Genomic DNA, 144,179 nt, shown 5'->3' on the forward strand with positions numbered 1-144,179 from the left:
GAGGGGGAATCCAAGTCATCAAAAAAGATGCCACCCACCCCTCTCCGCTCTCCACGATGTTTGATGAAAAAATAATCATCACACCTTTATATAGGAGAGTGGGAGGAAAAAGGAAGAACTGTTAAAATACACATTAATAAACATTCCTAATTCTCTTCCCTCTCTCTGTCAAAAATGTCACACATTTATGTGGTGTACAATCTGATCATGGTCGGATTAACTCTGGAGCATTGAAGGATTAACACCAAGACTTTGCAAGATAATATTTTGAGGTTTATTCCCAAAATATTGTGAACGACAATTAGGAAACTGTATAGGCTCAACCATTTCTTAATTTACAACACAAACTTTGAAGAAGTCTATTCGTGCACAGGACACTAGTGGAGTCCCACAGGGATTGGTCTTAGGGATGTACTCTTCACCATCTTTATCAACCAACCGGATGAAGGCATTGGGAAAACTATCCGCAAATTTCATAGTCTAAAGCATTCCTGCTGAGATAGCATCTAGGAGAAGCTCAAGGCTAGGTTTCAGTACATACTTCACCAAAGGAAAGCACCATGGTAAGAGGCAGACACATACATATCATGGTTACATAGAATTTTACAGCACAGAAACAGGCCATTTGGCCCAACAGTGCAAAGCAGATGGAAATGGGGGATGATATTTTTGCTTCATTTGCATGGAACTGCCCAAAAATGGGTAGGCGTTTCCTACAGCTATTGGTAATGATGGTAGAAAATGGACAGGGTGCAATAGTGAGCAGAGTCCTGACATCATGGAACTCCGCCAAGTTTTCCAGTCGGGTGGACGTGTTACAGAAAATCCAGGCTTTGGTGTACTGCAAACAATGGCGTTCACAAGAAATCATGTAACTGGTTCGTCATCATTTATTGTGAATCAAGCATCAGGTTTTAACAGAATGGCCCACCCATTACAAAATGACAAGTAATTGATACAAATGACACTGTAATCCTTTTGTGTGCCCCTGATAAGAACTCCTCAGTCCAAAGTCACTGTAATCTGCCGTCACATACATAATTCAAGCATAATCTTGCAAGTCACAAAAATGTTCAGTCATTCAGCTGACTCTTATCAATGTGTCTAGGTTGTAAAACTTCAGGCTTGTAGGTTAATCTAAACCATCCTCGCAGTGTGCACATGTAGCTTTGAATTTTAAACGTATTAGAGACTTTGGGCCCGATTTTACCAGGGGTGCGGATTCTCGGCGGGTGGGCCAGCGGGCGCGTTGAAAACGCGCCCGGTGAAATTAGTGGGTTGCCCGCGCGATCGTAGCAGGCAACACACTAATTGGATCCACTTACTTGCTCCTCCGGGTTCCCCGATGCTGATCTGCGACTCGGGCGGGCTGCGCATGCGCAGTAAGATCTGTCAGCTGGAGGCGCTCTATTTAAAGGGGCAGTCCTCCACTGACAGATGCTGCCACAAACAGCAAAAATTACAGCAAGGAGCAGCCCAGGGGGAAGGCTGCTCCCAGTTTAATAATGCCTCACCCCAGGTATCATTAGATGGGGTGAGGAGGAGGACAGAGATCTTCCCCCTGGCGGGCGGGAGGAAGCAGCCCACCTCTGCCACCAAGAAGGCCTGGCTCGAGGTGGCAGAGGGGGTCACCTGCGCCACCAACATATCGCCCACCTGCATACAGTGCAGGAGGCGCTCCAATGACCTCAGTAGGTCAGCCACAGTGAGAACACGTAGTCTTTCCCCTACACTCCGCCTGCCACAACACTGCCCCCACCCCACATCTCCATCGGCACTGCCAACACTACTCTGTCACATGACCCCTCATACCCACTCAAACCTCATCCTCATCTTACCTGCACCTACTCACCTCGCGAGTACTCACCCCGCCACTAACACGCAACCCAATCCTCATACAATCTCATGGCTCTATCACATACTCACCCTCTCATGCATCTCTCTCACGGCCAGCCTCACTCAACCTGCCACCACCTGTGCTGCAGCCACAGGGCATGCATCACATATGTGCAGTAGGCAGCGTAAGGCAAACGTGTCGTGAGCATGAAGGGGATGCACAAGGGTGTTTGAGGGATTATCATGGTTCTTACTTCTATTGAATTAAAGAACAACACACATCACACATTACATTGGCACCACTACTGCCATGTCTTCGCGAATCCTGTCCGGTTTGTGCAATAATGCCCGCTCCTGGGTATCCCTATGAGGAGCCACCACTGATGCCACCCAGTGTGTCACTGCAGAGTGGGTGTAGGTGTATTTGCAGGGCTCTTCTGCGCAGACGACTGAGAGACATCGGGGATGTCCCCGGTTGCAGCCTGGAAGGCTGTGGAGCAGAAGTTCGGGAGGGCAGTGGTGACTTTGACAGCGACAGGTAGGAAGATGGTGCAAGGGCCAGCCAGGTGCAGCTCGGCATGAAAGAGGCTGCAGATGTTCACGGCTACATGTCGAGTGACTCTGAGCCTCCGTGTGCACTGCTGCTCAGAGAGGTCCAGGAGGCTGAGCCTCGGTCTGTGGAATGTGTGGCGAGGGTAGTGCCCTCTGCGACGCATCTCTCTCTGCGGTAGCCCTCCCTCCTGCTGTACAGGTGGATGTGTCACAGCACTCTGTTGTGGAGCTCCACGTGTCAGAGGTGGACGGCGTGGATGGCGAGGCTGGTGATGCTGTTCGCCCTCCGAGGAGGTCATGACTGCAGCTACGGCGGCCCCCATCCACAAGATGTACATCTGAGGGGGTCCGCAATGTCTCCGGACCCCGGGGTAAGTGTGCAGGTTGGTGACTTCGACCATCAGGAGGAGGGCGATGGAGACCAAACTTTGTCCGAAGTGACAGAGCGGCCTCCTGCAATGGCTGAGGGTCCCCCACCGCCCCACCTGTCAAATGGACCTTTGCAGCTGCCACAGGCTGACGGCTGCAACACGTCCATTTCAACTGGGAGTGTTTCCCCCAGTGTGTGAAACAGTCCCATGTTTATCCAAAATCACACACAGTCCCTTAATCAGGTCAGTTAATGACCTGAACAACCAAAGTAAATACACTCAAGTGGCGTCCCGCTGGCTTTAATTGCCTGCGGGATTCCCACCAGCGGGGGCTGCGCACGCACCCCCGCACGTCAGCGCGGAACCCGGAAGTGGGCGGGATCGAGGCGCAATCTGGTCCCGCTCCGGGATTTCGGGATTTTCGGGGCCCCCCCGCCGAGAACGCACCCGGTAGCGGGTGCTAAAATCGAGCCCTTTGTCTTTCAGGAAACAAAGAATAAGATCTTCATAATATGTTAGCTTTGCTTTTGTAGAAAGGATACAGTACAGAAAAAGGACAGCTTGCATTATATAATGCCTTTAACATAGACAACATTTGAACAGCATTTTACAGAAGTGGAGAAAGAAAGTTATAGATAAGAGAATGGATGCCATGGAGGGAGATTAGGAGGGTTGACTGAATGCTTGGCTTTGAGCAGGTTTCTAGAATGAGAGCGAGGAGACATGGAGGGGCTTCAGGATGGAGTTTGAGAGCAGGCCTGGGGTGGCTGAAGACTCTGCCACCAAGGTGGGGCGAATAGAGAGGAGATACATTAAAAGGTCAGACCCAGAAGACAGACGGTGCAGCTATAAGGCTGGAAAAAGTTGCAGAGATAGGGTAGGATGAGACAATGGAGGTATTTGAAGACAAGGATAAGGATTTTAAATTTAGTGTGTTGGGGACACAAAGCCAACGTAAGTCAGCAAGGACAGGGGCAATGGTCAAATGGGACACGACGCAGGCAACCAGTTGAATTTGTGAAGAATGGAAGATGGGAGGCCAGTGAGGGGGACATTAGAGAAATCATGTCGAGGTGACAAAAGCTTGGAAAATGGCAAAGGGGCTGAGGAAGCGGTGCAGACGGGTAATATTGTGGAGATGGAAACAAGCAATCTAGGTAATGAATAAGGAGTGTGATTTGAAATTCAGCTCAGGTACAAACAGGATGTCAAGCTTTCACATGATCTGGTTCAGCCTGAGGGAGTGTCCGGGAGAGGGTTGAAGTCAATGGCAAGGATATGGTACTTGTAGTGAGGGCTAAAAACTATGGCTTCAGTCTTCCTGATGTTCAATAGGAAGTGCATTCTTAATTCATGCATGACTTGATGTTAGACAGAAGTGGTCATGGGATTGAGAAATGGTGCCGAGGTAGAGCTGGGCATCATTGGCATTCATATGGACGGTGATCCCTTAGTGGATAAGGTCACTGAGCTTAGCATGTAGATAAGGAAGAGGAGGAAACCAAGGATCCATTCTTGGGGGATTCCAGAGGAGACTGTGCAGGGGAGAAGAGAAGCTGTTGCTGGAGATACGCTAGCCACATTCAGATAGGTAGGAGAGGAACCACAGAACAGTAGTATCATGGCGCCGGACAGCGGTGGAAAAGTGATGGAGGAGGACTGCATGGTTGACTGTGTCAAATGCTGTATTGAGATTAAAGAGGACAAGTAGGAATAACACACCACACAGTTACCGTCACAGAGATCATTTGTAACTTTGTCCAGGGCAGTCTCAGCGCTATAAGTAGAACAGAAACCAGACTGGAAGGATTCAAATAGTTTAGGGACAGATGGGTCCAAAGCTGGGAGCCAACATTTTTAAGACTGGATAAATGAGTGTAATGTGGGTGTAACCAATTGTAAAATGGAGTGATCAATTACACCATTTAAGACCCCGCCCAATATTGCAGTAGGATTTTACAAGAGTGCTGGAAGTGCCCATCAGTACACCAGTAGATCCATACAAACAAACAAAAACAAAATTATGCGATTTCATCATATGCACAATTTAAGAATTTTTACACTGACATAGCACTGAATTATGCACCCACCCATATAAAATAGGTATCCAGGGTTGCTAGGGACTATGCTGTTGATGGAAGTGAATTTAAAACAATACTATTGGAAGATCTGTAGTGACGTTTTGAGGATATTCTCACATTTTTCTTTTGTGATTTCTTGCTGACTGTCCATAGACTGGTGCTGCTCCTGGCATGCTCTTCTACACTCCTTATTGAACCAGGGTTGATCCCCTGGCTTGTTGGTAATGGTAGAGTGAGGAATATGCCAGGCCACAAGAAAACCCACAAGGTACTTGCATTTGAACTGAATGGATCGGCAACTCCCTTTCATGCCTCCACAATGGATTTCCATTTTCTTCATCTTTGCCTGGCAATTTTTTTTTCCTCTTCCTGCCTGGGACTTCTTTTCCCTCTCTCCCTCAATCATGGCAAAGATAGCCAACAGGTTGATATGCCCTTTGAGCCTTTCCAAGGATTTTTGCCCTATGCAGTCACTTGTCTTTAACTTTTACCTAAGGTGCAATTTTCCAGTCCCTCCGTTATGTTACTCCCTTTACAGGAAGCTTTGAATAATTATGCACATGAGCTCACAGCACCTTTGGCCATCTTTGCACTAACATCTAGACATTTTGGAGTGAATTTCACTGGGACCAGCAAAATCTATCCCATTGTTTTGTAAGAAAAAAAAACGATCTTCCATATTACTCACCATTTTTTAAAAGTTGGATAATAATTTGGATCATGCTTGTCGCAGGCCTCCTTGAGAATTTTGTGAAAATGGATAGCATCATCTTTATTCAGGTAGGTAGGGGTAAGGTCCGTCCCACCACCAAACCACCATGTTTTATGACCTAGTAAATAAGAATGCTTAAAGCTTAAACTGGTAGTTAGCAAGATTTTATATTTACAACATTATTCACTTTATGGGAGTGAGCCTTTGATTTAGTGGTAGCATTCCCACCTCTGAGTCCGAAGGTGAAGAGTTTGAGCCCCACTCCAGACAGTCCCAGCGAGTGGAGTCTTGGGTGACATCCAGCAGGGTACTCGCATCCGGACAGAATGACCACTGGCTCAGTGGTAGAATTCTTGCCTGAGTCAGAAGGGTTGGGTCCGGACCCCACTCCAGACAGCCCTGGCAAGGGAAGACTGGAGCGCCGGCTTTGAATACTTTATTGACGTCCTGTGGGAGAACTTGCGTCCAATGGATGCGGGTGGCACCCCCACATCGTAAAGGCTCATTAGCTTTGGTTGTAGTCCACCTAGGAGAAGGTACTCCAAAGATAAAGACCACAAGGAAGGCAATGGAAAACAACCTCAGCTACTCTTCCTTAGTATGTGGCTCAAAAATCTCATGTGTGAGACTTGAGTTAGGACCTGCCCTAGGGCAAAACACAACGGACGGTTCACTTTACACGTAACGGCTAAGTTCAAAAAAATCTCAAATGCAATAGGAATTAATGCATTCCTATAACAGTGTGAAAACACCAATGATGTTAGTTGTCGGAGATCTTTTAACTGAATCGGGTTACATTTTTGTTTGTTGCATAGTTCCTTTCAAAAAGAATGGCCTATATATATATATACACAAAATTAGCTTTGTTGTTTGAGGGCGAGGAGGTAGTGGTCGATTTCATCCTATGGACATGAATGGTTTACTGGTAGGTTGTGAAACTAAATGTCTGATCTGCAATGCATGATCTGAAATATTTTAGAACTAAACCATAGTCCCTCCTGTTCCCACCCATGGAATATGCCCTCAGTGTTACTGACATTTTCACATTTAAGCATAAGGAGACTGTTAGAATTCAACTGCGGCATCAATGTTCAGGATTGTGCTTATAAAAAAACACTCAAAACCCATATGCTTTACATCTTGGTATTGCCCCTTTTGCTGTCACTAAAACAACTCATGGATACAATATTACTAGACACATTACTGCATATTTACATAAAAGAGCAATTTACTATTTAACCATTATTGAATATATAGAATGTTTAGAATGGGTACTTACCATCTGCTTCTTCAATTTCAAAGTATCTGTAGTTGAAGTGGATGGTCGGAATGTGAGGATTCTTGGGATGGATCACAGAACTCACTCCCATAGCACAAAATGGCAGCTTTCCTGTATCCCAAAACAACACACCATACCTATAGGTGACAAAGCTAGATTCATTGTGTTCATTAAAGGTTTGCTTTTACACATTTGTACCCTGCAGCAAAGCTGGAATTTCTCGAGTCGAATAGGTATTAGTATCCCTTTATATTACAGAACCCCTGCAAGTAGAAGCAGCTCTGGTGAATGCTGGAGTTGCTTGTGCTGTGGAACCCGTCGTACTTACACTGCAAAGTAGATTGCACAGTGGTTACCAGTGGTAACTTGAAAACAACTGTGCATGTTCAAATTTATGTAAATGGAGTTGTTTGAAAGTTGTAACTGTGACTAGCCCTTGGACCTTCCTCATTGGTAGAAGAGACTATGTACAGGCCAGTGACATGAAAATCCCACTGTTGGCCTATACAGGTGGTTGAACCATCATGGCCAGAAAAAAGTGGCAGCAGATGCCACTGGCAAATAAGCAGCTGGACAGAATCAGTTAAGGTTGTGGTCTTTTCCTCTGGCACCAGTAGCACTGATCCATTCGTATTATAGTGCTGCCATTGAAATTGGGGTTACTGATGAGTCAGTGTTAAAAGCAGATTTAAGTCTCTTTAGATTGTAAGAAAAGAGAAAGTGCAGAGGAAGGGGAAGTTGGGGGTGGGGGGGGGGGTGGTGTTGGAGAAAGAGAGAGAGAGAGAAAGAGCATTCACCTCAAGGCACAACCTCAAACGGCTAAGTCTTAGGGGGTAATATTGACTTTGGGTGATAGTGTAAAACGGGCGATATCGATTCAACCTCTGTTCCGTAGCACTGACTTCCTACATCCTCACAACGTGACTGAAAGTGATGTGAATGGAGAGTAGTATACGGTACTATAAATTCACTATATTCCTGGTGATGAGAGTTCGAGGACATGGTGAATAGCCTCACTAAAGCTGCTTTTATATTGTCTTTTTAATTCAGATTCCAAGAGCTCGTTGTCCAGGTTGACCTGGATCCAAGTGCTCCACCGGGCTACAGAAAATGGATTTAACAACATAAAGGACATGAGCCAGCTCACAGTCACTGGGCACCCATACTCCAAGTGCAAAGGCGAATGATATACAAGGCTACAAGAGAAGGAAAATTCAGAGCTTAAACCCTTAGAAATCAAGAGGAACCCATGGTGAAGGAAACAACAATGAAGGTGGAAAAACATTCCATGGGATCCATTGCAGTAGGGCTTTGGGAACCCATCTCGGTTATTTTTTATTGTCGCAATCAAGAAGAATTTTTCCATTAAGGCGGCCAATGCCGAAATGGAGACAACAATCATTGGGTATCAGTTTACAGAGAAAAACAAACTGAATTGTGGAATGTGATCTCAAAACGCTAATAAAAATCCTGAAATTCAATGTAATAAAACAGAATTTAGCTTATTAAGTCACCTTGAAGCAGCAGTCTTGGTCATGAGCCTTTCTTCAGGGCTATTTTTCAGTTGTTTTACACTGTTTTGAATTGCCATTTTTTGGGGGGCTGTGTGAGCTTTTTTGAAGCTTTTAGTCAGTTTTTCCAAGTTTTGTAGGTTGGCTTGTATGGGGAAAGTACAAGCAAGCGAAGTGAGAGTATGGGAGTGAGGGCAAAAGAAACAGAGAATAAGTGTGAGTCAGCTTGAAGAGAAAGAGCACACGCAAGCTTAAATGCAAGAGAAAGAAAGAGAATTTTAAGTAACATATGCTAAAAGCAAACTCTAGGACTCCTAAATCAGCAGATTTCTCCCCGCCAACTCTTACCGTCTTTTGATTTCAATGACTTTCCTCGGCTTCTCATTTGTTTAGCAGCTTCCTCAGGAAGGTTACCAAATACAACAGAAACATTGACCCCGGCTTTCTCAAACACTTGCCCATCTTGAAGCACGCAGCTTATGCCACCGCCACCTGCAACAATAAAAGATTCAAAGTATAAAACTTTGAGACAAAAGTCAATCAATCCCAGCCTAGGATTTTGTATCGAGTGCAAAATATTTGCACAAGAGCACTCACCCAAACAGACTTTGTATTGGGCTGTGCAAAAGGATTCGAATTTTCATTTGCTTTTAAGTGGGCTTTGAGAAAAAAAGAGGCACAGACCTGCACTTCCTACTACTACTCCACCATAATTGTTTTTAAGAGCTGATGGTCTTTTCATTTCATATATTGTGTGTATATTTTTAAAAAATGCCTAACCAAGGCTCAGTTGGATCACAACTTCTCTCTTTAGCTTTAACTAAAGGGTTTGAACAGCACGGCATTTAAGGTTCTCAGGTTTAATATAAAGTTACTGTGTTTTGCTATTCAGTATGAGGAAAGGAGGGTTGAGCTGCTTTGCTTTCAGTTAAAACACCAAAAAAGTTGAACAAAAACATCAAAGGAGCTTAGATACACTTGAGATTTGTGGTTGGGCCATGTCTGATTTTACTAAAAGGTAGGATAAATTGTTTTTAATTAAGAAAGAACTAGCATTTATATTTTGATATTGCAATTCATTTATTTCAGTAATAACATGTCATTTTTCATGTTTACATTCACTTTCATAAAAAATGCATTTCAGAAATGCATACTGCAAGGGTGTGTATCCCATTAAAAAAAACTTAAGTGCAGCATTGATACACAAATAACCTGATGCGTGGCTCTTCCCTCCCCAAAAATCACTTTTAAGATTGCAGCTGATTATTTTCAATTTTTTTCATTCACTCAAAATATCTGATCGAGGTTTACTGCCCCTAAAACTTGCGCATTCATGTCAACAGAACGATATCTGCTGGCTTCATTAACATAGCTACAACTGTTTCACTGGCAGCTGGTGTTGCCCAACAACTTCCTCTACTGTACTTAGATATTTGCACGTAGACATGCATATTAAGGAAGTGAAAATAGGCAGCCTTTGAGAGGATGAGGTCAGAAGCGCACCAGGGTCAAATTTCTTCTTATTCGTTCATGGGATGTGGGCGTCGCTGGCGAGGCCAGCATTTATTGCCCATCCCTAATTACCCTTGAGAAGGTGGTGGTGAGCTGCCTTCTTGAACCGCTGCAGTCCGTGTGGTGAAGGTTCTCCCACAGTGCTGTTAGGAAGGGAGTTCCAGGATTTTGACCCAGCGACGATGAAGGAACGGCGATATATTTCCAAGTCGGGATGGTGTGTGACTTGGAGGGGAACATGCAGGTGGTGTTGTTCCCATGTACCTGCTGCTCTTGTCCTTCTAGGTGGTAGAGGTCGCGGATTTGGGAGGTGCTTTCGAAGAAGCCTTGGCGAGTTGCTGCAGTGCATCCTGTGGATAGTACACACTGCAGCCACTGTGCGCGGTGGTGAAGGGAGTGAATGTTTAGGGGGGTGGATGGGGTGCCAATCAAGCGGGCTGCTTTGTCCTGGATGGTGTCGAGCTTCTTGAGTGTTGTTGGAGCTGCACTCATCCAGGCAAGTGGAGAGTATTCCATCACACTCCTGACTTGTGCCTTGTAGATGGTGGAAAGGCTTTGGGGAGTCAGGAGGTGAGTCACTCGCCGCAGAATACCCAGTCTCTGACCTGCTCTTGTAGCCACAGTATTTATATGGCTGGTCCAGTTAAGTTTCTGGTCAATGGTGACCCCCAGGATGTTGATGGTGGGGGATTTGGCGATGGTAATGCTGCTGAATGTCATGGGGAGGTGGTTAGACTCTCTCTTGTTGGAGATGGTCATTGCCTGGCACTTGTCTGGTGCGAATGTTACTTGCCACTTATAAGCCCAAGCCTGGATGTTGTCCAGATCTTGCTGCATGCGGGCTTGGACTGCTTCATTATCTGAGGGGTTGCGAATGGAACTGAGCACTGTGCAATCATCAGCGAACATCCCCATTTCTGACCTTATGATGGAGGGAAGGTTATTGATGAAGCAGCTGAAGATGGTTGGGCCTAGGACACTCCCTGAGGTACTCCTGCAGCAATGTCCTGGGGCTGAGATGATTGGCCCCAACAACCACTACCATCTTCCTTTGTGCTAGGTATGACTCCAGCCACTGGAGAGTTTTCCCTGATTCCCATTGATTTCAGTTTTACTCGGGCTCCTTGGTGCCACACTCGGTCAAATGCTGCCTTAATGTCAAGGGCAGTCACTCTCACCTCACCTCTGGAATTCAGCTCTCTTGTCCATGTTTGGACCAAGGCTGTAATGAGGTCTGGAGCCGAGTGGTCCTGACGGAACCCAAACTGAGCATCGGTGAGTAGGTTATTGGTGAGTAAGTGCCGCTTGATAGCACTGTCGCGACGCCTTCCATCACTTTGCTGATGATTGAGAGTGGACTGAGAATAGGTAATATGATCAGATATGTAAGAGTAGAACCAAGTGAGGGCGATCCCACTGAGTTGATCAATGGAGGAGAAACATTGGAGGAGGATGATGCAGCAGTCATTCGTGTCAGAGGCTACAGAAAGGTCAAGGACAACGTGCCACAGCAACAGCGGATGTCATGTGTGACTTTGGGCCATATCGGTGCTGTGCCGGGGTAGAAGCCTGACCGGAGAGAGTCAAACATGGTGTTGTGGTAAAGATGGGCATGGATTTGGGAGGTGACAACACATTCAAGGACTTTGGGGAGGAAAGATAGGACAGGAAGGTCGAGGTTTTTTTTTGAAGAGTAGGGTGATGACGGCAGATTTGAAAGGGAGGGAGACGGTATCTGTGGAGACAGAACCATTTACAATGTTAGCTAGCAAGGGGGCAGGTAAGTTGGATGATCAGCAATTTAATAGAATGGGGTTAAGGCAGCAGGAGGTGGGTCTCATGGACAACATGAGCTCAGAGATAGGGCATGAGGAGAGATAGGAGAGACACTGGAGAAAAATTCAAATATATCTGATCTAGGTTTACTGTTCTAAAAACTTGAGCATACATTTGTCAACAGAACAATATCTGTTTCATTCACATAGCCATGACGGCCTCACTGACATCTGGTATTGCCCGGAACTTCCTTTTTACTGTACTCAAGAAACATAGAACTTTGCACGTAGATATGCATTGGGAAATGTTTACCTTCTTTTCGGTCCCATCGGTCGACTTTGAACGCCGGACCACCGTCGACTTCAGCCAAGGCATTGCAAACATCAGCCTGAACATCCATGATCAGCAATTCCATCTTAGTCCTCATGTCATCCTTATTTTCCAGCAGTTTGTTGATGTCGGTCAGCGGATCGGACATGAAGTGATTGCATTTTTGCAATATTTCATTCAGTGCTTGCTGCTGATCCCGGCTGGCCAGTGTGTGCAAGCTTTTGGAGGCCATCTCAGCCCGGTGGCGATTGAACCCAAAGCCGGCCACCGTAGCCCCAATCAGCACAGCGGTGCCAACCAGGGACTTCTTGCGGAAGCCACCCCCGGATACAATCTTCCTAACGCCGTCCCCAGTTAGCCATCTCACACCCGAGAAACGATGGAGAGCTGCGGTTCTTCCTGAAACAAACAAGGTGCCGCCGTGCTGCTGTAGTGCAGCAGGTAAAGCTTCAGCTATGGCGAACCTGATGGGGCCGCTACTCCCCAACACACAGCGACCCAGGGCTGCCCGGGCGAGGAGCTGGGACATGGCTCCAGTCTGGCGCGCGCTCCTCCCGCTCACTCCCCACGTTCGAATCCTGGACGGGAGGACAATGAGCTCGCGACCCAGCTTCCGAATGTAACGCTGGCCGCGGCGTCTTCAAAGGGTAGAAGCGAGGGGGCGGGGCGGGGCGTGGCGACGGCGCTGCACAGGGACTCGGGAGAAGCCAAGGAGGCTGGCAACCGGGTGTCTTCTGGGAGTTGTAGTTTGATTAGCGAGGGGTGGCGAGAGAAAGAAATAACTTTTATTTACATATGCACATTAGGACATCCCATAGCGCTTTACCGGCAATTAAGTACTTTTTGAAGTGTAGTCACTATTGTAATGTAGTGAAAGGAGACAGACAATTTGCAACAGCAACGAGATAAATTAACAGATAAATCTATTTTTATGAAGTTGGCCAACACACCAGGCTTTTTATTTAAGCCTCTTAAAAAGTGTGGGGGGGGGAGGTGTTAGGCACAACCGATGACACTGGTGTCACCTTGTCTGATCAATAATAAATCAAACGAAACCAAATTAAATCATAATTTTATTGTTGGTGCCGATGACGCACTCCAGTCCCTGCGATACCTCTAGCAAGACATCCCCTGCTCTTCTTTGATTAGTGCCATGGGATATTTTACTTTCACCTGAGAGTGCAGACAGAGGCTCGGTTTAATGTATTATCCAAAAGAGGGCACCTCTGACAGTGTAGCACTTCCTCAGTATTGCACTGAAGTCTCATCCTAGATTATGTGGTCATATCTGGAGTGGGCTTGAGCCCACCTTCTGACTCAGAGGCAAGAATGCAACCACTAAGCCAAGGATGAAACCTGTACCTCAGGGGTAGCACTCTTGCTTCCAAGTTAGGACAGTGTTCAGGGAAATAAAGGGAAAAACTGCAAATGTTGGAAATCTGAAATAAAAACAGATTTTAGAATATTACCCACACCTGTGCTATCACACTCACATGACAGTAAAAATTGTGATGGTGGCATTAGTGGGGTGTGAAACTGAGAGAGGCAGGGATGATTGTTTATGCAGGTCTCTTTCCATTTGAACTTCTGGGGAGTTGGCCCTAATTTCCATATTCTTGCGGAGTTCCCACCAGCCATGTGGGCTTGGTCTGGGTGCTTGTGTGCCCATGGTTGTAATTTTGAATTGAATTGGCTGCTGTGACTAACAGCACAGCAGAGCTAGCAGTCCAAATCTGGTTAGTTTGCAAGCTCAAGTGACGTAAGAGTGGCAGTGCACACCAACTGAAAGACAATTGCAAGATTCAGTACTGCAACAGGGGTGGTGCTAGCATGGTTGGGTTGTTCTCCAAGGCATTTTCAGGAGAGGAGAACAGTGTGCAATGCCTCGGAGGAGGTTACTGCTTTAAAAAAAGAAGTTCTCAGGATGTGGGCAACACTGGGAAGGCTGCATTATTGCCCATCCCTCATTACAACAACAACTTGCATTTATATAGCATCTTTATAGTAGAAAAATGGTCTGAAGGTGCTTCAAAGAGGCATAATCAGAAATACATGGACACTAAGCCAAAGAAGGAGATATTAGGAGGGGTGACCAAAAGCTTGGTCAAAGAGGTGGGTTTTAAGGAGGAGAGGCAGGTGGAGAAGTAGAGGAACTTAGACAGGGAATTCCAGAATGTGGGCGGATAAATTGGGGTGCAAAGGGAGGGAAGGTGAATCAGAGGAACAGAGAATTTTTTCGGGGGGGGGGGGGGGTAGTAGAGGTGAAGGAGGTTACAGAGAAAGGGAAAGAAGGAACTTGCATTTATATGGTGCCTTTCATGATCTCAGGATGTTAGATAGATAGATAGATAGATGATATTTAAGAGCAATGCCCACATTTTTTAAATTTCTGAAAAAATTAGCTTCCTTTGTATTGGCTTGTAATTATTTAGTATGAAATATAATTCCTGCAAAAGGCTTGTCTAATGTGATTATGTACTGTGAAAGTAGTAAATCTAAACTAGAATAGAGACATGAGATTATTAAAATATTCTCCAGTATACCTCTTTAATAATTCAGTTAAAACTGTCCAAACAAACCTGTGAGAAAATTAGATTGAAAAAAAATTGCAGCGTACAGGAACGGTTGAGTTGTGGAGATGGATAAAAATTCTTAAGTTTTATGCATCAAGGAAGTATTTATGAGAAAATTTTCCTCATAAAATAACATGTTTACAGTTCATGATAGGAAAGCTTGTACAGGGTCTGTGAAAGCCTAAAATGATTACTGGCTCAATTAACGTTGAAATTATACTGCCTCACAATTGTTGATATACTCGAGACCAGTTCTACTAAAATTTCAGGAATTATGATTTTTGAACATGGTAAAGAAGAAAGAACTTGCATTTATATAGCATCTTTCATGACCTCAGGATATCCCCAAGCACTTTACAGCCAATTAAGTAATTTTACTGTTGTAATGTAGGAAACACAGCAGCCAATTTGCAAACAGCAAGCTCCCACTAACAGCAATGTGTTAATGATCAGATAATCTGTTTTTTGTGATGTTAGTTGAGGGATAAATATTCTCCAAGGAGAACTCCCTTATAGGACCTCACTTTAATCGCTCATCCAAAAAAGGGCACCTCTGACAGTGCAGCATTCCTTCAGCACTGTATTGAAGTGTCAGTCTAGATTATGTGCTTAAGTGTCTGGAGTGGGGCTTGAACCCAGGACCCTCTGATCTCAGAGATAAGTGCTACCCACTGAGCCACGAATTGCAAACAATGGTGCATAGTCACTCTTGGATATTAACAAGAAAAATAAAAGCACGCCATTTAGGGATAGTGAAAAAATGTAGAAGGAAGTGAGCGGCCACTCCATGTTCCGAAGAAATGTGATACTGTACATTTTAGTCAATTTCGATTCAAGTACCACAATGTGGAGATGCCGGTGATGGACTGGGGTTGACAATTGTAAACAATTTTACAACACCAAGTTATAGTCCAGCAATTTTATTTTAAATTCACAAGCTTTCGGAGGCTACCTCCTTCCTCAGATTTCCACATCGTTCACCTGAGGAAGGAGGTAGCCTCCGAAAGCTTGTGAATTTAAAATAAAATTGCTGGACTATAACTTGGTGTTGTAAAATTGTTTACAAGTACCACAAGAGGGAGCGCGCTGCATTGCAATGTGATTTCTTTTTTAAAATTACAATAGCAACATCTTTACTCGCATACTTGAAAATACGTTATACTAGTCAACATTTTAAAAGATGCGAATTGTAATCTCCGCGTTGTGCACAACCTTGAGATTTTATTTTTGCAGTGCAAATTAAGTTAATCAGAAATACGCATTTAAAACATTTCCCCTAGGAATATGACTTGTGGAACGACTGCCTGAACTATATAAATTAAATCCGAACTAGTCATGGCAATGCTGACAATGAAATAGGGTAAGAAATACGATGGTCGTTGCGTGCAGCGACGCGGTAAACAGCTGCGAAATTCCTCGGAGCCGCTCCCGCTCAGCCGGCGTTACTTCACCGGAAGTGCGGCGGAAAGCCCCGTTTTTGAACGATTTATGTAGCCGCCTCGTAAATACAAACAGAATAATTCTTCCCTATGATAAACTCCTGCACATCTGTCCCTTAGAAAACGAGCGACGTATAATTAAATATATATTTGAAATGCTAAGCTGCATTGAAATAAAATTAATGCTGCTACATCAAGTGACTAAGGTCCCGTGAAGCCGGGTATCCTGCACTTTAAAACAACTGGGATAAGAACGTTTAAGTTTCTTGGCAAAAGAATAATAGACGTCACAGGTGCGTAGAGTTGCTTGTTGATGCAGTGAATTATTCAAAGTAGTAGGAACTGGCCCTGCCTGTTGCCACCTTTCTTGCACGACAACTCGTTTTATTGCTACGCACTATATTTTCAGGTAACTAGCAGTCCTATGGTTTTGAATAACGAACCGCAATAATAAATATATATATTCGTAAAATAACATTCTTCTAAACTTAAGCGCTTAGACTAGGTTCATGCCCATGGTCAATAAGGGGCTGTATAAGAAAAGATACAGCCTCCATTAATTTAAGGTTAGTGGGGAGAACAGGATTACAACTCGTTCCGCCCACAGCTAATGACGTTTTCATGTTGTCAATTCAACAACCAAAACACTCGCAGTTGGATTTTTTTTACCCAAAGATTATAAAGTTACCCAAACGTTTTTAGAAATGCATTGATGAACAGAATGCGAAAAAGTCTGACGCTGAAACATATGGAATAGGAACGGAGTTGCTGTAGTCATTTGATTTGTATTTCGCAGTAAAGTGGCGGCTGCTGGTTATTTAATGCTTCTGGGTTTGAGTTGGATAGAGCGTGAGATACCGGGAGCCGGGATCAACAGGATTACCAACACACCTCTACAGGGGAAAAACTGGGAGGGGAAGGAGACAGAAAGCAAAAAGGCAAAGGAAAACTACAGAAACTGAGCTAAAAGAAACGAGACAAAAGGTGAACGTTTCCAGCCCGCAGTGAAAGTGACAAGCGTGTGAAGAGAGAAGCGTCACCGGAAAACAGACATCCTGTAGAAACTGAACGGGAGGGGAAAGGTGATGGAAAAAACAGCACTACAGGGAAAATATTCCTCAAATTGGGAATGAAGATGACATCACTCGTCCGCTACAAGGACCTGAAGGTTTTTAAAGGGAACAAGATATATCTGAAGGCTTTTCTAAATCCAGGCTGCAGCACTCATCATGTGAACAGTGACTAAACTAAGTCAAAAGGTTGCCTAAACAGAATCCTTTAACAGCAGCATATGTTCGGGGCAGGGGATACCTGAATTGCGCAATTTAAAGAGAAACCGACGTGAAACTGATTTTAAAAAAATAAGCATAAACATACTTTTAAAGGACTCATCATTCATAAATGGGAATAACAGTGCTAACCGTTCTGGATACTGTAGAGCAGTAAAGTGGGAGTAAATGCTATCTCACCGCTTTCGGTAAGAGACACAGTCAGCGCTATCTTGGGCGTGGAACACTTACTATAACTGAAACTTTACAAATCAAAGCAAACCCCCCATTGAACTGGGAATAGAATAAACCATTCTGGGGCGAAACTAAGGGCAACAGCGCCAAGAGGCACTGGCAAGTAAACTGGAAAGAACTGCTACTGTAGGCAAAAAGAGCAACACTGCAAAAAAAATGTTCGAAATCGTATTTTTGGATCTGTCTTGGTAATGGAACGCGTTAGCACGTGGGGAAAGAAACTACTTGCATTATAACTTAAGACATATAAAATAATACTTGGTGGTTGCGATCAGGAATGTGTTGTAACTTCAGTTAAAACTTCCAATTTGAAACTAAAGACCGACCCAGAACTGGAGCCTCAACAGTGAAGCGTAAAACTGGTGGGAATTTAACGCGGAAACCCAGCAGCGTTGGCCCGCAGCTTGAACTAGGTGTGCTGTGAATCTGCCCTCGGGTGGCGGGCTCTGCACCTGTCCCACGCGCCCTCGGGTGGCGGGCTCTGCACCTGTTCCCACGCGCCCTCGGGTGGCGGGCTCTGCACCTGTCCCACGCGCCCTCGGGTGGCGGGCTCTGCACCTGTCCCACGCGCCCTCGGGTGGCGGGCTCTGCACCTGTCCCACGCGCCCTCGGGTGGCGGGCTCTGCACCTGTCCCACGCGCCCTCGGGTGGCGGGCTCTGCACCTGTCCCACGCGCCCTCGGGTGGCGGGCTCTGCACCTGTCCCACGCGCCCTCGGGTGGCGGGCTCTGCACCTGTCCCACGCGCCCTCGGGTGGCGGGCTCTGCACCTGTTCCCCCGTATCCACCCCCTCCTGGTGTGTTCTGTATCCATCACTCGCCGTCAGGCGGTTTGTCCCGTATCTGTGGGCGCGCCCTCAAGGTGGGTGTGTTCCCGACTTGTCCGCGTGCCCTTAGCGTGCATCTTTTGGGGCGGTCGGTGGCAAACGCTCCTTTTCCGTGCCCTGCACGTCTGAGAAGGACGTCACTTCGAAATGGGCGTGAGTGGAAGGATTTAAAAAAGATGTGAACTTCTGACTGCACATACACGATGCCCCTGTTTGATGGACGTCAAAGGAGACAGATACCAGAGCTTGTCAGCGTGATCTATATTCTTGTACTTATTCCGACCAAAGAGATGAACGCTTCAGGCATTTTTTCAGGTAAGAGAATATTTTTAAAGTATTTTGCATAGAAACTAGTGGGCCCTTGGTAATTATCTCAAAGCAATAATGTAATCAAGAGTTCCAGTATTTGTTATAAATACTTGTTTTATGTGTGACTTTATTACGTTGTACGGTCAAGGTTGGTTGCTATTGTCAGTGAGGAATATATTCTTCATACACAATGATGTTGCAGTAACAAATAACGTTATTATAGCAAGTTTAAACAGAAATAATCTACAGTTGGTTCCTGGGAAATTCTATGTCCAGTCAGTGCATGTTGACTGTGTTTAATTAATTATTTTCTGTGGATTAAATTATATGAGGTTGGAAACTGAACTGGCTATTGCATCCTGGAACACATGGAATGGGGAGGGAGGGAGGTGCAGGCGAGGGAAAGGAGTCTCATATCTTTTTATCCCAATTTCAAATCTGTATTTGTGATTATCAATTAGCTCTAAAATAGTGGGGGGAGGGGGCCTCCACATTCATTGTATCCCTTTTAAACTCAGCTTTAAAGAATATAAATTGTAATTAACTTCAAATCTTTCCATTTGCTTGCCATTTATTTGAGATTTCAATATATAATATATACACACAATATTGATGATTCTATAATAGTTTAGTGCATTAACTCAGCCCTCACTTTGTCATGTAGAAAGTTTTGAAAACATTTTTAGTATTCTTGTGGAAAAATAGAAAGAAACAAAATCATGTTAAAAGTAATAATTCTGTGTCACTTTTTTTAGGTTAAAAGATACTGATTGTGGTACTTGCTCTTTACAGGGGGCATTGTTGACATTGTAAACACTTTCTTATTTTGCCAGACATGCAAAATGATATAACTTGTGTTGAAGCATGTCCCTGCACTGGGATTGCCTCAGTATGTCAGTGGAAATGCTGCTGTTCTTGTTCTGCCATGGTGAAAATGTTCTTTTAATAATACTTGTTTAAACTCTCTTTTTAAAATTCCCTCTTCATTTTTCAATATTCCTAGATTTCCCTGGGCCACAATCTTAAGTGTAGCATATGGGCAGATGGCTAATCTGCTCCCAAACCTTCACCTTTGTCACCTGAACCAATTGCTAATGTAGCAGTTTTAATACTGTACTACTTTCGCATTAATGCAAAGCAGTTTGAGTGCAAGAGCAGCAGTATAACTTTGGAGTCAGATTGCATGGAAGACAAGAGTTGTGTTGACACGCTAGCATGTCTTACTTGGGAATTATATTCAGTTTAGTAGAACTGCAGTCCAGTATGAAGCCAAGTTTAAAGTGCCACGGTGGCCTTTTGGACCTCCTCAGACTTTTAAGTGAAATGTTATGAAAGAAACCATAGGCCAATTTTCAATGATAGTGCACATTGAGCAGGCGTTGGGTGGAGCAATTGCATCGCCCACTTGATGACAAAATAGCAAGAAAGCCTGAATTATTTTCATGGTCAGGCCTCATTTGAATGATTCACCGAGCTGCAAGCATTCAATGAGCACTGGCAAGCAGCTCGCCAATGGGGAGGGGGCAGAAATATGGCAGTTCATTTGCAGAGAGATGCTGGAAGTTCAACTTTAAGCGGGGGGAGGTAATCATGGGGTGATGGATGGAACTGATTAGTCGGCAGTTAGTGGGAATATTTTTGTGGGGCCAGGAGAAGCATTCATAGCATGGAGGTTTATACCACGTTTTTGGTGTGGCCTGCAGTGGTCCCCTTAAGGACCACTGATCAGGTCTCTCTACGTCTGGTACCATTGGATAGCACGTGTACGGTGCATGCTCCGTCCATCGGTTCCTGAAAATTGCATTTCTTTTTGTTTTAGGCCCCCCTTTTATAAGAAGGGGGGTTAGGGTGTGTTCATGTGCAGAAAACCAATAAACCCAAAATAAGTATCAAATTATAATTTTATTATATCGGTCCAGGATATACTCCAGTCCCTGTGGTGCCCACCGGTCGCAGAAAGCCTCAAGCGTTCCGGCAGTTACCACGTGCTCCCTCTCCAGGGCCACCCAGGCGCGGAGAATGCCACGGAAGAGAGGCAGACATTCGGAGCGACCGCCCCCCCTGAAAATTGCATTGTTTTCGGTGTGGCCTGCAGTGGTCCCCTTAAGGACCACTGATCAGGCCTCTCTACGTCTGGTACCATTGGACAGCACATGTACGGTACATGCTCCATCCATCGGTTCCTGAAAACTGCATTGTTTTCAGCATGAATGGAGTGGTAGGCAGATGAAAATTGCCCCCTCCCCAATGTTTCCATTGTCTCCCAGTGTTAAAAATTAGCCACTTTGGAGAGCTGATCCTACACATACAACCAAATACATATCAGCAGAGCTCTATCCTAGCTAGGAGGAGTGCAATCCACAGCAAGGTGCAGCCAACAATGTACCTTGGGAACGAGCAGGACATTGCAGTGTAACTGTAGTATAATAGCAGCCAAGAGGTTTGTTAGATCAGCCTTTGGATTTTCTCCTCCCTCTCCTAAGGAAGCATTCAGCCTCCACTCCTACGTGAGACATGGCCTAGATAGGGAACTCAGTGGCATGGAAGATAACAAATGTGAACCCACATCCCACCACTCTGTGGTGCCCTATGTTGCTGCTCCAGCATATTACGAACATATGAACAATAATGGACTGGAAAAGATCCTCTGATCCATCCAGTCTGTCTCACAATCATGATACCTTGTGTATCACAATATACACACCTCACTCTACACTATGTGATCTCCTGGGAGAGGTGAAAAACCAGACAAAAACCCCGGCCAAATTGGGGGAAAAAAATCTGGGAAATTCCTCTCCCACCTCTTTGGCAATCGGAACTAGTCCAGGAGATCACTCCGGCCCTGAATTCTATGCATTACATTACATATCTTTTGTAAGAGGTGATCTCCGCCCCAGCTAGAAACAGGTTCAGCTCTTGCTTGAAGGAATTCAGCGAATCGGCGTCCACCATATGAGCAGGCAGCTTGTTCCAGAGGTCCATTATTTTCTGGGAAAAGAACCACCTCCTAACATCTAACCGAGATCTGATCTTGTACAACTTAAAATTGTGACCCCCCCCCCCCCCCACCCCCAGGTCCTGCCTAATATATTTAATTGGAACACAATCTATTCCTTTTATGACCTTATACACCTCAAACAGATCACCCCTAAGTCTGCGCTTCTCTAAAGTGTCGAGTCCTAGCTCTCTTAGCCCATCTTGATAACTAAGATGCTTTAAGCTGGGAATTAATCTAGTGGCCCTCCTCTGCATCCTTTCCAAAGCCTCAATATCACCCACCATGTGAGTAGACCAAATACTGGACACAGTATTCCAAATGAGGCCTGACCAAGGTCTTGTACAAGGACAAAATAGTATGCTTTGTCTTATAGTCAATTGTCCTATAAATGCACCCCCAACACCCCATTTGCTCTAGCTATCATTTCACGGCATTGCTCATGAACCTTTAGAGGCCTATGCACTAGAACGGCCAGATCTTTTTCTCCACCTGCTTTAATGCTTTTCCCTGTTGAGCATTTGTCCTGCCCACATGCATAACAATGCATTTCTCCAAATTAAACACCGGGGCAGAAATCGCTCTCAAAATAATGGAGCACTCAACAGCGCTCTCCGTTGTTAGTGGCGAAATGGAGGAGCAAGTTCCGGTGTTCGCACATGTGCAGTGAAACATGGAAATCTGGAACTTGCTCCTACTGGTTCGCCGGCGATATGACAGCTTCTAATTAAAGGTATATCGCACATTGCAATCAGAGAAATCATTGAAAAATTGCAAATTTGCTTATCTGCCCAGCTGGAAAGTAACTAATTATGCCACAAAACGGTTATGCTTAAAAAATACAGGTCAAAACTAAGTTTTAACAGCATGGTAAGTCTCTTAATGATTGCCAAACATCTAAAAATTAACTTTTAAAAACGTAGAGTCTCTTTACTGCTTATTTTAATAGTTTTTGGTAATTAAAAAAAATTCAATTTTTTTAAACTTTTCCTTTCTGTCTCTTTTATTTAATTCAATTATTTCTTACCCTCTTGTTTTTGGTTTTTATAACTGTTTTTACATTGATTTTAATGTTGTACCCTTTCACATCCTGGTTTAACAATTCAAGCCTGCAGAGACAGTGAATGCAGCATGTCAAAAATGCTGTGATCTGATTGGTCAAGGGGAGAGATCACACTCTCGCTTCTCCCAGGGTCCTAGCTTCACTTGAATTAATGTTGGACTCTTTTTTCCGCTTCCTATTCAAGGAAGTGACCGATGAAAAGAATGGTAAGTTAGTGGGTTAGTATAAATCTATGGAGCGGCGAACAGTGTTGATTCGCTGGTCCTGAGCAATTTCTGCCCCATTATTTGCCAGTCATGAGCCCAGTCCCCCAACATATCAAGATCTGCCTGAAGCAGTCGAGTATCGTCTACAGTCCTGATACTTGCACAGATCTTGGTACCATCTGCAAATTTGCAGATCATACCCCCAACACCTACATCTAGATCATTAACAAAAATAGGAAAGAGCAACGGTCCCAACACCGATCCCTGCGGGATACCACTGGTGATCGGTCTTCAAACAGATCCAGATCCATCTATCACTACTTTTTGCCTACGTCCTTCCAGCCAGTTCTCAATCGATCATGCATTTCTCTTTAACTGCTCTTTAAAGGGAATACTGATGGTGAGATTACTTTTTAACATAAATAGAAGATGAGGATACTGTAAGTATGTTATTACAGCTGTGTTGTCAATTGTTAAAAATGCTAACTGGTGTTTATACCATAAAATACTGAAATGATTTGAGAATCGAGAAAGAGTATTTGCCGTATGGAAAGAGTAGCAGGAATCCTCAATGTGTGGCACTGCATTCCATACTAAATTAATGCGTGGAGAATACTGGTAAGTTTAGTGTTAATTTTAAGGGTAGAAGTATTATTGTTTGCAGAGATCTAAACTTCTGACCAGTGTTTTACTTTTATTGTGCTGTGTGTTCCTCTGTAGCTTTAAACATCCTCCTGTGTACATTTCCTGTGTACTGTCAAATGCAGACTAAAAATATGGGTGTTATTTTGCTGAGCAAAATATAATTGTTGTCTGTTTCATAGCTAGTTATTTTTCACAGTTAAGTTACACAGGCAGTAAACACTATGTCATGGATCACATTAAATTTATTGCTCCTGCTTACATTTGTTGAGAGATTTGATCAAAACCAGCAACATTTATGCTGGGGTTTGGGGGGATGGCAAGTAATTTAGTTGGTCCTGCATTGAGCTCGTTCCAAGTATGGTGCAAATAGAAATCCCAGAGTCTAGTGTTTGGCATAGGGCTATTTATACATAAACAAGCAAGGTTAGAAGTGCTGCATTTTTTACTTGTTTAGTGACCGTACTTTATAAAATCTAGTTCTTGATACTGTCTGTTGATTACCTTAAGGATGGCATCAGGATCACACTATAGAAAATGCTATATCTGCTGAAGTTCAGACTTTTGCCTAATAATGTACCTGGGGGTGTATATACACAAATCTTTGAAGGTGGCAGGACAAGTTGAGAAGGCTGTTAAAAAAGCATATGGGATTCTAAGCTTTATTAATAAAGGCATAGAGTACAAAAGCAAGGAAGTTATGCTAAACCTTTATAAAACATTGGTTACTCAGCTGGAGTATTGTGTTCGATTTTGGGCACCGCATTTTAGGAAGGATGTCAAGGCATTAGAGAGGGTGCAGAAGAGATTTACTAGAATGATACCAGGGATGAGGGACTTCAGTTATGTGGAGAAGCTGTGGTTGTTCTCCTTAGAGTAGATAAGGTTAAGAGGAGATTTGATAGGTTCAAAATTATGAACGGTTTTGATAGAGTAAATAAAGTGCAACTGTTTCCAGTGGCAGAAGGGTCGGTAACCAGGGGACGCAGATTTAAGGTGATTGGCAAAAGGACCAGCGGCGATACGAGAAAGCATTTTTTACGCAGCGATTTGTTATGATCTGGAATTCACTGCCTGAAAGGGTGGTGGAAACAAATTCACTAATAACTTTCAAAAGGGAATTGGATAAATACTTGAAGGAGAAAATAATTACAGGGCTATGGGGAAGAAGCAGGGCATTGGGTCTAATTGGATAGCTCTACCAAAGAGCTGACACAGACATGATGGGCTGAATGGCCTCCTTCTGTGCTGTATCATCTATGAACTCTTCCTGAAAGTACAGAAGGTGATGTGATCCAGGACTAGCCTTATTGCTACATGGATCATGTCACCACATGAAGCCCTGCGTGCAGTAGTGGAGGGGCAAGGGGTGGGGGAAGTAATAAGAGTAAGGAGGAGAAGTAGACCGATCTAAATCCTTCAATTGTGCACTCTTCTTTCCTCTGATTCTCCAGTTGCATAGCAGTTTTCAGGACCATAACAGTGACAGTGCTTTAAGGGCCCTTTGCCGAATGCCTAGAGAGGCACAGAGGGTAGCTGTGGGCTTATCCAAGGGGGACTTAAGGCTGGGACGGCAGCAGGAGAGTAGGAAGACAGAGAAACAGTAAAAGGTTGGGTTAGGGATTGCTAGGGCATAGTACCTGACAGGGGAAAAATGAAAGATGGTATGACTGAGTAACAGGAAAGGGAGAAGACAGGATAGAAAGCCCAACAGGGGTCAAGTGTTAATTGTATGATTTGTATCAATTGGGGTTAATTGTATTCAGGTGGTGGGTATCGATTGGGGACTCTCCTGGATCCTTTTTATAGGAGAGCTTAGCAAGGGTGTGGTGGTGTGCAAGAGGAAACACTGTGAATAAAGGTTTGGAAGCAACTAAAGATCAGGCTTTAGTATTCTTTCCTTCATCACATGGCTATCCAGTTTTTATCAAAGAGAATTTATAAAAAGAAAGTAGAAGTAGTGAGCTCAGGTCTGGAGCAACAGCCAAAATGCACACGTGAATGGACACAGGGAATTAGGTTACATCATTATCATCAGTCAACTATTGTTAAGAGTTCCTGTGACAGTTCTCCACACCTCTTTAGTCATCATGCAGGATGGTAATTCTTCTATGGGAATTTCTGTATCCTATACGAGTTAATATCGTGTTTTGGACTGCTCATTGTTGCTCTTTCATTGAGATAGGAATATAGGAACAGGAGAAGGCCATTCAGCCCCTCGAGCCTGCTCTGCCATTTGATAAGATCATGGCTGATCTGTGATCTAACTCCATATACCTGCCTTTGGCCCATATCCCTTAATACCTTTGGTTGCCAAAAAGCTATCTATCTCACATTTAAATTTAGCAATTGAGCTAGTATCATTTGCTGTTTGCGGAAGAGTTCCAAACTTCTACCACCCTTTGTGTGTAGAAATGTTTTCTAATCTCGCTCCTGAAAGGTCTGGCTCTAATTTTTAGACTGTGCCCCCTACTCCTAGAATCCCCAACCAGTGGAAATAGTTTCTCTCTATCCACCCTATCTGTTCCCCTTAATATCTTATAAACTTCAATCAGATCACCCCTTAACCTTCTAAACTCCAGAGAATACAACCCCAATTTGTGTAATCTCACCTCGTAACTTAACCCTTGAAGTCCGGGTATCATTCTAGTAAACCTACGCTGCACTCCCTCCAAGGCCAATATGTCCTTCCAAAGGTGCGGTGCTCAGAGTACTCCAGGTGCGGTCTAACCAGGGTTTTGTATAGCTGCAGCATAACTTCTGCCCCCTTGTACTCTAGTCCTCTAGATATAAAGGACAGCATTCCATTAGCCTTATTGATTATTTTCTGCACCTGTTCGTGACACTTCAATGATCTATGTACCTGTACCCCTAAGTCCCTTTGGACATCCACTGTTTTTAACTTTTCACCATTTAGAAAGTACCCTGTTCTATCCCTTTTTGATCCAAAGTGGATGACTTCACATTTGCCTACATTGAATTCCATTTGCCACAGTTTTGCCCATTCACCTAACCTATCAATATCCCTTTGTAATTTTATGTTATATAGTGGAGCTGTTATATAGTGGAGCTGCGCCATAGCTTGCAGGTTATGGATGCTGTTGGCTAATTCAAGGATTAGCTTATCCGCCTTTTGATAGCATTTCCTCCATTCAGGGTCCCACTACCCTGCTCGATTTGCTCATCTGCCCGAAGTCGTTGGCAGTTTCTGGAGTTGGCCATGTTACTTAACCACCGTCCGACACTCGCCGTTGACTAGTCACAAGTAGTACCATCTACTGTCATTATAGTCGCAGGGTTTAAAACTTGATCTGACCTGACCTGGTCAATTTACATAGGCATGGCAAAGATTAGGATAGATTTGTCCTGGTTGTAAACAGAGGTTAGGAGGAGACAAGACAAGATCGCACTGCTTTTGTTCCCTGGCAAACTGGATAACGAGGGTACCTGACCACGTGACTGTAGCCAACTATAAAGTGACTTTGGCACATTGAGGAGCGCAGGAGCACCCTAAACTGACTCTACCTCTCTTCCTATCTGCAGAGAAAGAACAGGCACCTGCTTGGAATATTTCAATGTTGAATCAGAGAGATTATGAATTCATATGAGGAATCATGGACATATCCTTGCAGCCTACCACTTCATGGCACAAAATGTTTGTGCTCATTTTTAAAAAAACTATAGCTCTGTTTCAAAAAAAACTAAGAAAAGACAATTATCTGTGCCAGGTGTTCTAATCAGAGCATATTTTGTATAGTATTTTAAATTTAGAAAATAATCTCTAACAAATCACCCAAGATGTAGATTTTATGTAATTGTATATAATTTTTAAAACTTTATTCAATCCTCTTTTATTTCTGTAAAAATAGTTTTCAGTTGTGTCTATGCCATACTGCTACTTTTAAAAAAAAATATATATATAAATATCTACTAAATTTGAATATAGTTAGAGGAAATATCATCTATGGCTGAGGAGTGCTCCATATTGGTGATTGGTGAGCAATGGGACAGGGTGGATGTGCTTGGCTGTGGAATAACACTTTGTGGGTGAATGAGTCTCTTTGTAATCAGAACAATAGTTATAATTGGTTGGTCCCTTCTCACCCCCACTCCCACCCCCTCAAGTAACTGTCTTCCTTAATTGTTTGAAACGCAATAAGAGTGATTTTTATTTTTCTTGCACCTGAATTTTCAATGGAATGGTCTTTACCTCCAATTTCCACTGGACACCTAAATGGCTGATAATAGTCAGATAGTGGTAAGCTGGGCAGAATCACTGCAAGTGTCAGCCCATTTACGACAGTCCCCCTTAAAAATAGGTTGGATCCTGAGAATTACTTGGTTTTATCACTACCACTAAATCACTAATGAAACAAAGTTTGGCCATCATTCTCCCCAGTTTTTTTTTTATTCGTTCATGGGATGTGGGCATCACTGGCGAGGCCAGCATTTATTGCCCATCCCTAATTGCCCTTGAGAAGGTGGAGGTGAGCCGCCTTTTTGAACCGCTGCAGTCCACGTGTTGAAGGTTCTCCCACAGTGCTATTAGGAAGGGAATTCCAGGATTTTGACCCAGCGATGATGAAGGAACGGCGATATATTTCCAAGTCGAGATGGTGTGTGACTTGGAGGGGAACGTGCAGGTGGTGGTGTTCCCATGTGCCTGCTGCCCTTGTCCTTCTAGGTGGTAGAGGTTGCGGGTTTGGGAGGTGCTGTCGAAGAAGCCTTGGCGAGTTGCTGCAGTGCATCCTGTGGATGGTACACACTGCTGCCACAGTGTGCCAGTGGTAAAAGGAGTGAATGTTTAAGGTGGTGGATGGGGTGCCAATCAAGTGGGCTGCTTTGTCCTGGATGGTGTCAAGCTTCTTGTGTTGTTGGAGCTGCACTCATCCAGGCAAGTGGAGAGTATTCCATCACACTCCTGACTTGTGCCTTGTAGATGGTGGAAAGGCTTTGGGGAGTCAGGCGGTGAGTCAATGGCCGCAGAATACCCAGCCCCTGACCTGCTCTTATAGCCACAGTGTTTATATGGCTGGTCCAGTTAAGTTTCTGGTCAATGGTGACCCCCAGGATGTTGATGGTGGGGGATTTGGCGATGGTAATGCCGTTGAATGTCAAGGGGAGGTGGTCATTGCCTGGTACTTGTCTGGTGCGAATGTTACTTGCCACTTATTAGCCCAAACCTGAATGTTGTCCAGGTTTTGCTGCATGCCGGCTCAGACTGCTTCGTTATCTGGGGGTTGCGAATGGAACTGAACACTGTGCAATCATCAGCGAACGTTCCCATTTCTGACCTTATGATGGAGGGAAGGTCATTGATGAAGCAGCTGAAGATGGTTGGGCCTAGGACACTGTCCTGAGGAACTCCCGTTCTCCCCAGTGTTCAGCCATATAATTGGGAAGGATGGATGGAAAATTGTATAAACATTTGTGTTTTTAAAATCTGATTTAAAATGTTTAATAACAGTTTCTCTCTTATGATCTAGTGGGTAAAGCCACTAACTGGTGTTGCACTAAGTCATGCATGTCAGAAGATTCTAGGTACCATTCATCGTGTGTACTGAATTAGTGGTTCACCTTGGAGCAATGGTGTTTTAGTGTCCCTGAGCTAAAGAGGGGGAGGGTAACATGGGAACAGGAGTAGGGCATTCAGCCCCTCGAGCCTGTTCCGCCTTTGATTTAGATCATGGCAGATCTGTATCTTAACTCCATTTACCTACCTTGATTCTGTAACCCTTAATACCCTTGCCTAACAAAAATCCATCAAACTCAGTTTTGAAATTTTCAATTGACTTAGCCTCAACAGCTTTTTGTGTGAGATCCAGATTTCTAGATGGAGGTATAGAGGCAGCGGAGAAGGTGCAAAAAAGATTTACTCGGTATAACTTCTCAGTTCTTGTATCAGGAAAGATTGAGAAGTTTGGGGCTCTTTTCTCTAGTAAAGAGAAGACTGAGCAATGATCTGATAGAGGCCTTTAAGATTATGAAAGGGTTTGATAGGGTAGACGTAGAGAAGATGTTTCCACTTGTGGTGGAGACCAGAACTAGGGGCCATAAATATAAGATAGTCACAAATAAATCCAATAGGGAATCCAGGAGAAACCTCTTTACCCAGAGAGTGGTTAGAACGTGGCACTCGGTACCATAAGGAGTAGTTGAGGTGACTAGCATAGATGCATTTAAGAGGAAGCTAGATAAACACATGAGGGACAAAGGAATCGAAGGATATGTTGATGGGGTTAGATGAAGAAGGGTGGGAGGGGGCTCATGTGGAGCATAAACACCGGCATTGACCTGTTGGGCTGAATGGCCTGTTTCTGTGCTGTACATTCGATGTAATTCTGTGTAAGGTTTCCACTACCCTTTGTGTGAAGAAGTACTTTCTGACATCACCCCTAAACAGCTTAGCTCTAATTTTAAGGTTATGCCTCCTTGTTTTGGACTCACCCCCAGAGGAAATAGTTTCTCCCCATCTACCCTATCAAATCCTTTAATCATCTTAAACACCTCAATTAGATCACCCCTTAATGTTCTATACTCCAGGGTATACAAGCCAGACAAAGTTCCTGCTTCTGATTATCCAGTGATACCTATTGGAAAGTATGCATGTGTGGACATCAGGAACGGACAGGATTGGTCTTGGCTATGATACTTTCCATGTCGAGTAATCTGCCAACATTCGCTATCTAGACATGCAGATGAATAACTGCTGTTTGGGAGAAGGCTTCTGTGCTCATGAAACCACTCCAAGAATCAGTGCCTTCAACAGAAGAACAGAGAAAAGGGAAAAAATGTTCAATAACATAAGTCAAATGCAAAGTAATTCTTTACTTGAGGTCAGTGGGCATACACAACCAGAGATTTTATTTGCAAAACAAAAATGTTTAGGAAGCTGTATGGATATAAATTGAAAGACTCCAACCACATAACTTCATAGGAAGTAGTGGAGTTGATGTGGGGAGATGGAAACTGCCACAGCATTGCAGATCAGCATAGAAAAAAGGTCACATTAGCATAGTGATACAGTAGTTTGTTGTACAGAGCTATAACAATACTTGATTAATAAATACCTAAAAGTGATTACAAGGCACTAATTGAAATGTTCAAATGGTGTTGACTGAGAGTTGAACCCGAGTGGTTTATTTGAATCCCAAAGTTAGATTATAGCCACGATAATACTCCAGGATATTAGTGCAAGATTTGTTTGTGGGTGGGAGAGGATTGGGGTTGTCTAGTTTTGTGCTTTCAATGGCTGTTGGTGAGATTCCTGACACATTCTGTGATTTTTTTTTTTGTGTGTGTACTGATTTCACAACAATTTTGACATTTTTAAAAATTCATTCTCAAAGTGTAGGCATTGCTGGCTAGGCTGGCATTTATTGCCCATCCCCAGTTGCCCTTGAGAAGGTGTATCATTTGATACAAATGAATGTCTTCAAAGGGCAGTTAAGAGTCCCACATTGTAATGGGGCTGGAGTACATATAGACCAGTTGGGTTTTGACAACAATCCAACAGCTTCATGGGCACACTTACTGATATCAACTTTTTATTTCCAGATTGCTTTTTAAAAAAAAACTGAATTCAAATTCTCATACTGCCATGGTAGGATTTGAATTCACATTTTATGGATTGCTAGTCTAGTAACATAACCACGACACCACCATCCCCTTTTCCATTTATAATAAAGTAATGAAATCTAGCCTTTTTTGCATTTTAGGTTTTAACCCAATTTCACAGTTAATTTTGATTGAATCTAACACTTCCAGTGAAAATAGTAATTTTTTTTCAGAATTTTGTTTTTTTGGTCGAGTACAAGTGACTATTGTTGTGATAAAATAAACACTTAAATGTATCTCTGGTATTTAATTATGATAAGTGGTTAAAATCTGCAATCTGAAAAATATCATAGATCATTCATTGTAGCATAATGATATTACTGTACAGGATCTATTTAATTTGAGACTTGCACCACTGATTTCTTTTCCCCATTTTGACTTTTTTTCCATCCTCTGTTGGAGGCCTCCAATATCTCACCTGAGTGGCTCCTCTTCATGTTTGGGCCTAGACAGTAAAGCCTACATTCCTGATCAGTATTAATTTTAATGTTGACCCATGGTTGCCACTAGCATTAAGATAACACTGATTCAAAAACCAAGGCTTGAATGTTGGCAAACTATTCCATCATAGAGGGCATCACAGTGGAATTTGAAACTGTTCTCACTAGACATACAGAGGAATATAATTTCTAGCTGGAGTAATTTAGATAGCTATCTGGAACAGGAACCATGGATGATTTTCTCCTTTGATAGTCTCCCAGTAACACTGAGGTGAATTGTAGCCCCCTTATTGAGATCAGCAAACTGAGCAGAGGAAGCGGTGCTATTTTTGCAATGTATCCACTTTGAAAGTAAACCCCATATTTGCAGAACAATTGCTGGTTTAAAAAAAAAGCTGTGTATCTTTTAAGAGTTCCCTTCCCCTTATGCTGCTAGCCTTTAATACCTCCTTTCAATGGGTAAAATTTACTTTGGATGGGACGTCTGCCCAAATCACAGAAAATTGAGGGCTGCATTGCAATGGCCTCAAGAACATCAACAGGCAATTGAAAGTGAAAAATAGCATGCATTGCAAGCAAGGACCCAGCACAATCTGTAAGTCATGATTCTTCTGGTTTTCACTTGCCTGTTTATCACCACTGGGATTGTTCCCATACATCAGAAGATATACCCTGTAATTTCAAAATTGGGTGCAAATAAGGAATTCAGGTAGAAATATTTCACGTAAGGTATTGGACATATGGAATAAATGGAAGGCCATCAAGACAAGTAATATGAGTTCAAGACGGGAAAGATGGATTGAGGGATTATAATGAGAAAATGTGGCTAAGATCAACTAAGAAGTGGCGGTCCTGTTCGTAAAATTTCTTCCTACATAAGAAGCAGTTTCATAAAACTTGCACAGGTAGGGAGGAGTTAAACCCATTTGATTGTAGTGGTTGTGGCTAATCAGTTTACCCTTTATCTATTCTTTTTCTGACATAATTAATTTATTCAAAGGTATAATTTAATAATCTGCATATTAATATTCTAAAATGAATTACACTCTGCCAAACTTCTTACCTAATTAAAATATTTAAGGAATCAGAATCAAATTTTAAAAATCACGTAATCTTAAAGGACAATAAAATTTATTTAGATGGTATTGCATTAAACTTGGCTCATTTTATATTTGGTCAAGCTCTTGAGAAGTTACATTAGTGTTTTTCACGAGCACTCCAGTGACTTATGGTTACGTAAAATACGTTTATAAGCACTGTTAGCTGAGGTCAGTGAAGGTCCACTGCATTCAAATTATTTATAGACCTTTGCCATTGTTCTAAGTCAGCTGATGATTAACTACTATTTTTGCATTACGTGGCCAAAGAACAAAATGTGCTGTACCTTATGTGGGATTTTAACCTTCCCTTCTTCGACTGGTATGTTACTTTTGCATGGTCTGTTCAGATAGTTATATAGACAATCTGCTAAATTTACAGCAAATACAATATATATACAATAATCGTTTGTTAGCAAGGATTGGGTACCTGTTTGGAAGAATCAAGCAACTTTTCCCACATTTTTTTAACATGCAGCTCAGTATATTATTACTACTTAATCAGTTGTAAGTGAAAACTGTGGAGAAATGCAATTGTTTGTGAGCTTTTTTTTCATGTCAAAATTATAGTTGTAATAAGTAGCAGTCATGCTTGGATTCTCAGACTCAGAAGGCAGAATGTTGTTTGTATTGTATTGTTGTTAGCACCATCACGTGTGCCACAAATGTAATTAATAGTGCACAAAGGGAGCTTAACTCCCTCTGTCCCCATTATTAGCAGTACAAGATATAAGGCTCAATTTACCTACCATTTTGGTCACCAATGTGTTTTGAGTTGATACTTAACATTCACAACCGGTTACTGTTAGCTTCTTCACCTATCTGGCTTTGCACCAATTCTTTTTTAACTTGGCTCACAGCAGAAAAAAAATTGGTTGGATAAGTGGCAAGGCTTCCAGGCAAATTATTAACTTGTAATTCTGATGCTAGAAAATTGTAGATCATTTTTTTAAAAGTCACATAAACTTAAAAATAATGTGTTATACTCAATGTACTCGATCTCTCCTCATAGGACAACGATCTCATTCCAGAAATCAATCTAGTGAATCTTTGTTGCACTGCCTCCAAGGCAAGTATATCCTTAGATAAGGAGACCAAAACAGTACAAAGTACACCAGCTGTGGTCTGACCAAAGCCCTGTACAATTGCAGCAAGACTTCCTTACTCTTGTACTCCAATCCTCTTGCAATAAAGGACAACATACCATTTGCCATCCTTATTGCTTGCTGTGCCTGCATGCTAACCTTCTGTGTTTTGTGTACAAGGACACCTAAATCCTTCTGAACACCAACATTTAATAGTTTCTCACCATTTAAAAAATAATCTATTTTTCTATTCTTCCTACCAAAGTGAATAACCTCACATTTCCCCACATTATACTCCATCTGCAACCTTCTTGCCTACTCACTTAACCTGTCTATATCCCTTTGCAGACTCTGTGGGCTCTATTTTCGCACCTGTGATCGGGTGCGTTCGTGGTGGGGGGGCTGCGAAAATCCGGGATTCCCGGGGCAGGTCCGGAACCCGGCTCCAACCCACCCCATTTCCGGGTTCCCCAGTGACTCGCTGACATGCACGCGCAGCCCCTGCATGTGGGACTCCCGCCGGCAATTAAAGCCGGCGGGGTGCCACTTAAAGTACTTGAACAGGTACTTCAGGTTGTTTACAGACCTGATTGACCTGATATTTTAGGAGGGATCGGATTTTGTAATTAACTGAGACTGTTTCCCGTACTGGGGGAAACACTCCCAGTTGAAATGGACGTGTTGCAGCCACCAGCCTGTGGCATCAGCAAAGGTCAATTTGACAGGTCGGGGGGAGACCCTCACTCATTGCAGGAGGCCACTCTGTCACTTTGGACAAAGTTTGGCCTCCACCATCCTCCTTCTAACAATCAAATGCGTAAACTTGCACACTTACCCCGGTGTCCAGACACATTTACCTACCTTGCGGACCCCCTCAAATGTACATCTTCCGGATGGGGGCCGCCGTAGCTGCAGTCATGACCTCGGAGGGTGAACTGCATCGCCGGCCACGCCGTCCACCTCTAACACGTGGAGCTCTACAACACAGTGCTGTGACACATCCACCTGCACAGCAGGAGGGAGGGCAACGGCAGAGAGAGATGCGTCGCAGAGGGCACTACCCTCGGCACAGGGTCTACAGACCGAGGCTCAGCTTCTGTGGACGTCTGCAGCCTCCTTCATGCCGAGCTGCTCCCGGCTGGCCCGAGCACTATCTTCTTACCTGTCGCTGTCAAAGTCACCACTGCCCTCAACAACTTCTCCGCATCCTTCCAGGGTGCCACCGGGGACGTCGCCGACGTCTCTGTCGTCTGCACAAAAGAGCCCTGCAAATACATCTACATCTACACCCACTCTGCAGTGACACAATGGGTGGCATGAGTTGTGGGTCTTCATAGTGATCCTCAGGAAAGGGCATTATTGAACAAACCAGACAAGATTCGCAAAGACGTGGCAGTAGTGGTGACAATATAATATGTTATGTGAGTTGATCAGAAATTAAATATAGGTAAACACCATGACAAACCCTCAAACACCCTTCATGCTCACGACACGTTTGCCTTACGCTTCCTACTGCACATATGTGATGCATGCCCTGTGGCTGCAGCAGAGGTAGTGGCAGGTTGAGTGAGGCTGACCGTGAAAGAGATGCATGAGAGGGTGAGTATCCTGTAATTGCGTGTGGAGCACCCCGATTTCACCGGGCGCGTTACCCACGCACCCAGTCGACACCCCCCTGCTGAGAACCCGCTGCCCTGGTAATATCGAGCCCTGTGTCCTTCTCACAGCTTACTTTCCCACCTAGCTTTGTATCGTCAGTGAACTTGGATATATTACACTCATTGCCTTCATCTAAGTCATTAACATAGATTGTAATTAGCTGAGGCCCAAGCACTGATTCTTGTCGCACCCTACCAACCTGAAAATGACCCGATTATTCCTACTCTGTTTTCTGTCCATTAACCAATCCTCTATCCATGCTAATATTTACCCCCAACCACATGAGCCCTTATCTTGTGTAACAACCTTTCATGCGGCACCTTATCAAATGCCTTTTTAAAATCCAAATATACTGCTCCACTGGTTTCCCTGCTGGTTACATCCTCAAAAAACTCTAATAGACTTGTCAAACATGATTTCCCTTTCATAAAACTATGTTGACTCAGCCTAATCATATTATGATTTTCTAAGTGCCCTGTTACCACGTCCATAATAATGGATTCCATTTTCCCGACAACTGATGTCAGGCTAACTGGCCTGTAGTTCCCTGTTTTCTCTCTCCTTCCTTCCTTGAATCACGGTGTTATATTTGCTACCTTCCAATCCACTGGGTCTGTGCTAGAATCTAGGGAATTTTGGAAGATTACAACCAATGCATCCACTATCTCTGCAGCCTCCTCTTTTAGCACCCTAGGATGTAGGCCATCAGGTCCAGGGGATTTGTCAGCTTTTAGTCCTATTAATTTCTCCAGTACTTTTTCTTTACTGATATTAATTACTTTTAAGTTCCTCACTCTCATTATCCCCATGATTCCCCACTATTTCTGGTATGTTTTTGTGTCTTCCACTGTGAAGACAGATACAAAATATTTGTTTAACATCTCTGCCATTTCCTTATTCCCCATTTTAATTTCTCCTGTCTCAGCCTCTAAGGGATCCACATTTACTTTTGCTACTCTCTTCCTTTTTAGATACTCGTAGAAGCTCTTACAATCTTTTTTTTAATCTTTCTTGCTAGTTTACTTATATTCTATTTCCCCTTTCTTTACCAATTTTTTGGTCATCTTTTGCTGGTTTCTAAAAAATCTCCCAATCTTCAGGTTTACTACTATTCTAGGCAACATTATAAGCCTCTTTTAATCTAATAATATCCTTAACTTCTTTAGTTAGCCACGGCTGGATCGCTTTTCTCATGGAGTTTTTATTTCTCAATGGAATGTACATTCATTGAGAATTATGAAATATTTCTTTAAATGTTCGCCATTGCTTATCCACTGTCATATCTTTTAATCTAATTTCCCAATCAACCTTAGCCAGCTCACCCCTCTTACCTATGTAATTGGTTTTGTTTAAGTTTAAGACTCTAGTTTCGGACTTAAGTGCGTCACTCTCGAACTCAATTTGAAATTCTATCATATCATGATTACTCTTCCCCAGAGGATCCCTTACTATAAGATTACTATTTAACCCTATCTCATTACACAAGACAAGATCTAAAATAGCCTGTTTCCTGTTTGGTTCCATGCCATATTGTTCTAGGAAACTGTCTCGAATGCCTTCCATGAACTTGTCCTCCAAACTATTTTTGCTAATTTGATTTGCCCAATCAATATGAAGATTAAAGTCCCCCACAATTATTGCATTATCTTTGTTACAGCTTTTCTTATTTTTTTGATTAATACTCTGTCCAACAGCATAACTGCTGTTAGGGGGCCTATAAACTACTCCTACCAGTGTTTTCTGCCCCTTGTTATTTCTTATCTCCACCCATACTGATTCTACTTCCTGATCTTCTGAGCCAAGATCCTTTTTCACTACTGTCTTTATGTCAATCTTTATTACAAGGGCTATACCCCCTCCTTTTCCATTTTGTCTGTCTTTTTGAAGAGTCAAGTACCCTGGAATATTTCATTCCCAACCTTTGTCACCTTGCAACCACGTCTCAGTGATGGCTACTAGATCAAACCCATTCATCTCTATTTGTGCCATTAATTCATCTATCATTTGTTCCGAATGCTTTGTGCATTCAGATAAAGCACCTTTAATTTTAGCTTTTTACTATTTTTCCTTGATTTAACCTTATTCACTGATGCACTATTACCGTTAAATTGTCTGTCTCTTCCTGCCACACTCTGCTTATCTTTGCCCAAATCGCTACACTGCTCCACGGCCTTGACTTTTCTCTTTAGATTTATAAATTTACCCTTACCTGAACTCTCCTCTCCCCTGCCTTTTTAGGTTATTCCATTCACCAGGATGCTGGTTCCAGCCCCGTTTAAGTGGAGCCCATCCCAACGTAACAGCTCCCTCTTTTCACAGTATTGGTGTCAGTGCCCAATGTATTGAAACCCCTATCTCCCACACCACTCTTTGAGCCACGCATTTAACTCTCTGATCTGTTTGACCCTATGCCAATTTGCGCGTGGCTCAGGTAGTAATGCAGAGATTATTACCTTTTGAGGTTCTACTTATTAATTAGGACCCTCCCTCAGTAGAACCTCATTCCTAGTTCTACCTATGTCATTGGTTCCTATGTGGACCACGAAACCTGGATTCTCCCCCTCATGCTCCAAGTTCTTCTCCAGCCGCAAGGAGATGTCCTTAGCCCTGGCACCAGGCAGACAACACAGCCTTTGGGACTCTCTGCCGCGGCTGCAGAGAACAGTATCTATCCCCCTGACTATACTATCCCTTACCATTGCCACATTCCTTTTTATTCCCCCCACTTGAATGGCCTCCTGTACCACAGTCAAATTGCCCATCCTCCCTGCAGTTTTTGTTCTCATCCACACAGGTAGAAAGTATCTCATACCTGTTGGACAAGGTCAAATGCTGAGGCTCCTCCATCACTGCATCCTGGGTCCCCATACCTGCCTGACTCGCAGTCATATCCTCCTGTCCCTGATCACTGACCAAATCTAAACCACTACCTAACCTAATGGGTGTGACTGCCTCCTGGATCAAACTGTCCAGGTAATTCTTTCCCCCTCCTTGATGCATTGCAATGTCTGCAGCTCGGACTCCAGCTCAACAACTCTGAGTCAAAGTTCCTCGAGTCGCAGACACTTTCTGCAGATGTGGTTGCTCGGGATCTTGCTGGTCCCGACCAATTCCCACATGCTGCAGTTACGACACACCACCTGCCCTGCCATCCCTATCTAACCTTGTTTTATATCTTTAATTAATCAAAGTTTTTATGTAATTAATTGACTTGATTTATTTTTAGCTTTTATCTACTAGTTTCCTGCTCTTTTTAACTTTAGTTTTTAGGCTTTTTAACTAATACTAACAGACTAATCACTAAAAACAGCAACCATCACTAAAGACACTAACCACTACAACAATAACCACTAAAAACGCTTACCAATAAACCAAATACCTACACTGACTTACCCGCGACGCTCCTCTGCGATGTCACTTTTTGTCTTTTTCTTGATTTTTTTTTTTGATTTCACCTTCAGGTCTGCTCTCTCCGCGCCTTTTATTGATCCTTCGGGTCCGCTCTCTGCGCGCCTTTTATTGATCCTTCGGGTCTGCACTCTCCGATCCTTTTATTGATCCTTCAGATCTGCTCTTGCCGAACATTTTATCGATGGAAAGCGTGTGTATGCGCAGACTTCAGATGAGAGCAAAATCGGGCTCCACTTTAGCACCATCTATAGTTGAATATCCTGCTGACGCTCACTATTTAGGCTCACCAATGAATGATATCCATTGAGGTGAGATCCTGGAGACCTGTTGTCACTGTATTCCAGCATGAATTAATGCCTTCAGGAGAGGAAAGGAGAAAAGGGGTGATTTAAAAAAAAAGTAATGTGTTTGAATAGTTTCAAAGTTGCCGTCTTGATAATATATTTGACATGGTTGAGATCAGAACTACTATGTGCTGTTGGGCAGAATAGCCACCATTGTATTGTATGTTTCTGATTCAGCCTTGTAGAGCTTTTGATTTGCAATCCACTTTTACAACATGATAAAACTCCTTGAGATATAATTTCTTTCTCACCTGTATCTGATTTTTATGATAGTAATTCCACGAAGAGTAATAAAGGTGAGATTGCAGATCAAAGAAGGAAGAATTACCCTAGGCTGCTTTCATACACCTCTTTCCAAGTAGTACAGTAAAGGCTTAGGCGAACCTTAAGGCCAGGGATGGTGTAAGGTGTAAGAACAGGAAGTGGAGGATATTTTCAAAAGAAAAGCAGCCCTAAGGGTGAAGCATTATGTTGGTGCATGATGCCTAGTATCTAATTGAGTATCACATTACGTAGGCTAAGATCACATGTCATTACTTTGCTTTTTTTCTGGATGTTAGTTCAATATGTTCCTTAAAGATCACGCATCTTGCAGAAATGTCTTGGAAGATGAAAAATCCCAACTGGGTGTATCATAAAATGTGAATAGTTTAAAATATATAATATGTTTTTATATATATATATATATATATATATATATATATAAATAAATAAATAAATAAATAAATAAATAAATATGGAGAGTCAAGATCAGGTGAAGTGGAGTTAGTGGGCAGAGGATAATTGGACCAGGACATGCCGATGTAATTCCTTCCCTATTTTAAAGTCAAATATTTCTTATTTTTATGTAATACTTGGATTTCATATTATTTATATTCATAGTTAAATAAAAAAACTTAGTTTGAGAAGTAGAGTTGGTTGGAGCATAGGAATTCATAATAAAAAATGTTGACAAAAGCATAACAACTGGAAGTAAGGTTTTGTAGACAGGAAACGCGTGCACGACATAGGGGGGAGTTTTAACCTTCACCAGAAATGGACACATAGTGGCCAGAATGGCTGTCCACCCAAAGTTGGGGTTGGGAGGCTCGAACCATTTTTACGTTAGGTCCTCGTTTGCTTGTAGCCAGTGATCTGGGGGTGCCAAATGGGTTCTGTGCTGCAGTTTGCCGGTTGTGGCAAGCCAGCTCTGGAGCGGGGTGAAGCCGAACCCAGTGGGGGACAAACGTGGGCCAACAGCATTGCCGAAACATTTTGATGGAGTTATAAGAACACAAGAAATAGGAGTAGGCCATATGGTCCCTTGAGCCTGCTCCGCAATTCAATAAGATCATGGCTGATCTTCGACCTCAACTCCACTTTCTCGCCCGATCCCGCGATTACTTAGAGTCCAAAAATCTGTCGATCTCAATCTTGAATGTATTGAACAACTCAGCATCCACAGCCCTCTGGGGTAGAGAATTCCAAAGATTCACAATCCTCTGAGTGAAGAAATTCCTCCTCATCTCAGACCTAAATGTCCGACCCCTTAACCTGAGACTATGTCCCCTAGTTCCAGATTCTCCAGCCAGGGGAAACAGCCTCTTAGCATTTACCCTGTCAAGCCCTCTAAGAATTTTATACATTTCAATGAGATCACCTCTCATTCTTCTAAACTCCAGAGAGTATAGGCTTGTTCTATTCAATCTCTCCTCTTGGGCAACCTTCTCATGCCAGCAATCAATCTAGTGAACCTTTGTTGGACCACCTCTAAGGCAAGTATATTCTTCCTTGGGTAAGGAGACCAAAACTGTACAAAGTATTCCAGGTGTGGTCTGACCAAAGCCCTGTACAATTGTAGCAAGATTTCCTTACTCTTGTACTCCAACCCCCTTGCAATAGCTCTTAATTGCTTGCTGTACCTGCAAGTTAACTTTCTATGTTTCGTGTACAAGGACACCCAAATTCCTCTCAACATCAACATTTAATAGTTTCTCACCATTTAAAAAATATTCTGTTTTTCTATTTTTCCTATCAAATTGAATAACCTCACATTTCCCACATTATACTCCATCTGCTACCTTCTTGACTACTCACTTAACCTGTCTATATCCCTTTGCAGACTCTTTGTGTCCTCCTCACAGCTTACTTTCCCACCTAACTTTGTATCATCAGCAAACTTGGATATATTACACTTGGTCCCTTCATCTAAGTCATTAATATAGGCCCCAGCACTGATCCTAGCGGCACCACTTACTTACTTGTCTATATCCCTTTGCAGACTCTGGGCTCGATTTTTAAAACGGAACTGCGGGTGCATTGGGGGCAGGGAGGGGGGGAAATCGGGATTTCCATGTGCGGGCAGAAATCCCGGCTCCGACACGCCTAAGAGCGTGCACGACCAAAAGTCATCTGGGTGCATGCGCTGCTCCCGAATCCTGCCAGCAATTAACGTCGGCAGGACGATATTTAAACAAGTACTTGAAATGTACATGAATCTAATTAAGAGCGAAAGCAAGCGACTTCAACTCTACCTCAGCGTGTTTCCTGTGCTGTGTGAAATACGCCATGGTGAACGAGGCGTGTTTCAGCCTGCAGCCATTTGGACATTTAAATGCCTGTTTGACAGATGGGGATAAAAGGTGAGTTATTGCAGCAGGGCACTCCGTTCTCTCAGACAGACTTTTGGCTGGGAGATCTTTGTGTTTAGACTGAAAATTCTTGGTTTCCACTCAATTGTTCTGTTTACGTGTATTTACCAACTTTTCAGACCCCCTCAAACTGACACCATCAGGATGGTGGTGGGGGGGGGGGTGCACGGGGCACGATGGCTGCATTCACCAGTACATCCGAGGGTGAGCAACATCACATCCTTGCCAGGCACGGTGTGCACTTCCGCCACTTGGAGATCCACAACACAGTGCTGCGTCACAGGCACCTGCACAAGAACAACAGAGGGGAACAACAGAGGGGAACAACAGAGGGGAACAACAGAGGGGAACAACAGAGGGGAACAACAGAGGGGAACAACAGAGGGGAACAACAGAGGGGAACAACGTCGCAGGAGGCACTGCCCTCGTCAGAGGGTCTGCAGATCAAGGATGAGCTTCCTGGACCTCTCTGAGGTGCACTACATATGGAGGCTGAGAGTGAATCGCCAGGTTGTCGTAGATATCTGCAGCCTCCTTCATGCCGAGCTACTCCCGGCTGGGCCTGGCGGCAACTTATTACCAGTCACAGTTAAAGTGACCACTGCCCTCAACTTCTTCACCTCCAGATCATGCCAGGGTGCCACCGGGGACATTGCCGAGGTCTCTCAGTTGTCTGCACACAAGTGCATAAGGCAGATCACCGACTGCTTCTTTTGCAGGGCCTCGCAATACGTCAACTTCGCCATGGACGACCTCAGCCAGAAGGAGAGGGCAGTGGAATTCAATTCTGTGGCTGGCTTCCCACATGGGCAGGGTGCAATCGATTGCACGCATTTAGCAATCAGAGCACCTCCACACAAACCAGGACTGTTCATCAACGGAAAGGGGTATCACTCCATCAATGCTCGGCTCGTTTGTGACCACCGCAAAAGATTTCTTCACGTGTGCGCCAGATTCCCTGGCAGCTGCCACGATTCGTTCATTTGGAGGGAATCCAATATCCCAGGCCTCTTTCATGTACCGAACACCCTTAAGGGCTGGCTGCTCGGGGACAAGGGATACCCCCTGCACACATGGCTCATGACACCTCTGAGGAACCCCATCAGCGAGCAACAGTGTCGGTACAACGACAGCCACGTCTATTTACCAAAAAAATTTATTTTAAGTTTGGGCAGTTTCAATTCAATTCCCAGTGGATGTGAGCCTATAGCATAAAATGACCAAAGTTTGGCACCAAGCCAATAACTTCACTCATGGCCCAATGATATTGCAACAATTGGTGCAGTACCTGGAACATTTGTACAAGTGAGTAATCATTGCCCTAGTTTCTGCTCACACCACTATAGAGTGAAGGAAAGCTATGTCCTAGTTACTTTCAATACAGTGTACAAACATTTAAGCATGCATGAACTTTCTGCTTTCTTGTAAAAATGCAAATAAAATCAGAGAGAAATTATTTTGAATATCAGGTTTGCATGATTGAATCAAATAACATTTTACCTAGCATGCTGGGCTTGATGTTATCCAGTGACCTGTGCTGTAGGGTGCTTGTAGGATGAGCTCAGAATTGGGCAGAGTTGTGATGTTCTCCACAGTTAAATAACCTCACTGTCAAGGATTGCATATGAAAAATGGCTGCTTTGGTGATGTATCAGAGGGCTGCCGACACTTGCGTTGGGTGAAAAAACATTTATGAAATGGATTTAAATTACTCTGCATCACAACAGCGTAATTAAATGAGCCTTACATGACGAAACTCCATTTATGTCGCCTAGGCGTAATAGAACAAATGATTTCAAAAAAAGTTTTTTCAATTCAATTCCCCCCTAAAAAAATGCTTTATTTCAACCTTAAATGAAATTGGCTGTGGTAATGAGATGTAATTATGCCTTGTAGAAACACTAGAGTTTGATTGCATGGAAACCTCTCTCCTGCACATATTGGGACAGAAATTGCTGGGAAGTCGCACCATTAGAATGATGGTCTAACATCGCCCACCATTATTCATAAAAAATCCAGCAATTTGCAGAGTAAAAGAGATCCTCCGTAAATTGCTGGACGATTTGCATTGCTCCGGTGTTAGACTCGCCAAAACCGATAAAAATTCGTTCTCGCCATAAACTTAATGGCGAGCGTGAAATTGCTGGATTTACGACATTATTACGAATTATTCCTGCCGCAGCCATTTAGGGCTGGTAATTAATGTCGTAGTGGACCTAGGTAATGACGTGATTTATGGTTCTCACGTCACACTCAAAATTGGTGGCCCATAAAATGATCAATGAAGCTGTGGAGTCTCATTCCAGAAGGTAGTGAATTGCCCTAAAGGTTTTTTTCTTTTCATCTGTCTTGGCTTCTTTATGTGCCAGTCCTGCTATCCACACTCCTGTTAGTGTCGGAAGGCAATAATTTTCAGGGCGGAAAGCTGTTTTGACACTCAGAAAAGGGGTCACTCATTCAAAAATTAGATAATTTTCTGAAAGAAATCTATCATTTTGGGACATAATATGTGGTAAGTGTAGTTCACTTGGGAGGAAAAAGGTGACCTTGGACCTCTTGTTCCCAAAGCTTGCCACCGCTGGGAGTTTCCTCGTGTCATTTCTGGGTCTGTTGTAGACTAATTGATAGAGATTGATAGTTATGATTAGTCGATAACTCCAATTATCATTGTATCATGCAACTACCAGGATAGTAGAAGGCGAACTAGATAGACCGTGGTCTTTTTTCTATGAAAGTAGTGCATGGCATACCCACTGGTTGTTCCACTGTTCCTGATCATTATGGACAGGGCCACTTATTTTTTTATGGCTCAAGAATGTTTCTACATTTCGCACACCCACCCTGCCATTCACTTGTTAACTTTTCAAGGATCAATACAGCAATTTCCAAACACAACTGGATTCTTCTGTTTATTCTTTTTAATTTTTTTCTTTTCCTTTTCTATTTTCTCTCTCTTAATCCACTCTCTCTTTCCCTTTCTGTCTCTATATATCTCATTCACCCTATTTTCTTCTCTGTTATTCACTGATTCTTCCTCTATCCTTTTCTTTCATTGGTCAGGGAGATAAGCCTGATCATCATGTCAGGGACATGATGATCATGAGGTCCCAGATGTGACATTGACCAATTTGTGGCACAAATATAGTGCAATGTCAATGGTGAGCTTAAAAGTCCAATTAATGTCATTTGCCGCCAAATCTGCCATTGCAGCAATTTCTGGCCCATTGTTTTATTCAGCAGAGTGAAATATTTATCTCGCAAGAACTACAACTCCCAAAGTTCACTACCATGCCATGTACATGCAGTCATTCAGAACTATCATAATTAATCTAAAACTGTTATAGTTGATTTATTTTATACACGAATAGTTGTATCAAAATTCAAACTGTTCAAGTTGACTCAATTTTCTGCAATGAAAATGATTAGAGGGTCTGAATGGAAACTTCATCATTTGTAAAAGTGAAATCATTTCCAGTGGGAGGTAGCAAGTGAAACACTGAGGATAATGGGCAGGATTACATCTGTACAGAACAATTGATTACTTAAGGAAGCTTATGCTGATTAGAATTTTAAAACTGCTCAACCTTTATCGAAGGAAAATCTTTCTTGTAATTTTAAAGGGAGGAAAATAGCTGCTGTTTAATGTTACTAAGTCCATTGCTACAGACCAAAGTAGTATAAATCTGTATGTTATTTAGGGCAGCTTTTGAGCCTAGAAATTACTGTTGGTGATATTAGGAGACAAATGCTTAACACATTTATATTACATTTCTCTATTGTTTAAATACAGCTGTGCATCAATGCATCATATATAGCTGCTTTTACAAAAGAGTCATATTTAAAATCTTGTTGCCCCAAAATTCCTGGGGCTGGAGAGGGCAGAAAGCCTGATATCTACCTATGAGGATGGAAACTAGTTACTCTGGGATTCCATTCCTTAATTCCAGTAAGAGGGCCATGTGTGGATCTTCCACCCATCCCACATCAAGGGGGCATATGGGGGAGAGTTTCTGGGCTTTCCCAGGAAATTCCATCCTTTATGCCCTTGAAAGGCCTCAGCAGAAGTCTTGTCAGCTTTCAGCTGGCATGATTCTCTTTTTAATACCTTCTGAAAGGCCCCAAACCTTTACTAGACTAAGGTAATCAATCCGGGAGGCGATCAGTTACCTTGTGTGGAGGTCAAATGGCTCTTTTTTTGAGCCAAAGATGGAAGAAAGGCGATTTTTCTTTTTTCTTTGGTCCCATCAGGCCGAGTCCAACCTCCGGTGGAATGGCTTTCAATGGCAATCAGGACAGACTCGTCACTGGTAGCCCACCGTGGACATGCAAATGACCCTGTCCCCAGGATTTGGGATAGGGTTTCCAGCCTGGGGCTAGAGCGGCAGGGGTTTCTGCTTGAGCACATTTGTACTGGTGGTGTGGACCGAAAGGAATTTCGGGGCCTGTGTTTTAACTTTCCTTATTTTCTCGAGTAATGTCAGGTCATAGTGACCTTGCTAAGTTCTTTCTCAAAACTGGAAACAAAGTTTTGCCTTGTGCCTCTATCCACTTTGGCCTTTTCCATTTCCATCTGCATGATATGAGAGATAAGATTTTCCATTATTCTGTTTTTGGGCAGAGTTGCTATCCTTCACGAAACACCTCAGTTCTTGCACTTACACCAAGGCAATGCCAAGCCTTTTACAGTGCATCATCTAGCAGATGACGAAAGAGAGTTCTTATCAGCCGCACTCGAACTGTATCAAATATAGGAATTGTAGTTAGCACAGCTTTATTCGCAGCCTACAATATTCTTCTTCTTTGGCAGTCCCTCAGGGTCGAGGATGACTTGCTTCCACTCCGGGAGCGTGGGTTCTGCTGTGGCTGAATGGTCCAATCCTGGAGCCGCAGACTCTGCCACAGGTGGGGTAGGTAGTGTTTAATAAGGCGGGTGGATGAGACGCTTATCCACGTGCTCCACTCGGTGACTTTCGAGATGATTGGTGCCTTCGCGGATGCTTCGTCTCCAGTTTGGGCATTCTAAGGTAAGTGATTCCCATGTGTCGGTGGGGATGTTGCATTTTTTTAGGGAGGCTTTGAGAGTGTCCTTATACCGTTTCCTCTGCCCTTCTAGTGATCGCCTGCCACTGCGGAGCACGGAGTAGAGCACTTGTTTAGGGAATCTTGTGTCGGGCATGCGGACAATGTGGCCCGCCCATCGCAGCTGGTTGAGTGTGACCAGTGCCTCGATACTGGGGATGTTAGCCTGGGAGAGAACGCTCACGTTGGTACGCCTATCCTGTCAGTGGATTTGCAGGATTTTGCGGAGGCAGCGTTGGTGATATTTCTCCAGGGTTTTGAGGTGTCTGCTGTACATTGTCCATGTTTCTGATGTGTACTGGAGGACGAGGACCACAGCTGCTCTGTAGACCATGAGCTCAGTGCTGGATTTGAGGTCTCAGTCTTCGAACACTCTGTTCCTCAGGCGTCCGAAGGCTACACTGGCACATTGGAGTCGATGTTGAATTTCATCGTCGATGTCTGCTTGCGCTGAGAGGAGGCTCCCAAGGTATGGGAAATGATCTACGCTGCCCAGTGGCTCACCTTGGATCTTGATGGTCGGGGGACAGTGTTGTATAGCAGGAGCGGGCCGGTAGAGGACCTTTGTTTTCCGGATGTTTAGCCTGAGGCCCATTCTCTCGTACGCCTCGGTGAATGCGTCGACAATGGTTTGTAGCACGGCCTCTGAGTGTGCGCGCACGCAGGCGTCATCTGCGTGCTGCAACTCGATGGCAGAAGTTGGGGTGGTCTTGTTTCTGGCCTGGAGGTGTCGAAGGTTGAACGGTTTCCCGCTTGTCCTGTAGGTTAGCTCCAATCCGGCGGGGAGCTTGGTGGTGGGGTGGAGTGTTGCAGCGAGGAAGATGGAGAAGAGTGTTGGTGCGATGACGCAGCCCAGCTTGACCCCAGTTTGCACTCATATTGGGTCTGTGGTGGATCCGTTGGTGAGGATCACGGCTTGCATGTCATTGTGGAGCAGGCGGAGAATGGTGACTAATTTCTGCGGGCAGCCGAATTTGAGGAGGATGCTCCACAATTCCTCATGGTTGACCGAGTCGAAGACCTTTGCGAGATCAAAGAAGGCCATGTACAGAGGTTGATGCTGCTCCCTGCACTTTTCCTGGACTTATCGCGTGCTAAAGATCATGTCCATTGTGCCTCTTGACGGGTGGAAGCCGCATTAAGACTCGGAGGAGCTCTTCGGCCGCTGGAAGGAGGCAGTTGGGGAGGATTCTTGCGATGACCTTTCCCGTGGCAGACAGTAGGGAAATCCCTCTGTAATTTCCGCAGTTGGACCTATCTCCTTTCTTGAAGATGGTCACAATTACAGCGTCTCTGCGATCTCCCAGCATGCTCTCTTCCTTCCAGACAAGGGTGATAAGGTCGTGTATTCGTGTCAAGAGTGCCTCTCCGCCATATTTTAGTACTTCAGAGGGGATTCTATTTGCGCTGGGGCCTTGTTTTACAGCTGTCAGATGGCTTTTTCGACCTCTCAGCAGGCTGGGGTTGTGCTGAGATGGTGTCGAGGGCATTTGCGTTGAGGACTGCGTCTTGGTTGAGGAGGTCCTTGTAGTGCGCTTTCCAGCGGCGTTGACTGCCTCTCAGTCTTTGATGAGCGCCTCTCCGTTTTTGGCTCTCAGTGGGGTAGGTCCCTGGGTACTCAGACCGTAGATGGCTTTAATTGCGCTGAAGAAGCCACGCACGTTGTGGTTGTCGGCGAGTAGCTGAGTCTGCTGCGCTCTTTCCACCCACCATCTATTCTTTAGGTCACGGGTTCTTTGTTGCACCTCGGCCTTCAGTTGCCTATAGGCTTGTTTCCTCGCTCGAGTTTTAGTGGAGCTGCCAATTCAGGAATGCCTTGCGTTTGCGGACTAGGAAATCCTGGATCTCGTCGAACCAATCTTGGCGTTTCCTGGTCAAGAGACCGAGCGTCTCCTCGCAGGTGCTGACTATGGTGGCTTTTAGGGCGGACAAGATGCTGTGGGCACTCTGCGGCTCTGATTTGTTGGTCATCGCCAAGTTGGTTGTAAGGCGACGGCTGAGTAGGTCTTTCTTCTCAGGGTCTTTTGAGTCCAGCGACATTATGTCTCCTGCGGCAGAGTTTTTTTTCTGTCGCTGCCGGTTTGGGGCCAGGTTCATGGAGATGGTAGAGCGGAATAGTCGGTGGTCAATCCGGCAGTCGTCAGCTCCGGTCGTGGTGCAAGTGATGCGGACATCTTTGCGGTTCCTCGCTTGGATGATGATGTAGTCTATTAGGTGCTGGTGCTTTGAGCAGGGGTGTTGCTATGAGGTCTTGTACTTGTCCCTCTGGCGGAACAGGGTGTTCGTTATGACAAGGTCATGTTCTCTAGGCATTTTATCAGGAGGAGGACTCCATTGGGGTTTGCTTTCCCTACACCTTCCTTGCCTAACATGCCTTTCCAAAGGTTTGCGTCCCTCCCGACTCTGGCATTGAAGTTGCCGAGGAGAATCATAAGACCGTAAGAGATGGGAACAAGAGTATGCCATTCGGCCCCTCGAGCCTGCTCCGCCATTCAATGAGATCATGGCTGATCTGATTTTTACCTCAACTCCACTTTCCCGCCTTTTCCCCATATCCTTTGACTCCCTTGCTGATCAAAAATTTGTCTAACTCAGCCTTGAATGTATTCAATGACTCAGCCTCCACAGCTTTTTGGGGTAAATAATTCCAAAGACTCACGACCCTCTGGGAGAAGAAATGCCTCCTCATTTCCATCTTAAACGGGCGACCCCTTATTCTGAGACTATGCCCCCTAGTTTTAGATTTCCCCCATGAGGGGTAACATCCTCTCAGCATCTACCCTATCGAGTCCCCTCAGAATCTTGTATGTTTCAATAAGGTCTCCTCTCATTCTTCTAAACTCCAATGAATATAGACCCAACCTAATCAATCTTTCCTCATAAGACAAACCTTCCATACCCGGAATCAACCTAGTGAACCTTCTCTGAACTGCCTCCAATGCAAGTATGTCCGTCCTTAAATAAGGGCACCAGAACTGTGCGCAGTACTCCAGGTGTGGTCTCACCAGTACTCTGTACAGTTGTAGCATGACTTCCCTGCTTTTATACGCCATCCCCCTAGAAATAAAGGCCAATATTCCGTTTGCCTTCCGGATTACCTGCTGCACCTGTATGTTGACTTTTTGTATTTCATGTACGAGGACACCCAGATCCCTCTGTGTACTGCAGCATGTTGTAGTATTTCTCCATTCAAATAATATTTTGCTTCTTTATTTTTCCTCCCAAAGTGGATGACTTCACATTTTCCCACATTATATTCCATCTGCCAAATTTTTGCCCATTCACTTAACCTGTCAATATCCCTTTGCAGACACTTTGTGTCCTCGTCGCAACTTGCTTTTCCACCTATCTTTGTATCATCAGCAAATTTGGCCACAAGACACACTGTTCCTTCGTCCAAGTCATTGATATATATTGTAAATAGTTGAGGCCCCAGCACTGAGCCCTGCGGCACCCCACTAGTTACAGATCAGCTTGTATCCCTTTGGGATACGGGACAGCGATTGGTCAAGGCTAGAGTAGAATGCCTCTTTTATCTTGTCCATTGCATCTAGGGTTGGGACTATAGTGTGCTGCTTCTGGGCCAGGGTGAGCTGTAGGGTCATGAGGCGTTCATTTACCCTGCAGGGGGATTCGTTGAGATGTCCAACCAATTCATTTTTTTACGGAAAAGCTGACCCCATAGAGCCAGTGTTCTTCTTCTGGTTTGCCTTTCCAGAAGAAGTTGTATCCGCCGCCTTGTTCTTTTAAGCTGGCCTTCTCCTGCTAGCCGTGTCTCGCTCAGGGTGGCAATGTCGATGTTGTAGTTCCCAGGCTATGATGGCAGTGCGATGTTCAGGTCTGTCACTGTTAGGATTGTCCATAAGGGTCCTGACGCTCCAGGTCCCGAAATTCATTTGGGTGGGCAGGGTGGTTTGGGTGGAAGATGCTTGTGCATGGATTCTTTTAACGCGGGGTGGTCATTGCACACCAACCACCGCACGGTCCCAGCGGAGCGAGGTCTTGGCCTAATGGCAGGGAAATCTGAGATGATTGGAGACCAGGCTCTGCTACAATGTATAATGCAAGTGAGTAACATGACCTCCATTTTATTTCTTTGAATGTTGAATTTTCTTTGTAGTTTTCATAACACATGGCAACTGTTACCTAACAGAAAACAAAAATATTTTTCCTATAAATTTCTTCATAAAGAGATATTCCCAGCCCCATTAATTTATTTTTCTCCATCTCCTTTAGGAATCCTAGTAATGTGCTCTATTCCCCAGATGAGAGAATGGCAAAACAAAATGATCCCATGATTCTGCCCATTATCCTGTGTTACTAATTTTCAGGTATACAGGAGTAGTCTGAGGTAATTAACTGTACAACTTTACCTTTCCTTTCTGTGGCACACATAGGCTCCCAATGGTGGTATTGCTTAGATTGTAGGGAGTATAGAGAGTCAGAGTATATATTCCCAACCGACAACCTCAGGACAGACCAGAAATTTCTATTATTCTGAAACACCATTCTTGTTGCAAATTTCTTTTACTGATATTATAAAACAGAATTGCAGAACTGTACTGAATTATAGAAAACCATTTTATTGCCTGCAATGTTGCATTATCTGGATGAAGATGCACTATTGTAGTTCAGCTCTGTCAGTTTGGTTAACAAAAGTGATGAAACATACAGATGATGCTATCTTTGTGACCAAAGGAAGATATTTCTTTATTTGTATAGGAATCCTCACTAACGTAACAGTAATACTCTTATTCTGGTGGATGAATTATAGGTTTTTCAATTAAATTAAAATGTTTTTTTTGCTGTTTATGGGAGTTCAACTCACTGTTATTTGGACAGATTGCAACATGTCATTAGACTAAAGCATAGCCATTGATGGTTAACAGGGCATGTATTCTGCTTTGTTGCAGATAAATTACAATAACTTTTTAAAAATTATAAAGCATGTTATAGAAACATAGAAAATAGGAGCAGGAGTAGGCCATTCGGCCCTTCAAGCCTGCTCCGCCATTCAATATGATCATGGCTGATCCCCTATCTCAATACCATATTCCTGCTCTCTCTGATGCCTTTTGTGTCTAGAAATCTATCTAGCTCCTTCTTAAATATATTCAGGGACTTGGCCTCCACAGCCGCCTTTGGTAGAGAATTCCACAGGTTCACCACCCTCTGAGTGAAGAAATTTCTCCTCATCTCAGTCCTAAATGTCCTACCCGTATCCTGAGACTGTGACCCCTCGTTCTGGACCCCCCCAGCCAGGGGAAACATCCTCCCTGCATCCAGTCTGTCTAGCCCTGTCAGAATGTTATGTTTCAATGAGATCCCCTCTCATTCTTCTAAACTTGAATACAGGCCAAGTCGACCCAATGTCTCCTCATATGACAGTCCTGCCATCCCAGGGATCAGTCTGGTGAACCTTCGCTGCACTCCCTCTATGACGAGTATATCCTTTCTTAGGTAAGGAGACCAAAACTGCACACAATACTCCAGGTGTGGTCTCACCAAGGCCCTGTATAACTGCAGTAAGACATCCTTGCTCCTGTACTCACATCCTCTTGCAATGAAGACCAACATACCGTTTGCCTTCCTAACTGCTTGCTGCACCTGCATGTTTGCTTTCAGTGACTGGTGTACAAGGACACCCAGGTCCCTTTGTACATCAACATTCCCCAATCTATCATCATTTAAATAATACTCTGCCTTTCTGTTTTTCTTTCCGAAGTGGATAACTTCACATTGCTCGACATTATACTGCATCGGCCATGTATTTGCCCACTCGATCAATTTGTCTAAATTGCCTTGAAGCCTCTTTGCATCCTCCTCACAACTCACAATCCCACCTAGTTTTGTGTCGTCAGCAAACTTGGAAATATTACATTTGGTTCCCTCATCCAATCATTGATATATATTGTGAATAGCTAGGGCCCAAGCACAGATCCCTGCGGTACCCCACTAGTCACTGCCTGCCTCCATGAAAAAGACCCATTTATTCCTACTCTCTGTTTCCTGTTTGTTAACCAATTTTCAATTCATGTCAGTATATTACCACCAATCCCATGTGCTTCAATTTTGCACACTAACCTCTTACGTGGGACTTTATCAAAGGCCTTCTCAAAATCCAAATAAACCACATCCACTGGTTCTCCTTTTAACTATTCTACCAGTCACATCCTCAAAAAAAACTCCAGTAGGTTTGTCAAACATGATTTCCCTTTCATAAATCCAAGTTGACTTTGTCTAATCCCGTTGATATTTTCTAAGTGTCCTATTATCACGTCCTTTATAATAGACTCTAGCATTTTCCCTACTACTGCTGTTGGGCTAACCGGTCTGATATTTTTGGTTTTCTCAAAAGTCAGCAATTATCAGCTGGACTGTACTCTTTGCTCTAAAACAATTAAAAGAATGCTGCTTTACAGAACATACTATACCAGGGTGATCTCTAGTAACTGTTATGGGTAATACTTTTCTTTGTATATGTGCTTATGTTTACATATTTTAAATCAGAGAATTTAAAGCACAGAAGGTGACCAATCAGTCCACTGTGCCAGTGCTAACTCTTCCCCAGGAGCTGGCTACTCTAATTCCACTTGCTTGCAATTTTAACAGATGGTTTTACTGTATTTTACAGCAGAAGAGGCACCAAAAAGCTAAGTTTAAAATTATTTTTGTAGGGCCAAGAGCGCAAGAATAATGTGAGCTGCTATTACCCTGAGATTTTCCCCTCTGTGGGACAGCATTTTTTTCTAACTTGATAATTTAGAATCTATGCCAGCTTGTTGATTTATCGACCAGCGAAAACAATATTTCACAATGTACTCTTTTAAAACCTTTCATAATTTTCAAAAACCCTGTTAATTTTCTCTGCTGCAATAGACAAAAAATAGGGGTCTTTTTTCTGTCTTCATAACTGCATCTGCTCATCCTTGGTATAATTCTAGTGAAACTTCATTGACTCTAATATCTTTCCCATCATGGGGCATCTAGAACTACTCTCAAACGCTGGCTTAATGATGTTTTGTACAAATTCAACATTACTTTCTCATATTCAGTGCTCCAATGAATAAAATCCAGTCTCATTTGCCTTTTTAATGGTCTTTTCTACCCACTTTCCCATCACTAAAGATCTATATATCTGCTTTAGTTTTAGATTGTAGATTTTAGAAATAAATGTATTGACTCAAGGAAAATATAAACTGCCTTAGTGCATAGGTCAGAGATCTCTCTGTCTCTGTCTCTCTCTGGTCCCAGATTCAACATTGGTGCCATACCTTCTGTGGATTTGAGGACCTGAGAGATAGCATTTACATGCTCTAATACTTCCACCCATGCTGTTTGAACCTCTGCTTCAAAAGTGGGGCCACATTCCTTCATTGCACCTCTTTCAGCAAGACCCCAATGAATCATTGCTAAATGCCTGAGTCTTCTCCCTTGTATCATTGCTCACATTTTGGCTATAAAATAATGTTTGACCTCCATCCAGTTGCTGTACACATTCATGTTACCGAACTCCCCTTTAATGTTGAGCAGCAGCCCTTTCACAGCTGCTGGCTCACCATATTTTGCATCTCCCAGCCAACTAACACTTAGGCCTGCCTCCATGTGCCTGTTTTCCATGCACCGAAAGCAAATGGAAATGAAGGGGAAGAGCTTGCTTTACAAAATTCAGTAAGGCCAGACCTTCTCACTGTCGGTGCTGGTAACAGCTCCAATTTTGTTGGATGTAGCTAAAGGGTTTAATTTTCTTTGGTTAATGGGTTTATGTAAAATTCCCTTGTGCACTGTTTTAATGTAATATTTGGCCCATTTAAAATGTAGGAATTTTACACAACGCATTAAAGAAATGAAACCCCATAATATTGTTTTTGGCATTATGTATTGTAACTTTATAGTATATATCTTCAGTGCAAGATATATTTCTCAACATAATGGAGGTAAAATTCAACTTTGGTAGGGGCGCAAAACCGACAGGAACAGACCGAACGCCCAATCTGCATCTCAGTTTTTCTTTCTCTGCTTTGCGTCCTGCCAAAGTTGAATTTTACCCCTATCTGCCTACAACTTCTGAAGGTAAATTTCTGCACCACATGCTTTGTAGATCCACGTCACTGCCCTTTGCTCTTTGCTCCTAATTTTAATGTCATTATAAACTTATTTTTTAAAAAACAAAGATATAGGTTACTCCACTGTTAGGTCAACTGCATAATGGGATCGTCAAACTGGTTGGAGTTCAGGGGGTTCTTTATTTTAAATGGGTTAAAGACTTAAAAAAAAAAGTACTTTGACTTTGAATAGTACAGTAATTTGACACAATTGTGATACCCAGTCTGCTAAAAATAACAGAGGAATTTAACTCTCAGCTTCCAAAATGGTGGGACTGACAGTGATAGGAAGTGCTTGGATAAAATAAAATCAACTGAAGAAAAATAACATACAATTTAAAAATAAATAATTTTTACTGTATTTCAATTACAAACTTATCAGTTTTGGCTCAATGAACATTTAAAATATATTCTTGAGTTATGGTATTTCACTGAGATGATTATGTAAAAATACCATAACTCAAGAATGTATTTTTAATGTTCAATATGCCAAAACTGATAAGTTTGTAATTGAAATACAGTAAAAATTATTTATTTTTAATTATATTGTGTTTGCACCTCCTGTGAAAGCAAACAGGAGTGTTTCTCATGTAAAACGTTATAACACTGCCAGAACACACATTGCTGCCTATAAAGCTTTTAAAGCTTTAGTGCCCCATAGCAATAGCAGAACTATTTATTTGGACATGCTGGTAGGAGTTAAGGAAATCCAGCTGTTTAAAAAAAAATCTCCACTGCCATTGACTATAAAATAAGCTACATAAAAGAAAGTTGTATGTTATTTTTTCTTCAGTTTTTATTTTATCCAAGCACTTCCTATCACTGTCAGTCCCACCATTTTGGAAGCTGAGAGTTAAATTCCTCTGTTATTTTTAGCAGACTGGGTAACACATTCGTGCCAAATTACTGTACTATTCAAAGTCAAAGTACTATTTTTTTGAAGCATGGGGAGAAGTATTAGAGCATGTAAATCATATCTCAAAGTGAAATTCCATTACTGTGCAAGTTATTTGCTCTTGCTCTTTGCTATATGTTTCAAAATACATTACCCTTTTTACACAATTGTTAAACTGAAATTTTTTGTCACTGATACTGTGAATTATGAAAGCTACTCCCTGTCAACATAATAATCACTGCATTATTTAATTATGCTAGGTGCTTGGGAGATGTTTTAATATGATAAGGCACTATATAAATGCAAGTATTATTTTAAATCTTAACCCCTGCAGTAGTGTAAACTTGTACATAGATTCCAACTGCTTCCATCCCTATTGAAGGTTATGTATTTATATATTTATATCCATCAATTAAAAAGTCACATCAGTATGAATAAACTATTAGATCTATATGCGACTGAAGTATTGGATGTATATGAAACAAGGTGCAGTTCAACTCAAATTTTAACAAAAGCATTCAGTTAAAGTTTTTTTTTAGGTTTAAAATGGAACTTCATAGAAGTTCTGGGAAATGCCCATTTGTAAATGTAAGATGAGGACAGAATGGGGCTCGGGAGCCCCCCCCTCCCCAAATGGTTCAATAGCCCATCAACATTCCACTGTCTAGGCTTAGATATGAAGAATAGTAGAGGGTGAGGTGTGGGGGCAGTACCAGTTTATGTGGCCATATACCCCAGTATGACTCCATGCCTTCACAAGAGATACAGTAAGGGGAGAAGATTTAAAAAGAAAAAAAGTTTTTTTTCCATTTGATATTTTTTATCCTCTTCCTATTACCTGGTGATTTCGAAAATCAAAGTATTTCATCTGATTAACAGAAGTATTTTTCCCTCAAGTTCTGTACATGGATATCAGCTAGGAGTACGGACATTAATCCACCAAAAGCAGCTGGGATGAGAACATATCATGCTGCTATTAAGGGTCAAAGGTAAATAAGATATAATAGTCCCAATTCAGTCCTAAGTATACATTAATGTTGCAAAACCAAGCTAGTGTTTGAGTTAATGCTCTTTCAACAATCTCATTCAGAAGGGGTACAAGAGACACAATCTGGGAAATGTAAATGTCACACTGTAGTAGTACAGGGTTATCTGTGAGGTTGAGACACATTTCGGGTAACACGAGGGAGCTCTGCATTGTATCTGTTCTAACCCATGCATGTCGCTAAAAGTGTTTGATGCTGCTGTCACTGAGTGGGAAAATATGGAAACATCCTTAATAGTATACGGCACCAAGTATATTTGTTAGTGAAATATCATCAGTAAAAAGATTTCAAACCCAAAAGGAAAAAGGGCAACTGTATAGGGAATAATGTATGTGTTCTAGTGTGATACTGCATTTAATAAACAAGTGAACCTGATTACATAACACATGGACAACAAACTCACTATTGTGTGATGGTGATGCAGTTTGTATAGATTTGTGAAATTTTAACATATCAAAAACATATTTTAAAAGGCATCAACAATAAAACACTCGTTTTTTGAATGTTGCTCTTTTTAAAAAAATTCTGAAATATGATTGAAGATTGTGTAATACTAGAGCATGTAGTGCATCTCACCACTCTTGAAAATAATCCTATGGGGAAGTGGTAGTTCATTGGTGTCACACTGCCCCATTGTATAATGAAACTTCTTTGGTGATGAAAAAAAAATCATATTGAGTATTCCGTTGTTTTTGAACTTCTGGGAAAGACCAAAATAGTCTTTTCTCCTATAGATTCCCATGTTCCTATGAGTAAATTTTACTGAATTTTTAGTATCTTCTGAGTACAGAATAAAAATATTATTTCTCATCGGCACATAGAACAGCCAAGCACATATGTGATAATGTTGGTATCTCATGACCTATAGCAGTATTAAGAAAATGTTAATTTGGTATTATTCAGTAGAACTTTAACCTTTTTAAAATTTAGAGCTAATGCTCAAAATATATTTATTGTGTAACAGGGATAGCCACCCATCTATCTAGGATAAGGGTAACATATACTGAGACAAGTACAAATTCATGCTAGGCATATATGTACAATATTTAATTTTAGATCATATTACAAAGAACATAATCAAGACCACTGTAGTGGATATTTATCCACAGTAATGTGAGAAGACAGGAATTTGGTGTGTATGTGCATTGTACATTATTTAGCCTCCATTTGGCAAAGGCAGATTTTAATTGTGACATTTTCTAGTAGAGTGTCTGCTCTATGTTCATTTTATTTCTTTTGTTTAAGAAGACTGATCAGGAACATACATTTATGTAGAAGACTTAGCATGTACTTTTTGATCATAATTAATGCCAAGTAATTTTTATACAAAAATAACACTTGATGTGATCAAAATGCATAGAATCCAAAGTAACCTGATAGTTGAAGTAATGCTATTTTATATGAATGAACAGACCACTTTTATCTGACGTTTTTAGTTAAAATTGTATCCATGCTATTGTGTCAAAAAGTGCCGTGTTAATCCATTGCCCCTTAACTACTCTGTAGTCAGCCTAGTTTACTATTTTATGAGCATTATACTTCAACAAGACAACTTTGTATTCATTGGAGTTGTGTTTTGGCTGGCTTTAGAAATTCTTGGCTGAAACTGGGACTTACTTACAATAGATTCTTAGGTTATAGTTAGAATCCCTACATTTTGGAGATTTATTGCCCAATAATAATTTTTAGGTTACACACATACATTTGTGACTCATTTTGAGCTGTTAATCTTAATTTTTTTAAAAGATATTTTAAGAAAAAAAACTGATGTTATATATTAACACTAAAATTTGAAGGAGAACTCTACTTCCTGTATCCGTTTCTCCTGGGCACATTTGCTTTCATTTTTTTTCACCACCAAGACAGCATCATTCATTCTCTTTTTTTATAATATTAATTTGGTAGGAAAATATGTGGGCTCAGTGGTTGTGTTCTGAAGAAAGAAAACCTGTTCCTACATTATTAATCCAATATCTTTGTTCTTTTTGACTATTTGCCCAAGTGACCATGCAATACATTGGAGGTCAGTGAACCCTGCACAACAGTTTGTGCACTGTCCACTATGACTTTGTGCTCCACATATGATTGCTATTTTTGTTAATGTAATATTATTTTGGACTGCCTCCCACCCTATTGTCTTGTGGTCTCTCTTCCCCTGAGAAAACATTCAAGTTACTGTTTAACAGGAATGGGGTCCACCCAGTCACGTCAATTGAATTGGTCTGCTTTAAAATACAATTTGCCTATTGAATAATGTCAAAATTCACAGAAAAGGAAAATATGCTCAAAAACCTAGAACTGAACCTACAACCCTGCCACGGTAACCTCTGCAAGACGTGCCAGATCATCGACACAGATACCACCATCACATGAGAGGACACCACCCACCAGGTGCATGGTTCATACTCCTGTGACTCGGCCAACGTTGTCTACCTCATACACTGCAGGAAAGGATGCCCCGGAGCATGGTACATTGGCGAGACCATGCAGACACTGCGACAACGGATGAATGGACACCGCGCAACAATCGCCAGACAGGAGGGTTCCCTCCCAGTCGGGGAACACTTCAGCAGTCAGGGACATTCAGCCACCAATCTTCGGGTAAGCATTCTCCAAGGCGGCCTTCAAGACACACGACAACGCAAAATCGTCGAGCAGAAATTGATAGCCAAGTTCCGCACCCATGAGGACGGCCTCAACCGGGATCTTGGGTTCATGTCACGCTACACGTTACCCCACCAGCGAACAAAAGCTATCTGTTTTTAATATAATGGGTCATTTGCTGGCTTTCTCTGCCTTCCGGATGTTTCTGCCTCTTTTTTTTCCTGTTTGTTTTTTTGTTGAATGTGTATTCGGGGGTTCTGTAGGTGACACCTCTCTGTCTGAACACGGTGATTGCCTTGGCAACGGGCAGTTGCAGGGGCAGTCTGTAAACACCATGTATTGTTCTGTGATGTATAAATGCGTAGGCTTCAAGGAGCTCCTGACATTTACCTGAGGAAGGAGGAAGCCTCCGAAAGCTTGTAGATTTCAAATAAAAATCGTTGGACTATAACTTGGTGTTGTAAAATTGTTTACAATTGTAAACCCCAGTCCATCACCGGCATCTCCACATCATGAATAAAAAGCGACAACAAGGTGCTTAGAAGAGAAAAGGGACTGCAAGATTCATAAATGCTAAAAGATAAAGTGAGCAAAACAGAGCTTATTTTGAAATGCAAATATCCAGCATATCATTGCTATTTTGGAGGTAAAGAAAAATTGATATATCTCAGCTCCAAAAATATATAAAACCAATTTATAATTATGCAATCTCACCGAGATTATAGCACAGGAACTCCTCAATGGTAAAAGTCTACTTAATGCAATCCTGGTCCTTACACTGACATTTCACCTGCCAGACCCTCCAGTGCTGGCCCCGCCAGATTTTGTGTGCTCAGAGAAAGCACCTACTTAGCAGGGGCTGGCGGACACCCATTCTATTATGGGGGCATCTCTAGTGCCCGCCTGCCCCATGCTATCAAGATTTCTGACGCCTGGCTGCCATTGGGTTTGGGGGGTAGGGGGAGGAGAAGGAGGAGGGCAGATGTAATTTTCAAGTCATACTATCTGTATGTTTATATATTTCTATTATAAATTCCTGTGTCTACATTTATAATGGAAATTGCTTACATAAACTTGCCATGCTGTAATTGCACTGTCCTCCCAGTGGTAGAGCTGCTGTGCTTCCACTGGGGGGGGGGGGGGAAGATGTAATTACAGCATGACAAGTTTATATAGGCAGTTTCCATTGTAAATATGAACATAGGAATTTGTAGTGGAAAAGGTGACAGGGCACACGACGAAAGATTTTTAATATATTGTAGGACGATAGATATAACATTTTATGTAATTTTACATCAATTTCTTTGTTTTTCTCCATGAGAACAGAGATTTGTAGTGTCTGTAATATATTGAATATCTGTATATGTACAAACTTCCTGTCTGTGCCATTTGACTTCTGTTACATTTTTGCCACACTTCCTGTATCAGTTTCTTTCATTATGAATTTCTGTGTCCACATGTTGTTGCACAACTGGCCACTTAGTGCCTTGTGAACATTATCAAAGACTGCTTTTGAAAATTTTCAGAGATTTTGTCAGCCATTTTATTTTCTGTTCAGGTAAATTCTGCTTTTAAGTTTTTCCTTTTAGTAAATTGTTTTTTACGAGTTAAATTTCCTTTTTTTTTAGACAGTTGGCACCTTTTGAGCCTCCTGCCTAGTGTGTAAAATTTAATAGAAAATCGTTTTTCCAATTGCTCCCACTGACTTCCTCTTCTCTGCTGTGCCTCTAAGCTTTTTGTCTACAAAATGACTATTTTAAGTTTGTTTTTATTTCTCTTTTTCTTAAAATAAATATTTGTAGTTAAAACAGGACTCTGCTATCTCTGTTGCCTTGCTGCCACTGGCTGTACATGAGCTCACCTCGACTGATAGTTTACCTCTCTCCTACTCTTCCTGCCCGCCGGCTATGCTTGAAGGCCGCCTTGGCTGATATCTGCCCTCCCTACTCCTGCTCTCTCACTTGCTAGCAACAATTGATGTAACCATTGGCCCTTTGTCGGACCCCAAGGCCCCTACCCCAACCATTTGGCACATTCTCGGCCACCAGCGCTGTGCATGCCAGCTGTTGGCCTCTGTTCCCTTCTTGGACCCACAATCCTGGCCTCCCACTGATTGGCCTGTTCTTGACCCACCAGTTTCTGATTCAGTAAGTTTAATGGAGAAAATGGACAACAGGAGTCGAGTCTTCAGTACAAGGTCTCCAATTGTCCCCTTAAACCTGTGGGATCGTTTACGTAGCCATTGAGATATAGAAGGGATAACAGTTTACATAAACCAGACCAACAAATTAGTTCAATTGGCTATAATGTCATTGATGTGGCAACTACAACACTGCATTGTTCAGGGGGGAGACATAAGAAATGAACATGATGGTAAATTAAATCAGATATGGATGATTTCATCTACAACTCTGGATCTGAGATGGTCAACAGTAAAATTGCATCAAACCAGAAAAAACAATCCTAGAAAACACCAAGGGTAGGTTCTCACATCACCTCCTCCCTGTGGAAAAGTCTGTTTAAATTATTTTAATAAGATTCTTTTAGGGATAGCAGAACACAATATTAAATATATTATTCTTCTCTACAAGATGGTATATTGTAACTCCAAAGTGAGAATTGCTTTAACAGAGAAATGTCCCAATTTAAGATTATTACATTAATTTAATGTTGAACTTTAAAAAGGCTCATTGTAATTTCTGGAGTAAAGGTTAGGAATGGGATATGTGCATGTTGGCTTTAGCTGCAGCACCGCCACTGGTGGGAGGGTGTAATTACAATGTGGACATAGGACCTTATAATGGAAATGTAAGAATAAGGACAGAATGTATGACTTTAAAATAGGGACTGAATTATGTCTACTCACCCTGGCCTAATTATCCCCTGCCCTCTAATCCTGCTGTGGTAGTAGTAGCCACCAAATGCAGGCAGGATAGGAGTCACAACAAATCACCCCAAAGTGCTTCACAAAATGAATCGTTAAGGAAGGAATCTATATGAAATAAGTTTGGGCAGTGTTAACCCACTTCCTAATGGGCAAAAGTCATTACATAGGACTGCTCATAAATCATCAGGGACCAGTACTAAATGTGGAATCTCACTTTAAGACGTTTAGTGATCGATGTTGCAGAAAATGGATAATGTTGCTTTGTTCAGTAAGGAGGTGCTTTTCTGAAGTTAGAGTTGTAGTATTTGGTGGGGCAGTGCAGTGTTCATGTTACTATGCATCTAGCCAGCACTATGAACCATGCTGGAAGTACTTCATACCAGGTGCCAAAGTGAAAAACCTGTTGCATTCCCTGCACTGGCACCCCTCAGGAAAGGCTGAACAGGCTGGGGCTCTTTTCTCTAGAAAAGGCTGAGGGGTGACCTGATAGAGGTCTTTAAGGTAACGATAGGGTTTCATAGGGTAGACGTGGAGAAAACGTTTCCACTTGTGGAAAAGTCCAAAACTAGAGGTCATAAATATAAAATAGTCGCTAATAAATCCAATAGAGAATTCAGGAGAAACTTCTTTACCCAAAGAGTGGTAAGAATGTGGAACTACCACAAGGAGTAGTTGAGGCAAATAGCATAGATAGCACATGAGGGAGAAAGGAAGAGAAGGGTATCATGATGGGGTTAGGCGAAGTTGGGAGCGAGGAGGCTCGTGTGGAGCATAAATGCCAGCGTAGACCAGTTCGGCTGAATGGCCTGTCTCTGTGCTGTAGTTTCGATGTAACTTGATCAGGGCATCAAAAAATAATTAGCACATTATGTGTGCCCTTATAAAACACCATTAGTGGGAATCTCCCTCATCCATAGCATGCAGCATGGTAGGGTTTGATAGGAGGAAATTAAATTGATATTGGTTATTGTACTTCTTAGTTCCAGGGATCATGGCAGTAATGTTATTTCAGCAGCAGTATCTGGAAGCAAGATTTGGCATGAAATATATAGAGATGTGCATGTAGTCATAAGTTTTGCACATCCAAAACATTCTTTAACAATCATATCAGTAATCCTTACCTGCTTCGGACTCATCTGAAAACTTTTTAACTGTGGCTGTGAAATGTTACCTAGGGTCTGAAATCCAGTCCAATATCCTATTTGTATTTTGTTGTCTATCACTTTTTCACATGTCTTGGCACAGTATGTGGGTAATGAGAATGGCACAGGAAGGAAATGAGGATATGGTTTCTTTAAACAGTACAGTTTAAGCAATTCCTATTGACTAGCCATAAGGCAAGTTCTTTCTTATCCTTACTTGACTACAGTGCTGAATGGGGGAAGACAGATTTCTACAATTTCACAACTGATATTGTATGCAAGTACAGTGGCAAGTTCAAGACTCTGATCTTGTCACAGCAAATTGGACATTGAATCTACAATACGTGTAATCCTGTTTGATTTATTTTGTTCTGAAACAGAAATAGTGTTCTACTCTTGATGTGATACGTGCTTTATTTAATATCAAATCTAATAAAACCAAGGTCTACTTAAGAGTAAATTTTGTTTATGGATTTTCCCAGCCCATTTTTATGAAACATACAATGATAACAGTAAGTTTCAAATTGCATTTTTCCCCAACCCAGTGATCTAAGATAATCATGTTTTCTTAAGCTGTGTGGCGTGCCATATAAGTCACATGAAAGAAAATCCTTGGCATGTACTAATTAAGCAGTAACATATGCACGCACTGCATGGAGAAAATTGAGCATGGATTAGTTGAAACCACAAGGTAACTCTCTCAGTCAAAGTGAATAGTGTGCGTGCAAGTACGTTATTGCGATATGATCAGACCTTTTTATATTTTGAAGAAGGTGTTGTGCATTCAAAACATGAATGAATTGGCAACATTTTCCACTTCGAAAATGACCGTGGTGTTGACTCTGGCTCTTAGTGCAGGGAGGCTCAGTACATCTCATGAAAGTACCTTCAGTTATGCTGAGGTATAATATCCTCAGATCCATTTGAACGGATGGTCACGATTCAGTCGGAACCATTGAGTTGTCAACAGGTATAATTGAATAGCCTATTAATAGAAGGTGAGAATCAACTGATATATCACCTTACTTCAAAGATTACATCTGCTATAGCTGTCAGTTTTTACCAATCTGAAGTCAATCAGCTATATAATAAGGTTTGTTTGCTTTACATGCAACACTGTTAATTCTTTTAATTGCATGTCATTTAAATCTTATTTCAATAATCCTTTCATATTGCTCCTATGTTATCCGGATATTAATCAAGAGCAAATCCTGAAACAATTTGAGTTGCACCAAACTGGACTTACTTACATGGAGATTTTCAACCTGCCCCCAAAATGGGCGTTAAGTGGGTGGGGCATCTGCAGTACCCACACAAAGCCATGGTTGGGAGACCCGAGACATTTTCATGTTCGAGCCTCATCTAAATTTAGCTGGCAGGTTTGAGCACCAAATGGGTGCTCCACTGTAGCTCGCCAGCCTTTGAAGGCTGAAAATTGGCTGGCTTCTCTGGTAGGTCGGGCCCGTTGGTGGTGGTAGTGGGGATGGGTGGGGGACACGGCGAGAACAGGCTGGCAGTAGATTTTTGTGGGGCCGGGAAGAGCATTTATGCTTCTCCTGGCCCCACAAAAATCTTTCTGAAATAAGAGTACCAAAAACCTTTTCCTGAGCATCCTTGAGACTTTTTAAGGGCTGCTGTTTAGGCAGCTCAACGCCTGGTATAATTAGGGCTAGTCCGCCCATTGAGGTGAAAGTTACAAACAAATGATAATTTTCAGCGCTTTGAGAAAAAGCTTTGTTTGGTATTGTCCATGCATTTGAATTTGCGATTAAAGGAAAATGATCTTGGTGTGTTGAGAATTACTTGGATCAGCATAACAGTATGCTTTGAGCAGGTATGCGTCTATCTAGATTTCACATTATAATCACAATTTAGTCTCGTTAATCTGCTATCAGCTATGGAGGCAACAGTTGTCTCTGTTACTTTGCAACAGAGGCATTACATTTAAGCAATTGTGAAATTACATTAATGGGGAAAGATGGTATCGGTTGCAGTACATTACAGCAATTAAGCTGACATATTTTAGTGCAGTTCATTTTTCGAAGGCTGGCCTAAAGCAAACTATTGCGTAGTCTGTTCCAAACAACATCTCAAACAGCCATCATAAGGACAAAAATACTGGTAATATGATACATAATGGAAAAATCCATCTTTTTAATATTATTTTCCTTCAGTGGGATGGATTGATCTGATAGTGCAACCAAAAGGAATGTATAATATAACACTTTGTGGGCTACACTGCAGTACATCGAAACAAAGGAAAGTTTGCAGAAAAATATTGTAATGGAACAGAACATTCTAATAGGATGGATCTAAACAGATCAGAAACTTTAACTCTGTTTCTTTCTCCACAGATGCTGCCTGACTTGCTGAGTATTTCCAGCATTTTCTGTTATTTCAGTTAAAACCCTCATTATTCTGGGATTTCATTTCCTCTGGTCTGGTCACTGCTTAATGTTTTCATGTAAAATTCTTTAGTACGAAATTTTAACACAGTTGTTAGCCCATTCAAAATGTGTATTCAATTTCATCTGTACTCATCCCCACCCTGCACAAGGTTAGGCTTTTAACAAGGACTTAACCTTTGGCCCATTTTAGGATGTAAGCAAGACTTAGAGGTGCCGATTTTAATAGCTGCTGCTGGGCACGGGCCGGTAGCGCTCCAAAAGTCACGTGCTGCACTTACTACCCCGTTTCCACACTTGATCCAGCATTGCCATTTTGACAAGGGTGACCCAGGCCCCCGCCCGAAGCAGGCAGGAGCCTCGTTAAAGTATTTAAATTGGGGTCCTATGGCCGCAACAGGACCCCCAATGCCATTTTCACTGGAAAAAGCAGAGGTATTGTGCAGTGTTAGACTCGCTCAGTACTACTAGGTGGTACAGGCATGAAACGGCATTTGGAAATGCGATTTAAAGGAGCATTCATCTGTAAGCACATTGGAACCTGTTTGCAATTTACCCGGCTGGATTTTTTCCAGAAGTTACAGCCTTGGAAAATGCTGTGTTTCTGCTTTACATTACAACAGTGACTACACTTCAAAAATACTTCATTGGCTGTAAAGCGCTTTGGGACGTCCTGAGGTCATGAAAAGCGCTATATAAATGCATGTCTGTCTGTCTCTGTCTGTCTGTCTGTTGGTCTGTCTTTCCTACTTTCCTTCTTCAAAAAACTCAGAAGGACTTCCCAGTGCTCAATACTGGAATCATCCTGGCCACTCTGCACTGATTGGATGAGGAGGAGGAAAAGCCGCAGCAGCAGGTCAGGAAACCTCATGGCGCTGCAGTTGGGGCTGTGAGGAAACCACAAAAAAAAGAGGGCTACTCGCTGGTATCCTTACCCTGCCCATTTGGCTTATAGGCCCAGAGTCACCGACCTCCAGTTTTCTGAGGAGCAGTGGGTCAGGAAGAGGCTGCACTTCTCCAGAGAGGCTGTCACAGACCTGTATGGTCTCTTACACCAAGATCTGCAACCCACTCTCCCAGTTGGCCGTGCATTGCCTGTGGCAGTGAAAGTAGCTACGGCCCTCAATTTTTCTCTCCTCGGGCTCTTTCCAGGTGATATCAGTGTTTCAACGGCATTACCATCGCTGAATCCCCCACCATCAACATCCTGGGGGTCACCATTGACCAGAAACTTAACTGGACCAGCCATATAGATAATGTGGCTACAAGAGCAGGTCAGAGGCTGGGTATTCTGCGGCAAGTGACTCACCACCTAATTCCCCAAAGCCTTTCCACCATCTACAAGGCACAAGTCAGGAGTGATGGAATACTCTCCACTTGCCTGGATGAGTACAGCTCCAACAACACTCAAGAAGCTCGACACCATCCAGGACAAAGCCGCCCGCTTGCTTGGCACCCCATCCACCCCCCTAAATATTCACTCCCTTCACCACCGGCGCACATTGGCTGCAGTGTGTACCATCCACAGGATGCACTGCAGCAACCCGCCAAGGCTTCTTCGACAGCACCTCCCAAACCCGCGACCTCTACCACCTAGAAGGACAAGAGCAGCAGGCACATGGGAACAACACCACCTGCACGTTCCCCTCCAAGTCACACACCATCCCGACTTGGAAATATATCGCCGTTCCTTCATCGTCACTGGATCAAAATCCTGGAACTCCCTTCCTAACAGCACTGTGGGAGAACCTTCACCACATGGACTGCAGCAATTCAAGAAGCGGCTCACCACCACCTTCTCCAGGGCAATTAGGAATGGGCAATAAATGCCGGCCTCGCCAGCAACACCCACATCCCATGAACGAATAAATAAAAAATCAGTGTTATGAGTTAGTCCGCAGTTCATGCCTGCATTAAGTATGTCGTTTACAGCCTCTTTAACAAGGCCAATCAATTTATAAAATTCCCCATGGTCACCAGCAGCGAGCAGGAAGGGGCTTTAGGGTTTTCTACCATAGTAGGCTTCCTCCAAGGTCAGGATGTGATTTACTGCACCCATGTAGCTACCTCTCAAAAAGCCAGAAAGGGTTTCTTAATGTTTAGCTGTGTGTGATCACCGTCTGTGCCAGCTTTCGTGGCAGCTATCATGACACCTGCTTATTGCGCTAATCCTCCCACCCCCCCTCCAACACACACACTTTGACCCAGCTCAGCAAGCCAGAGGTTGGCTGCTTGGGGACAAGGGTTTTCCTCATTATAGCTAGCTCATGACACCTCTACGAAACTCACGCTTGCCGGCTGAAAGGTGATACAATTTGAGCTGTGGGACCACTAGAACCATCATCGAGCAAACCATTGGACTGCTCAAACAATGCTTTTGATGCCTGGACAGATCTGAGGGGTTTCTGCAATATAACACAAAGAGCATCCTGCAGTGTGATTATCTGCTGCATTCTGCACAAATTTGCTGTGCAATGGAGACAACAAATGAAGCCTTCACAGCAAGAAGACCTTCCACCATCTGATGAGGAAGACCCCAACAACAGCAAGGATAGAATAAAAGCGAGAGGGCAACAGTATTACCCTGCTCCAGAGCTCCTCGACAACAGTTGAGTAACCAACGATTCAGTTGATCAACTGCATCCTCTCAACCTCAAATTAACAGTCCTCGACACCATCTCTACCAGCCCTTCCACCCTGCCTCAAAGTGCTTCCAACCTCTTACCACCACTGATATACATGACACCTGACACTGCAGTAGCTACTACAGAACCACACTGCAAACAAATTTGTAATTTCTAACAGATTGACATTTTAATGGCTGACACATCTGGCATTAAACAATATTTTGCAAAGAACTTTTTAACAACAGAAGTTTGATTAGGTGTGTACTTAAGATGGTTGTACCTGAAATGCTGATTTTTATCCTACGGATGATGATGTTGAAGTTGCAACTTCTTTCCTCTTACATTTAAGATGGTTGATATATCTCTTATTTTAATCAAGCTGTGTGTGTTTTGTCATGTCTATAGCCACAGTGTGACTTGCCTGGTTATTTCACACTACTAGTATATCAAGCATCAGAGCCTTTAGATGCTTTTCAGATATCGCCTTTCTTAACTTTCTTTGATCATGATCCATTGTAATATCATTATGCGATTTATGCTTCAATAAGAATGCATTTCTAGTGGTTACAGACAGATCAGAACTGTTTGTTTGAACCCATTTTCTATTCATGATTGTTCATCAGCCGTAATTCACTTGACTTTGTGGAGCTGCAAATGTTAGTTTTTCATAATATTCCAATTTTATCAGTGTATTATTCTTGTATGGAGATAAGTAATCATGAAAGATCAGTACAGCAAAGCAATGGAACATGTTTCTTTTAAAGGAGGCTGGTGTGGAAACATGCTGGAGAGTGTTATCTGAAATGAAATGCCATGGATTCCTCGTACATGATGTGAGCATTATAAATTGAGCCAGTTTATATCTATTAACTGACATGGTCAGGATATATGCTTTTAATCCTGGAGAGAAGTTTCTAAACTATCATCGGGTACTTTCCAGGCTTCATAATGAGATTCCTTTAGAATTTAACAACTGTTACTTTAATCGATGTAACCACTGTTTGATCAGACTGTGCTCTTATTTATTTCTCACTTGAGCTTTTTTCAGTTTAGGTTCTAAATGTACGGTAGCCTGGTACTGCAAGGTGGCCAAATTATTAGGCTGCAAAGGTAGCCATCCAGTGGCTGACCAGACCAGAATTAGCAGATGAAAATTATTAGTTTGAAAATAGTTTTTATGGATGGCAAATTCATTAAAAATACACTTGTCTGTCTTAACTTTGGTAGAAAAGCTGTGGAAACTCTGCAAAATGGAGCAAATTCTGTTTATGCCATTTTGAATATGGCAAGAAAAGTGAAGGATAATAATAAAGTTTTTTTAGTTGTAAAAAGAAAAAAGAGAGATGGAACGGGGCTGCTGAAAGTGGGATTAGTTGAGCACATGACGGCTGATAAATGTTTTTCGCTTCAGTTTTTACCAAGTAGGAGTCAGGTAACTTATTTGATCTGGAAAGGGAACTAGAAGGTGTTGCAGATTTAAGTTGTGACACCATCCACATGACTACAAGCATGGTTGCTGAACAGCTGTGCAAACGTAAGGTAAATAAAACTCAGGCACCAGATAAGATGCTTCCAAGAATCCTTAAGGAACTAAGGCAGGAAATTGCAGGAAATCTGGCTCACATTTTCCAGAAATCACTGAATACTGGAGAGGTGCCTGGGGCCTGGAGAAAGACGGACGTTACTCCTATTTTTTAAAAATGGTAGCAAAAGAAACTACAGACTATTGAGTTTTACATCCGCTGTGGGTAAAGTTATGGAAACCCTTAATAAAGATAAGATCATGAAGCACTGGATAAAAATAAAATCATGAAAGAAAGCCAGTATCGGCTCATGAAGGAGAGGCCTTGCCAATCTAATTTACTGGATTTCTTTGAGTGTGAGACAAAGAAACTTGATAGAGATAAAACAGTGTATATAGTGTACTTGGACTTCAGTGAGACCTTTGATGCAGCTTCTCTGCAATGGCTGGTACTGAAAATAAAGAAAGCAGGAATTAGTGGAAACATTTTATAATGGATACATAATCGTCATCAGCCTGGGAGAATGTTATAAGTGGGGTCCCACAAGGGTCTGTTTTGGGACCTAGTTTTGTTTAATATCTTTATAAATGACCTGGAGCTAGGAGTCACAAGTACTGCGGCTAAATTTGCAGATGATACAAAGCTAATTAAGATGGAAGACTGCAAAGCTGAACAGGATAAACTACAGGAAGATTTGAATATAATTGGGAAGACAGGTGGCAAATAAAATTCAATGTAGAGAAATGCAAAGTGCTTCAAATGGGGACAAAAAGTATAGGAAGGGATCATTACTTAAATGGAAAAAAATAACATGCATGGAAAATGAAAGAGATCTGGGGGTCCTGATTGACAATAAATTGAAGCTATTGTAACATTGCTTGGTGACTATGAATAACACACATAAGATATTGGGATATATTAAAAGGTCAATATTGAACAAAATAGTGAAGTAACCCTGACGCTTTATAAATCATTGGTGCAATAGCACTTGGACCGCACCAGTTCTGGTCGCTCCAGTACAAAAAGGATTTTGCGGCTATTGAAAGGATACAGAAGAAGGCAACCAGACTGATTGAGGGGTTGGAGGGAATGGATTATGACAGGCAATTATGTATTTTGGGTATATTCTCACTGGAAAAGAAGATTGAGAGGTGATATGATTGCTATTTTTAGGATTCAAAAAGGATTAGATAATGTAGACCATGACCAGCTGTTTCAGCTTGCCCAGGATAGTAGAGCCAGAGGACATGGCCTGCACTGGAAGGGGGGTAGATTCAAAACTAATCTATGAAACATTACTTCAGTGAACAAGTGGTACATCTATGGAACAAGCTCCCTGGAGAGAGGGTGGAAGCAAATAATGTTGATTGATTCAAATGCAAATTAGTAAATATTTTGGGATACAGTATATGAGTAATTTGAGATATGGGGGGTAATTTTAACCCCCCCAGAATGGGTGGATTGGGGCGGGTGGAGGTTAAAATAATAACTTTTTGGAGTGGTACCGCATCCCAGCTCCAACAAGCCCACTTCTGGTATAACCCGGGCAGGTTTGTCTGCGTGTGCATAACAGATACCAGGAAGTCCCGCCCCCACTTAAAGCTGGCAGGCCGATACTTAATGGGACAATGCACCTCACTGAAATACTTGAGGTACTTAATATTTTGTGTATTACAAAAGTAAAATGAATTTAACCTTACCTGTTCAGGTTTTCCATCATTTCCGATTCACGTCAGGTGAAAGCAGGTGGGAAGAGCCGGATCCATGAGGTGAGTGCCTTTATAGCAGTGCCTGTGGACTCAGAGGAGCAGGAGTGCTTCATACAGGCCAAACAAGCTCAACCAACCGACAGGACCCCTGCGATCGCCACCCCCCCCCCCCCCCCAACCCGATCTCCGATGCAGGCCGGCGACCCCCCCCCCCCCCCCCCACCGATCCCCAACGATGGCTGGCTCCCCTGATGTCATCCACATCCCCCCACCCTTCGTTTTTTTTTCCCCCCAGCACAATGATCTCTCCCTCCCTCCCGTCCCCTCTCTGATTTGCAGCTCCTTTCACAACCAACAGGCAGCCAGCCTGTCAACCTGGCTGCCTGGCGCGTGGGAAGCACAAATACTCACCTTCAGTTGATTTGTGATCGCAGATTGCAATGCACTCAATTCACTTCCAGGTTTCTCGCGCAAGAATCCAGTATGGATGCGTGGGGTACCCGGCTCCAAGTGAAAATCATGCCCATGATGATATATGGCAAGTGTAACATGCTTGGGAGGAACATGTGGCTTTGGGCCTATGTTTCCCAAACCTTTTATCCCACTGGGGGTTTTCCTCTGCTTATGTTTGCGTCTGTTGTAGACTAGTTGATAAAAATTGATTGCCATGATTATTCAACAGTACCATTATTGTTGTATCTTAAGACTACCAGGATGGTGGAAGATGAACTAGATGGACCTTGGTCTTTTTTTGTCTAGCAATTCCTATGTACCTAATTTTATTTATAGTAAAATCCCAGTTTCAAATTGCTACATTTTAGCTTTAGACAGTGACCCTTTCAGGCAGTGCATTCCAGATCATAACAACTTGCTGCGTTAAAAAAAAATTCTCCTCATCTCCCCTCTGGTTCTTTTGCAAGTTATACTAAATCTGTGTCCACTGGTTACCAACCCTCCTGCCATTGGAGTAGTTTCTCTTTATTTACTCCATCAAAATCTTTCATAATTTTAAACGCCTCTATTAAATCTCCCCTTACCTTTTCTGCTCTAAGGAGAACAATCCCAGCTTCTCCAGTCTCTTCACATAACTGAAGTCCCTCATCCCTGGTAACATTCTAGTAAATCTCCTCTACACCCTCTCCAAGGCCTTGGCGACATCCTTCCTAAAGTGTGGTGCCCAGAATTGGACACAATACTCCAGCTGAGGCCTAACCAGTGAGTAAGGTTTACCATAACTTCCTTGCTTTTGTACTCTATGCCTCTATTTATAAAGCCCAGGATCCCATATGCTTTTTTGACAGCCTTATCAACTTGCCCTGCCATCTTCAAAGATTTGTATGTGCGAATCCTCAGGTCTCTCTGTTCCTGCACCCCCTTTAAAATTGTACCATTTAGTTTATATTGCCTCTCCTCATTGTTCCTTTCCAAAAAATAATCAGTTTTGGAATGTTTACTAGTAATGATGGGGCGAGAGTGGACGGTTTTTGCCCCAGGAGTATTGATTGGTGTGTAGTGTTGCTGGTTCTCCATTGTACTCTGACAGTGTTTTCTCTGCATCTTGTAGTAAAAAGTTTTTGCAACTTGTTTGGGAGGTAGAAATTAGAGGATTTACTATTCATTCTCATATCTTAACACTTTTTAAAATAATTTTTCTTTAAGTGATTGTCAAGGATTTATCGTAACCAGAGAATATCTGGCTCTTAGCCTTGGGGCTAAATACAAGACTTGATTTTGTGATAATGAAGTTGATGAATAGGTGAATTAATGAAATGGATGAAAAGACATACTGTAAACAGATGTCTCAGTATCTGATTGTCTTACTTTCATTCTTACTATTAGTCTGCCAGTCAAATTATTGCTAATCAAAGGGTTGGTAATATCATATGACCCAGCTGTATATGAAACCAAATGTAAACTAATTGTTTTGCTATTATATGGTGTATTTATTAGTGTTGTGATTATTACATTACATCAAAGTTCAGAGATATTACATTAGTTACAATATATTGCTTCTGCTTTTTGTGTGACATAGTTTTGTTTTTCAAAAAAATACATAATACTGTTGTTTTTTGTTCCTATAGATTACTTATCCAAAGTTTTACGTAGCCATACAGAGCAAGCTTGTGATGGTGGCCGCCTAAACCTACACTGCCCTCGAGAATCGACGATAAGTATACAGTCAGCATTTTATGGACGCAAGGTACCAAGTTCCCTTTTGTGCCCTAGCTTACGTCCCAGAAACACGGTGGAAGAAAATATAAACTGCACAGCACCAACCACTTTACAGGTAAGGCAAGAATTTATTAGATATTTGTTACTGTCCTAACAATGATACATTTAAATAATAGTAAGAGTAACAAAAATGATTTGGACAATTGTATGCTAGAGTTATGTTAATAGTGGTCATCTTTTAAGATTACATTATTCTTGAATCAAGTGGTTTCAGCATCTGTACATGTCTGTTAGAATCAGTGAGTTTGAACTGCAGTCCGGAATTCAAAGTCATGATAGTTTGTATGGGAGTTATAAAGCTTTCTTCATTTTCAAAATAAACTTTTGTTTTACCCTGCATATCGTGTACTTTTACAGTGGATTCCATTATTTGGCCCATGGACTAACACTTCTGAGATACAGTTTCCAATGACCTATTTTTGGTCTGCAGTGCTTTTCATGATATCATGATATTACCAATTGCCAGTCTCTCTTGTACATGGTAATTATCTGAATTTTAATAACTTTTTAAAATCAATTAATCTATTCCAATACTTTAAAATGACATTATGCATGCCCAAGACATTTTAACAATCCAATCAGTGGACCCAACTGAATAATGCAGGGGTGGCAAATAAGTTATTGTAACCAAGAGATGTATCTTGTTAGTGTCGCTGTAAATTTGCAGTGTTGTAAAAACTGCTCTTCTGCCTTTTGAACAGCTACCTGTTTTTATAACATCCAGTTCATCGCCAAAGCAATTAATTTGCAGCATACATTCACTGGGATGTTACCAGGGATAAGGGATTACAGTTATGAAAACAAACTTGAGAAGTTGGGACTATTTTTGCTGAAGCTGAGAAGGTTGATAGGTGACCCGATAGAGATCTTCAAAATTAGGACGGGTTATGGTAAGATAAATAGTGCACGGAACAGAAAGGTGCATTACACCTGCAAGAGTGCTTCAATGCTGCCCAGCCTGAACTGTTGGTCGAAATTTTGGAGTAGCACCGATGGCAGAGAGGAAGTCAGGCAAAGGCCCAATGAAGAACATTCTTTCTTAGTCTTCTGCTCTGAGGTCAATTCTTATCAAGCTGGTGTTCCTTATAAGGATGTAATTGTTGGAATTTCTTGGGGTAGCCCAGGAACTGCCTCACACACAGCCCCTTGACATGCGGGGTGGGAGGTGGGGGAGGTGTAAGATCTACAATTTTATTTTATTCGTTCATGGGATGTGGACATCGCTGGCAAGGCCAGCATTTATTGCCCATCCCTAATTGCCCTTGAGAAGGTGGTGGTGAGCTGCCACCTTGAACCGCTGCATTCCGTGTGAAGGTTCTCCCACAGTGCTGTTAGGTAGGGAGTTCCAGGATTTTGACCCAGCGACGAAGAAGGAACAGCGATACAGCGATATATTTCCAGGTCGGGATGGTGTGTGACTTGGAGGGGAACGTGCAGGGTGGTGGTGTTCCCATGTGCCTGCTGCCCTTGTCCTTCCAGGTGGTAGAGGTTGTGGGTTTGGGAGGTGCTGTCGAAGAAGCCTTGGCGAGTTACTGCAGTGCATCCTGTGGATGGTACACATTGCAGCCATGGTGCGCCGGTGGTGAAGGGAGTGAATGTTTAGGGTGGTGGATGGGGTGTCAATCAAGCGGGCTGCTTTATCCTGGATGGTGTCAAGCTTCTTGAGTTTTGTTGGAGCTGCACTCGTCCAGGCAAGTGGAGAGTATTCCATCACACTCCTGACTTGTGCCTTGTAGATGGTGGAAAGGCGCTGGGGAGTCAGGAGGTGAGTCACTCCCCGCAGAATACCCAGCCTCTACCTGCACTTGTAGCCACAGTATTTATGTGGCTGGTCCAGTTAAGTTTCTGGTCAATGGTGACCACCAGGATGTTGATGGTGGAGGATTCAGTGATGGTAATGCTGTTGGATGTCAAGGGGAGGTGGCTAGATTCTCTCTTGTTGGAGATGGTCATTGCCTGGCACTTGTCTGGCATGTATGTTACTTGCCACTTATCAGCCCAAGCCTGGATGTTGTCCAGGTCTTGCTGCATGCGGGCTTGGACTGCTTCATTATCTGAGGGGTTGTGAATGGAACTGAACACTGTGCAATCATCAGCGAACATCCCCATTTCTGACTTTATGATGGAGGGAAGGTCATTGATGAAGCAGCTGAAGATGGTTGGGCCTAGGATACTGCCCTGAGGAACTCCTGCAGTGATGTCCTGGGACTGCGATGGTTGGTTGGCCTCCAACAACCATTACCATCTTCCGTTGTACTAGGTATGACTCCAGCCCCTGGAGAGTGTTTCCCATTGACGTCATTTGTACTAGGGCTCCTTGGTGTCTTTTCTCTCTCTCTCTCTCTCCTTCATTGTATGTTTCTGGATAAAAGTATTTGATCTTTGTTTATGTAAGAGAAATCTGATCTCCCCTCTCAACAGAAATTTATATACCACCGGCTTCATGTTCCCGGGCACTGAAAAGATCAGGAATTGACAAGAAGAAGAAAATTAAACTTGGACCAGAGGCTATTGGCCAGGAAATAATAGTAGGGAGCTGGCGACTACAGTGCATGCCATTCAGGGTTAGGTATCTGAGAAGATGTTGGGGAGAGAGGCTGGATCCTGGTCAGGCCAAGGACAATAAGGAAAGCTTCGACAGGACAGGGAGGCGAGGGTCGATTTGGACAGTGAATCCAGATTAGGGTTGCTTTGGACAGGACAGTGGCTGGGTCAAATGTAAACACTGTATGGACTCAGGCTCTTGACATTCTTGGAGGAGAAGGGAGGCTGAGCGGATCAGGACCTAACCAGGTGGAAGAATATTATTTTAAAATAGAAAACTTTAAAAAAAAAGTAAAAATGTAAAAAAAAAATGAAATCATGGCTGCCATATGTATTCTTGTAGGGATCTGATTGGTCCGTAGCATTGACCAATCAGCGACATTAGAGGCACACTATATTGTTACAGATGCACATTAGTTCTTAACCTGAGGTGCTTTTTTTGTATCTGCACTTGTTGAATGAAATAGAATTTCTATGGTGTTTGCAATCCAACGCATTCTTCAAAAAAGCTGGTCTCAATCAAAGTGATGTTTAATCATCTTAATCTTTGTTGCCAAAACAGAACCACTAGTATATTGTATAATTTTCACTTCAGGATGCTAATTTTTTTAAACTATTGCTCTGTTTATAATAAATTTTAATGATGTACTTAATGTTCTTTTTATTATGAATGCTATTTAGAACATATTTTCAATCTAAAAGTAATTAATGGAGTCTGTGCTTGCAGATATTTCCCTTTATTCCTGAACCATGTCTTCTTACTTTCATTCTTGCCAGAAAATACTGGATGAATGCCAAGACCAGCAATCCTGCCAGCTCCCAGTCAATAGGCGTGTTTTTGGACTTGACCCTTGTCCTGGCACCAGCAAATACCTCCGTGTCTCTTACAAATGCAAGCCTAGTAAGTAATACTTTCACAGTTAATGAATGCACATTTTCTTGTCCAACCTTTTCAGTTCAAATTACAGAGTGAAAAGTGGAAATTTGTATAATCAGGGAGGTAAGTTTTATTTGGTTCATGTAATAGTGATAACTATTACATGTCTTGTTCATAGCTAACTTGTATTAATCTGTTAACTTTGTCCCTTGAACAAATTCCCCAATTCAGATTTAAATTATTATTAATAGCTGCCAGCCAATGCAATGATTTCTATTTTTATTTGTTGATTTAATTTCAACCTGTTCTGCCACTCGAGGACTGCAGGGTAAATTCAGTGATTGTGTACTCGCTGTGGGGACTCCCATTCAAAAGGAGCACGGGTCAGAAATTTAGCACTACACTGTTGTAGCCCTATCTCTGTGTTCCCAACGGGAGTGCAGACCGACTGCCTTTACACCTACTTGTCAATTGTTCCAGGTGGGAAGATGGAATGGTTTGGGTGGTGATGTTCTCCAAAACATCCACCAGTGACATCTAAGAGCAGCTGGTAAGAGGAGTGATTCAAACAGAGAGAGCTTGGTCAGTCAGCATCGGTTTTCCATTTCGTCAGGATAGTCTCTGTGCTCCTGAACGTGGCACATATATCTACTAGTTTTATTGAAAAGTTTTTGATTTTTTTTTTCTTCCAGTGATTTTTGTGTTTTAAGATGAGAATTGTTAGTGCTGAGAAGTAGAACACATTTCCATTTTGGACCTACTTTGTCAGCATCAAGTACTCAGAGGTTAGATATAGCACAATTAAATGCAGAGTAAAGGTCTCTCAACCCTGCCTCAACAATTTATCTCACCCCCAGCCTCTGAAGACCACCCCATACTGCACTGGTGTGACATTTTCTAGTTCACAAACTAGCCATCCTGTGGCCTCTGATAATGAGATTTCCAAATAGTACCAATTTTTTTGCTATTGGTTCATGGCCACTAAGAATTGGGTTAAGTCTGCACCAAACTCACAGAACCCTTCAGCCAGCAAAAAGAGATTTTCATCCAATCAGCATGGTCCAGATTTGAGTCCAAGTCTCAGAGGTAAAAGTGCAGTGTACTAATCCATTGCATTATCCAGATCTTTTGATCTACATTTTGCCGTGACTAGCAGCCCTATGAATCAATCACCTGAGCCTCTTTTTTGGAACCAATTGCGTGATGGGCAGGATTGTCACTACAGGTGAATGGTCATACTACACTACAGCAGGCATCGAAGGCTTATTGCAGCGATTCTCTGATTTGTAAAATATGCAAATAAACCTGACCCTAAAAAACTAACCAGGGGCAAGGATTGGCATTTGGAATGGAAGGAACTTCCACCTTGACTGATATGCATCAGGATTTTACTAAAGTGGAAAATCCTGGCATACATATAACTAGCATGTGTGTTACAGATTTTGATTCCAATACATCTATGTTGACTTGTTTGTTAAGAAGCTGGAGCTATGGTGTGGGATGTCAGTATTCCAGTCATTCTTTTCCACCTGATTAAATCGATTTACATTTGGCAAATTTGTGGGAATTTCATAGTGTTAATTTTCAACATGCCATACTACAGCATGTTTATTATCCCTTTCTGTTATATAACATTTATGTGCCACAAAGCTCTGGTACAAAGCTATACAATTACTATCTCCTCTTCTAATATTTTATTCCTTTATCTCTTGACATTTGCCATGTGACAGCAGTAGTGAAGATGCATTCAACACCCTATTTGCTTTACATGTACAAGGAAAAGATGAATGAGTCATGACATAATGTTGTTAACATTAAGTGGCCCTCCCACATAACTGACCATAAATGTTATAAAAATCAAATCAATTTGGTCTAAAACAAAGTCTATGTGGCTAGCCCTATGAGCGCAAAGCAAACCACTTGCAAGCACATCAACAACAACAAAAAATTCTCCCCTAAGATTACCTTTTGTGGCGCTAGAAAAATGACTCAACCTTTTTTCTTATTTCTTTCAACATAAGTTGTCTCTTTGAGAGGATCTAATGAGGATAGGATTTATTAATTATTAAATACAAGAAGCATTTTCTGTGTCCTAATGGCCAGCCTGCACCTGTTATATATAAAAAAAATCTATGGACTGGAAACTCTACCGTACTTCTCCCGGTCTGCCACTGTGACTTTAGTGGGAGGTAGGTGCAATCTTCACAGAGATGGTACAAACGGTTGTTTTCAGACATTTACGCTGTTTCTCTGGAGGTTCCATCAGTCTCCCAATGAAGTTATGATGGGAGACAGGTAGTCGCCCCGCTGAATTTCGTGGCTTATCAATTTTAAAACATAGAGTTAGGAGGAAGCTTGAGAATTATCAGTATGATATATATATTGGCTAATCAGCAGCCATTATGGATTCAGAAAGGGGTGATTCTGCTTGACCAACCTCCTTAACTATTTTGAGGAAGTTACATCCTAAATGGACTGTGGAAATCCCTACAACATAATAAACCTAGACTTCCAAAAAGCATTTCACATAAGTTCCACATGAAAGACCACCAGTTAAGTTCAAAGTGGTAAAGATTCAGGATAAAATTCTGGAAATGGGTAAGAAATTAGTTAAAGGGTAGAAAGCCTTGGAGGAGTTATCTTGGGGTGGGAAGCAACGTTGAGTGAGTGTTCTAGGAATTGGTGTTGCGATCACTCCTAGTTTCTAGTTGCTCAACAAATTAGATTCAGAAATTCAGTTGAAAACTGCAGATGATAGAAGAGGCAGCTCAAGCACTACAAAACGAATGACAAAATATGTCTGTGAGATAGACAATAGTAAAGGAAATTTAATGGGGACAAGTGTGACAGACTGCACATAGGAAGAAAAATGGGTGACATAATTACTCCATGAATGTTGTTGAAATAGGTATGGATGAAGTTGAAAGAGATCCAGGGGTCTTTCTGGACTTGACACTCAACAGCTCCAACCAGTGCAGGGCAGTGATTAACAAAGCAACTAGAATGCTGAACTAAAGCCAAAACAAATCAAAGGAAATCATGAATGTATCAAGTTGTAGTCAGACCATGCCTTAAGCACTCTGTCCAGTTCTGGTCATCAAGACACAAAGAAACATGCAAACTATACAGGCAATTCAGAGAAGAGCAATGAGGTTGATCCCGATCTTCAGAGGACTGAAGAAGACTGGAGAAATGTGGGCTTTTCAGCCTTAGAAGGAGGTAACTGAACTGAGAGTGGTATATGTAAGGTAATTCCAGAAATTACTTCAAATTAATCAGTGACAGTAGGACAAGGGAACACAGGTCGAAACTTGTGAAAAGCAAATTTAGGACGGATGTTCTTCACACAAAGATTGATCAACACATAGCCTAGACTTCTGGATAGAGTAGTGGAAACAAAAAGCTTGAAAGCATTTAAGAAACAATTGGATGACATGATGGGGGGAATTATAGAAAGTTTACGGCACAGAAGGAGGCCATTCAGCCCATCATGTTCGCGCTGGCTGAGAAACGAGCGACCCAGCCTATTCCCACTTTCCCACATTTGGTCTGTAGCCCTGCAGGTCACGGCTGTTCAGGTGCACATCCAGGTATTTGAGTTGAGGGTTTCTGCCTCTACCACCCTCTCAGGCAGTGAGTTCCAGATCCCCACCACCCTCTGGGTGAAAAAAATGTCCTAATTTCCACTCTATTCCTTCCACCAATCACTTTAAATCTATGCCCCCTGGTTATTGACCCCTCCGCTAAGGGAAATAGGTCCTTTCTATCCACTCTATCTAGGCCCCTCATAATTTTGTACACCTCAATCAAATCACCCCTCAGCCTCCTCTGTTCCAAGGAAAACAACCCAGCCTATCTAATCTGTCATCATAGCTAAAATTCTCCAGCCCTGGCAGTATCCTCGTAAATCTCCTCTGTACCCTCTCTAGAGCAATTACATCCTTCCTGTAATGTGGTGATAAGAGCTGTGCGCAGTACTCAAGCTGTGGCCTAACTAGTGTTTTATACGGTTCCAGCATAACATCCCTGCTTTTATATTCTATGCCTCGGCTAAAAAAGGAAAGCATTCCATATGCCTTCTTAACCACCTTATCTACCTGTCCTACTACCTTCAGGGATCTGTGGACATGCACTCCAAGGTCCCTCACTTCCTCCACACCTCTCAGTATCCTCCCATTTATTGTGTATTTCCTTGCCACGTTTACTCTCCCCAAATGCATTACCTTACACTTCTCCAGATTGAAATCCATTTGCCACTTTTCTGCCCATCTGACCAGTCCATTGATATCTTCCTGCAGTCTACATCTTTCCTCCTCGCTATCAACCACACGGCCTATCTTTGTCATCCGCAAATTTCTTGATCATGCCCTCTACGTTTAAGTCCAAATTGTTAATGTATACCACAAAAAGCAAAGGACCTAGTACTGAGCCCTGCGGCACCCCACTGGAAACATCTTTCCAGTCGCAAAAACACCTGTTGACCATTACCCTTTGCTTCCTGCCACTGAGCCAATTTTGGATCCAATTTGCAACATTCCCTTGGATCCCATGGGCCTTTACTTTTTTGACCAATCTGCCAAGTGAGACCTTGTCAAAAGCCTTGCTAAAATCCGTGTATACTACATCAACTGCACTATCCTCATCGATCCTCCTTGTCACCTCTTCGAAAAATTCAATAAAGTTAGTCAGACACGACCCGCTTAACAAATCCATGCTGACTGTCCTTGATTAGTCCGTGCCTTTCTAAGTGACAGTTTATCCTGTCCCTCAGAATTGATTCCAATAATTTGCCCACCACCGAGGTCAGGCTGACTGGTCTGTAATTACTCTGTCTATCCTTCGCTCCCTTTATAAACAACGTTACATTAGCAGTCCTCCAATCCTTCGGCACTACGCCTGTATCCAGTGAAGTTTGGAAAATGATTGTTAAAGCCTCCGCTATTTCCTCCCTGGTTTCTTTTAACAGCCTGGGATACATTTCATCCGGACCTGGTGATTTATCCACTTTCAAAGATGCTAATCCCCTGAATACTTCCTCTCTCACTGTTTATCCCATCCAATATTTCACACTCCTCCTCCTTAACTTCAATCCCTGTATCATCCCTCTCCTTTGTGAGGACAGATGCAAAGTATTCATTAAGAACCATACTCACATCTTCCGCCTCCACACATAGTTTACCTTTTTGGTCTCTAATAGGCCCTACTCTTTCCTTAGTTATCCTCTTCCTCTTAATATAATTATAAAACATCTTTGGGTTTTCTTTGATTTTACCTGCTAATATTTTTTCATGCCCTCTCTTTACTTTCCTAATTTCCTTTATAACTTCCCCTGCACTTTGGAAAGTTTAGAGGAGTATACATAGTATTGAGTTTATGGACTTTATGGTGTTTCTAGATGGAGGAGTTAAGATGGGATGAATGGCTGCCTTCATCCATTTTTATTCTATGAACTCTGTGTATTTCACATGGCAACAAATGCCAAGACATTGTCACAAGATGACAGAAGCAGTTAATGACTACTGCCAAGTTAATGAAAAGAGTCACTTTGAAGCTTGTCATTGTGTTGATGAAATGAGAAGCTGCAAACTTTAGATGTAATTTGTGTACAAAATAAAACTTAGAGTTTTATTTTCTAAACAAAAAATGCATATGTTGCAGTCAGTTGGACATTTAGTAATGATTTAACATTGTGCCTTTTCTCACAGATGAGTACAAAAGCAAAGTAACCTGTGAGGGCAAGGAACTTAAACTTCACTGTAAAAACTCTACATTGATTAACATCTATTCCGCAACATATGGGAGAATGCTAAATGGGAATAAGGCTTGCCCGTCAAACCTTAAACTGCCTGATATAGGTAAGTTATACAGAGATACTGTGTATATTTAACAAAACATTCATTGAAGGAAGTTTGAAAGATTGCTTCTTAAATCAAAGGCTGCACACTGTGGAAAATTGGTGAACACTAAGGATAACTTTTTTGAGAGTTGGAATATAAAACATTAAAATTCTATTTTCACTGAAAGTGGTGGATTAAATCAAAATTAACTGTGAAACCGGTACCATCATTTTATGGCATTGAAGCTCCAGGGTTGGCACCCAAAATGCCAAAACCTGTATCCTCACCTGCAGTCCCATTATCTAAAGCAAAATACTGTGACTGCTGGAGATCTGAAATAAACACAGAAAATGCTGGAAAAGCTCAGCAAGTCAGGCAGCATCTATGGAGACCTTTCATCAGAACTGGAAGATATTAAAGAGTTAAAGTTTTTAAGCAAGTACTGTATTCACTCGAGTTTAGAAGAATGAGAGGGGATCTCATTGAAACATATAAAATTCTGACAGGGCTGGACAGATTGGATGCAGGGAGGATGTTTCCCCTGGCTGGGGGGGTCCAGAACGAGGGGTCACAGTCTCAGGATACAGGGTAGGACATTTAGGACTGAGATGAGGAGAAATTTCTTCACTGAGGGTGGTGAACCTGTGGCATTCTCTACCACAGAAGGCTGTGGAGGCCAAGTCATTGAATATATTTAAGGAGGAGCTAAATAGATTTCTAGACACAAAAGGCATCCTGCTCCTATTTTCTATGTTTCTATGTACAGAGCCAAGGAAAGATGAAGATGGAGAAGGAGTGGAGGGGAGGAAAGAACAAAAGGAAAGGTCTTTGATAGGGTGGAGGGCAGGAGTGATTAAATGACAAAAGGGTTGATGGTGCAAGGCAAGAAAGGTGGCAATGGGACAGGTTAAGAAACAAAAGATATGTCGGGAGTAGCTGTAAATGGCAACAGCAGAACCATTACCAGCACTTGCTGTCCGAAAAAATGGGAGCAGTGGTTATGATCTGAAGTTATTGAAATCAGTGTTGAGTCCGGAAGGTGGTAAAGTGCCAAAACAAAAGATGAGGTGCTGTTCCTCAAGCTTAAGTTGAGCATCATTGTAACAGTGCAAGAGGCCGAGGACAGAGAGGTCAGAGTAGGAGTAGGTAGGGGAATTAAAATGGCAAGTGACTGGCAGATCAGGGTCATGATTGCGGACAGAACAAAGGTGTTCAGCAAAGCGATCACCCAATCTGCGTTTGGCCTCCCCAATGTAGAGGAGACCTCATTGTGAGCAGCGAATACAGTATACTAACTTGAAAAGTACAAGTAAACCATTGTTTCACCTGGAGGGAGTGTTTGGGGTCCTGGACGGTGGGGAGGAGGTGAAAGCGCAGGTGTTGCATCTCCTGCGCTCGCACGAGAAGGTGCCATGGGGAGGAGAGCGGGTGTGGGGGTGATGAAGATTGGACCAGGGTGTTGTGGAGGGAGCAGTCCCTTCAGAATGCTGAAAGGGGAGGGGGACGGGAAGATGTGTTTGGTGGTGGGATCGCGCTGAAAATGGCGGAGGATAATACGTTGAATGTGGAGGCTGGTGGGGTGGAAGGTGAGGACAAGGAGGGACCCTATCATGCTTCTGGGAGGGAGGGGAGGGGGTGAGGGCAGAAGTACAGGAAATAGGACTGACACGGTCGAGGGCCCTGTCAACTACAGTGGAGGGGAATCCTTGGTTGAGGAGAAAGGAAGACATATTGAAAGCACTGGTGTAGAAGGTGGCATCGTCATAACAAATGCGACGGAGATGGGGAAACTGGGAGAAGGGAATAGAGTCCTTACAGGAAGCGGGGTGGGAGGAAGTGTAATTAAGGTAGCTGTGGGAGTCGGTGGGCTTCTAATAGATATTGGTTGACAGCCTATCCCCAGAAATGGAAATAGAGAAGCCAAGGAAGGGAAGCGATATGGACCATGTGAAGGCGAGGAAACGGTGGAAATTGGAAGCTTCAAGTTTAGAATGTTGTGATCATCGGGAGAGTTGATGCTGTAGCTGTAAAATTTCTCAGATGCTTTTTTTTTCAGACGCTGTCAGCTATGTAACAAATTTTATTTAGCAGGGCTGAGATCGGTGGTGCAATTGCTGTCATTGTATCATAGACAACGATCAAGATATATATACGTGAACAACAAGGGTGCATTTATATTGTAGCTACTAGTCTGAGATCAGTAGTCCGGCAGTACCTCATTTATACTGTCTGCTTCCAGTATGGAATGCTACCATTCAAGAGAGAGCTTTGCATATGCATGCTTACCAGCATGTACAGTGCTTGAACCCATGTAATTAAAATTGGGAGTAGGGTCCACACATTTAAATCAACTCAGAATAAGTTTAAGGAGTGCTCCAGAGGCCCAGAGGACCTTCAGCTCAGTTTTAAACCAGATTTGACATGGTAGTGGTGTTATATTCTATGCAGTGTCAAACCTATGCAGTGTGAGACTTGCTCCTTCAGGGGTTCGCACACTTTTCTCTCTAGCCCCTTGAGGGAAAGTAAGCTGTGAGGAGGACCCAAAGAGGCTACAAAGGAATATAGGCAGGTTAGGTGAGTGGGTGAGAAGGTGACCGAGTACAATGTGGGGAACTGTGAAATTATCCACTTTGGTAGGAAGAATAGAAAAGCAGAATATTTTTTTAAAAGGTGAGAAATGTTGGTATTCAGAGGGATTTGGGTGTCCTTGTACACAGATCACAGAAAGAAAGGAAGGCAAATGATATGTTAGCCTTTATTGCAAGGAGGTTGGAGTATAAGCATAAGGAGGTCTTGCTGCAATTATATTGGGCTCTGGTGAGACCACACCTGGAGTACTGTGTACAGTTTTGGTCTCCTTTCCTAAGGAAGGATTTCCTTGCCTTAGAGGGGGTGCAACAAATGTTCACTAGATTGATTCCTGGGATGAGAATGTTGTCCTATGAGGAGAGATTGAGTAGAATGGGCCTATATTCTCTGGAGTTTAGAAGAATCTCTTGAAACATATAAAATTTTTAGAGGGCTTGACAGGGTAGATGCTGAGAGGCTGTTTTCCCTGGCTGGACAGTCTAGAACTATGGGTCATAGATTCAAGATAAGAAGTTGGCCATTTTGGACTGAGATGAGGAAAGATGTTTTCACTCATAGAGTTGTGAATTTTTGGAATTCTCTACCCCAGGGAGTTGTGGATGCTCAGTCGTTGAGTACATTCAAGATTGAGATCAACAGATTTTTGGACACTAAGGGAATCAAGGGATATGGGGATAGGGCAGGAAAGTGGAGTTGAGGTAGAAGATCAGCCACAATCTTATTGAATGGTAAAGCAGGCTCGAGGGGGTGTATGGCCTACACCTCCTATTTCTTGGGTCTTAACCTGGCTCATAAGAACATAACTGCAGAGTTATTTGCACTACAACCTTAGCACCACATTACCACAGAATTGCTTTGCAGTCACCCTAAAGTTGAAGTATAAACATACTTTTTAAAATCTTTCCAAACTTTTCAGAGATGACAACACTGCTTTAAAAAAAATCACAGAATCTAATTTTGACATTGTTGAAGATATTAAAGGTGCTGCCAATATAACTTTATTTTAATTAAAAAGTACAGTACATCCCCTACTGTTTTCTGTAGTTCTATTGTGTATATTTTTGTTTTATTTAGTCATTATTAGAGATCTAGGAGTGATAGTAGATATCAGCGCTTAGCATGCTCAATCATTTTAGAGCAGCAATCAATAAGGCTAACAGAATGTGAACTGTATTGCCAAATAGTAGAGTATAAATCAGAGCTTGTCATCCAGAAATTGTATAGTGCAATGATCAGGTTGCACTTTAAGTATTGTGTTCAGTTCTAGGCATCAAATGTTCTAGCCTTGGAAGCATTGCAAAGAAGGGTCACAAAAATAATTTTTAAAAATTCATTCTCAGGATGTGGGCATCGCTGACAAGGCAAGCATTTCTTGCCCATCGCTAGTTGCCCTAATCAACTGAGTGACTCAGAAGTGGCCTAGTAAGTGTGAGATTGGTGTCCCATATAGGCCAGACTGGATAAGGACTTTCTTCCCGAAAAGACATTAGTGAACAGGTTGGGTTTTTACAACAACCTGACAACTTCATGGTCACTTTTGCTGATAACAGCTTTTTAAAAAAATTAATAAGCAGTACAAAACAGTTAAAACCAAAACATCTTTTCAAAGTTAAAGTACAACTGCAGGTCAAGGAGACAAAGATGTAAACTGGTAAAAAGCAAGTTCAAGACTGATGTCAAGAAGCACTTCTGCATGCACAGAATGATCAGTACCTGTAATGTCTTCCATCTAGAATAGTGGATCTTAGGTTTCCATAGAAGAATGGGCTAGATGGGACAAATGTGCTCCTTCATCTGTACTTATCTTTTATGATTTAATACATTATGCTTTCAAAGCTGCTCACACTCAAATCCAGCTACATCTGGTGATCTGGAGGTCAGGTACAGTAGCAAATGAGATAGCCTAAAGCAAACATCATATCATCATTGTTCAATTTGTTTTGTTAAAGCCAACTTTGATATTGGCAATTATAGATAGGCAGTGCTATCTGGCACAATAAAAAACATTCATTTTTTTAAAGGAACATTCTTTATTAGTGTTTGTCAAACCTCTTTTTCTCATTTATTTACAAACTGCTTAACTCATTTATGAAAACAGTGCCCCCATAAGACAGGTTCTTAGTCAAATACAGTCATTGAGCATGTGTCATAACTATAAAAAGGGACTGTTTCATTTTGTGTTAAACTTGCAAAGCAACTTTCCCTATTTATATTTGAGTGCATGTGACAGTGCACAGTGATGATGCTGTCATCTACCTTTGTGAGGATGTGACCATTGAATGTGCTATGTTAATGTTATTGATAATATAAGATTAAAATAATGACAGCATTTTCTTGCATAATTAAATGAGTTGTAATCGATTTTTCGTGAACCTTGTACTTATCAAGCTTAAGGATATCAGTGCTGGGCAATGGAAAAATGTACCACAAATGCTTCCCATGTTAGCATCAAGCACTTCCAGGTTAGACATGGGGGCTTAGAAATTGGAGTAACGACAGAAACCGATGTGAAATGGCCTTCCCAAAGCGAACGTACGCCTGAAGACATTGGCCCAAGGCCTGCTCAAAATTGGACCTTGGGCCCCATCTGCATGAAACCAACAAACTCTGGACAGTCAGGGCGTCAGGAAATTCGACCAGCTCAAACTCCAAGCCAGCCCACATGCAGGTCCTGGAGGGGGTGAGTCTGGGCCGGCAGTGGCCTGCAGTGTTTTTGTGAAGCCAGGAGGTGCATTGCTCCTCCTCTTGGCTCCACAGAAAGAAAACCATAAAAAAGTTCACGTACCTTTTTATAGGCAGCATCCAGCAGTCCTTCTAAGGACCCCTGGTTAGGCCTCATGGGGCAAGCTCCACCCAGTTGATGCTGAATTTGGAATGGGGTCTTAAAACAGGCATTAGGACCCCGATTTGCATATTCAAGGCATCTATCGCCTGTTTCAGATGGTCGCCCTGGACACTAGGAAGTCACCAACTTCCAGTTAGGCAGCCAGCACACTTCCTGAGGATTCTCTCGTGCCCCGAAGTTTGTCTCCCCCCCCCCCCCCCCCCCCCCAACATTTTCTCTCGCCTAAAAAACGGGCGCGACAAAGTCCAATTTCTCCCCCGGAGTGAAGCTTTCTTATTCTACGTTAACAATGTGTTTAGACCCTCCCCTAACACACACAATACACCAGGGATTCTTATAGCCTTTTGAAATGAAACTATTGATTTAGTACTAACTATTGCCAACTTATGGACATTTTTGTATTGTGGACTTGCAACCACTAGAAGCTGTTTTGAGACTATCCAGACTATTTTCACTTTGGACACTAGCAGATGGCAAAATGAACAGACTTTCATCCCAGCAACCTGGGCTAGCCTCCAATCCAGATACAAATCACACAGCGATCTAAGCTACTGTGTCACCAAGTCCTCAATACAAAAGAAATTTGCAACGGTCCCCTAAGATCTTCTGGTAGCATGCAAAATAGTCCTAAATCAATAGAGTGCATGTTGTTTGAAGCTTTGGTTCTTTGCAATAAGGTTTTGACATGCTGTTGTTATAAAGATCAAATGCTGACTCGTTTCAGAAACAAGAAATCCACATTCACTTTCCCTAGTGGCATCTTCATGGTGACATCATTTGGCAAAGAAAGAATATTTATTGGTCAAATTAGGTACAAACATTCCAGAAAGCTACAAGTTCCCATAGGGAGTCCATGCAAAGTTGTATCTTGAACATAGAAGGATTTCAATCAACACATCAAAGTAACAAAAGCTTAATTTCAGGTCCATAACCAAAAGCCTGCATGAAGTGCCTCCAGAGGCAGCTCAGCGATTTCAGTAGGTTGAATTTCAGGCAGTTTGCCTTGCTAGCGGTGAGCTTCAGGTAATTTGAGGGTGGTAGGGGGAAGGACAATGGGATGGAGGCCAATTGCGGGGCGGCAGCGATCTTCAGGATTGCTGTGGAACCGGCAGGAGCACTCCTGCTCCTCCTGACTCCACGTCAAACTTGAAAAATAATGTAACTTACCTTTTTGGTGATGGCCAGTCGCTAGGCAAGGAAAACCTTAGCAGAGCAGGCCCAACGCATGCTACTGCACTACCTACTATGGAATTGAGTTAACATTGATCCCTCGTCTGTTCTGAATTAGCTATTCTCAGCCAAGGCGGTGCTAAGAGTACAGAAATTGGACTAGATAGGCAAAAAAATTATCTGGAGTTAGCTATTGAACCCTGCTGGAAAATGTTTGCTGATGCCCCTAATGGTTGAAAAGCCTGCTGACACCCAGGGCATGATTTTACCTCTGAGCAGGGTACCCCGCGCGTCCGGCAATATTCGCATGGGGAACCCAGAAGCACATTGAGTGCATTGCAATCTGCGATCGCATCTCAATTCAAGGGTTTCTGGTGCACCAGACAGCCAGATGCCAGATTGACAGGCTAGCTGCCTGTCGGAAGGGAAAGGAGTTGCAAATCAGAGGGTGGGGTGGGGGGGGGGGGGGTGGTGGGAAGGAGAGAGAGATCATTGGCCCTGGAAAATATCGGATGGGATGGAGGGACATGGACAACATCGGGCGTCCGGCCAGCATCAGGATCAGGGTGTGGGGGGGTGGGCAGCCAGCATCAGGGATTGAAGGGGAAGAACCAACATCGGGATGGGAGTGGTCCAGGATTGGGGGGTGGGTACATTATCGCGGAGGGATCCACCATCGCGCGGGGGGCGGTGGTTGGCTGATCGCGGGGGTGATGTCTGCCAGGTGAGCTTGTTGGGCCTGGATGAAGAACTCCTGCTCTTCCGGGCCCACGAGCAGTGCAATAAAGACACTCACCTCATGGATCCAACCTTTCCCACCTGCTTTCACCTGACATGAATCGGAAGTGATGGGAAACCCGAACAGGTAAGGTTAAATTCATTTTACTTTTGTAATACACAAAACACTAAGTACCTTAACTATTTCAATGAGGTACATTGCCCCTTTAAGTATCGGCCTGCCGACTTTAAGTGGGAGCGGGACTTCCTGGTGTCTGTTGTGTGCACGCAGACTAACCTGCCTGGGTTAAACCCAGAAATGGGCGCCTTGGAGCCAGGATGCGGTCCCACTCCAAAAAGTTATTTTAACCTCCCACCCGCCTCCAACCCACCCATTCTTGGGGGTTAAAATTACCCCCCCCCACTGTCCAAACTCATCCATGAAGAGTGGTCACTTGGATGAGGTGGATGGCACTAGATGGACAGTAGCCCAGCACAAGTCAATGTCATTAGAAGAGAAACGAATATTGCAGGAAGAAAATCTTTTGAAAACCTTTACTTCTAAGGCTTCTATTTTGGAAAAAGTGAGCACTTTTCAATGGGAACAAGGCAGCTGGGTTTCACCTGGTTTGTAAACAAAGGATTAAGATTTCAATGTCTGCTTTTCATAATCTAGTACTGATAAGGAACTTTTTTGCAGTTAAACTGTGACAGTATTTTTTACCTGAATGGGGGAAAAAAGCTGCAATTAGACAATAAGCATGTGCAACAAAGACAATAGATTTGATAAATTCAATGGATTTTTATGCCAACAATTTCGCTAATTCAAAACATTACATTGGCACTTGTGAGTTATGTAATCCAACATCCCTGAGGGGCTATTTTTCAGTCATCGGCCAAGCCCTGTCATGTGACCTCTGTGTTTTGTTTTTATTTTCTAATTACAGTCCTAGATGTTTATTCAATGAGGGGGGTTCTGAAACTCTAATAAGCATGTGGAGACCTGAGTTAATGATGAGAGAAGGGTTTAATGGCTTTGATACTTGGAAACATTAACGGGAGTTTGTGGGGTTTTGCTCATTTTGCCTTTGTGTACTGTATGGTCTGCAATGCTGGAGTGGCCTCGGTTGAGAACCTCTCTCACATATTATGAATGAGTTCTCCCTGGGAGGTCACTTTGGCCTCCCCACTCGGACATCTCATTAGTCATGTCTTATAGCCTACTGGTTTCTTCATAGAAAACAAATGGGACACATAATAGGAAGCTGGTGTTTCCCTGCATGCAGTGCTTTCAATGATCTGTCAGAATTTTCTAGGGATGCCAATTGCTGGTTTCCATGGCAGTCAGGATGTTTCAGTCATTATACAGCAGTAATTTACATTTGCATTAACAATATTAATAAACCAAGTACAGACGTTCAACAAATATCAACTCACAATGTGTGGAGCGTCAGCCAATTAGTAACCATCAGTCCATTCACTTTGTATGCGAAAGTTGTTCATGGAAAGAAATTTGTAAATTTTCAGTGGTGAACAAGCAATTAATTATTGCATGAAAACCACAAGTCACCTGGTTTGATGTTGACCTCTTTTAAACAGTTTAGAATCTCAGGTTCAAAACAGACAGTGGACACTGGGTAAGAATTCTTCTGGTCCCTATGCGTTGCAACATTGTAAATGCAGTTCTGAAGGTTTCTTCCATTCAGTTTTTCCAGTGAGAGATTTTAGAAAAATACAAAAAAGAGAAAATCTTCACAAACGCAATTAAGATTTGCTACACTTAGTGATCAGAGGAATTCCTATTCCATCGTACCAGTTTAACGAAAGGTAGCTTCATGTCCCATTGTTCTGTGAGTTCGCAACGGACAGCACTGCTGAAGCTAGCAGCAAATTTTAAAGAATAAAACAAGCAATACCATAGAAGCCACAGGAATGGGCCATCACTTGAACTAATGGTTTTGGACTGTGCCTCCAGAGGCTGCAAACCTCTTTCTCAAAACAAGTGGAAGCTGACTCAGATTCCTTTTATCAACAGTTGGCACAGGAACGCAACATCAGCACAGGAAAAACAATATACTCATGAATACTAATGCTGTTTTCTGTAGTGCTGTTATGTTCCCACATGCATTCTAAACTGGCTGGTGACCATTTGTTAATTGCTGCCAGTATCCCAGGTACTGTAAATGGAGAATAAGATGTAGTACGTTCCACAGTATGAGGCATTATTGTTATCACAATATGCTTTCCTTTGATTGTCATGAAATCTCTCAATGGTCTTCCTAGTAATTAGGAGGGATCTTATTTTTGGGCTCAGCAAGCTGTTGATTCTACACCCAGTTTTTCTTGTTTTTTTTAAAAAAGTTAAAGTCTCAGAATTTCCATCATTTTAAACTATCATGAGATATGCCAATCAACATAATTTATTCTTTTTGAAACCATTTAAGTAGTAGGGTTTCATGGATCGCCTGTAGTGCACATATTTGGAAGGAGCATAGTTAAGGATGCTCTTTGAGCAGCAAACGCATTAGCTGAGCATAACATTTTAGAATGTCTCATCAGGTTTAAGCACATATTGAGTGCCTGAACTTGGGCAGGTAACAAGCCTGTATCAGAAACATATGTAATTGAAATGTTGGCATATGTCTTTGGGGTTTTCAGAAATCTCAGTGACTTTTAAATGGTACTACAAAAAAAGTGCAGTTTAAGGGTCCACAAGTTTAACACATTAGTCTATTATACTTTGTCAATTATTATTATCAGCCCATATCTAAACCCACATAGTGGTTCAGAAATGACTACATGCAGCTAAAATGTGCTCACATTTTCAGTGCTTTTCAGAAAGTTTTGGCAACTTTTATGCATAGGAGCAGTTCCACTGGAATTTCTAACTTCTTTGATTCATTATGTGTTCCGAAGCAGCCCAGACTCTTGAGATGTAAATCAACTGTCTCTGATGGTGGTTAAAGGTCCTAAGCTTTATTAATTTGTCCAGTTCCAATCCAATTTGGGACTGACAATTGAGTAGTCTCATTAAGATAGTTGAAAAAGAAAATGGAAATGTCACACAACATTGGACAACACTCTTTTGAGGTTGTGATTATGTACACTGGACCCTATTTTAGCTGATACAGTCTCAGCAATGAGGCTCCATTTAGTACAGAAGTTATTTATTGTTTTTTTTTAGCCCAACAGAGCATATACTAATTCAGAACTGTTTGCAGGTTATAACAATGCTGTGCTTCTTCACGTGCTTATTCCCCCATCCCAATCTTTTCCTCCTCTTTCCTGAAGATGCTCAATGCTGGAGTATAGTTCCATAGGTAATAGCAGCCCTCTTGCACTCCACCTAAGTGATTACTCTTCATGTGTGAGCCAAGAAAGTGAGGCCAGGATCTTCCTTCCATCCTTCCTTTAGCAATTCCTGGGCAGAACTGGGAAGGGAAAGGGTAGAAAATTAGATGGGGCCGCACTCCACTGTGTCCTTCTCTATTTTCCTGTCAGTACCATCTGTATGAGCAGGCATATTGAAATGATATTAAAATAATGGAAATATGTCACCTGATCTATTTTGCATCATTTGAATTGTGGCAACTTTGGACACAAGGGACACTTATTGGTCCCCAGAGCCCAGCATTGCTATAGGCGATGCAAATTTAAATGGTCCAAAATGCTATGCAATTCATTGCACTGTAATTGATTGCATAGGCTTTGGCACCAAATTTTTAAAAATTGAAAATTTGCTTTTGAATTCATACTGAGGTCTGAAGCATCTCTGAGACCTGTGGCTGCCAATTTTCGCTGCCACACCAGACCAACCAAAATCATGCAAATGACTCCTTGGGCAAAAAGTCAGCAGGGGTCAGGAAAGCACGTTTGTGCCGGGTGAAAGTCCCACCACAGGGAAGATGCATCACAATTCTACAAAAGCTGAAAAGCTAGGCTTGAATATTGGCAGGCTATTCAATCATGATGGGAATTGTATCTGAAATCCATCCTTTTGTTGCCTGATGATATTTCAAACAAACACACTTTTTAGGAGGGCTCACCAGGTAGCATTCAGGATCAGGAACTGTGCTTGATTATTTCCTTCTAGCCCTGGAGCAGTGAGGCCAATTGTTGCATTGCCACAACTAACTCAGGACAGTCCAGTAATTGAATCTACTCTTGATCCAAATGGCTCATTTCCAGTCTGGACGGCACACCTACTGAAAGAACCATCAAAGGATTATTTGAGGTTAAAATATTTAAAGTTTTATTCTTTAAAGAAAAGCTCTTTGTTGCTTAGATTAAGTTGTTTTTTTCAATCCAAAAATACAAAGAAAAATTTTAAAAATCCATCACAATGTTTTTAAAAAGATCCCACTGTTCCTTTTATAACAGCAAGGAAGTGGAAGCTATGTCCTGCTGTCTTTACTTTCCTTATACAATTGGCTGCCACTCACCCCAGTACACAGCTTTCATTTCTCTCTGAAAAGTCAACAGTTCAGTACACTTGGAATTCGGTGCTTGTAACCATGTTACTAATATCTTTGTAACTTACGGGAAAACATTTGTTTATACAATGTTTCTGGCACTAATCGAAATCTCAAGAATGTTCTTCAAAATAAGATGAAAATGGGCACACTAGAACATTGTACTTTTAGAATACAAGTTTAAAAGGATGTGCAATTGCCTATTTATTTATTGTAATGTTTATACAGCACTATAGGTTTAAAGGAATTTAGACTGGCCAAATCATTTAGCTTAAACTCTAGATAGGAAATAAGATAAACTTTGGCATCCAATCTTGCTTACAGTAATTTTCCATTATTTAGTTGTGAAAAGCATACAGCAGAGTGCAGAACTAATATCATGTACAGTGAGGAATTTAGTTTTCCTTGTTACTGTGTTCCTTGCAAATTGTGAAATATTCCAGTTAAGCATTAAATCAACAGTAGTGACAAGTGAATTCTAGAGGGCATAATAAATGTTATCAAGGAACTACAGAGCCTAATGATTTTTTAAAAAGCTAGTGTGCAGATCAATAGCAAAATTTTACAATTGGCCAAGTAAGGTGGGCTGGTATCTTTAGCAATAAAGTACCAAACTTCTAACTGATCTCAACCCAGTTCTATGGTCATGGGCCTACAACATAAACTACCCTAATTTTACATTAAATTGAATGTCAATAAGAATGGCTGGTGTAGGAAATGGAAATGTCACAGTGGTATAATGAGAGGTAATATTTGGAGCTCAGGCACATGTGGGGCAGAGTAGAGGAAGCATTACATTGCAGCTACCTTTGCTATATTAGACCTGTGAGTGGCTAATTTTGACATTGGGTGCTGAAATGGGAAAGTATTTCATTCTCCAGTATTAATATCTCTTGCCAAAAATTCATCAGAAATGGGGGGGGGGGTAGAAAAGATTTCATTTCCTCCAACTCTTACAAACTCCCCAAATATATATGTTTATCGATTTCTTATAAAATACAGTTTTTTTTTTGTACTGTCAGTCTCAAATATTAACCAACAGGGAAACGTTGTGATCAAATTAAACCTTAAAGAGTAAATTGACTAATCACATGCTCCCTACAGGGAGCTGTTCTTGAAGGGAGTGGTTTGGGGCCAAAACATCGGCCCAGATTTCCCTGGGGACTTGCATCATCTATGTAGTAGGGGCCCTTGAATGGCGCAAAAGAAAGGGGAAATTATGGAGCAAGCGACTTATGCCATTAATTACAGCACTCCGTATTTTCCTGGGACTTTTGCACCACTTTGCCATTACCCTCTTGAGAAAGTTAGTAGTTAATTATTATAGCTCTGCCCCCATTGAAATCAATGGCAATCACAATTTTCCTGCTTTTAAGCCAATTTTCACACCGCTGTCTCTTACCCTTAGAAATAATGGTCTTAGTGGCCTGGTGCGATTTACTGGTCCAAGATCAGTATGGAAAACAAAGAGCCAAAATCAAATTGATCCAAATGAAGAGTCTCTCCTGAAGTATCAGAAGAACTGCAGCTGCAACAATTGTCATCAACAGCACAATCCCGGTCCAATGTTTCTTGGTGAAAAGATTACATCTTTATCAGAATTCAATTGGTGTATAATTGATCGCGTAGTCCGTTAGTCATGCATATGCAACAATTGCTTACCTTATAGTCATACAAACACTCTGAGCATGTATTCAGAATACACTAATGGTGCCCAGCCCTGTGTGAAATGTACACACTGCCAATTTTGTCAGTTATCCTTAAAACACATGCAATTTATCTTGACTAGTTGATTAATTATTTGATAACTATGTTTTAATATGCAATGTAAAATCCATAGTATGTGCAGTCTAAATCAATTGATAGTTGTCAGCAATGCATGAAAAATAACAATCTGATTCTTCTAATGATTCCTTACTAGGAATTGACATCACTGTCTTGGCAGTCAGGCACATGGCGATCAGCCTGGTTTTCTGCCTTCCCTCCCTTTTGAAATCTATGAATTTCCACGTGGCATGAAGGAATCAACTAAAATCAGGGTAAATAAGAATTGGGTTTCATTGTACTGATCCAGTTTATGGACGCATCTATATTTTATTTGTTTAACAGAATCAGAACTTTTAAAACTCTTAAACTTAAACTTAAATAAAAATTGGGAAAAGCCAATTCCTATGTTATCTTAAATCGGCAGGACTCGTTTAAAGTTCTTACCAAACTAAATTGTAGCATTTTACCACCATGACACAGAAATCATACCGTTAACGGCGAGATCAAAACATTGGCCTTGGCTTCACTGCTTGTGAATCGTCACCATGCTCGCTGCAACATATTCTCATTAGAAATGCAGGAAATTATGGAGGAAGTTATCAGTAGCGAGATCGGCTTGCTAGATGGTGAAATTTATGGTGTACGCCATCGATCTTGCCAGTACAAGAAAATCTGGACCTTTGTAATGTCAATTCTCCAACTCTACTCCCTTTAAGTAAGCCTCCCCACTGGGAACATGGAACAGCCCGAATGACTAGGGGTGTGTTTGGAGAGTGGAAGGTCTACACGACTTGGTGGTTTCAGGGCTGTGGGGTGGGTGGGCTCCCTCAGAAAGAATACCGATTGCCCACAGTGGCCTTCTTTGTAAGGGGTCGGATTTAATTTTTTAAAAAATTACTTTTCTCTTTGTTAGGGTCCAGGTCATGAACCTAGCTTGGCCCTGGAGGTGAGGCCCGCTTTTGTTCTTTAGCTAGCTGATATGTCTGGTGCTGATGAAATGCTGGTTCTCTGTGAGGGGCGGAGATGCAGATCTAGGGTTGCCAACCTTCCAGGAGTCTCCAGGACACTGCTGTAAGCAACCTAGGGAAAAATCATAGAGGCATTTTAAAAAAAGTGTTTTGTTTTCTTTATTTTGAACACTTTCATTCATTGTAAAAATATTGGAGATGGGGAAAAGGCTGTTTAATTGACAGTCAAGAATCATCCATTCGGGTAATGAGTCTGTTTACTTTCCAATTGGCATGGGAAGGCAATGCGCCATGAGATGGAGGTGTTGGACAACCAATGGCAGGAGCGTGGGGTCGGGACAATTGCAGGTAGGAGCTCATGTGATGAAACCTCCAAGAATATGTCCAACCAGAGTTGGCAACCGTAATGGGAACTCCTGATGTAGGGAATCTCTGGCCCCATCCCTCCTGCGGCAGTGGCCTTGTTTGGGGTGGGTGGATGCTTCGTCCCCAAGAGGCTATCCAGGAAACTCCAATGTAAGGCTAGGAACTAGCGTGTCTGAGGTCCGGCTAATTGTGCAGTCCTTCCAGCACATTCGTACCAGAGCTACGGTGGGAGTGTACTTAAAGGGCTGCAGTTGTTCAGCCTTGAGGTATTTTTCAAAGGGCAGTAAGGGAAGTATTTGAGGCGGATCATCGTAGGTCACTGTTATATATCTACCCAGGTCAAGATTAATACTGGGCAGTATTTATTCTTATTCACAGACATTACTAACATCTGTGAAGGTGCAATCCTACATGGAGAAAATTCTTCCGTGATGCCTCTTATAAATATTGTTTTCTCATTCAAATAACCATTTTGTTTACATAACAGGGTATTAGCTAGTGGCGTGATTACTGGGTTTGGTTACACATTTTAACAATATTTGAGAGTTCTACAATTTTAAAAATAATCATTTTTATAAATATGCAGCAGAATCTGTCTTAATTTACTTCGTTCAATTGGTGAGACTCACAACACCGCTCCCATCACAGCGGGAATCAGGAAGCTACTTGCAACCACAATGAAAGTGATAAAAACAACCATTCACTCACTGTTGGGCCACATGAAGGTGTTAACCAGAATTCGTGATAAGGCACAGTGGAAATGATTTATATCATGATTGGGCTGATTTGAATTTATGGGCAGCAGCAAAAGTGGAATATAGATATTTCCCATGATTCATCACCATGTACTATGTGCAAATCATACGTTAGAGGCACTTTTTAAAGATGCCACTTAGGTTTTATGAACAAGCCACAGAACCATGTAGTTGTGAAACAGGATGACTTACAGTGTAAGCAGCCAAGACTGGCATAGACATCACTAAGGATTCCAGGATAGTTCCAGAGTATTCCGGATGGTCGACAAATTTTCCTAAACCTTTCAAGGATAAAGATGTTTCCTTTTGAAATTTAGGTTTGGTCAGAATAGTAGTCCGGATGTGGGCTTAGTAACTCCAGGAGAGGAATTCAGGATCATTGCAACAGCTATGTGTTTATTTTATCGTGGTGCTGAAGTATTACTGCCAATGTCAAAATGATAACATAAAAACCCTGACTTTGGTTAGAAGCCAAATCTGATAGATTTTTGATGAATTCCTGAGGAAATGGCAGTTTTTAATTAACAAAGTGATGGAAAATCTGATGTGCCTTGTGGCAGAAAAAATCTCTAATTTGTTTGCTTCTGTTTCCGGACAATGGATTTCAGGGTCAAGTCTAATCTGGAATATAGATTTAGTCTAGCATTAAGAAGAGTGGAAAATATTGTGATTGTAAAGATGCCATAACTTTGAAACTTTATTTATATTGTAAACAAAATGGCTGTTGAATTGGATGTTGTGCTGATTTTTACATTTCAAAAATGCCTAAAGCAGCTAAAACCACACTTGTCATCTTTTTAATAAATACAACAGGGAAATGATGTACTCATAATAACATCAAGCTGTTTTTCAAAAAGTATCATATATTTACAATAACCTAAAACATTAAACTTAGGCAACAACCTATAGGCTGGCAAAAACTGAGTTATACTGCAAGATCCACCCCACTCTCTGGTGAAACAAATCAGGGCACTGATAATGTATGCTTAGCAAAACTTTAGCCACCAGTATCCAAAAGATAATCAAATTTTTAATGTTACCAAAAAGCTAATGGGACAGTCAGGTTTTTTTTTAAATCACCATGAAGTGGTCTCACACCCCTTGTGTTGAACTGAAATGGGCTGAAACTGCTGTAGTTATACCTCAGATCTGGTGCAAACTTGAAATAAAATCCTACTTGAATTGGCACAAAATCTTCAATATAACTGACCAATAATAAAGCAGCAAATTTCTATTGTAAGATGTACTGAGGAGGTGGCCCAAATCCCACATGTTGATTTCTAGATTTGTTAAGTCACTTGACAGGCACAGAACATAGGTTGGAAGAATTGGAATGTAGATTGATTTGCAATACTCTGCCAGTAGGCGTTTACCTCAGAGCAAGTCTTCAACCCCCATCTCTTTTCTCCCCCCCCCCCCACCCCACCCCTAGTCTTGGTTGGAGAATAGCACATAGTGTGGTAAGATCCATAGTTTGGTAAAGGAATTGCTTTAAGAAATGGTGGGAAAATCTATCATTTTTAAATAAACAAAGGAGGAAAATATTTGGATTTTACATGTCAAGAGAGGATAAAGGATGACACAAGTTAGATCATTTTTATTAGAATTTATGACAGAGGTTTGTTGGACTCCACAGTTTGCCAGAGTCCAAATAAAGCAACTAATTGTAATCTTGTGTTTTAAGTAGTGAATTATTCTCTGACTTTACAGTGCATGATGTTTTTCTTTTATGTTCTGTATGTACTGAAGATGACATAATTGTCCAGTGTTAATACTGAATACACCAAATATTGTGAATATTTCCTTTTAAAAAGGTAGCCTATTGATGCAGCATATGTTATTTCAAGAGGCTATGCCACACTGTGGGGGTATGTGGGTTCGCACCCATAATTCTTCACATGGCCCAGCGAGTTCCTGATCTTGGGTCAAGTATCAGTGGTGGTTAGGGCAAGGGAAAATTTAAAACTCTAAAAGCCATCTTAAAAGACAATTTAAAAGATGTAAAATATTTTTTGTAACCTTAAAGAACAGTACTCTGTATGAACAAAAGTCTTGAAGATATAGTCAGAAATGTGACTAGTTTAGACTTCTGGATAGGGGTGATGTTGGCAAGACTGTTTCTATTGCCCATCCTTAGTTATGCAACCTAGTGGCTTGCAAGGCCGTTTCGGAGAGCATTAAGAGTCAACTATATAGTGTGGACGAGTTACGTGTAAACCAGATTAAGTAGGGATGTCATATTCCCTTCACTGAAGGACATTAATAAACCAGTTCAGTTTTTAAGACAAAATGAAAACTTTTATGGTTGTTTTTCCTAGTACTAGCCCATAAATTACCAAATTTATTGGTTGCATGATGTGATTTAAACTCGTAACCTCTAGGTTGTTACTCCAGTACAGTACCATATCTGAATGGCTAATGTGTTTGTTAATTTGTATCTTTTTCTCTGTTACAGAATGTTTATCACACACTGCCCTGGAAATTGTATCTACAAGTTGTTATGGTAAACAAAACTGTAAAATTATCGTTAGTAGCCACTATTTTGGAGACCCTTGTTTTCCTGGAATGCAGAAGTATCTCAGCGTCATCTATATATGTGGTAAGAATAAATCATTTCAACATTAAAATACTTATTTTCAGAGGAAGTGGTTTGAACTTCTTTTCAGAATAGTTTCCTTTACTTTTCCTTTCATGACATACCAGAGCTCTTATCAGAACCATCAAACCTGAAACCCAGCTAACCCCTTCATTTCCAACACCTTCCAGCCCATCCACAAATGTTAATACATCTTTTAAAATGAACCCTGCTTTAAAAAAATAAATAAATCTATCTTTATAATCTATTCCTATTGAGTAACAATGGCAGCATCCGAAGGCTGTGGGGAAAAAATGGTCTTGGAAGATGATATTTGCATGTGCGTTCACATTCACGTTGTTCCAAGAGGGAAGAAAGCACAGGTGCAAATCCCTCTTGATGACCTCCGTGCCCCCCCCCCACCCCAATCACTCAAACAAAAATAAAGGAACAAAACTCCACTTGATTTTTTTGTTAACTATTAAAGTCAATCTGGTTGAGTGTTTTTCTCCCAACTTAGTACATCACAGAATGGTAGGTCACAGGTTCAGGCCCACAATTTCCCACCCAGTGAATTCCTGATCTTAGCTAGCAGTGATAGCTTTGATGTCATGTTGCCTGTGTGATGACTGATAAAGAAAGTCTAGTATTTTTGATGCAGGATCTCACAGGACACAGAGGGTGAGTCACAGAAGAATTCATTATCTTTTCCATGTGATATAAAAGAGTTGTCCATATCTGCTTGTTAAACTCAGTTTGTGTGGTCATCAATATGAGCCGAGATACAAGAATACCTTTGCTGCAGAACAATGATTCATTTTTCTCTGTACTCTGCAGAGATAAATAAGGGATCATAGAAACTGGATACAAACTGATTGTACGATGTGGTTCAAATGAAAGATAAATTTATATAGTAAGGGTCCATTGGCACAATGGAAATGGGGTATAACACTGTTGTGTATCAGAATTTTGAATGAGAATATGCTGCCTATTTGCAGTTCATAGGTAAGACATAAGGGATGATTTTCGTGCCTCTACTGCCCCGTTTGCACCTAAAAACAGGTTGGTAGTGAGACAAAAATCGCATGGGAAACTGAAGCGTTGAGTTACTGCTTATTGTCTGCCCATTCCAATTTTCAGGCAGACCTAGATCCTAGCGGCCAGAGCTCCCACCGGAAACAGGGAGCCCCCTGAATCGGGGTCAGATGGTGTAATTATAACCCCGATGTCATTTTCGTCTCTGCCCGCATGGTTACCGCCAGTTTTTGCTCCAGACCATCAAACATGGACAGTGGAAGTTGGGTGGTGACCATTTTGAGAGTACTTTAAGGCATCCTTTACTATAGTCAGTTGTTTGTGCTTTGAGCTTCAAAGACTTCCAATATTTGATCTCCTCACTGCAAAAATTTTCAGTGCCACTATAAACTGCTACTCCCTTTCACTCCTGATGCTCCCCCCACCCCCCGCCTCCCCTTTTAAGGTGCTGCTGCTGCAGACCCATCAAAATTAGTTGCTCTGCCAGATTTCCGACCCTCCGATCAGAGAGCTGCTAACACGCGTTTCGTGCTGGGCCTCATTTAAACGTTCATTTAAATGAGGCCCAAAATGCACTGGCCCACACACCGATCCATCAGGTGAGCAGAATGCACTGCCTGCCCGATTAACATTATGTACAAAAATTGACCTCATGGTATCCTTTTGTTTTTATATACAAAGGAAATTAAATGGCCATGACACTACATTTTACACATTCATAACACTAGATCTACATTTTAGATTTAAAAAAATTGACTAGAATTATTATTGTAGATCAGTTTTATTGGAGATCAGTTTTACACCGTAAGGTCTTGGATTATTCATGTTTAAGAAGATTACACTGTCTATACACTAAAAGCCTTTAAAAAATATTTTTGAGTGATGTTGTCTTAAAGATAACACAGGGTTAATGGTCACAAATACTTATCCCTTTATGTGTCTCACCACGGTAGGTTTTAAGTAAGGCCCACTTTATTTTGTGTTATGTTCCATTGATGGACTCCTCTGTGGCATCCAGGAGTTTCTAATTTTAATTCCTCAGATTTAATAAAAATGTGTTCAAGTGACACTGAGTAGGAGGATCCTTAAGAAGGCACCCATTGGTGGTTAATGAATTTGGAAAGCACTCGTATTTAGAAATGTCAGTAATGAACTATTATGTTATTTTTATGTTCCCTTCAGTTAAGTGCCCATGTTAATTTGAGATTTAGAAAAAATTCAGTTCAAAGGCTTTGAGTGACAGGATTTGACTTTGTGCCAGTCAGTTCTCAATCTCATCATCAGTATTTTTCAGCAAGTCTTTTTTTCCTTTTTGTAGCTATATATTTGCATGTACGGTACTAGTAAGTATGTAATGTACAATAAGACTGTTAATTTCAAGGACTAGTTCATATACTGTATCTAATATACGTATGAAGACAATGGCCCCTATTGACATTGGCCCCTATCGCTGTGTGGTTAACAAGCAGATTTTTCATCAATTTGTCTGTAAATGGCATATTGTAATTTGTCTGTAAATGGCATATTGTACATTGTCTGTAGAAATATTCCATTGTTTCCCAAAAGAAAATGGAAACAAATTTAAGAAAAAGTAAATTTTCAGCAGTGGGGGTTAACTTTTATAAGCATGGGGTTATCTTAGTGCCAAATATTATAATTTTCTGAATTGATTCTGGGAGCTAATGTGAAGATTTAGCTCTGTGACTCAATAGTGACACAAAAAATAAAAATAGATTTTTCAAACTTTCTATCAATCACTGTATAGGAAAAAACATATGGTCATTGGATACAAGTAACATTAAGTGCGGCCACTACTATAAAGTGGCTGAATATGACAGTCACATTGTTACCGTATCGGTGTAATTAAATTGGGATAATTTTCATGAGTTTACCAAGAGTTTAAATTGTATAAAAACATTATAATTCATATTGTGGTGAAAACTGGCTTCAGCTGTATATTGATGTGTTTTGAGGTCCCAGTGCCAACTGCAGGAACATGTTATTGCTTGATGCATGAACGAATTATAAGTTGGGACTAATTGCCCAGCTCCTACTGTATCTAGGGAGTGACTAGAAAATGAAATACTAACTTTGTCTGTCAACACCGGAAAGCTTATCATAAGGACTTATCTATAATAGATGTAGAAGAAGCTTTTAGTTAAAGCACCCTTTTTAAATAGTCTTTATAAATCGGATCAGGCCAATTCAGTTAATGTATAAAGGCTATAAATAAATAATCTTCGATCTTGGGAAGAAGATAACGTAAGGTGCAACATTTATAGTATAAAGTCATAAACGGCAAATGTACAAATATACACTGTCACATTTTTCGGTTTTCATGTGACGTATTTTCTCGGGTTCAGTGTCACAGGTCACTCCCATAAACTGATTCAATGTACTCTATGATCTTTTTGCTACTCTATCTAGATAAATGATAGCATGACACAGAACAGAGAACCCCTTCTCAGTACACTAATTACTAGAATGTATCATGTGCCACCATGTGAATTCTCCTCTCTTTATGGATGGTGAACTAGATAAACACTCTTACCTCGCTAAAATAATTTCCTACGCCGTTTCTACACTGTTAATCTGTTGAAAATGGCAAGGAAATTCACCCACTATGTTTGTAATCTGATTTTATTTGTTATATATTGCTAAGATTGTGCCAGTTTTTATTTGGTTTCATTAAAGTCAGCAGTAATTCAATGGTAACTTGAAATAATAGAACAAAAAAATCATACTTTGGTGAACCTTTTATGTAGAATTCTGATTTTTGAAAAATTTCCGCCAGAGCAGTTTCCATATTCTGTCAAAAGTGCATACAGCTGGAACAGCGCACCTCTTTATCTCTTTCTCACATCTGCCTTCTTTAGGTGTACAACTTCTCAGGTATATTAAATCATCCACTAATTTCACCTCTTCACTAATTTTCACATTTTTCAGTATTCTTTCATCCTTTTTGTGCTCTTTTATGCTAAAAGCAAAATGTTATTCCTTGTAAAATTGATGTTGAAGACTTCTCTCCTGTCATGCACCTATATTTCAAAGGTACTGGGGAAAAGATGTGCAGATACATTGTAAACACGTTAAGCACTTTACCTCCTTTCAATAACAACCCACCAGCCAACTTTTGCCACCACCTGCTGGGAACCTCCACTGCTGACCCCCACCGAGTATCTGGGTTCAGAGGGAGGATCCCTTATTTTGATGAAACTGCTGAGTGCCCATGGCAGGAGGAGCGGTGCAGGCTGGCTGCTTGGCCAGTCTGTGACAGCTCCACCATTGCTTGAATTTGGAAAAGGTTAATTGGACTTTTTTGTGGGTGGGTTGGACTGGAGAATGCAGCCAGCTGGGGGAGGAGGTGTAGTTTCAAAAAAAAATTTGTTTTCCAGGAACCTATCAAAAAAATTGCTTCACTCTGCCTGAACTTATCTTTCACAGACCTGTTTCCAGAACCTTTAAAGGCATATGCAACAACATGACCTCCAATTCATAGAAAGCAATGCCATGGGAGATCACTTATATTATAATGTACAATATATGTCTTATTTATTGAGTTAATGGAGTCGCTATTAATGCGTACGCGCCTGCCGCCATTTTATGGTGGCGGGTATCGTGATGTGCACATGTCCCGTCTTGGAGAGGTGGGACACTTCATTATAATATTTAAATCAGGTACCCACAGTGCAATTGGGAGCCTGATTTAAATTTAACGGTTGCCGGCCGGGTTTCCCAGGGCTTGGGAAACCCGGCAGCGAAATGGAGACGAGAGCAGCCAGCTCCAGGAGCCAAGTGCTTTTCAGAGCACTCCTTGTGAGGCAGGAGTACTCCCATCGGACCCTCAAGCAAATCTTCTGCCAATCGCTGCCTCTCCTCACTGCCGCGATTGGCCGACTCCCCCCCCCCTCCCCCCACCTCCAACCCCCTCCCTCCCTCCCAATTGCCGGGCTCCAACTTCCCCCCCCCCCCCCCCAACCCTACCAAGCCCTGATCTTTCCCTACCCCCCGGATTGCCGGGCTCTGACACCCCCCACCAAGCCCCAATCTTTCCCATCCTCCCTCCTGATTGCCGGGCTCCGAATCCCCCACCCCCCACCAAGCCCCAATCTTTTCCTGCCTCCCTCCCAATTGCCGGGCTCCGACACACCCCACCAAGCCCCAATCTTTTCCTGCCGGGCTCCGACACCCCCCACCAAGCCCCAATCTTTCCCATCCTCCCTCCTGATTGCCGGGCTCCGAATCCCCCACCCCCCACCAAGCCCCAATCTTTTCCTGCCGCCCCCCCAATTGCCGGGCTCCGACACCCCCCACCAAGCCCCAATCTTTTCCTGCCGCCCCCCCAATTGCCGGGCTCCGACACCCCCCACCAAGCCCCAATCTTTTCCTGCCGGGCTCCGACACCCCTCACCAAGCCCCAATCTTTTCTGATTGCCAAGGACTGTCCCCAACGTCTTTCTACCGCTGGCTTTCCCGCCAGGCAGCTGGCCAGCTTGTCAATCTGTCTGACTGCCGGGCAGGAAACGGAATTTTAAAATGCCTATGAGCTCCTGCCGTTAAATTCGGCAGGACCACCGCGTCCCCGGGATTTCCACTCCCTCCCCATCTCTACGTAAATATCGGGGCCACGTTTCATTTTTTAGTGTAGCAATCTGTCACCACGTCCTGCCATGGCACTGTTGCACGTCTTGCTAATCTACATGCTTGAGAAAACATCATTTTCCTCACTTTTGGTTGACATAAGTATGTTAAATGATGCTCATCCTTCATCGGCATGAACTTATTTAACAGCTTGAAATAACAACGTTTTATGACCATAACAAAGCAAACCAGCAGGATATTATTTCACTTCTAGTTTGTTTTCTTAAAAAGACCTGCCCTGCTACAGTTGAGATGCTTGCTGTAGAAGTGGTAATACAACATTTGCTGCAAAGTTTACCGAGCCCTGAGAAACTCGGCCGGCCAGCATTAAATTTAAATCAGGCTCCCAACTGCACTGTGGGAACCTGATTTAAATATTATAATGAAGTGTCCCACCTCTCGAGAGCGGGACACTGTCACGCCATACAACACACTGCCGTAAAAATGGCAGCAGGCGCGTTTGCAATTTTAAGTTTTTACCCCCCCCCCCCATTCCCAAACCCGACCCCCTCCTGCCTGTCGAGGGGGGTTAATATCAAACCCCGTATGTCTGCATTTGATTTAGATATTGATGGGCTTGTCAAATTGAGATGAATTAAATAAGGCTCTTGATCTAGTTTCTGCTAATAGTATTTAATTCAGAGAGTGAAACCAGTGATTACATGAAGTTTTTGTATCCCATGCATCACTCAACAAGATACAAAGGGTAGAATTTTTGAAATTCCGTGGCATCAAGGGAGGTCATTTTGACGGGAGGTTCCAGTGGATACATTCAGTTTTTTTTTAACTACCAGGATATAAACGTGCATAGTCTTAGTGATCTGCTTAAAGGGCTAGTGTCTATCTTATAGTTATATATTGATATATGTATGTTTGTATGTATTTTTTTTTTAAGTACATGGAGCAAAGTAAAAGACCATGGAGGTGAATTTCCACGGGGCTTCATCTGCCCATCCGCGGGAACTCTGGAGTGGTGCACAAGAGGCCAGAGTCAAAGTAAAGGAGAGTTCAGGGAGAGGGTTTGTAGAGTTGGAGGAAGTTACAGAGATTGGGAGGGGTGAGGCCATGAAGGGTTTTAAACAAGGGGATGAGAATTTTAAATTGGAGGTGCTGTGGGACCAGGAACCAATGTAGGTCAGTGAGGACAGGGGTGATGGGTAAGCGGGACTTGGTATGGAATAGGATATGGGCAGCAGAGTGTAGGATGAGCTGAAGTTCATAGAGGATAGGGGATGGGAAGCTGGCCCAGGAGAGCATTGGAATTGTTGACTCTGGAGGTGACAAAGGCACGGATGAGGGTTTCAGCAGTAGATGGTCTAAGATAGGGACAGAGGATAATAGCAGTTTATTACATTTTCAAAAGATCTGAACCTGCTGGCATTGAAAGTGAGGCTACATTTAGAGACATAATAAAGTTGTGTACTTATTTTTCATAACTGAGGTGCATAGGAAAATTCAGTGTTCTCACTGTGAAAACTGTATATTGTTCATTCATTTATTTTATGTAAAATAAACTAGTTGTTCACTTGAAATTATGCCTTGTCTTGGTGGAATGCTTGTGGCAGCATGTGCGAATTCTCAGGAGCTGATATATGGAACAAGGTTTCTGTGTTACAATTCCCAAATCATGCTATTGCCTAACTAGATATTGGACAGTAAAAGGTGCACTCTGGATCATAAGGGATATGAGTTAATTTTTAAAATCTTTTTGCCACTTACGGGAGTGAACAGTAATGCAGAGCATGCGAGAACATCTAATGCAAAAACCCTAAAATCCTGACATCCACCAATAGCTATTTGGGTCTAAACTATACCAATAGAAGAAAATCTAGGCTACTACATGGTGTGAGAATATTGTACGGTTCACAAGCTGCGTTAGACGTAGAAACATAGAAAATTTACCACTCAGAAGGAGGCCATTTGGCCCATCGTGTCCATGCCGGTTGAAAAAGAGCTACCTAGCCTGATCCCACTTTCCAGCATTTGGTCCGTAGCCTTGTAAGTTATGGCACTCCAATGTGATGAGGGTTTCTGTCTCTACCACCCTTTCAGGTAGTGAGTTCCAGACCCCTACCACCCTCTAGGTGAAATTTTTTTTCCTCAGCTCCCCTCTAATCCTTCAACCAATTACTTTAAATCTATGCTGCCTGGTTATTGACCTCTCTACTAAGGGAAATAAGTCCTTCCTCTCCATTCCATCTAGGCCCTTCATAATTTTATACTCCTCAATTAAATCACCCCTCAGCCTCCTCTGTTCCAAAGAAAACAACCCCAGCCTATCCCATCTTTCCTCAGAGCTAAAATTCTGTAGTCCTGGCAACATCCTCGTAAATCTTCTCTGTACCTTCTCTAGAGCAAACACATCTTTCCTGTAATGTGGTGACCAGAACTGTACGCAGCACTTCAAGCTGTGGCCTAACTAATGTTTTATACAGTTCTGGCATAACCTCCCTGCTCTTACTTTCCTTTATTAGCCAAGGCATAGAATATATCACATATGCCTTCTTAACCACCTTATCTACCTGTCCTGCTACCTTCAGGGTTCTGTGGACATGCAGTTCAAGGTCCCTCTTCTTCTACACCTCTGAGTATCCTCCCATTTATTGTGTATTCCCTTGCCTTGTTGGACCTCCCCAAATGCATTACCTCACACTTCTCTGGATTGAATTCCATTTGCCAACTTTTCTGCCCACCTGATCAGTCCATTGATATCTTCCTGCAGTCTACAGCTTTCCTCCTCACTATCAACCACACGGCCAATTTTTGTATTATCTGCAAACTTCTTAATCATGCCCACTACAGTTAAGTTTAAATCATTAATATATACCACAAAAAGCAAGGGACCTAGTACTGAGCCCTGCGGAACCCCACTGGAAACAGCTTTCCAGTCACAAAAACACCTGTCAACCACTACCCTTTGCTTCCTGCCATTGAGACAATTTTGGATCCAACTTGTCATTTTCCTTTGGATCCCATGGGCTTTTACTTTTTTGACCAACCTGCCATGTTGGACCTTGTCAAAAGCCTTGCTAAAATCCATGTAGACTACATCAAACACACTACCCTCATCACCAATCCTTGTTACCTCCCCAAAAAATTCAATCACGTTAGTCAGACACTGTCTTCCCTTAACAAATCCATGCTGACTGTCCTTGATTAATCCGTGCCTTTCTAAATGACGATTTATGCTGTCTCTCAGAATTGATTCCAATAATTTGCCCACCACCGAGGTTAGACTGACTGGCCTGTAATTACTAGGTCTATCCTTTTCTCCCTTTTGAAACAACGGTACAACATTAGCAGTCCTCCAATCCTCTGGCACCATGCCTGTAGCCAGGGAGGATTGGAAAATGATAGTCAGAGCCTCCGTTATTTCCTCCCTTGCTTCTTTTAACAGCCTGGGATACATTTCATCCAGGCAAGGCAATTTATCTACTTTCAAAGATGCTAAACCCCTTAATACTTCCTCTCTCACTATGTTTATCCCATCCAATATTTCACACTCCTCCTCCTTAACTAAAATCTCTGCATCGTCCCCCTCTTTTGTGCAGACAGACGCAAAGTATTCATTAAGAACCATACCCACATCTTCTGCCTCCACACATGGGTTACCTTTTTGGTCTCTAATAAGCCCTACTCTTTCCTTGGTTAGCCTCTTGCTCTTTGTGTTTATAAAACATTTTGGGGTTTTCCTTAATTTTACTTGCCAGTATTTTTTGCTTTCCTAATTTCCTTTTTAATTTCACCCCTGCACTTTCGACACTCCTGTAGGCTTTCTGCAGTATTGAGGGACAAAGGATTAGGGTTAGGGTTAAGGGACAAAGGTGGCAACCACTGGTTTTTAATTTAATTGAAGTTTTTTTAAAAATCTTTTTCAGTTTCCAAAATGTTGCTACAGGAAGCTGATCCAAGTTTCTCTGGTCTTACACCTTCTTGGGTTTATAATGAAAACGGTAGGTTTAAAATCTATTGCCACTTTCATAGCAGCTCAATCACTGGTGACACTGTAGTTCAGAACATTTACTGGCATTCTTTGATGTGTCATTTGGGCATAACTAACCAATAAGCAATAAATGCATGCACAATAGAAGCCATTTCAATACATCAGGGTAGAAATTCTGATATGCTTGGTGGCAGGGATTGGTACATCAGTCACCTGCTTGATCCATCTGTGAATAGTAAATTAGCTTATATTGTAGATATACCCTGTGATAGCATGGAAGAATCTGGAAGCATAAAATTTGAGGACAGTAGTTAACTTGACTGCCATTGATAATGCTGTCCCACATGTAGTTTGGCTACAGGTATCCTTGTTTCCGATGTCAGAGCTCTGTAACAACCATCCTGTTGAACCTGTGAATGCAGTTCTCCTGACGTTGCCTGGTAACTCTGTCTTAATCTGCAGATAGAGTTGCTGGAGTAGTAGCAGATCTGGTGCAATCTCATCTCTCCGGCATCCCTTCTTTGGTCGTCTTTGTCCTCTATTAGATCCCGTAAGAGGGCAGCATTGAAACGGAATCCTATATCTTCAAATAGAATGGCAGGAAAATGAAAGGTGCAATCTAACTTTGAGATCCCTTTCCATCATGCGAGAACCAGATTGACCTTTAATGGATGGGAATTTTGCATGAAATGCATGAAATAGAGGGCTGCATCCCAATACCCTCATTGACATAGAATGTCAATCTCTAATGAAGCTCTTGCACGTTCTGTGTGCCTGAAGTGTCTAAAGGTCAATCTCGTCTTTTCTGCCTCCTTACAATAACCTTGTCCCTGTGATTCTGATGGACAGTAAAGATCCCGTGGCATTATTTGAAGAGGAGTAAGTAGTTTTCGCAGTATCTGGCCTGAAGTTGCTTCCTACTAAAAAATATTCAGATTAACTGGTGATTTATCTCATTGGTGTTTGTGGACTCTTGCTATGTGCTGTATTTGTCGACATAATGACAGTCACTGCACTTTAAAGTAATTCATTATATGTAAAGCATTTTGAGATGCAAACTTTTCTTTTACAACGAGCAGTTAATTTTTAAAATCTTTTTGTATATATAGCCAATAGGTCCTTGGACCCTCGAGAATCCAGGTTTTCAATGAAAGAAGGCAAAATTGTTATCAGCACTCTGGTCGTATTTGCTTACATCAAAAGTAGGTATACAATATTTTAGTATATTTTAATTGATAGAGGTAATACTGTACTTCATGGTGATTCAGTGTGGATGACCCTTGAACATCTGATAGAATTGATCAAAATTACAAAAGGTTTTGATGAGGAAACAGGAAAAAAATATTTCCACTGGTCGGTGAGTGAGTCAGTTACTGGCAGCATAAATTTAAGATCAAACTAACAAAGGGAGTGGTTAGGAGATCCTTGTTTTAGTTAAAGGGTTGCTAGGACATCAAATGCCTTACCAGAAACATAGAAACATAAAAACATAGAAAATAGGAGCAAGAGTAGGCCATTCGGCCCTTCGGGCCTGCTCCGCCATTCAAAATGATCATGGCTGATCGTCTAATTCAGAACCCTGTTCCCGCTTTTTCCCCATATCCCTTGATCCCTTTAGCATTAAGAAACATATCTATCTCCTTCTTGAATACATCTAATGACTTGGCCTCTACTGCCTTCTGTGGTAGAGAATTCCACAGGTTCACCACCCTCTGAGTGAAGAAATTTCTCCTCATCTCTGTTCTAAATGGCATACCCCGTATCCTGAGACTGTGACCCCTGGTTCTGGACTCCCCAGCCATCGGGAACATCCTCCCTGCATCTAGTCTGTGTAGTCCTGTTAGAATTTTATATGTTTCGACGAGATCACCTCTCATTCTTCTAAACTCTAGTGAGTATAGGCCTAGTTGACCCAATCTCTCCTCATACGTCAGTTCTGCCATCCCAGGAATCAGTCTGGTAAACCTTTGTTTCACTCCCTCCATGGCAAGGACATCCTTCCTCAGATAAGGAGACCAAAACTGCACATAATACTCCAGATGTGGTCTCACCAAGGCCCTGTATAACTGCAGTAAGACATCCCTGTTCCTGTACTCACATCCTCTTGCAATGAACGCCAACATACCATTTGCAAACAGTGATGGAAGCAGAATCCATAATCGTTTTTTAAAAAGAAGCAGATAAATAGTTGAAAAAAAATTAAGGAAAGAACAATGGGACTAAATAGATAGCTGTTTCAAACAGCCAGCACAGGATGGATGAATGTCCTCCTTCTGTACTGTAAAGTTCGATGATTCCACAAAGACATAACTTGAGTCTAGCCCCAGGAGCTGCTGTTGCTCTTTGATAAATATGTACAAACACAGAGTAGATATTTTGTGTTCAGAATAGCACAAGAAAGATATAGGATGTATTTAGTTTGTTTCATGACAGATTTGGGGTCTTTCCAATGACTGCTGCTGAAATTAAAATGGGATCTCCCTCCAGGAAATTACCTTGTAGAATCATTATGATGCATTGTTTATGTGTTTATATTTTATATGGTTTGGAAAGTATAGTTTGCAAGATAGTAGTTTGAATCCATAATTCTGGAAACCTTTTTAAAAATTCAAATATTTTAAACAATATTCTCAACTTCAGATAGATTACTGAAATATTGTAATTCAGTTTGCTCAAAATACACTTATAGTAAATTACCAATAGTCTTTATTTAGCATTTCTTATTTATCAGCAAATCTTTTAAACATAGAAGAATAATGTTACAGTGAGATAGATTATATTGTCTGAGCAGGAAATTGTTAATAAAGTCCTTACTGTATAAGGAAGAGATGTAACATTAATTGTATAATAAAAACAGAATGTTGCTTGTGGAAGCATGTCACTTTTCAAAGACAAGAATTAGTTTGTGCTGTATTCAGCCTATAAATTGTCCACTGCAATCTATTGGTCTCTGGTTTGCACATGCATGTTTTATTCAAATGAACACATTCAGTTGGCACATACATTGCAAGAATAATGATTCTTAAGAAACCGTAATATGTCATGTTGATTGTGTCCTAGGGAACACTCATATGCCATGGTGATCTCCAAGAAAGCTGTTTACAATGTGTTCATTTATTCCTGACTACAATGGCTTTAATTTTAGCTATTGAATTATATGTTCCTATGATTCTATAGCTGGCCTTAGTGTCCCTGGGCGAGGAGTTCCTGCTCATGATCATTATCATTAGCCCTACTAGAAAGTACATGTGTTGATATTGGCTAAAGGCAATATCAGGCTTGATTGTGATGCAGAGGAACATAGGAACAGGAGTAGGCCATTCAGCTCCTCGAGCCTGTTCTGTTATTCAATAAGATCATGGCTGATCTGTATCTTAACTCCAATTAGAATCACAGAATCATTCAGCACAGAAGGAGGCCATTCAGCCCACCCTGCCAGTGCCGGCTCTTTGAAAGCTATTCAATTAGTCCCACTCCCTGCTCTTTCCTCCTAGCCCTGCAAATTTGTCTTTTTCAAGTATAGATCGAATTCCCTTTTGATAGTTATTATTGAATCTGCTTCCACCACCCTTTCAGACAGTGCATTCCATATCACAACAACTTGCTGTGCAAAAAAATTTCTCCTTATCTCCCCTCAGATTCTTTTGTCAATTACCTTTAATCTGTGTGCCCTGGTTACTGATCCTCCTGCCAGTGGAAACAGTTTCTTCTAATCTACTTTTATCAAAACCTTAAATTTACCCGCCGCCTTTCCATATCACTTAATACCCATACCTAACTAAAATCTATCAATCTCAGTTTTGAAATTTTCAATTGGGGAGAGAGTTCCAGATTTCCACTACCCTTTGTGTGAAGAAATGCTTCCTGACATCACCCCTGAACAGCTTAGCTCTAATTTTAAGGTTATGCCCTCTTGTTCTGGACTCCCCTATCAGAGGAAATAGTTTCTCTCTATCCACCCTATCAAATCCTTTAATCATAAACACCTCAATTAGATCACCCCTTAATCTTCTATACTCAAGGGAATACAAGCCTAGTCTATGCAACCTGTTCTCTTAATTTAACCCTTCTAGCCCTGGTATCATTCTAGTGAATCTGTGCTGCAGCCCCTCGAAGGCCAACATATCCTTTGAGGTGCAGTGCCCAGAACTGAACTCAGTACTTCAGTATGATGCCTCCCATGGTGGCTAGCATGTCAACCCTCACTATATAGGCTTCTGTTCAGCTTTTCATAAATTATATTTGGAACCATTACATCATATTGAACAATACTTCCAGGTCATTTAAGAGCAGTTTTGTTTTATTTATCAGAAAATTAAGTTATGTTAAGGATGCTTGTGTCGTGTGATAGCAGTGTTTTTGTGTTGTTGCAGGTAACCCAGAAATGGTTGGTTTGTTGTTTGTATCCAGTGTCTGCATCGGTTTGATCTTCACACTGTTTGCAATAGTGATTCGAGTGTCCTGCAGATCAGACCTACAAAAAATTTGCAACGGGAACTCTGATGATAGGAAAGTGGACTGTTGTCAGGATGAGGGTGATAATGAGGGCGTCAACAATGGTGATGAAGATGAAAGTAGTGACGATGATGAAGAAAATTCTTCAGACTTTACTTTTGAAGGATTAACAAAACTTTATGGGACTACAGGATCCAACAGTGCAGAAGCAGCAGAAATAGCTGAGAGGATAGAACGCCGAGACAGGATAATACAGGAAATCTGGATGAATGGAGGTTTGGAACTGCCTGTCATAAGGAATCTTAACCAGTATTACTGATAACCAAGGATATCAGAAGTCATCATTGTAGATGCAGTCGCAATTTGTTATGGTGGACGTGTTACAAGATAGCCTTTATTATAACTACAAAGTTCTTTTTATTTTTATTTCTATTGATCGCTCTTTAGTTACAAGTTCCTTCTATGAAGGAAATTGATTTATGTAAAATGTGTTAAGTGAAGTCACATGAATATTATTTTTAACAGGGTGAAAATCTTTTGGCCAGACCAGAGCTTCAGGGAAAGCACTGTGAACAATTTATTAATTTATCTAGTTTACAGTAAGTTTAAAATTTGCAAAACACTGTGCAAATCAAAACATCTCAATATTGGATCAGGTTAGTCATTCATTCTAACCATTCTAAAACGGAGATGTATTCCACCTTTGACCATGTCAGAAGCCTTAGGTTTATTGGTGTACATTTTGCTCATAGTCTGAATAAAAGCAACAAAACGATAAAGGACCAGAGAATGGTTTCAATGTACCATGATCTTACAATGAATAAGATCTTTCTGCTAAAAATATTACTATGGTCATAAGCAATTATCATTGAACACTTTGAATATATCTAATTGCATAAAGGCAGCAATGTAAATATTGATTATTCCAGTCTACTTCTTTTGTATAGAAATGCCACTTTTCTTTTCACTAGTGAGATTTGATGATAATACCTTGTTTGAGGAGTGCGTCACCTGTTGATTTTTAAATATCACAGTATCCCCTTGCATGTCATGTTGTTCTATGAAATGCAGATACTGCTAAAGCTGGTTTTAAGAGACATACTTGCAGTCCAAACCTATTTTTTGTGTAAAAAAAATGAATTTAACAAATTGAGAGTATTATCTACCAAATGGCATATAGAGCAGAAAATGCTGGGCAGATTTTTCTATCATCCAGCACAAATGTCACCAATGGAGAATTAAGATATAAAATCAGCAGGCATCTGTATTTATTCCAATCTTCGACTTCAATTGCTGGAAGGAAATCAGTCGAACTGTGTAAATTACCTTTTTGCCCCTGTTCTGCACAAGCAAGAAAGTGTGAAAGATGGCTTTAAGACAAGAGATGCAGCAGCAACCAAAATTTTCTTCAGTAGCTGTTAAAGATCATGCCAAGCAATTTCAAGATTAAGATTTATATCTAAGAAATGTCTACCATTCAAGAGCATCAATATGATCAGCAAAATGATTGCTAGAAAAATGAATAAAATCACACTTACCTCTATGATTATTGAAAGTGCAAAAAGGATCTGCAACTTACAGCTAGGTTTTAAAAAAAGTCTTAAAAATATTAATATGAGCAAATGAAAGAATGGCCCTAATATACCTGAAAGCTCCTCTGCCTCTGATCAACGTTGCATTGTTTTATCAAGCCCTATTTTGTTACTTCATGTGTCACAGGCTTGGCTATTATCAATTATTGTGTAATATGCACTGCAGTAATATATATGTAGTTCCTTTAAAGCATTTGGTCCATAATTATTTGCTTTTCATAAGTTAAGCACAATCATGTTTGTTGAAGATTTTGCAAAGTGTTATTGTGATATTTGCACCAGTTTATGTGTAGTGCAAGGTAAATTAAGTCAGATATTTTCTTTGTATCAGCACAGATATATCCACTTCTTTGTAGTCAATACAACAGGTTGCCATTATGATTCTGGAGGAGGTTGAGAGCTGTCAGCTCACCAGGAAGAAGTTGCAATAAACAAAGAAGGTATGGAAACACAAACAGAAGGGGTATAGCCCATGTGGCTTACAGTTCCTTGAGTGTACCATCTGGTGGTGGGAGGACATCTTTGGTACTGAAGCAGTCTCCACATAATCAGCAGCTTATCTAAGACTTATAGCAGAAGTATCACAATTCCGTATGCCGTACACACAATGCGGAACGCTTCTTAGGACCATCGAAAATATATCCAAATTAGTTGGCATCCCCATAATATGACTGAAGTTTCTGAGGAGCAATCCAGTTGCACAACATCCATTTGAAACGGACACTGAATAGATGGACCTATATAAAAGAATAATAAAAAAAAAATACTGGCTGGCTCTTCCCATTGAGTCTTTTCCTCCTCTTCCTTCATTGGAAAAAAACTGTTGGTGCTCCAAGGGCAGCCAGCAGCCTTTCACTGGCTGCTGGTACCTGAAATTCTAGTCCCAGTGCTCCCAGCACGTCATGATTGACACTAGGAGCAACAGAATTAGCTGATCTTGTGTTATTCGGTGAGATCAGCTCATTTGTGGATAAGCACATGCAGCACGAAGGGAAGTCATAGCGTTGGGACCACATTATTGGCCCCATTGATTTCTAGGTCAGTTGGGTTAGCAGTTAATGTGACATAAAAACACTTTGAGCCAAATAGGCATCACATCTTGAGTCATTATCATATTTAGTGAAAGTTTCATAAAATTAAAATCTTAATATTTTCCAAGAAGCTGTTGAATATATAAAATGATAAAGTGGAGAGGATATTATAATTGTTTGATTCTAATTCTGCACATAAACAGTTTGAGTAGAACGTGACAGTTAACAAGCCGATATTCTTTATTTTTTAATAGGATTTTATTGAGGATGTAATGACATTAATACAGCAAGACAATAAATAACCAGGATTAAAATTGAGATAGACACTAATTTTATTTGCAACTGGGTAAAAACAAATATTTTAGAACTAGAAATCCAAGGGGATAATTACGTTATTCTTCCAAGCTGTCAACATTCATTAAAAATACAGAACTGTAAACAAAGTAAATAATGCCAGCTTTGAACTCCAGTCGTACCACTCCAGTGAAGTTTACAGAGCCTTCAATAAATTCTAAGTAGACTTAAGTTTCTGATATTAGAATTTTGAGGCATTTAGAACCCTGCAACAGTGCCACATTCAACCTCCAACTCCTCAACTTTGGAAGAGATTATGATTCCAAGTGAACATGGCACAATGCTAGAGTTATATATAATCTATTCTACATATTATTTGCAATTTATTTTATTTGTTTGTTTTTGCAGTGTGAGAATGAAATCTTTGTTTGTCCACTTTATGCATTGCTAAACCAAAGGGATATTCCATTCTTCTTGGATTGATAGACATCAAGGGCATAATTTTAGCTTGGAGCAGGTGGTGAGGGGAGTTTATTGGATGTGAATTGCGATCTATTGAAGGATAAAAATTTTACTTCTGGGTTTCGCGCCCGGCTGTTGGGCAGGGAGGCCTGTGGTAGCAGACCACAGCGGAGAAGAGGGAGAAAAGGAGAGATCGTGGGCCGTAGAGAATTGCTGGGGGTGTGTGGCGTGGAGAAGATCGGGGGTGGGGGTGGCTGTGGAGAAGAGCGGGAGAAGAGTTGGTGATCGAAGGGAGGGAGAGGTCTTGGTCAGCGGGGGCGTGGCTCGGACATTGGTGGGGGTCTCTGACATCAGTGGGGAGTCAGATGATTGCGGGGGTCCAATCATAACTGGTAAGGTTGTTGGGCCTGGAGGAACCACTCCTGCTCCTCCTGACCCCCAGGCAATGCAATAAAGGCACTTACCTGATGATCCGGCCCTTCTTGCCTCCTTTTCACTGGCGAGATTCAGAAGTCCCGGGAAGCCTATGCTGGAGAAGTTATATTTAAACTTAGGTTAAAATCAATTAAAAAGAAAAGCTGCTTGACGCCTCCACTAATGACGCCTCCACTAATGACCCATCCACCAGCACTAATTGGGGACGCGACCTGGGTGAGTACGTTCCTCACACGCATCCAAATGCGTTAAGCCAAGGCCAGGAATGTCCCCGGAGCTTCATAAACAGGGTTTCCGCTGCACTTACGTCAAAGTTACGATGGCAGAGTGAGAGCATCTCCAGGAAATTTCCCAGCCCAAATGTTAGATCCATAGCATACCTCAGTTTGTAGCTTATTTCTAGGTTTTCCTAGTAGACCATGATGTCCCATGTTTGGTCTCTAATTGCTGCTCAGTGGATTGAGTCAGGCATCTCCTATAATAAGGAGTTGATGAGGGGAAGGAGAATTCCTGTTTTGATTGCTATCCAGCAGTTTTTACTAGATGTACAAGGGTGTGGACTTCAGATTAGGACAAGATAATATTAGCTGTAATGCTTGCCACAAATGACATCTGCTGACATTTACTGTCAAGCCTCACACATGAAAAATAGCCTCTTCGGCAATGACCTGTAAAATGGCCGGTGCCCATAATATAAGCGAAGAGTTGCTGCCTTCAGAAGAGGAACAAGGAAGAAAATTGGTGAGAAAACAAAAGTTTGCGTAGGGTGTGTTCCAGAATTGAATTATAGATCCTTTTTCCAGGTCAGAGCTGCTTAATTTTGGCATGTACCAAAATATTTCTGTTACATATGTAAAACCTAATGGCTCTGAAATTCATGTGTTGCGAGAGGGCCTAAGTCAGCCTTTGCAAGGCTAGGAATATCTGACAAGGCTGATTTACACTGGTGTTCTGTTGGACAAGCACTCCGCAATAAATTCCATTCTGTATCATGAAGTAGCACCTGAGCTTGCGATGACAGCCATGTGCAAGTGATGGAGATAGGATGGGATGACATCACCCATCCTAAATTCCAGAACTTCAGCCTTCCCATTCACCCTTCAGAATATGTGCCACTATTTAAAATGTGTAGTTTACCAGGATCCGTTCATCAAGGCAGATGTACTTGGTTAAAGGGACACTGCTCAACTGAGATTACTTGTGGAGATTTTTGGCCGTTTCTTCATACTTACTGTAGATATTTCAAAAAGCTTTCACTGTCATACTCAGGAAGCCTTCACCTATATTTTACATTACACTTGAAAAACATTCTACTTCAACACCATTACTGAGCTAGAATCTGAGGGCTACACAAAGAGCTTCCCACTAGGAATCCCACTTTACATGATCTATATGCTCGAGATAGGAACAGGAATAGGCCATTTAACCTTCAAGCCTGTTCCTCCATTCAACTAGATCATGGTTGATCTGTATCTCAACTCCATTTATCTGCCTTAGTACCATATCCCTTAAGGAGAACCAAAGCATTCCAGCACTAGCAATCCAGCAGAATGTACAGACCCAGGTGCATTTTCCAAGACACTTCCCAGAAGTGTCACAGGAGGCTGCACTTAGCCATGACGCTTTGGAGGAGCTCTGTTTTGTTGCTGCAATCAGATCTGCAACAAAGATCCACAGGACATACAGCTCTGACAATGGTAGAGAAAGTGACCACAGTTCTTATATTTTACGCCACAGGCTCATTCTAGGGAGCCATAGGGGACATTTGTCAGGTAAGCCAATTTGCTGTACACTCTTCTGTAAAGGAAGTCACCTTTGTCCTCTTTGCCAGGGCAGCTCAATTTATAGAATTTAATAGTGCTCCCACACAGATAACTGAGAGACCATTACATTTTTCATATTGCTGGCTTCCCCAGAGTTATCATAGCTGTTGAAACAGATGGCATTTGACATTGCATGCAACAAATGTGAACCCTCATACATGAACGGCAAAGGCTTCCATTCCCTAAATTTGCAGCTCATTTGTGATAACAGGCACAGCTTCTTGCACATGAATTCACGACATGCTAGGAGCAGTCATGATGCTTTTATACTTCAGCGGACCAGTGTCGCATCTCTATTTCAACAGCAAGGGCAAGGACCAGGGTGGCTGCTGCATAGCAAGGGATACCCGCTACTTTCATGGCTTATGATGCCTCTTCACAGAACCATCTTTGCTGTAGACAAGTGCTGCAGTGAAGTACACTGACAAGAATAAGAATTGAGCAAGCCATTGGGATGCTCAAAGAAAGGTCTGGATATGTCTGATGGTACCTTTCAGCATGCATCAAGAACTACGTCATGTATTGTGGTAGCATGTTGTGTGCTTTATATCTTTGCAACCAGGATAGGACTGATGTCCCAGAGAATGCCCAGGAGCCTGATAATCACACTGCTGATGCTGTCTACCCAGCCCATGAAGAACAGGAATCAGATGCAGTGGCATCATGCTAGACACCTGAGAGACACACTCATTTGCACACTTTCACAGATGAATAGACTACTATTATTTGGAAGTTTCAGCCCAGGACAAAGCAGCCCGCTTGATTGGCACCCCATCCACCACCCTAAACATTCACTCCGTTCACCACCGGTGCACCGTGGCTGCAGTGTGCACCATCCACAGGATGCATTGCAGCAACTCGCCAAGGCTTCTTCGATATCACCTCCCAAACCCGCGACCTCTACCACCTAGAAGGACAAGGGCAGCAGGCACATGGGAACAACACCACCTGCACATTCCCCTCCAAGTCACACACCATCCTGACTTGGAAATATATCGCCGTTCCTTCATTGTCACTGGGTCTAAATCCTGGAACTCTCTACCTAACAGCACTGTGGCAGAACCTTCACCACACGGACTGCAGCAGCTCAAGAAGGCGGCTCACCACCACCTTCTCAAGGGCAATTAGGGATGAGCAATAAATGCTGGCCTTGCCAGTGCCGCCCACATCCCATGGGCGAATAAAAAAAAATCAATGATCCATCTCCTCTCACCAAACTCTCTGTGGTCTAAGGAAAATCCTTACTCCTCACAACTATCCATCACATCCTGAGCCTCAACATCAGCACATTACCTATCCTTCATTGTCATATAAGAGAACCAATGACCAAATAGTTCTTACATCAAATATTTCATTGATTTATTACAACTGTTGGTAAAAACATTGTCTAATTCTATCACCACGCACATCCCTTGTATCTGCGTGAGCTCTTCTCTGCCCTACTCTAACACCAGTTCTACATACCACTCAAGGGCCTGGGACCTGAGATGTAGGCCACTGCTGCAAAATATTATGAGCCTCTTGGGATGGAGGTGACCTTTATCTCAGGGTCCCCTAGATGTGAGATGGACAGGCTGACTCTTTGTCATGGGCTCTTTGGCAGCCGATCCTGCAAAAATGTAGGCTTCTGCAGGGAGTTTATGCAGTGCTCCTCTGTGCTGCTGCCATAAGGGGAAGCAACGAAGAGGCACGCACACTACTCATAGAAACAGGAGTAGGCCATTCAACCCCTCGAGCCTGTTCCTTCATTCAATTAGATCATGGCTGATCTGTATCTTAACTCTATTTACCCACCTTGGTTCCCTATCCCTTAATACCCTTACTTAACAAAAATCTATCAATCTCAGTTTTGATCATTTGAATTGACCTAACCTCAACAGCTTTTTAGGAGAGAGTTCCAGATTTTCACCACTCTGAGTGAAGAAGTGCTTCCTGACATCACCCTAATTCTGGACTCCCCCACCAGAGGAAATAGTTTCTCTCTATCTACCTCATTAAATCCGTTAATCATCTTAAACACCTCAATTAGATCATCGCTTAATTTTCTATACTCGGGAATACAAGCCTAATCTATGCAACCTGTCCTCATAATTTAACCCTTTTTGCCCCTGTGTCATTCTGGCGAATCTGCGTTTCACCCCCTCCAAGGCCAATATATCCTTCCTGAGGTGCAGTGCCCAGAACTGAACTCAGTACTCCAAAGGAGGTCTAGCCAGAGCTTTATAGAACTGTAGAATAAGTTCTACCCCATTGAATTTCAGCCCCATTGAGATAAAGGCTAACATTTCATTAGCCTTTTTAATTATTATTTGTACCTGTTCACTAGCTTTTAGTGTTTTCTGCATATGGACCCCTAAATCTCTCTGCTCCTCCACAGTTCCTAGCTTCTCACAATTTAGAAAATACTGTGATCCAACTTAAGTCCAAAGTGGATGACCTCACACTTCCCCACATTGAACTCCATCTGCCACAATTTTGCCCACTCACTTAATCTGTTAATGTCCCTTTGCAACTTTCTGCTCCCATCTCCATTACTTACTGTACCACCTAACTTAATGTCATCAGCAAACTTGGAAATACTGCTCTCTATTCCCTCATCTGTCATTGATAAATATGGTGAAAAGCTGAGGCCCCAGTACAGATCCATGGGGGACACCACTAGCCACATTGTGCCAATTGGAGTACATACTATTATTATCCATACTCTTTGTCTACTATCTCCTAACCAGTTCTCTTCTCCATTGACACTGGAACACAATTCTGGTTACCAGTAATCAGTGGGAGAATGGACTTCAAGCTATCAGAAATATTCTTAAATCACTGAGATAGAGTCAACTGAATATCCTTTAGTCCCTCTGAGATGCTGCCCTGTACACTTTGCAATCCAGTTGACAGTTACCTGTCCAATGGTTCCCCAAGACCTGCAGTCCTTCATTCAGTGCCTCCATATTGAGTTAACTGACTTGCCTGGATCTTTCATGGTGGGGAAGGTTTTCAGATTGTGTTATGCAGTTGCAATACATTATATCAAAGTAAATTAATCTCCTTTGATTGAATGGGAATCCATAATTTTCATTTACTGGGATACTTCACGACCAAAATGAATGGTTTCACTTCTTTTATGTGCTCAGCAGAGAAAACATGTAACAGATAATCATACCACACCATCATGGGAACCTTACCTAATATGAAGTAAAGTTATGGCAACATTCATGTTCCTAAGCTTTATCGATACTTTCATTTTATTGAAACTTCTCTGGAAATGCCACACCTTTATCATGTCAAGCCGGCCTTCCAGAATCAAAGCACTGTAAAAAGGATGCCAATCTCTAACAGGAGACTTTCCCCCTCCACTTTGACACCCAAGAAGCAGGCAAGATTTTCCTAAAGGGTAGAAATATACCGACCACTGCCCAGATCACACCATTTCCTCTTACCACACCCACAATGCCAACCATAGGAAGAAAGAAATGCCCACAGGACACTGCCAATGACCAGTGGCACTGACTACCACCTCGCTCACCTCCAGGACTGCAGACCAGTCCTAGAAAATGTTCAATAATAGGCAAGGTAACATAATAAAAGTGAAGGTCAGACAAGGTAACAGAATAAAAATAAAAGCTCTTCCCCAGATCCAGTTATCTCTTGTCAAAGTTCTTCAAGCTTCAGGCTTAAAGGTCCCTCACTGCCATTGGTCTCAGCTGTTCCTGGTACAGGTACGCCTCATGTATCTCACTCGTTACGTCTGGTATATTGTGAGCATAACTTTCAGCATTTTGGTGCACCAATACCACTAGCCTTCATTTAAATAAGTTTAATTATGCTGTATAGGCACTAGTTAGGCAGATCACGGAAAGGACCAAACAAGCATCAGAAACTGGAGTGCATCAATTTTGGGCTGAAAAGAGAAGGCTGAGGGGTGACCCGATAGAGGTCTTTAAGATCATAAAAGGGTTTGATAGGGTGGACATAGAAAAGTTGTTTCTATTTGTGGGGGAGATCAAAAGTAGGAATAGTTGAAGCAAATAGCATAGATGCATTTAAGGGGAAACTAGATAAACACATGAGGGAGAAAGGAATAGAAGGTTATGCTGATAGGGTCAGTTGAAGAGAGGTGGGAGGAGGCTCGTGTGGAGCGTAAACACTGGCACAGACCATTTGGGCCGAATGGCCTGTTTCTGTGCTGCACATTCTATGTAATTCTATGTAACCCAGCGGAAGTGTCTATTACCCTAATTTGCAGGCCTTAAAATGGTGTAGCACCATTCCAGTACCAAGGATGCACCACAAACCATGAACGAATGCAGGGTCTAGGTAGTCAATGTAAAATTCTTGACCTAGTATATTCAAACCTATGTATAATGCCACTCTGTGGGTAATGACAGTTCCTACACACTGAGCAAATGTAAACAGCCACAGACCCTCATATGTATAAGAATCTACGATTGAAGGCCACCAACCCCAGTAGTTGTTCTAGTCAAGTAAAATTTTTGCACTGTGCAGTCAACCAGCCAAGCACGATCAGACATAAAGGGTGGGGCCAAGCATAGGCCAGCTCCATTCAATGGAGTAGATTTTGGCTGATCCAAAAAAAAACAGAAATGAAAATTGGGTGGTTTCTATCATGGGCAGCCCATGCATAACGCTAGTCTTACGCCCAGGGTGCAAGCTAAAAATCTACCCACATGACTCAACATCCAAAAAGGAGCTGCCCTCCAGGAATTAACTTGGGATCATGGGGTGAAGGGAAAGATGGGGGATGAGCATGGGAGAAAGTAGGGAAATCTATAGCAGGAACCGTGAAGAGGAATGGAAGTGCTATGAGGGACCTGGAGAAAAATTTCCCCAAAGGAGATGAGAATACAAGCGATATGGCAAGAACTAGGCAATTGCGACACCTGAGGACCAAAAACATAGGAAGCAAAATGCAGCCCATAGAGCCATCTTGCACACAATGCACCAACCTGACCACCATTATCATCATATTCAAAATACTGGGGAAAGTCTATCAATCAAGACTGGCTAGAGTGACACCAAATGCCCACTGGATAAGGATCAATCCTGCATTCCCAACATGGATCCATGCTTAAAGGGAATGCAGGCTGAAAAATTTATGTTACAGTATTGAACTGGTAGCATAGGTTCAGTGAATTTTCCCTTATATCCTTAAATACCAAGGGACTCAGCAATACAATCAAGTAAAGAAAAATCCTGATCCTCCTAAAAATAGAATGGGTGGAAATACTGTCCCAATAGGAGATCCGCCTCTCCCCCTCAGAACATACTGAATTCATGCTGAGACTAGGTGAACCAAGTATTGGTTGTTTGTATCACCAAGTGCCAAAATGCTTCTCTGGTGAACCACAGCCAAATACTAACAAGCCAAACAACCCAGGGCAGCTCCTCTGTCACCCTATTGCAACAAATGCAAAATAGGACTGTTGTATCAATTAAGCACATTAATGGTAGCTTCACCTCTGAGATAAACAAAATATTTGCAAACTGCTTAGCTTCACACCTCCAAGTCCCAGACCACATAATAACAAATTGCACAATACTTCTGTAACTTCCTCCTCTCCCAATTCTCTCAGCAAAAAGTGCATATGCACTTAATTGGTGCTTTGACCTCAATCAGAGACATTCAGCAAGCACTATAAGCCTCCAAATTTGGAAAGCTCCAGAATTTGACAACTATACTACCATTATGAAACTGCACTCCCAAACTCACCTTTCCCCTGTTGAAGCTCTTCCATCATATATGGTTGACAAACATTTTCCTAAACAGCTTCAACTGCAACTGAAGTATAACATCACAAGTAAAACTGTCACACAAGTATTCATCCACTTCCAATGGAAAATTTGGATATCTAAATAAGTCCTGTTTTAAGAGGATTGGGTACAGTGGGTTGGACAATGGCCTTACAGCTTTGGGACCTAGGTTTGAACCTAACCCAGATGCTTAGGATGAAAGTTATTTCTGTCTAATTGGTGTAAGAGTCAACAACAACCACAACTTGCATTTATATAACACCTTTAAATAGAAAAACATCCCAAGATGCTTCACAGAAGCGTAATCAGACAAAAATTGACATTGAGTCAAAGAAGGAGATAGTTGGAGAGGTAACTAAAAGCTTGGTCAAAGAGGTGGGATTTAGGAGGGTCTTAAATGAGGCGAAGGAGGTTGAGAGGCTTAGGGAGGCAATGTGTGGAATGAATGTGGGAGATCTCAATCTAGCTCATAGTGGGTATGGATCCACAGCACAAAAATTCTGTGATTTGACACTAAATTGGCAATCTTACTCAGATTCAACACCACCTTCTCAAGGGCAATTAGGGATGGGCAACAAATGCTGGCCTTGCCAGTGACGCCCACACCCCATGAATGAATTTTTAAAAAAAGATAAGATGCAAGATGGCTGGTGTTTGAAAATAGGAAAATGTCACATTGGTGAAATAGAATTGCTTTTAAGAGTTTGTGGCTGCAGCATAGTATTAAATAGTGAGTGTGTTATGTTGAATCTAATTGATCTATACTTGAATGCTTGATACTGACAGTGGATTCTCAAAATGGATACTCCTCCATTCCCTAAGACCAACGTCCTTCATCTTGATAAGCACAAAATTTATATAAAAAGGACATTTTGAGGTTCCCCTTATATCTTAGTGGGTAAATGCTTTATATGGTGAGTTGTTAAGCCATAAAGAGCAAAAGATCCCACGTTTAATCCGCTATCCAAGGACAGCAGTTGGGGTGGTATGGTTGACCCGAGCATCCCATGGCTAGCAAGGGAAAGGTCAGTAAGAATTCCCTCTTAAGAATGTTATGCAGCAATTCTTGCTGAAAAGAATGCTTGTGTGGACATCTGTGGGGATGATTTCCTCTCATCAATATGTCTAGTGACCTGACAAACAAATTCAGGAATATTGCCTCTGGCTGATATTTCTAGAGAAATCATAAATACATTCAACATAATTTCTCTAGAAATGCTGACCAGAGGAAATCTTGATTTATTTACTGTGTCACTACATATAGTACTGAGAGGAAATCATTAGTCACCAGTGAGCACAGGATGAGGATCAACTGCAATGCCTTCCACTGTTGAATAGCCCAACAACAATCACTGTCTAAGGTTATACATAAAGATGGCCACTTAGATGAGGGACTGGAGTGTTCTTAGATTTATCCCTATGATCCATATAAGGTGCCAATCTGATCAAGTGAAACTCATCTGAAATCTATCAATTCAATTACAGACTCTGTAATTACATTGCAATTCCTTCTCGTCCCTCCTGCCCCCAACCACCAGGATCAATTGGTCAGTACTTTAGTCAAAGCATTCATGCAATTAGAGTAATGTGCTAAAGCTGTCCATAGACAAAGAATATTTAGCTACATTTGACAATAAGTATATGGTCAAACTTGGGAACCTTGGTCCATTTTCTAAATATTTTACAGATGAGGTAGGTATGTGTTACCTGAGAATGAGCAGAATTGAATTTCTACCTCAGTCACATCAGAACCAATTCTTTTTCTCATAGAATCATGAAACATGTTGCGTGCCAAGAAGGTAATGAAATTGTCAAGGGAGTTACTAGAAAACCTCAACAATATAATGCCACTACTATGATGTGAAAGAGGATTCTCCAAAGAAATCTCATCAAAAGAAATGCAGAACAATTCATGCACAGTACTCCACTGAGAACCAGCTACCAATTGTGAGTACAGTCCTTCAATTACAGGATTTGATCTACTATCAAATACTGGTTTAACCAAAATCTTGGCACTATCCACCATAAAGGTCCAAAAGAGCAGCAAGGTAAGTTATGTATTCTTATGTGGTGCTGATAGTTTTACTCGCTATCTTAATTTTATAGCAATTTTCAAATTTGCAATACTTAAATATTCACTTGTCTGATCTGTTTTAATAGCCAGAGTTAAATTTTATTCTAAAGCTAATATTTTTTTGGAAGAGGGGGGCGGTATATATGACTGGCTGCAATTATTTGTCCAAATACAAAAGCAAATTTTTGAACAGATGTCAATTTTTTTCAAAATAATTTTTCTGAAATTTAGATTATACATAATCAACTGACCAGTGATAAATATGTACTTTGACTCATGTGGAACTTATGCCATCAGCAAATATATATATATATATATATATATATATATATATTTTAAAAATTTTTGCATTTTTAAAAGTTATTTGTTTCCATTCTTTTGGTCCCACACAAAAGATCAGAAGTAGTGGCATTTAAGTAAAAAGTGCTAACGGAATATTAAAGCTGGAAATGAGATGATCAGGAACTATTATGTGATCAAGACTATAAAGTAAAATAATGTATATTGATGTAGACTTGAAGTTTGCCATGCCTTTCAGGCAATTACAAGGCCAATGGGACATTTAAACTTTTGGCCTGAGAACAAGAGAGCGCAAAAGTGCAAGAGAAAGAATGAACCATGAAAGTGTGGGAATAAGATTGAATGAAACTGAACCAAAAGTGAGCATGTTCCAAACAGTTGGTAAATAAATTCTCTGTGTTCACTGTTAATGGAGCAGATAATAGATTTAAAAGACCTGGGGGTAGAATTTCTGCAGGGGTTCCCTGTTCTCCTTCTTTGGCAGAGGATTGGCAGAAACTCTAGAGAAAATGGGAGAAATCCTCATGGAAATTATTGGCGCTGGCAGTTTCTGTTGTGCACAAGCTTGTGCTGTTGTGTGTGTCCTACTTGTTTAACTTCTGTAAATAAATCTAGTTAGTTAATTTGTAATCTGAGCTCAGTTTGAGTGTAGTATGTTCATATTGCCATCTTCCAGAGTGGCTTGAACAGAAGTAAAGTGCATTAGGCACAAGCAATCTAAAGGGCACAAAGTTTCTGCAGGGGCAGAAAATCATAGGACTGCAACTTATGGTTTCAAAAAGATGCAAACTCCGCTTATAGGAACTGTGGCAAGACCATGCAAGAATGTTATTAAAATATCCTTAAATTACATCATGTCGGTGACAGTGAGTTGTGAGAAATATCTGTAATATCATAATATAGTAAAAATGAATTAATTTTATTCAGTTGTGCAGTGGCAATGGTGTATATGCTTAACCTGTATTGCCACCTCTTGCATGCCATGAACTTCTCTGTTATGGTTGTGCATGTGCCATGGTACTAGATGCTTTCCTAGTTGAAAGAATAGCACTGGTGGGTGTCTGTGTACCAATAAGCAAATTGCAAGTGACACACAAAACCTGCTAACTGTATCTGTTACAAATCTGCTGTACTTGCATCAGTATCAGCAGTCTCCTTTTTGAGTATCACTGTTGGCCAATTGATTTCAGTGGTGATGCCTACTATTACTTGTGCAAGGCTATATGATGGAACTGAACTGGTATCGACATGCTTACTAACTAGCTGCTCCTGTGCTGTTCCACATATACCACAGCTGGAAGACATCTCCTCGCTATGCCTATTGATCTGACTTGGAATTCCTCCCTCAGGGATGAAGGACTTCAGATACATGGAGACACTGGAGAAACTGGGGTTGTTCTCCTTAGAACAGAGAAGGTTATGGGGAGATTTAATAGAGGTGTCCAAAATCATGAACAGTTTTGATAAGTAAATAAGGAGAAACTGCTTCCAGTGGCAGATGGGTCAGTAACCAGAGGACACAGATTTAAGGCAATTGGCAAAAGAACCAGAGGAGACACGAGGAAATTTTTTTTACACAGCGAGTTGTTATGATCTGGAATACACTGCCTGAAAACGTGGTGGAAGCAGTCTCAATAATAACTTTCAAAAGGGAATTGGATAAATACTTGAAGGGAGAAAAATGTGCAAGGCTATGGGGCAAGAGCAGGGGAGTGGGACTAATTGGTTGGCTCTTTCAAAGAGCCAGCACAGGCATGATGGGCTGATTGGCCTTCTTCTGTGCTGTATCATTCTATGATTCTATGATACATGGTTGCCTATAGTTCTTCCCCCAAACAAGTTGTGTCTTGGCATGTGCATCCAAGAGCTTCCATAGCAATAGTGGAAGTATTCATGGGAGGTTCTCCTATTGTGCTTTTGGCCTGTGAATCTGAGGTCTCCAATGCTGCTGCTGTTAGTGTTATGAGGTACTCCATAACCATTGCTCTGCAACATCACTTAGGTCGGAGATGGCATTGCTTATCTGGGTACTGGATTGCAAACTCTACCTGCTTGAAGGGAATGCAGGTCAGAATTAAGGGTGCAACACTAGCACCAATTCTCCAACCTGTTTCCTTTGAGTGTGGCTTCTTATTGGAAGTGTGTGTGGGGAGGGGAGGTTGACAGTTGAATATGGTAAATTCACCCTTTGGAGTAACTTGTGTTGCGTTGTCCTCTGATGGTGTGAAAGCATTTTGTCTCTGCTTGATGTCAGCCCCCTGCGAGGCAGCTGAGAACCCATTAGATATTAGAGCTTAGGGCTGACTTTCCTCTGCTGTGCCTGGAAAATTTGTGTTCCCCAGGCAGATCAGAGGAAAATGGGAGGGATACCCATTATGTCAAGTCTCTGCCCCCATTACTTTGCCCTGGAATTTCCTGGAGCTTCCCCAAGCTGTGTAACTGGTCCTGTGCCAATGCCTATAGGCTAAGCATAATATTTAAATGAGACATGAGGAGGTGTTTCTGGCCCTCTGCTTTATTTTTCCTTTTAAGTCTTCTTGATTGGTGCCCCAGCAGAAAGGCGCTTGTCAAAAGCTGGTGTAAGACCCTGACCCCAGACCCCTGCCAAATGGACAGTTTGTGTGGGTCCCAAAGGCAGGATGAAGAATTCACAAGCAATTTGGGAATTTTTTTTAAAACCTGGATCATTGGACACAGCAGCCAGAAGGTCCCGATCTTGGTGGCTCACATTTCCTCCTTCAGTTTAAGGCATGTAGCCAACCCAAAAGATGGGCCTGTGCCTGGAGTTCACCCTGGGCCAAGCAAATGATCCAGGGGAAGGAAAACAGGGGCAGATGCCTCCTCGCAGCAGTACGCCATAGAAGAAAATCAGCCCAATTCAGTTAACCTCAGGAATCTGTAGTCGAATTTACTCATTCTAGTGCACTGTTCTTGTAGGTGCCATGATGGTTATACTTGTTGTTTAGCAGCCCATTCCTGTTTGCACACAGAAAAATGCATAAAATTTTGACCTGGTTTGATCAGTGACAATGACCATGTCATTATTGATATCTTTGCTGTTCAATTGACTGAAAAACTTGTGTTTTAGAGCTGCCTTTAGCCAATCAAATGGCATTGTTTCAAGGTTACCTCCACCTCCAAAATGGATGATGGAAGCAGAGAAGGCATAAGAAAAAGTTAAGTAAGCTCCTGGGCGAAAGATAGAGGTCTCAAGTGACCAGAATACTTAGGCTAAGCGAATAAAGATAAAAGACAGTTTTTTTGTAGGAGGAATTTTTCATCACTCTCATTCAAATTCTGTTTCTCACACACAACAAAATAGAACAGAGAGTGAGTAGGGAATAAGAGAAAATAGAAGAGGCAAAATGTAATGAGAGAGTGAGCAGAAATAGTTTTACATTTTTAAAAAAAATTTAAATTGTTCATGAAGTGAAAGCTTCCAAAACTGGTTGATCCAGGAAGCTAGAAATTCCTCCCGGATCTGCTGGTAGTTTAAGGGTTAAATGAAATAGTAATTTTTTTTTACAAATCGGTACAAATATACGTGCAGACTGGAAATCCGCACTCCTTCCAGAGCACTCCCACCAATGTTGGCATGTTCTCTGGAGGGAGTACGGCGGAAGGGCTACGAATTAAGCCAGGACCCAGATACATTGGGTTTCGGTCTTGCACGCAAGTTTCCATGGGGCCTGGGCTGAGCCTCTGCACACCCCAAACAATGCCAGCGGTGTTAGAGGGAATGTGACTGGGAGCAAAGACTCCCATACTAGGTGTTGCCACATGTTTGGCCTATCATACACCAAGCACATAATTGGCAGCTAGTATACTGAATGAGATTGGTGTACTTGCCACTAGATTGGTGGAAGTGAGATCCACCTGCGGTTCTAGGTCTGAGTCGCAGGCTGGACCCCTGAAGAGGAAAAAATATTGGTCAACTTTATTGGCCTCCTTATTAAGGGGATCAATGGGAACAAGTCACTCTTACCAGGGGAGGGGGCTCTGGAAACCTTTTGGATCCAGAACCCTAGGCAAAATATCCAGCCACTCTTCTGTGGTGGTCATCTGAGATGCATCTTAGTGGCACTGGTCCCCACCTGGGCTATTTAAATTAAGGGGCCTTGCCCTGAGCCCACAAATTTTGACACGGTCAGCTCCAGAGGTCCCTGGCAGGTGCTTTCCAGCAATTACACCGGGATGTTTTCAAGCCCCTATTAACTTAAAAATCTGCTATTAATTTTTACAATATATCAGGAATATTAAATAAATTATGCTTATTGCTATTAACAAAAATAACATAGGTTTTTCAGAAGATTAAACAGTACTTTGTGCATATCTCTGTACTGATGAATATAACTCAAAGTCATTGGCAACGAGACTCCCTTTTGGTAATAGAGTATGTACTAAAAAATACTTCCTGCTTTTCAGTAGAGTGGGCTTCCAGCATTGTGATAACTGTTATGTGGACTTTAGTTTAACAAAGGGAGGAAAAGTGTCACTTCCTATTGATGATGCTGATGAATTATGTTCCACTCTACAAGGCTCCATTCCATCCAGGACTTTACGTTCTTGGCTGAATTGCGGGTGAGAAGTGGGTGGGAATAAAGTAATTGTATTAGTACATGGCAAGAAAAGTAATCATAGATGATGTACAAAGTATTCAACCAGAGCATAGATCATTTCCTTACATTTTAAGTCTGCCTTGATAAAAATGAGTCATAGGAAATGAATGTGGTTTCCAATAAATACACTTGCTAAATTCTGGCCACTCGCATGGAAGTGAATCTTTAAGGTAGCATTTTACAGAGGAAGGAAAGGGCAAAGGTTCTGATAAGAAAATCAAGACTGATTACATTTTAGTATAGAGTACAACTCCCACTGTGTTGAATTTTTTGAAACAATAAGATTTTTCCAAAAGAAAGTTAAATACATTTAGCAGTATCAAATTTTCTGAAAAACTTTGACATAGTTCAGTTTGGCAAGAATGATGCCCGAGAATATTTTCAATGACTCATGTGAATATGTTTAGCCATGTGTTAAAGTAACAGATTTAAAAAAAACACTTAGCAATGGACACTTAGAAATTGTAGAAACCAACTTATACCGAGAAACCAAGATGAGAGGCCGAAGCTCATAGTGCAGGTCAGTATTAAAATGGAAAGGGTAAAAACAGTGAGACAAATCAGGAGGTTGTGATTAGGTGATGCCAAACTTGAATTTTGAAAGCCTGAAGATTGTAGGGGGAAAGAAAGACTGAGGGAAATAAGAAGTTTGATGGTTTGAGGTAAATACTGAAAATGCTGGAAACATTCAGCAAGTCAGGCAGCATGGGTGAAGACAGGAAAAATATCAACTATCCTAACATAGACTGGGATAGTAGTGTAAAGGGCAAAGAGGGAGAGGAATTTTTGAAGTGTGTTCAGGAAAACTTTCTTGACCAGTACGTTTCTGGCCCAACGAGGAAGGAAGCATTGCTGGATTTGATTCTGGGGAATGAGGTGGGCCAGGTGGAGTAAACCTCAGGGAGGAAACACTTGGGGAACAGTGATCATAATATCATAAGGTTTAGATAGCTGTGGAAAAGGACAAGGAGCACTCTAGTGTAAAAATACTCAATTGGAGGAGGGTCAATTTTAGTGGGATGAGAACGGATCTGGCCTGGGTAAATTGGAATCAAAGCTTGGCAGGCAAAACTGTAATTGAACAATGGCCGGCCTTTAAAGAGATGATGGTTCGGGTACACTGTAGGTACATTCCCATGAGGGGGCAAGGTAGGGCAACTAAAGCCAGACCTCCCTGGATGACAAAAGAGATGAAGAGTAAAATGAAGCAGAAAATGGGGGTGTATGACAGATGTCAGATTGATAATACAAGTGAGAACCAGGCTGAATATAGAAAGTTCAGAGGGCAAGTAAAAAAGGAAATAAGAGAGGCAAAGAGGGAGTATGAGAATAGACTGGCGGCTAACACAAAAGGGAATCCAAAAGTCTCTGATGGTATTTAAACAGGTAGTAAGAGGAGGGGTGGGACCGATTAGGGACCAAAAAGGAGATCTATGCAGTGAGGCAGAGGTACTAAATGATTACTTTGCACCTGTCTTTACCAAGGAAGAAGATGCTGCCCAAGTCACAGTAAAAGAAGAGGTAGTTGAGATACTGGATGGGCAAAAAATTGATAAAATGGAGGTACCAGAAAGGCTGGCTGTACTTAAAGTAGATAGATCCCACCTGGTCCGGATGGGATGCATCCTAGGTTGCTGAGGGAAGTGAGGGTGGAAATTGCAGAGGTACTGGCCATAATCTTCCAATCATCCTTATGTATGGGGGGTGGTGGCAGAGGACTGGAGAATTGCAAATGTTACACCCTTGTTCAAAAAAGTGTGTAAGGATAAATCTAGCAACTACAAACCAGTCAGTTTAACCTTGGTGGTGGGGAAACTTTTAGAAACTATAATCTGGGACAAAATTAACAGTCACTTGGACAAGTGTGGATTAATTAAGGAAAGTCAGCATGGATTTGTTAAAGGCAAATTGTGTTTAACTAACTTGATTGAGTTTTTTGATGAGGTAACAGAAAGAGTTGATGAGGGCAGCACAGTTGATGTAGTGTATTTGGACTTCCAAAAGGCGTTTGATAAAGTGCCACACAATAGGCTTGTCATCAAAGTTGAAGCCCATGGAATAATAGGGGCAGTGGCAGCATGGATACGAAATTGGCTAAGTGATAGGAAACAGAGAGTAGTGGTGAACGGTTGTTTTTTGGATTGGAGGGAGGTATACTGTGGTGTTCCCCAGGGGTCAGTGCTGGGACCACTGCTTTTCTTGATATACATTAATGACTTGGTCTTGGGTGTACAGGGCACAATTTCAAAATTTGCAGATGACTCAAAACTTGGAAGTGTAGTGAACAGTGATGAGGATGGTGAAAGACTTCAAGAGGACATGGACAGGCTGGTGGAATGGGCGGACGTGTGGCAGATGAAATTTAATGCAGGGAAGTGTGAAATGATACATTTTGGTAATTCTAAAAGGGGTGCAGGAATTGAGAGATCTGGGGTTATATATGCACAAATCGTTGAAGGTGGCAGAGCAGGTTGAGAAAGCGGTTAAGAAAGCATATGGGGTCCTGCGCTTTATAAATAGTGGCATAGAGTACAAAAGCAAGGTAGTTATGATGAACCTTTATAAAACACTGGTTCGGCCACAACTGGAGTATTGTGTCCAATTCTGGGAACTGCTCTTTAGGAAGGATGTGAAGGCCTTAGAGAGGGTGCAGAAGGGATTTACTAGAATGGCTCCTAGAATGAGGGACTTTAGTTAGATACTGGAGAAGCTGGGGTTGTTCTCCTGGGAAGAGAAGGTTGAGAGGAGTTTTGATTGTAGCACCAGCGTTCTGGCCATTTTTATGAATCCTATTTTAAATTCGATACCCCCAAGAAAGAACTGTGTTGTTTGGCAAGCTTGTGGGAGTGCTTAGAGAACAGGATTGACTGGCAGGAGTTTCGAGCCAGGCTAGCCTGACTAAGGTGCATTCATATGCAAACGGACATTTCACACTGACAGGCTGGGTGGAAGGGAACCCAGGCCGATTGACGTCATCGCCATTTAACATACCCCGAGAGGGAACTCAGACACTCAGTCTCCTGGTGGAAGGTAGGAGATGACCAGGCCATTGTCTTCCAGGAGAGAAGCCAGTTAAGCAAGCAGGAAACGACAGACACCCAGTAATCAGCTTCCCTTGTCTCTCCAAGTGCAAGGCCTGGGAGCTGGAAAACGAAATAGCATTTTTCACAAAGATTTCAAAGGTTATGAATCACTCCAGGCCACAGGGGAGGGGGGGTTGGTCCAGACAGATCACCTGAGTCAATACATCGATCAGTATAGGATCTGCTGGGCTCTGTTCTCTTCTTCTCTCTTCTCCTCGGCATCAATCTACAGCGGGTCTCCCGTGTGGGGTTCATCTCAATTCAATGGAACACCACCAGAAGCTGAGCGCTGCTCTTCATCCCTCATAGATGGACCTCGACTCAAACTGGAGCTTGGATACTGCGTCTGCGATACGGAACCAGGAGCGAGACGTGCAGGAAGAAGCTCCAAGCAAGACAACAGACAATCGGGGTGAGCATATTGCCTGCACCTACACATCCACAAGACCACTTAGCTGTGTGAGGGGGTGATTGTAAGTCCCAACCAAACCTTAGAGGGTTTTAGTGCTGTGTTAGTTTATTTCATGGGTGGGGGTTTCTCTTATTAGGCCGTGGTAATTTATCACAGTAGGGCTCATTGGACAAGCCAGGTTGTACGGTTTGTACTGTTCACTAGTGTCATTGTTAATCTTATAAACACAATACTGTTGAGCCTGAAAATGTGTGTCCGAGTCTGATCTGTCCTTATAATCCCTATTGTTCCAGAACTTATAGTAAGAGGTGTGTTTTCCGTACGCCCAAGAAAACCACTTACAGATAGAGGTATTCATAATCATGAAGGGTCTCGACAGAGTAGATAGAGAGAAACTGTTCCCATTGGCAGAAGGGTCAAGAACCAGAGGACATAGATTTAAGGTGATTAGCAAAAGAACCAAAGGTGACATGAGGAAAAACCTTTTTTATACAGCGAGTGATTATGATCTGGAATGCACTGCCTGAGGAGGTGGTGGAGGCAGATTGAATCATGGCTTTCAAAGGGGAATTGGGTAAGTACTTGAAGGGGGAAAAAAATTTGCAGGGCTACAGGGATAGGGCAGGGGAGTGGGACTAGCTGGATTGCTCAATGGGCGGAATGGCCTCCTTCCATGTTGAAACCATTCTGTGATTCTAATGTTGACATTTTAAGCATAGCCCTTCTGTTTTTGTTCAGATTCCCAGGATCTGTAGTATTTTATCTTTTCATCTGCAGTTTGCGGTCCTGGGAAAGGTTCTAGCTTTTATCACGAAGTATAGAATCCAAGAGGTAATGATGAACCCAATATAAAATCTTAAGACCTCAATTAGAATACTGTGAGCAATATTGGACTCCACACTGTAGGAAGGCTATCGAGGCTTTAGACAGGGTACAACGCAGACTCGCTAGGATGCTGCTTAGTATGAGGAAATACAAATATGAAGAAAGACTTGAAAAATTGGGTCTTTTTCTTGTTGGAACAATGCAGATTACATGGTATTATGCAGAGTTTAAAATTATGAAAGAGTGGGATTAAATGGATAGAAACAAGCAGTTTACAGTAGTTAAGGGATCAAGAAGGAGGGACTATAGATATAAAATTAAATGAGATTTAAAACAGAAATCAGGTAAAACTTCCTCACAGTTGTGAGGCTGTGGAATTCACTAGCAAGGTTAGTGGTTAAGGCCTAAACTATATCAACCTTTTACATTTGATTGTATAGTTGGTTGAAGGGATATGGGAACAAGGAGGGTAAATGTGATAATTATTTTCTCGCGTGCAGGGTAAATGAACTGGTTGAGCCGAATGACTTGTTTCTACGTTGTAACTTCTATATGCTTCTATGTAGACTTGGAGACTATGCAATGTATGTTAATTTCAAAGCATCTCAAATTAAGAAAATATTTGGAGCTTAGGAGGAACAGAAAACTTTGGAGCCACATTGATCATAGTAGTATTGATAAAATAGAGAAAGGAATGATTGTGACAGATAGATGAAAGAGGGATCTCCCATCAGGTGACAACTTTTTTCTTGTATCCAGAAGCAAGAGACAAGTTAGAGGAAAATCTTATCAGATTTGGGAGCAGTATTCAAGTCTTTAGTCTTTATAGAGAATTAAGAATTGTTGGGAGGAAAAGAAACATTTACTGCATGATCAGCAAAACAACGGCACTCGCCATTATTTCAGTGCAAGTAGTAAAGGAATTTCCAGCGACTGCGCGTGCACAGTTAAACGTGGAAATCCGGAAGTTCCCTGACCAGATGCGACCTCCGCCCCTCCCCCCCCCACCCCCCCCCCCCCACCCCCCAAGAAGGTTGCTCCCCTGCCCTGTGGGAAATGAAAGGTACGTCGACATTAAGTGTAACCAAAATTTTAATGGCATGGTAAGTCTTAATGACTGCCAAACAACCTCTCTGACACTGAAAATTTACTTTTACAAGTGTGGAGCCTCATTCCTTCACATTTTAATTGTTGTTGGACATTTTAAAAAAAACACTTTTCATTTTCTTTCTGACTCTCATCTCCCTTTTTATAATTCAATATTTCTTACCCTCTCAATGTGATTGGTTAAGGGGATACACAGTTCCTTGCTCCATTCACTCAAGTTCCAGATGCCCAGGAGAGGGCACCACGCTGGATTGAGAACACAATAAGAGGAACTTGCAGTGCAAAAGCCCATGAAAAGTCCATGCGCAAGTCCAAAACTAACGAGCAGTGGGTGCTATTCGTTCGCCGCTCAGAGCAAAATCCAGCCCATTGTAGCCCTGATCTTAAGATTATATAACAGAAATGTATGCACGTACTGTGCACCTAGTATAACTTGCATTCAACAACAACAACTTGCATTTATATAGCATCTTTAAAGTAGTAAAACGTCCCAAGGCGCTTCAGAGGAGCGTTATCAAACAAAATTTGTTCTGCCCGTCCAAGTAAAATGACCACATAATGCAAGCAATATCACATAGAAGGGAAATATACATCTATGTAAAATGATTTACACATTAAGTATACTCACTTACGGAGTTAAATATTATGATTTAGCCCTGCTGGAAAGAAAATTGTATGGGCCTCAAAATCCGGTGAACTGACATTTATGCCTAAATTTTCAATATCTGCTTCTGTTACTGCAAGGTTCTGTGCCCGGACCTCTCAAAATTTAACGCATAATGTTCATCTAGTTCTGGCCATTTTCCAATGCAAAATTGTATGCATTCTCAAAAAGTATTTATAGAGTAGCTCTAAGATTATTTCTGTGTTTTAAAATAGACTTTAAGAGGGTACTCAATAGTAAAGATGTGTCGGATCAGTCAGGTTGAGCACTCCCCAGATAAAAGGGCACCACACTTTAGGAAAGATGTGAAGGCCTCAGAGGATGCAGAAATGATTTATTAGAACAATTCCAGGGATGAGGGACTTTAGTTACGTGGATAGACTGGAGAAGCTGGGGTTGTTCTCCTTGGAACAGGGAAGGTTGTGAGGAGGTTTGATAGAGGTATTCAAAATCATGAAGGGTCTGGACAGAGTAGATAGAGAGAAACTGTTCCCATTGGTGGAATGGTCAAGAACCAGAGGATCTAGATTTAAAGTGATTGGTTCTTTTGCCAAAGGTGACATGACGAAAAACTTTTTTATACAGCGAGTGGTTAGGATCTGGAATGCACTGCGCGAGGGGCTGGTTGAGGCCGATTCAAACGTGGCCTTCAAAAGGGAACTGGATAAGTACTTGAAAGGAAAAAATTTGCGGGACTACAGGGACAGGGTGGGTGAGTGGGACTAGCTGGATTGCTCTTGCATAGAGCCAGCACGGACTCGATGGGCCGAATGGCCTCCTTCCGTGCTGTAACCTTTCTATGATTCTATGATTCATTCACATCTGATGCCAAATGGTTAATGCATGACTCAGTGTCAACTGCCACGCAAGTAACTGAGTAAGGATTGTTGAAAGAGTTAATATTTAGGATCCAGGCAAGCTGTGCTGGCAATGAAGGATACATTTATCTAGGTTATCTGGCAGGCTCAAGAAATTATTAATTTATATTTATTTGGTAGTATTCCCAGTACACAGTCAAAATTTTCCTGCATCCTATGCACTTTTCCATTTGGTTTTCTGCATATTTTCACGTATATCCATACGAATGAAATTACACCAAATATATGCAAATTATTACACTGCAATTTAAATAGTAATTCATTATATATTTATTTTGTTATGCTCAGTCCTATTCTAGATTGTACACTTATTAGCTAATAAAATCATATTTTTAATTGGCACTTTATGTTATCAAAATAGTTATCATATAAAATCCTGTCAGTTAATGCTCTCAACTTGTACACTATAATGAAAGGTTCAAAAACCAGGGGGCACATGTTATAAGGAAGGTAGGAGTAATTGGGGATGTCAGATGGAACAATAATAGAGTACTAAGAGGCTAAAGGAATTCTGGAATACATTACTAGAGAAGGGATTAGTATAAGTTGCTTCAAGAAATACCACTAGCTTTCTTTCTTGAGGGGGAAGAGATTGAAGATAAGAGGCTAATTTTGCAATCACAGATAAAAACCACCAAGACCATACTGTGCAGGCTCCTGTCACTGAAACAGTGGGAAGCTGGGCTCTCTGGATATTATGTGCCCCACTCATGAATATCGTACAAATAAGCGCTCTGGTAGTGCTAGGATTGTGATTATGTACATGGGAGGAGGTAGCCAGATAGGGGGTAAGAAATCACTACTGCTCAAAATTAATAACATATGTCCACTAAAAGGGAAGTGGACACGTATGAAGATAAATGATGCTGGAGCCTTTTTAAAGCCTCAGAAATGTTCTTGACGACTAGCTTTCAACTAAGATTCGATTGGGGTGGGGGCAGGAAATGACAGCCAAGAATAAAAATCCAACTACAGTAAACTGGGCTGAACTGTTAATGGGTAAACCTACAAACAATATTCAAAAATATTTGGTACCATTGTATACCCTTAAAGGCAAAAGCTCCACTTGTGTAGTTGAGCAGCCGTGGTCAACAATTTTTTTTTATTCAATCATGGGATGTGGGCATCACTGGCAAGGCCAGCATTTATTGCCCATCCCTAATTGCCCTTGAGAAGGTGGTGGTGAGTTGCCTTCTTTAACCGCTGCAGTCCACGTGGTGAAGGTACTCCCACAGTGCTGTTAGGTAGGGAGTTCCAGGATTTTGACCCAGTGATGATAAAGGAACGGCGATATATTTCCAAGTCAGGATGGTGTGTGACTTGGAGGGGAACGTGCAGGTAGTGTTGTTCCCATGTGCCTGCTGCCCTTGTCTTTCTATGTGGTAGAGGTCGCGGGTTTGGAAGGTGCTGTCGAAGAAGCCTTGGCGAGTTGCTGCAGTGCATCTTGTAGATGATACATACTGCAGCCACAGTACGCCGGTAGTGGAGGGAGTGAATGTTAAAGAAGAAGGGTGGGACTGCCAAATCTAGAGCCCCCTGGATGACAAGGAGCACAAAGGGTAAGATAAGACAAAAAAGGGAAGCTTATGTTAGACACTAAGAGCTCATTATTGCAAAAAGCCTAGAGGAGTATAAAAAGTATAGGGTTGAAATTAAAAAGGAAATTAGGAAAGCAAAGAGAGGGCATGAAAAAGTACTGGCAAGTAAAATTTAGGAAAACTCGAAAAATGTCTTATAAATACAGAAAGAGCAAGAGGATAACTATATGGAAAGAGTGGGGCCTATTAGAGACCAAAAAGGTAACCTGTATGTGGAGGCTGTGGGTGTGGTTCTTAATGAATACTTTGCAACTGTCTTCACAAAAGAGGGGGACAATGCAGAGTTTGTATCTAAGGAGGAGTAGTGTGAAATATTGGATGGGATAAACATAGTGAGAGAGGACGTATTAAGGGGTTTACCATCTTTGAAAGTAGATAAATCACTAGCCCCGGATGAAATGTATCCCAGGCTGCTAAGAGAAGCAAGGGAGGAAATAGCAAAGGCTCTGACCATCATTTTCCAATCCTCCCTGGCTACAGGCGTGGTGCTAGAGGACTGGAGGACTGCTAAGTGCACATCCAAGCACTGCTGATTTGTGCCTTATAGATGGTGGAAAGGGTTTTGGGGAGTCAGGCGTTGAGTCACTCAATCTTGTACCATTGTTTAAAAAGCGAGAAAGAGAGAGACAGAGTAATTATAGGCTAGTCAGTCTAACCTCAAAGGTGGGCAAATTATTGGAATCGATTCTGAGAGACAGCATAAATCATCATTTAGAAAAGCACGGATTAATCAAGGACAGTCCACATGGATTTGTTAAGGGAATGTCGTGTCCAACGAACTTGATTGAATGTTTTGAGCAGTTAACAAGGTGGGTCGATGAGGTAGTGTACATGGATTTTAGCAAGGTTTTTGACGAGGTCCCACATGGCAGACTGGTCAAAAAAGTAAAAGCCCATGGGATCCAAGGGAAAGTGGCTAGTTGGATCCAAATTGGTTCAGTGACAGGAAGCAAAGGGTAATGGTTGACCAGTGTCTTTGTGACTGGAAGGCTGTTTTCAGTGGGGTCCCGCAAGGCTCAGCACTAGATCCCTTGCTTTTTGTGATATATATTAATGACTTGGACTTGAATGTGGGGGGGGCTTGATCAAGAAGTTTGCAGATGATACAAAAATTGGCCATGTGGTTGATAGTGAGGAAGAAAGCTGTAGACTGCAGGAAGATATCAATGGACTGGTCAGGTGGGCAGAAAAGTGGCAAATGGAATTCAATCCAGAGAAGTGTGAGGTAATGCATTTGGGGAGGTCAAACAAGGCAAGGGAGTACACAATAAATGGGAGGATACTGGAGGTGTAGAGGAACAAAGGGACCTTGGAGTGTATGTCCACAGATCCCTGAAGGTAGCAGGACAGATAGATAAGATGGTTAAAAAGGCATATGGGATACTTTTTCTTTATTAGCCGAGGCGCGGAATATAAGAGCAGGAAGGTTATGCTAGAACTGTTTAAAACATTAATTAGGCTATAGCTTGGGTACTGCGTACAGTTCTGGTCACCACATTACAGGAAAGATATGATTGCACTAGAGAGGGTACAGAGGAGATTTACGAGGATGTTGCCAGGGCTGGAGAATTTTAGCTATGAGAAA

At 41.9% G+C, this 144,179-nt stretch overlaps 2 protein-coding genes across 5 annotated transcripts in view; one reads left to right on the top strand and one right to left on the bottom strand.

Annotated features, from left to right (window-relative positions):
- The window catches only part of cpox (coproporphyrinogen oxidase), a 21,936-nt gene extending 9,314 nt beyond the window's left edge, over window positions 1–12,622 (bottom strand). Inside the window, exons 1-5 of the mRNA XM_067993175.1 lie at window positions 11,943–12,622; window positions 8,691–8,834; window positions 6,832–6,942; window positions 5,529–5,670; window positions 1–84 (exon numbers count right to left, since the gene is read on the bottom strand). The exon at window positions 1–84 is cut by the window's left edge and continues 135 nt beyond it. Coding sequence (XP_067849276.1) covers window positions 1–84; window positions 5,529–5,670; window positions 6,832–6,942; window positions 8,691–8,834; window positions 11,943–12,489 — 1,028 coding nt within the window. The 5' untranslated portion in view covers window positions 12,490–12,622. The remainder of the gene's footprint in view (window positions 85–5,528; window positions 5,671–6,831; window positions 6,943–8,690; window positions 8,835–11,942) is intronic.
- A 3,922-nt stretch (window positions 12,623–16,544) lies between these two features.
- eva1c (eva-1 homolog C (C. elegans)) lies at window positions 16,545–118,000 on the top strand. 4 transcript variants are annotated; one of them, XM_067993176.1, is made up of 8 exons: window positions 16,550–18,635; window positions 73,922–74,127; window positions 77,394–77,517; window positions 83,199–83,348; window positions 101,435–101,578; window positions 111,109–111,183; window positions 112,283–112,375; window positions 115,547–118,000. In XM_067993176.1, the coding sequence occupies exons 1-8, from the start codon at window positions 18,524–18,526 to the stop codon at window positions 115,945–115,947; spliced, it is 1,305 nt and encodes a 434-aa protein (XP_067849277.1). In that variant the 5' UTR covers window positions 16,550–18,523; the 3' UTR covers window positions 115,948–118,000. The 4 variants fall into 4 exon arrangements, with proteins under 4 accessions (XP_067849280.1, XP_067849279.1, XP_067849277.1 ...); XM_067993177.1 differs by lacking the exon at window positions 16,550–18,635 and adding an exon at window positions 32,955–33,011; XM_067993179.1 differs by lacking the exon at window positions 83,199–83,348 and having other exon boundaries at window positions 16,545–18,635.
- The last annotated feature ends 26,179 nt before the right edge of the window (window positions 118,001–144,179 follow it).

This window comes from Heptranchias perlo, chromosome 11, assembly GCF_035084215.1.
Source record: "Heptranchias perlo isolate sHepPer1 chromosome 11, sHepPer1.hap1, whole genome shotgun sequence".
Classification (NCBI taxonomy): domain Eukaryota; kingdom Metazoa; phylum Chordata; class Chondrichthyes; order Hexanchiformes; family Hexanchidae; genus Heptranchias; species Heptranchias perlo.

Coding starts and splice junctions, on each gene's coding strand:
- eva1c (XM_067993176.1), top strand. CDS start 18,524: ATGCCCCTGTTTGATGGACGTCAAAGGAGACAGATACCAGAGCTTGTC. Junction 74,128..77,393: donor CAGCACCAACCACTTTACAG/GTAAGGCAAGAA, acceptor CATTCTTGCCAG/AAAATACTGGATGAATGCCA. Junction 77,518..83,198: donor CTCTTACAAATGCAAGCCTA/GTAAGTAATACT, acceptor CTTTTCTCACAG/ATGAGTACAAAAGCAAAGTA.